This window comes from Rousettus aegyptiacus, unplaced genomic scaffold (genome assembly GCF_014176215.1).
Source record: "Rousettus aegyptiacus isolate mRouAeg1 unplaced genomic scaffold, mRouAeg1.p scaffold_m13_p_1, whole genome shotgun sequence".
In the NCBI taxonomy this organism is placed as follows: Eukaryota; Metazoa; Chordata; class Mammalia; order Chiroptera; family Pteropodidae; genus Rousettus; species Rousettus aegyptiacus.
In genome coordinates, this window is record NW_023416284.1 from 2,140,306 (window position 1) to 2,279,024 (window position 138,719).

Here is a 138,719-nt window from a genome sequence, read left to right on the forward strand (position 1 = left end):
TTAAAAATAGGGCTTCATGAAAAGAGTCTTTCTATGAATCGAGATATTCCAGAGCTCAATTATATAGTTTCCAAGTTAAATCTTATGTGCCGTCGGGGACTCCCATTGTTTCTTCTGTCCCCTCCCTTCCTTGCTTGTCTGGGGACAAATTTAACATCTTCTTGTTTGCAAGCTTTGTTTTCAATAATTAGCATTTTCTAAAAGCCCCAAAAGCTGAAGTTTTTTGTTGCTGCCTCTCCACTCACTGAATTATTCGATGCAACCCAAATTCAGAGGATTTGTTTACAAACGGGTTCAAGGCCATTGTAGGACATTCAGATTAAGTTACAAAGACGCTTTTCAAAGGCTGCAGCATTTCCAGGATGTCATTCAGGCGGCCACATTGAGAGAGAGGGTATCCTTAGTTCGGCATCCGCTCGTCACAATGTTGCGGTTTACTTACTCTGATTGTGCATGTATAAATATTTGTACACTTTGACAACCACTAATTATATTATTTGATGGTTAGATTATCTCAGCTGCCGGACACAATGTTGATTTATGTGTGCCCACAACCCGTTCTTAGTTCACGTCTGCTCCATATGCTTCTTTACTACAAAAACATCAATTTTAACCTAAAACTTGTGTCGAATACATCTGCGTATTATCACCACACCAAAACATAGTTTTATCCCCAACCTGGAACTTTCAAACTGAATTTGCAATAGTACTCGTGGCAGTCTCAGATGCTTTGCCTCCAAGAGGATGAAACGCCAAAGCTGTATTTTTAGCTCGTGAATCGGATTTAAAAACGTTCTTAGAATTCACTGCTCTCCTCTCTGAGGCAGCTGACGGCGTCCCGCAGAACCGGCTTCCTCACCTGGCTCGTGACGTCCTCCTGCGAGCGACATTGGCGTCGGGACAGCGTGTGCCCGGCCAAGCCCGGAGCCCGAGCCGAGCAGCCCGCGTCCGGGGGAGCAGCTCTCGCTCTGGACGGAAGCCCACGCCGGATGCCGCGTGCGAGGCCGCGCCCGGTGACTCCCCATCGCTGGGCGAGCGATCGCCAGGGGCGGGTGGAGACGCGGGGCCGGTGACCTCGCCGCTGCCCGAGGGGGACGGGGCATGTGAATGAGCATTTCGGGCAAGTGACGGCGTCCGCAGGGCTTCGGTGACCAGTGGAAGCTTCAGCACTTGCCGTCTCATTAAATGTGTGTTTTCGGTATTTTTGCTCATTGTTTCCAAAAAGATTAATTGCCAAAAATACACAAGCAATAAAATAAACGGTTGTGTATTCGCCCTAAAGGAAGGAGGGGTCTTTCCCAGCAACAGCGTGGGGGCGGCTCCCTGCCCGTGCGTCCCAGGACTGGACGGCCCACCCGATGTCTTCACCCGGCTTCACACGTTCGGCTCACAATGTCCCACTGATGCCACTGACTCGTCTGGCAGCTTTGCGGTCTCGCAGGCGGTGGCCTGGGCCCCAGCACAGGGCTGTCCACCAAGTGCTGGCTGGGCCGGGTGGGGGGCCACACGGCAGGCACTTCTCCGTCCCCGAAGGCCGGAAGGAAGCCGTTCTCACTGTCGCCAGGTCTGAGTGGCACCCGAGGGTCGTCCTGGCTGACGGGCAGGAGAGATGGCTGGGTGCCGGGTCCGAAAAGGTTGGGAACGAGGCTATTTGGTCATTGCGGGTGGTCTTTCAGCTTAACCCACATGCGAAATCACAACTGCTCGTGACATGAGTCTCCCGCTCCAGGTGACAGACCATCGCAGAAGCCAGGAGGTGAAAGCTGGCTCTGGCCGGCCACACCTGCTCACCTTAACAAGATGCTTGGTTCGAAAATGGAAAATCTGGCACCGATGCCAAAATGACGAGGTGCCAGGCCACAGGCATGCGCTGGGACGAAGATCACAGCTCTGGCCCCAACGTTTGTGTCCCCCGAATTCTTACGCCAAAACCCTCAGCCCCGTGGGACGGTGGTAGGAGGGGGGGCCTCTGGGAGGTGATGAGGCCACGAAGTGGAGCCTCACGAATGCCATCAGTGCCTTTAAAAAGGGGCCGCCAGAGAGCTGCCTCGCCCTTCTGCCCCCGAGGACAGAGAAGATGCCACCTGTGAACGGGAAGCCCTCGCCGGGCACCAGCGGCCTGGGGCCCGACACCCCCCTGCTCTCCCGCGCTGGGCCCACTGGGAGGTTCCCGGGCCGGGGCCGCTCCAAGCCCTGTGCGTGGCCTTGGTCTTCTGCCTGGCCGGCATCTCTGCTCATCCGTCTCACCTCCTCCGAGATCCAGCCGGGGTCCCCTGTGGCAGGGCCGGGTGAGCGGAGGGTCGAAGGTTGGGAGGGTCGGTACGGCTCCCTCCCACCCCTGCCCAGTCCTGCGGGGCGCTGGGCTGGGCGTGAAACCCCCTCTCCCGGGAGGACGCCCCCTCCGCACCTGCGGGATGTCATCTCCGCTCAGCGCAGCCTGAGTAGGGCGTGGGGAGGCTTCAGGGCAGTTTGTCCCATTATAAGCAGGAAGCCCCTCCAGACAGAGCCATGGCGGCTGAGGACGTGGCTTCAGCCCCCCACGCTCCCGGGAGAGCAGGCGGCTCGCAGGGCAAGGCCGAGGCCCCCGTCCCCCACGGCCACCGGCCCGTAAGCGAGCCGACGCGTGCACTGCCCTGTGGGAGGCTGCCCTTCATGCTCCCCAAGGATGCGTCTACTGAGGACCTACTATGTGCCAGCAGCGTTAAACACACTGTCAGTATTTTCTGGGCCTGTCCCAGTGGGTCTGGGAGGGAGCAGAGGCCCAGGCGCGGCCCCGGGGGGCAGGGGGGCAGGCGCTTTGGGTTCTGCCCCTGTTGGCCCTGAAGTCGTGTTCGTGGCCCGGGGCTGACTGCGCCCTCATGTCCCCAGACACTGCAGTATGATGCACATTTGACGCGCGGGTAAGGCCGGAGCTGTCGCCCCGCGTGTGAACAGCCTGGGCAGCGAGGAAACGAGGCGCAGAGGCCAAGCTGGGGTCTGGGGGGCTGGCCCCGCCCTGGCAGGTCGGTCAGGGGGACCACCTGCAGACAGGGCCACGCCTGTCCCCGGGGAGCCGGGCTGCACTGTGGGGCGGGCGCCAGCAGGTGTGGAGGTGACAAGCAGCAGGCCCGGAGCTGGTGGAGGGGGCGCCGGTGAGGGGAGGGGGCGGCAGGCCCAGTGTGTAGCCAGGGTGAGCGTGCTCGCCGAGCGCGGAGAGCCCGGCACTGTGGGTGCACAGGACGACGGGGGGGGGGGTTGGGGGGACGTGGCCCCTGCCCCCAGGGAGCAGAGACAGAGCAGCCACGTGGCAATCTGCTTCCACCTGGGGACCCGGCTGTCCCGCAGAGGTGGCCGGCAGCCGCTCGGCTGGCCCGCGAGAGCCGATCCTGAGACACTGGGTTTGGGAGAGGGTGTGGGAGGCGGGCGGTGGAAACTGGCCCCGGCTGGAGCGTCGACAGCGTGGGAATCGGCACAGACTGCGGTCAGGCCTCCCTCTCTGTCCACAGCGAGCAGTTCCTAGCTCGGGGGGGGGGGGGGCAGGTGTCGGGAGGGGGGGGTGGCCGGGGGAGGCCAGCCTGGCAGGGGGGAGCAGCAGCAGAATCTCCCTCACCAGCGGGCCAGGCTGGGCCAGGCCGGGCAGGGGCGGCCGTGCTGTGGCACCCCAGGGTGCGCAGGGCGCCCCGGGGTCCCTCTGTGGGACAGGAAGTGGGCACCTGTGCGGAGGAGCCAGGGTCCCCATGGCTGTGTGGGGCCTGGCCAGCTCAGAGGCCGGGTGGGCTGCCCGGCGAAAGACCAGGCTTCTTGCGGCCCTCATGGACACCAGCAGCACCCTAGGAAAAGGAGCTCTGCACTTCCGAACACCTCGGTGGAGTGCGGAACAGCCCGTGTGAGAAGCCGCGGGGCTGTGGGTGCGGGAGACCGGCCAAGGGTCCCACACCAGGGGCCGCCGCGTGCTCTGCGGAGCCAGCCGGGGGCGGCGTCGGCCGCAGCCCCACGCCCAGGCCCAGCCACCCCGTCCGGGGCCAGTCGGCTCCCGGGCTTCTGCCTCCTTCGCAGCCTGCCCCCCACTCCCCTCCCCTCCCCAGCTCTGGAGCAGCAGGGAAGGGCTTTATTGTGCCGCTTTAAATTAAAATCTCTGTTTTGTGGAATTGTCAGCCACTGGAGGAAATAAAACAGTTCATCGCTTGATCATTTAAATGCGACATTTCAAGAGAGGCAGAGGTGGCCCGCAGGGGGGTGAGAGGCACCTCACCTTCGGCGGAGGCAGCTGGGGGCTGATTACTCACCATGGCTCCCCGCTTCCTGTCGGCAGGTGTAACGTGGCAGGCCCGCGGGCGTCGGTAAACAGCTCGGGCAGAGACAAGGCTGCTGGTGGGAGGCAAGGCCGCCGGAGGCACCGGGCGGTGGCCTCGGCAGGGAGCCGGTGGGCGGGGTGGGTCTCGGTCAGCTCTGCCCCAGAACAACCACTGCGCAAAGCATGTACCGCTCGCAGTCCTGGAGGCCGGGCGGCCCAGGCGCCACGAGGGTCTGGCGACTGTCCCCTCCCCGCACGCAGACGGCTGCGCCCTCACTGTCCTCACGTGGTGGAGAGGAAGGCTTTAGGGGTGCTAATCTTACCCACGAGGACTCCACCCTCCTGATGCCGCCGCCTCGGGGGTTCGAGTGTTAGCATAGGAATCTGGGGAGGCGCGGACACCCAGCCCGTAGCAGGCGGTCACTGGGAGCGCAGCTGCAGGAATGCCGTCCGGCGAACCCCAACAGCGAGGCCCTGCCGAGTCCCCCCACTCACCCGCAAGCATGTGTCTGCACCGGCAGGAGCTCAGGAGCGGGCCCCAAGACCAGATGAGACCCCAGCCTCCACCGCGCGCATGCTGCAGCCGGGACCCCGCCCGGGCTCCTGGCCCCTTGTGACCGCGAGATGACGAGTGGGCGTGGTCGAGCCACTGAGTTTGTGGTGACGCGTCACGGCCCACAGACTCTCAGTGCAGTCACTGCGGTGGCCGCCGAGAGGCCCACAGTAGCAGCAGTAGAGGACCCGGGGCTGGACGTGCTGCAGGAGCTCTCCCCCAGACAGGTGCGCTGAGGGCTCCCGGGACAGGTGCGCTGAGGGCTCCCGGGACAGGTGCGCTGAGGGCTCCCGGGACGGTCAGTCTGTGGGCCCTGGGCAGGGAGGCCAGTGCTTGGGTCCCAGGGACCTGACACCCCTCCAGGAGGGGCGTGGCTTTCCCTATCTGGGAGGGGCACCCAGAGTTAGCCAGGCCGCCCAGGTGAGAGGGTCCCCGCCTCCACGCAAGACCTCTCTCACTTCCAACATGGACGCCAGCTGCGAAGCGCTTCCTAAACCCACTCAGGCTTGAAATTTGCTAGAACAAGTCACAGGACCCGTGAGAGCAGGTGCTCAGTCCCGGCTCGCTGCAGGTGGGGACGTGGGGCGGAGCCAGCCGGGGGCAGAGGCGTTGGCTGTAGCCCAGGCCGGCTCCCAAGACCAGTGTCCATGGGCTGGACGCGCCCCCACCCCCAGCATCGAGGTGGGGTGACAGCACATGCTGCCTGTCACCCACCGGGCAGGCTTCCCTGGGCTTGGAGTCCAGAGCTCTTTCGGGACCCATTAGGTAGGCGGTATTGGCTGGGTATCAATTGATTTGTTGATCGATCACCCACGAGGTTGATCTCAGCCACCAGGTTGGTTGAGAGCCCGTGACCCGAAGCCCCCACCCTGAGTCAGCCCCCACCCTGTGGCCAGCCTCACCCTAAACAAAAGCCACTTATCGGGATGACACAGGTCACCTCCCAGAAGCTGAGGACAAAGGCCAGACCTCTCTTTGGACAAAGCCAAGTTCTTTAGCACACAGGGGACCCCACGGCCATCCCAGAGCTGACAGCTCTCTCTAATGGACCTGATAGCTCGCAGAGGTCCGGGGCGGCCAGAGAGCCCGTGTGCTCGGTGGGCAGGCTGAGGGCGGGGCCAGGGCACTGTCTGGTCGGATGGGAAGGGCTGCTCATCGGGACCAGGCCGGTGGGGTGGGGATTGGCACCCCCAGCGTGAGGCCTGGCGTGCCCCCGTCTGCCACGCACCCCGGTCCCGCTGCGTCCGCGGGCAGGACACCGTCCTCCGGCCTCACGGGCGCCGGGCCGGCCGCTCCCCCAGGCTCTGCTGTCCCCCTCGTGCCCCAGGACGCTGCTCTGGCCAGGAGCCACAAGCCACAGCGGCAAGACGGGGGACCCGGGACCCCAGGGGGGCTGGGCTGTGGGGTGCCTGTCCTCTCTACGGCCTCCTCGCAGGAAGGGAGCAGAGCAGCACCGGGCTCCCCAGCACTCAGTCGGGGGCAGCGGGTCTGGGGGTGCCACCCCCACCCCATCGGCCTCCCCGCAGGGTCCATCCAGGCAGAGCCGCTGGTGGCTCATCCGTCCCCCGCGTGGCCCTGGGCCGCGGGGGAAGCGTGGGCAGCAGCGGTGAGTGTTCGATGGAGCTGGACATCTGCGTCCGCCCACCTCCCTGCGGCTGAGTCCCTGGGGCCCGCCCTCCCACGGGGACCCCGTCTCTGCGCCCTTGCTCCCCCGTCTCCCGGAAGCGGGGCCTGCTTTGCCTCTGAGTGAGTCAGACACCCTGAGCCACTGTGCCTTGGTTTTCATTTGTTTTCGAAAGTTTCAGAGCCCCGAAGAACGAGATCCCCCCTGGGCACGGAAAGGGGGCTCATGAGGCCTCGCCTGCGCCTGCGGACGGACGTCAGACGGGCAGGGCCACGCGGACACCCTGCCCGCGCTCGCCCACCCGCCCCTCTTCATCGAACCAGCCTCTCGTTCTCAGCCGGTCCCTCCCGACGTGCGGTCGGGAGCTCGGCGCTCCGCGAGACGTGTGTGTGTGCCGTGCAGAGCGAGTCTGTCACCTCCGATAGTAACCGTGATTTCCGGGGCCTCCCTAGAAATGGCAGAGGGTTTGTGTGATGACCCAGGGGACCGCATCTGCCCGGGGCCCCGGGAGGCCGCCCCGCGGGACGGAGAGGGTGCGAGAAGCGGTTCCGGCCTTCGCTGGGACGACCGCGCTGCGCGGCTGCTCACGCCCTACCTGTCCGTCCACTCAGCGTCCGCGGGGACCAGGCCGCGAGCGGCCCCCTGTGCTGTCCCTGCGTGACCCCTGAAATGCCCGATGAAAGGCGTGACGTCACCTTGGTCCAAACACCGACTGCACGTCGAGGCGGGCGACCTGGGAGAGCGGGAAGGGCCGCCCGAGGGGGTGTCCGGGCGCGCACAGGGCCCTCCGCTGGGCGGGCCGGGTCGCGTTCCGTTCCCCAGGAAGCGACGCCCTGGGTGGGGTCATGGAGGTGAGGACGACGCGGATGAGGGAGGCGGAAGGAGAGGGCGGAGGGCGGGCGGGGAGGGCGCGGCCGGGGAGAGGACGCGGGGCTGCTGCGGGCACAGCGAGGGGCGTCCAGGCCGCCAGCGAAGCTGGGAAAACTGCCCGGAGGAAGCGACACTGAGCTGTGTCCTCAGGGGCCAGGGCGAGGCGGCCGAGGCACAGGAGAGCCGGGAGAGGGCGCTTCCCTCGAGGGCCGAGGGCCGAGGGCGGGTGGGGGCGGGGGAGGCGGCGGGGGGGGGGGGTGGAGGTGGGGGGAGGTCGTGCGGGGGGAGGGGGAGGCGGTGCTGGTCGGGGCCGGGAGGAGGCGCAGAGAGCTCCTGGGTGCTCGGGTGCCGGCGGTGGGGGTGGGGGCAGGCGGGGGGCGTGATGCCGTGTGCCCATGGGCGAGCCGAGCGGGGAAGAAGGCTCAGGGCCAAAGAGCGCCGTGCCGCGGGCCTCGGGCCCGTCGCGTGGAGCAGTCGGGAGCCGTTGTCGAACGTCAAGCCAAGGGGTTCCGTCGCCGCAGCCCCGTTCTCGTCATCCTGCCCTGGCCGAGGGCGTGCTGTGCGCCAAGCGGTGCTCGAAGGCCCGGACGTAGGAGGACTCAGGCAGTACTCCGGCCCCCGGGGGGCCGACATGATTCCCCTCGCGTCACCCAAGCGCAGCACGGGGCAGCACCTTGCCCGAGGTCACAGCGCTGAATCTCCAAGGTCTGAGCCGGAGCCGGCGGACCGGAGCCCGTCCCCGAGCCATGCTTCTGGGCCACACACAGGTCCCGTTCACCCTTGTCCTTTGATGTATGCCACACGGCGCAGGGGACAGAGGGGGCCGAGGAGGATTCCGGAGGCTGAGACGCCCAAGGTCCTGCCTGCTGCAGCACGTGGGGACATTCGACCTCTGACCCCAGTGTCCGGGCCCCACTTAATAACTGCCCTTTCCCAGGGACTTCCTCGTCCTGAGAGTCGCGCTGGGTAGGAGCAGAGATTTTGCGCTCAGGAGTCTGGAAGCTCTGCTTTCAAAGGACGCTTCTCGCCATCTCTCCGTGTAAGTGGGCGGCCTTGCACAGCGTCTGCTTTGAAATCCCAGGATGAAAGGCCCGGAGCTCCAGCCACTGGAGGAGGGTAGCGGTAGCCACGGCGACTGGGCCTGACCCGCAGGGCACAGAGGCTGAGTTGGGGGAGGACGGGAAGTTCTCTGGCTTTATGCTCGAACCCTGAGCCTTGCTTTCTTGAAAGCGGGATAACCGCAGGCAGAGGAACGTGGCTCACGCGGCGTTCGGGGCCTGGGAAGGTTGGGCTCTCCCCTGCCCTAGGCCTCTTGAAGATCCAGCAAAAATGCGCTCGTGCCCGTGCGGCAGGCGCCCCCGAGACCGCCAGGGTCGTAACCGCGCTGGAATCCAGGACAAACCCCGCAGCAGCTCCGGCCACATGTCCACTCTGCATCGCCGGCCTTGGGAGCAGCGATGTCTGTCGCACCCCAAACACAGGCCGACCCCTCTCCTCGGCCCAGCCCCGGAAGAGCCTCAGACAGCAGCGTCACGGGAACCCGGACAGAGGAGAGCGAGGAGGTAGATCGGCGTCCCCCACGGAACCGCCAGGCCGGTCACGCAGGACGTCCTTCTCGCCCGCCTCCCCGCCCCCCGCTAACTCCTCCACCGCTCCTGGGACCCAGGGAGCCGCCGGGCGGGGCGGGCTGTGCCCGTGAGAGCAGTCACAAGACGCTGGCATCAGTGGACTGTCCTTGGCCGCAGGAAAACAGCAGCGATCTCGGAGGAAGGAGAAGGAACGGAGTCTGGAGACCCGGGCTGGGCTCTCAGCTGGAGAACTCGCTCGGCCTGCTCGCCGAGGCCGACGCCCGGGAAGGACAGGCGCCCCGACGGCTGCCCTGCCCTGGTCCCATGCGGGTGGGGCCGGCCAGGGCCCCGAGGGCCCCCAAGGGTTGCCCCGCTTGCTCCCGGCTCAGACGTGCCGAGAGGAAGCAAGAAGAGGCGGGATTCTTCAGTGGTGGGGCGAGTCGGACAGAGGGGTGCCGACGGGCCACACGGGGGTGCGAGCTCACCGCCCCTCCACTCCCGTGGGGACAGCAGCAGCCGTGGGCGCCCCAGCGGTCACGTGGGCCCCGCAGGCGGCCAGAGGCTGCAGGTGGGCATGGCTCCCGGAGTCTCTGATTAACAGAGGATGAGCCGAAATCCCATCACAGCCCCGCCTCTGCGGGACCCCTCCCGAAACGCCCGTCGACCGGCCCCCGTTGGGAGCCTGAGAGTGGCCAGGGGACAGGACGGTCCCCGGCGGGCCAGGCTTCTGCAGCCGGCACCGCTAGTGCCCAGAATCTGGTCGACGCTACGTCTCGCTGCGTGACCCGACACCCACGCGGGGGCTTCTTACGTCGTTACTGGAATTGTTGTCACTGGTGACTTTTACGATTTCTTTGTTGTCACTATTATAAGGAAGCCCCGTCAAGTCACCATCCAACCCAGAACAGTGACTCAGTGCGCCCGCCGACTTCCGCGGGACTTCGTGTTTGCCATTCCTGGTTCAGAGTCGTCGCGCGGTGTGTGCCTGAGCGTCCGGCGTTTACATTACTTAATCTCGTCGATTTTCGTTTTCTGAGGAAGAAGCTCACGCTGCATGCCGCTCTCCGCTCAGTCTGGCTGCTGACGAGGGGGAGCATTTCTTCAACGATTTATTGGCCGCGTGTGTTTTCCGCAGCCTGTCTCGCCTTGCGGGTTCGTTCATTTTCCTCGTGCGCGGCTCATCCTGGCGTTATCGGCAGTTGGTGTTATAAATATCTACCTACGAGCTGCCGGGGCCTGTGGGTTGTCATTACACACGTCGGAAGCACCTTCTCCCAGTCGGGAACTCGCTGCTACTTCCTGTAGGAGATTTTTGACCAACGGAAGGTCTTAATTTCAGTGGAGGCGTATGTTGCATCTTCTCGTTCACGTCAGAGTTTTCGTCTTCCTTAAGAAACCCTGCCCACCCCCTCTCCCCCCTTTGAGAGAGGAATGCTGTTTCTTTTCAGCGCTGCGGTTGGCTTGTGTTTCGAAGTCTTGGGCCCGCTGGGGACGAGCTTCTGAGCAGCGTGAGGTCGCAATCTGGTCTCTGGTCCCCGATTTTCCCAGCTCTGTTAGTGAACAGCCCCTTCGTTCCTCAGTGCCCGGCAGGCTGGCCCCTCGTCTTTGCCTTTGACCCTGAACGGAAGTCGGTGCCCGTGGAAAGATCAGTTAAAGCTTCATCCCCAGCCACCGATCGACCGGGTCCCAGGTCCCCGAGGCCCACAGCAGCCGCGTTCCCCCGGACTCCGGGCCGCTGTCCCCGTGGCCACTGAGGTCCCCACTTACCCAGCAGACTCGGCACGTGATATCGATTTTCGCCTGAGTTGCGTTTTTACCGTTTTCGAAGTGCCTTTCCATTTGCGGTCTCATTGTGGCCTCCGGCAGCATGACACAGGAGAGCCCCACGACACCCTGAAAAGGTGGGCGGGTGGGATCCTGGACACGCAGCCAGCCGGGCAGGGCGGCGGCTGCACCCCGATGCCTCCCTCATGGTCAAGCGCACACTGACCCCCTCCTCGTGACACTGGCCGGAGGGAAACACAAGACAGAGGTCGCCCTGTGGGGGGGGGGGCTGCATGGCCCTCAGGACACCGTCCTGCCCACTCTGCCTCCCTCGCCCTGGCCTCCTGGTCGGACGCCCGAGGCGGGGCCATCACAGACGGAGGCCGTCCGGCTGCGTTGCGGGGCCCTGCGCCTGAGCTTGGACCGGCTGGAGACGGGCAGGACCAGACGCGTCCAGGCAGCACGTTCTGGGGTCCTGCCTCCCGGGGCGGCAGAACGAAACAGAAAACAGCCTCTTCTGCCTGGCGCATCGGTCACAGAACACGTTCTGGCTAAGCGCGCGGATGGGTGGGGCAGAGACCAGCTAGACGGCGGAACGCTCTGCCTGAAGGCGAGCCGACCCGAGGCCCTGCCGGTCGCTCGGTTGCTCGGAGGCACAGAGGCTTTTAACCCCTGCAGCTCTCAGCAGGTACTCGTCTACGGCAGGGGACCCCGATCCCTACGGGGCGAGTCATCTTCTCATGCGATAACGTGAGACACCTTATCGCTCTCACGGACGCGTGAGGACGTGGCTCCGGCTTCCTGATGCCCGTCTGGACCCTGCCGCCCCACCGCGGGTCCCGGGGTCACTGGCTCCTGCAGGGAGGGAGGCCAGGGTGTGGTTCTGGGGCTTCCAGCCCCCAGGAGCAGGAGCGAGCCTAGAAGGGAGGCGACGGTGCCGAGTGCCACAGGCTGCGGCCGGCCCATGGCCCTCAGAAGGTCTTGACGGACCGTCGCGCATTTACGAATCTCTGCTCATTGCCTGAGCTCTGCCCGGAGCAGCGAGCCCTGTGAGGGCGGCGGTCAGGCTTCGCGTACCTGCCAGACCGGGCGCCTGGGGCCGAGCGCCGTGATCGCTCGTCGCATGAAGAGCAAGGCGGTAGTCGACATCTCCCCTCGGCGCACGTGGAAGGCACAGACCGCGGGCCGCTTCCTGAGGGGGGCAGCCACCCCCGAGTGAGGGCCGGCAGGGCGGGAGTGGCGCCCAGTTCCCTGATCCGATGCTCCCCAGGGTGCCCCAGCTGCTCCCGTTTTCACGCCGCAAGGACCACGGTCGGGGAGGTACTGTAACCCGTCTGGGACTGGGCAGCCGGCGAGTGGTGGACGCAGGACTTAAACTGGTCGTTTAGTAAACGAGCGGACGCACACACACAAACCATGTCCTTCCGATTGTCCTGAGCTTCCTTTTGTTGGAGCGAATGTTTCTGCTGGTTTGGGGGTCTCCGTCCTGGGCGAGTGGGGGCGGGGGCAGGTGTTCTAAAACTATCGCTCCTCAAAATACTCCCTGGATTCGATCGTTGCTTTGCGTAGCTCGGAGATGGAGGCGGGAACTCCGGCAGCTCGCTGGGGGAGCCGTGGGCTCCACGCGGCTTTTAAGCGCCTGCTCCGGGCCCCGCGGCTCCTTACGGCCTCTGCCGAGTCTTCTGTCGGCTCCTGCAGCAGAGGAGAACTGATCGAACCCGGAGCCAGCGTCACTGTCTGGCAGGAGACTCGGCGTCACCGCCGGCTCCGTGGAAGTTCCGGAAACACCAGAACAGCAAACGGACGACGTGTTCCGTAGCTTCGCCGCCCCCGTCCCACTGCGGGACTCGGCCAGACGGACGCAGCGCTTCGGCGAGGCGGGCGCGGGTCGCGGAGCGTGGCGGGTAACGGGAGCACGCGACCCGGGGCCGCGGCTTCCCGGCGCGGCTCCGTCTTCCTCTGGGCTGGCAGCATTTAGCAGAGCGGGTGAAATCCCGCCCCGAGCGCCGAGGCTCGCGAAGGTCTGGGGCCCACGCGGCATTCCAGCGGCGGTGCGGGTAAGCGTTGTCCCGCGATGCTCACGCGCGCCTGAGAGTTACGGAAGACTGACCGGAATAGCGTGCCACTTGACCTAATGAAAGATGCGGCTTTCTCGCCCAGTGGGAAGTCTGTAGACGAGTAACGCGGGGTCCACGTGGATGTCCTCGGGGCCTCGGGACGCCGCCTGCTGTGGTCCCTCCGCTTTGCCGTCCCCGGGGCCTCGGGACGCCGCCTGCCGCGGTCCCTCCGCTTTGCCGTCCCCGGGGCCTCGGGACGCCGCCTGCCGCGGTCCCTCCGCTTTGCCGTCCCCGGGGCCTCGGGACGCCGCCTGCCGCGGTCCCTCCGCTTTGCCGTCCCCGGGGCCTCGGGACGCCGCCTGCCGCGGTCCCTCTGCTTTGCCGTCCCCGGGGCCTCGGGACGCCGCCTGCCGCGGTCCCTCCGCTTTGCCGTCCCCGGGGCCTCGGGACGCCGCCTGCCGCGGTCCCTCCGCTTTGCCGTCCTCGGTGTGCGGCCGCCACACTCACACCTGCCACCTCCCCGTCGCGACACGGCCGCTCCGGCTCCTGCGTCCCGTCTGCATTCCAGGCGAGGAATGCGGACGAGAAAGAAGGCAAAAGCCGCGTCCTGCGGGGTCGGCCCCTCCTGAGGAACTTGCCGGAAGCCCCGTTGGGCAATCTCCGCTTGCGTCTCATTGGCCGGCTCTGTGTCACGGGCCACCCCGAGAACAAGGGAGGCCGCGATGGGCCCACTTTGGGCCCGGCGCAGTTATCATCCCCGGAACCACTGAAATTCTGTTGGCGAGGAGGTGGATGGCGGGTGGTCAGGGGACAGCGAGGACCTGCAGACGCTTTTCCTAGAGCGGGGGTCCCAACCCCTGGGCCACGGACCAGTACTGGTCTGTGGCCCGTCAGGAACTGGGCCGTACAGGAGGCGGGCGGCGGGCGAGCGAGCGAAGCTTCATCCGCATCGGCGGCCGCCCCCCAGCGCCGGCGTCACCGCCTCGGCTCCGCCTCGGTCAGCGGGCATTAGATTCTCATAGGAGCCCCGGTCCCTGGCGCCGCAAGGTTGGGGACCGCTGGCTTAGAGGGCGAAACAGAAATCGACATTTCATAACAGCAGTTTCGAAGGTGAATCAAGGGCCGTGGCCGGTGGCGCAGGGACCAGCAGTCCTGCACACCAGGACGCGGCTGCGGGGCGGGGGCCGGCGGCGGGGACGGCGCTGTCCTGTGCACACGTCGCCCACCGGGCCCTCCGCTCCGCGTTTTGACGCCTTCGGCAGGCAGGGAGTGGCGTGCAGGAGAGCGGCTCTCTCCAAGGGGTCTCCGTGTGTCACGCTTGGTGTCGGGCAGGCCTGGACTGGGTCGCCGAGACATGCCGCCCCTGCCCAGGGACCTCCAACGATGGCCTGATCTCTGGGCACATGTGCGTGCAACCCGGCCTGGCACCCAGCCGGCCTGCCTAGGTGCACCCACGCCGGGGATCCCAGCGCTGAATGCCTCCCTCCGCACCACGTGGAAACCGCCCGTGAACTTCGCCGGCACCGCCCCGGCTGGCTCAGGTCCTGGCCCAGGCCCCCCGCGTGGCTCTGCGGCCAGCCCCCACGTGGTGCCCGAGCTGCAGTGTTAAACATTTTAGACATTAGGCCCCGCTGGGGTAATTCTGCCGGCCTCTCGTCGTTGTAGAGGTTAAGTTAGATCACAAATGTAAAATTCATCCTGGTGCTTGACGCTTATAGACTGGGGTGAATCTCAGGCCGCGTTGCACAAACCAGCTGGGCATTTGCCCTGAGTCAGGGCATTCAATAAGTGACATGTCTTCCTCCCTCCTTGGTGTGTTCCGGAAGCCTCTCGAGCACGATAACAGCTCGGACAAGGCATGGTTAGAGGAAGTAGTTTTTCTGCTCAATTACTCTCCAGAGTGGCTGTGAGCAGCCAAGACGCTGCCTAAGCTGCTGCTTGCGGAGACGGGGTCTGACATTCCTGCCTGGGGAAGGGGGTCGTAGGAGGGTCTGCTGCCGTCTGCTGCGTTAAGAATGGATTTCTCAGTAGATCCTGAGCTCCAAAATAATTCCTAAAATTGACGATGATGATGGTGATGGTGATGGTGGTGATGATGCTGATGATGCTGACGGTGATTTTGATGATAATGGTGGTGGTGGTGATGGTGAGGGTGATGATTTTTCTTTACTAATCACAGCCCCACCCTCTAGGCAGAAGCACAGCCCACGAAGGTGCATTATCTGACCATCTTCTCAGCTAGAGTTGAGCCGATCACCCGTCACCCAATCACTGTTGGCAAGTGTCTGCCTCTGAGTTTCCAGCATCCGTCAGGTGCCTGGCTCGGGTGGTAATGAAGCCTCATCCAGACGCTCCCAGCCTTGAGGTTCGAGGCTCTACCTAGAGGTCAGAAGTAGATAGTGGCGTGCAAACGCGGAATGCGGGGCAGAAAACGTGCTTTCTTCTTTTGAATGACTTCTGGCGTTGTCGAGTTCAGGGGCTCAGTGAAAACAAGTCATAAATGATCTTCTCGAATTGCAGATGCCTACTGGTCAGCGTACACTATGTGTGTAGGCAAAGCGTCATCTGCTCCTTCTTGTGAGAGGGTTTACCTTTCACCGCGCCGATGTTGGCCCGGCCACGCCACTCGCTTTGGACAGCGAGATGCCCCTCCTCCACGGAGGCCTGCGGGCCGTGGCGAGTTTCTGCCAGGACTCCTTGCCCTGGGTGACATGCCAGGGCTGCCCAGTAAGAGCAGCTCCTTCCAGTTGGGTGAACACAGCGGGCATCAGGGCTGATGGCAGCTGTTGGTGGTTATGAACATGAGCAGGTGATCAAATCGTTGGACGCAGGTGTCGAGCCCCGGGGGTCGTCTGTCGCTACAACATGACCCGGCCTCGGCCGGCCAGGGTGGCTTGTGGATTGATGTAGAAGCCATAGCGGAAGTTCGGACTCACTGCTACCCAGCATTGCCTCTTCTGTCTGGAGCCAGGGGTCCCCGGATGAGCCAGCAGCGGTGACCCCTCCCAGGTCAGGCCGCCTTTGCTGTGCGCTGGCCCTGTTGGAGACCTTTTCCTGCAGATGGGTATCCGCTCCTGGGGACCCTCACCCCCTGGTGCTTTCTGCAGCCCCAGGGCTCAGCCCTCTCTCTGCCTGCTGGTGGGACTCAGAGCCCAGACGCCGTGAAGCTCACCCTCAGCCCCCTCATGTTATCCGGAAGGTGAACCAAGGCTCCCACACCTTCACGTCCCCGATCGCCCCCTTTTTTCCTTAATACCCAGGTAGCCCTTCCGGGGCTGCACCTGAGATGCTGTGGAGACAGACACCCCTTTCCGCGGCCCTCTCCTCCCCCGAGGCCCACAGGCTTCTGGCGCCTGAGGAGAAGGGGGGCTTCCTCACGCCCTTCCCGACTTAGTCACCAGTTCCTGCCCCATTCTCGCCCCAGTCCTCCCTCGTGGCCCCCTTGACCACTGGCATCTCCTCCCCCCGGCCTCCTCACCTCGCAGCAGAGGCCAGGCCTTGCATCGCACCTTTAACATGAGCACCACCTGGAGCAGAACATGACACGGGACAGAACCCCAGACTCTGGTCCCAGCCACCGCGAGGAGGAGCCGGAAGGACCACGGCCCTCCCCTGGGTCGCCGCAGCCGCTGACCGGGTCCCGGCACACGTCTGCCTGCCCTCGTCGGGGCAAACCCATCGACACAGAATCCCGAAAAGCCTCGTCATGAGGGTAACTCTGCCCTGGGCCAGCTCACCACCTTCCATCTTCGGCAGCGCCCCCTTCCACCTGCTGGGGAGCCCGTCGCTTGCTCAGAGCAGACCTAGGGCCACCTTGTCCTCCTTCTGACACACAAGTGTATGTGAGCAGGCGGGAGGGACCTGGGGTTCTCTCCTGGTCATTGTCCTGTGAGTCACTGTGTGTGGTGGGGTGGGGGGGCTCAGCTTCTCTCTCCCGCCTCTGACCAAGTGGCCTGGCCCTGGCCCTCAGCCCGGCTGTGAAGCCTCGAGCAGCCTCACTGGGAAGCAGCTCCGAGGGTGGCAGGAGAAGGGCAGGTGGCTCGGGGAGGGGGGGGTCCCTTCCCCACCCCTCCCCCATCACCACATGCAAACGTTATTGGGGGAGGGGCTAGTTAGGCAGGGGACAGAGAAGAGGCTAATGTGAATGCTTTCAAGAAACGTACAATAATTTCAATCAGCACCTTCCCTTCCATTTAAAAGCGTGGACTTAGCTACCTAATCAAATGTCATGCTTCAGACACGGTGACCTCCTGAGGCGAAAAGCAAGCCGTGGAGGCTCCATCTGGCTTTGGATGGTTTTAAAAATAGTCAGGCCTGGGAAGGCCATTAGGTAAGTGGCCTGAGAGCCTCGGAGAGGACCTCCTGCTGGGCCCCGACGACTGCTTTGTTGGGAAAATAGGGCTGGGCAGAGGTGAGGGGCTCCGAGAGGCCTCGTGGTATCCTGGGGTTCAGGGGTGCAGGAAGTGGCAGGGAGCCTCGGATCTTTCCACAGAGGGCACATCCGAAACTTCCCCTTTACACTTGCTGCGGCTGGTAGGTGTTCGTGCGTGTGTGCGCGCGCGCGCGTGTGTACACACGGGGTGACAGGCTCATTCTCCCAGTTCTCAAGAGAGGAGAGAAATGATCCGGTCCCAAGCGTGAGAAGCCCTGGGAGTAAGGAAGCCAAGGGTTACACTAACCGTGAAATGTAAGTCGTGGCTTTATTATTTTTCAGCAAGTAAAACAATAACGTTTTCATCGAGACAGGACTAAAAACAAAATCAGGGGTGGCCGCTCTCGGTGGAGGGACCGGCCTGAAGTTATCCGCGGCCGGGGGCGAAAAGAAACACCTTTCGCCGCCGTCCAGACCTGAGGCCTGCGCGCCGGGACCTCCGCCTGTCTCCGTCTCCGCTGTCCGCTCCCGACACTCGCCGGCGGGTTTTCCGCAGACGCTCCTCTTGACTATCCGCTTGGCCCGGGTTCACACCTGGGGTCGGGCAACCCCGGGGGACAGGCATAGAATTCAGGGGCCTCTCTACACTTTGCACGGGTGGCGCAGTTAAATGTCCACTTTTGCAGACTCTAACTGAACCCCGACATTCCCTTCCATTTTAGATGCAGGCGGTTCGCCGCGCACTGCGGGCGAGTCTCGGGGACCGCGGACGTCTCGATCGCAGCGCCCAAATTGCGGGATTTCTTTTTTTTTCTTTCTTTTTTTTTTCGTTTGGCCAAGGAATTACTGAATGTAGTAATGAGAAGAGCCCACAGTGCCCTATTGAAAATTAGTTTGATTAAAATGTTAATGCATTTCAGTGCGTCCGCGCCCCAGTCACCCTGCGCCTCTCAGCGCATGCGCTACGTGCGTCGGAGACAGGTCCGCAGGTTTGCCCGGGGCTGGCCCCGGTGTCCAGGTAGCACGGCCCTCAGGAGCTCCCCACCCACCCTGCAGCCCAGGCCCAGCTGCCTCCCCCGGGTCAAGGCCGGGAGAGGGCCTCCCTGGTGCGGCAGTGCCACTTGGTCCCACTAGGTGGCAGCAGTGCGGGCAGCCGCCCTCTCCCAGCTCTCCTGGGCCCAGTCTGTCCAGAACCTCCCTGTCAGCTTAGGGGGCTCTGACCCTACCCTTCTGGGAGCTCTGACCCTACACTTGCCGGGGAGAGGGCGCCAGGGTAGGGTCACCCAGGAGTGGCCAGGCAAGAAAGTGCTGACTCCGCCTGGTGCTCCTTTGGACACACTAGTGACCCTGCATGCAAGGCCATCTCGTCCAACCCAAGAGCCAGTGTGGGAGGGAATGTGGAAAGCATACAGGGGGGAGGGGAGGGCCCGGCGGCCCAGGCGCCCGGGTCCCCAGGGAGCGGGCAGGGACGCCAGTCTGCCCTCGTCACGACGGGCATCTCTCCACCACGCTTCCCTGCCTCCTGCCCCTGCTCTGGGGTCTCGGAGGGGAGGCCGGTCACCCCACCCTCCTGCCTGGGCGTCCAGGACCCCTCAGCTCCAGCCGCCCCCTCCCAGTGCCGGGCCGGGCGCTGCTGTCACAGGGGCGGGGGTGGCAGCGGCTCGGGCCAGGCCCCCCCCCCCCCGGCCAGGGCACCTCACTGTCCCTCCCTGGCCCGCTCCCGCACTCGCCACAGGGGACAGCGCTGCAATGACTGCGGGGACCCCGACCCGCGCCTCCCCCCAGGACATGGAGAGTTAAAAGCAGAGTGACCGGAGTTTCTCAAGGACACAGCAGGCCGGGCCTCCGGCGGTGCGTTTCCCTGCCTGTCCCTTCCCTCAGTGAGGGGGGTCCCGGTCAAGTCCGCCTCTGTCCTTCGTCACTGTGACTGTCTTGTGAACAGCCTAAGCAGGTAGGCCCTGGAGTCTTGGGCCGAGGCAGGGGCCGCTGAACGGTGGGTGGCCGAGTCCTGGGCAGCTCCAGCGACGCCTCGCCTCAGGGCCAGGCCGCGGCCCAGCAGCTCCGCCCGGGGACTATTAGAGCTTCGTGATGCAGAACCGGGCTGGCTTGGGGCCTTGGGGCCGAAGGTGCCCCGGTCTGACCAGGAACGCGGGGACTTCCGCCGGGCGGCGGGGAGGGACGGGACGAGCCGGGGACCCTCCCACCTTGCATGCCCCGCAGCCCCCGCCTGCGGCTCCGCCTCGAGGAAAGTTTGCGCGCAGCCCCGCTCCATGAGCCCCCCGCCCCCAATGCTCCCTCGGGAACGCTTCCTCCCCAAATCCGCTCTCTGGGCCCACTGGGCGCAACCGAAACCGGGTCGGAACCTCGAACTGCTTCGCATGCCATCCGGTTACCGTGGCAACACCATCCGGCGGCGCCAGGCGGTCCAATCGGAGCCCGCGGCCTCTCCTGAGCCTTTCCCAAGGTGGGGACCGGGCGAGGCGGGGACTGGCAGGGGCGGCCAGGGCCCCACCTGCCGTGAAGCCCAGACCGAGCACAGCCCCGCGCGGCCAATCAGGCCCCCGTGAGGCGGGGCGGCGAACGGCAGCCGGAGCCAGGCTGGGGGCTCCCGCTCCAGTTTGAGGGGCGGGGACGCGGGTGACGTGAGCCGGCCCGGCGGGCGGAGTTGGGACCCGCTCAGGGAGGCGGGGGCGAACGCGCGGAGAGGCGGCCGAGCGGCGCGGGCGGCTGTGCGGCGGGCGCGGTGGGCGCGGGCGGCGGGCCCCGGGATCCCCGCGCGCCTCCTCGGCGCCGCGCCGCCGCCGCGCGTCCCCACGCCCCGCGCTCCACGGCGCCCTCGCCCCGCGCGCCTCCCGTGCCCGCCTCCTGCCCGCCTCCGGCGCCGCGGCCGTCTGCAGAGCGAGCGCTCAGACGGAGCCCCCGGCCAACTTGAGCGGCGCCGATCCGCGGCAGAAGCCCGGGAGAGCCCCCTGACCCGGCGGCGCGCGGAGGGGACCTGCGCCCGCTCGCGTCGCCACCTTCCAGCCCCCTGGACCGCGCCGCTCACTCGGAGCGGGGCTCCGATCGGAGGCAAGAGACACGCACCGTGCGCGGCGGCGCCGCCCGGCCTCCCTCCTCGCTGCCCCGGAGGGCGAAGCCGCCGCTCCGCCGACCCTCGCCGCGCGGCCGCAGCGCCGGAGTGCGCCCCTCCCGGGCCGGCCGCGCTCGCCGCCGCCTTCGCTGGGTCGCCCCCGGAGCCCAGCGCCCCGGCTGGAGAATGTGCGCCCCCGCGGGCCGCCCCGCCTGAGCCATGCGCCCCAACGGCGGCGGCGCGCCGGCCGGCGTGGAGCCCCGCGCGGCCGCGCTCTGACTCGCTGTGCGCCCCGCGGCCGGCGGGCGGCGGGCGGCGGCGGACCGAGAGCCAGAGACCGGCGCCGCGGGACGGAAGCGAGCGGGATCCGGCGCCGCGCAGATGGCCGGGGCGAGCAAGGTCTGAGGCTCGGCTCCCCGAAACGTGACCATGTGGATTCAACAGCTTTTAGGACTCAGGTGAGCGACCCGGCTGGTTCCCGGGTGCCGGTGGGTGCGTGGGTGCCGGGCCAGACTGAAGGGCGCTTTCCTCTGTGTTGCAAATAAAGGGACCCCCCCCAAACTCTCCGCGAGCGGCGAACGGGGTGCACCGGGAGCCGGGTCGCGGGGCCGGTCCGGAGCTCGCAGCCCTGCGGTTCCGCGTGTCCGGAGTCCGCGCAGGGGCACCCGAGGCTCGCGGCGCCAGCAGCGCAGTGCCCTGGCCGGCCGCCCCGGCGCGCCTCCTCCCGGGGCTGCGAGCGAGGCGCGGGCCGCTGGGCGCGGCGTGCTGGGCACCCGGGGCGGGGGCCGGGGCTGCTGGGCTTGGGCGAGAGCCTGGCGGACAGAGTTGGAAGAGAGCGAAGCCGAACGCCCCTCCGCCCGCCCTTGCGCTGCCTCGGGCCCGGCGCGGAGCGGGGGCCTCCCGGCTCCCAGCTGCCGATCCAGCTGTTTGCCGGTGACCTCCGGGCCTGACGGGCTCACGCAGCTGGCTGGCAGCTGGGGCTGGAGACGCCGAGGTTCTGGGGGAGCGCGAGAATGCACCCCATGTTCATCCGCACATGGAAACACCCCGTGGGAGCGCCCCGGGGCTTGTCTGTGTCCCAGACTCCAGAGCCAGCTGGCCCGGGGCTTGGAGCCAGGAAGACCCTTTCGGCAAACTTTGCTCGCCTGCGGTGGCGCTCGGGCTTCCGCCCCTGCCTCGGGCGGCCCAGGGCCCAGCAGGGCACAGCTGACCCCTTGCGGGGCAGGCCGCCTCCGCGCTGTCGCCCTCCCGCCGGGGGGCTGCGCGGAGCGGGCGCGTTCGGGTCCCAGGCTGCCGCCGAGAGCGAGGAGGACGGAGGCGGAGGCGGAGGCAGCCGGGGTGCGGTTCCCGAGTCCGTCCGCTGGGATGCACTGCGCGCCCGCTGCTGCCAGCGTCTGCTGCCCGGGCCGCCCCCTCCGCCACCCGGTGCCGGCGGGGGGCGGGGGGAGCCCTGGGGAAGATCAAGCCGGCGTCCTGGTTTAGCCGGCGACCCAGCGCGCACGGCGCGTTCTCGCGCCCCCTGGTTTGCCCACGACTCCCCGCTCCGGGGGCGAAGACTGTTTACAACATCTAGTGAACATCGTCAAACGGTATTACTGGCCTTTTTCTGGAAAGCGGCGCCGCTTCTCTGGGAGGCCGGCTCGCGACCGGCGCGGGCTTTAAAAGGTTAACGGCGAAGCGGATGTCTGGGTATTGGCTCGGCCTGTGCTTGGACTAGATAAGGTTCTGGACGCAGACAAAATGGGGCGGGCAGCTTTGCCCGTGACCCATCCAGGCGCTCTGCCCTCTGTCTCCAAGTCCCAGCCAGACCCCAGGGCCTTGGGAAAGGCCAGGTGGGTCCCCACTGACCCGTGGGCACCTTCAGGCCCTGTCTGCCTCTGGGGCTGCCGTCTGGCACTTGGTGACTGACTGGCAAGTTATTTGAACCGACATCTTTTTTTTTATGACTAAGTTGCTAGATTGAAAGATTAGTACGTTTTGATAAGGGGAGAGGAGAGTCCCTGTCGGGGGAGCGAGCAGCCCTCGAAGCGGCCCCCGGCGAGCGCGGCCTGGGCTTCGCGCTGGGAGACAGTTCTGCTGCTGATTTTGAAGTTTGACCTTTTGTTTTTTCCCTTTCAGTGTTAGCACAAGAGATTTTCTGTAAGTGGGTCTCTGAGGACGAGCTGTCACCTCCTTGGGAGGCTGACAGGAGAGAGCTCTGTCACGTGCTGGAGCCGTCCCCTGGCCAGCACCGGGGCCGTGCCCAGGGCGGTCTGCGGGCTTTGCGTCGCCCCCGGCGCCCCTAATGGTCCCTGACGGCCAGGATCGCTCGCCGGAGCCCCAGGATGTGCTTTTTCCTTGAAGTCAGCCAGTCACCTTTGCTCATTCCATGGCTCTCGGACGAGCCCTGGGCATCCTGCCCCAGACAGGGCCCGGCGAGCACTGGACCGGGAGCCCAGGGGACGGAAGGCAGCCCCGGGCGCTGTCCGAGCGAGGGGGACTCGGCTCTGGCTTCCGGTCACGGCCTGGGCTTGGGGTTCCACTTCTGCCTCTGAGCGGAGCTGTGCGTGGAGCCTTTTCTTCCTAGGAGGAGAAAGGGACTGTCTTTCTGAGCTGTTTTGGTGTCTTTTTGGTGGTGTCCGTAGCAAAGCTGCGAGGATACCTTCCTTCGGCGCGGGGGCAGGTGTCTCCCTGGAGGCTGTGCCCGGCCGGCATCGGCGAGCATCTGGGGGGCAGGGCGGGGCGCAGGGTGGCGCTTACTCAGCAGGCGGCACGGTTCCCGGTCTGGCGGCCGGTGGCCGGGTGGCCGGTGGCCTCTGAGGCTGCAGCCCTCAGTGCTGATGTCGCCGCGCTCGGAGGCTCCGAGCCTGCGAGGCGTCCGCAAGGTGTCCTCAGGGGCGCCATGGCCAGCCAGGGCTTCTTCCCAGGCCGTGTCCTGTGGGGTCACTCTGGCGTGGCCCTGCCCTAAGGTGCAGTGACCCCCCCCTGTCGGGGAGGCCTGGGGGCACGTGTGTGGGGGTGTGTGTGACAACATGGTGCGGCTCTCGTCTTACACGGGGCACTTTGCTGTTCTCCACACTGGGCCGTCCACGCTGTGCCCCGCGGGGGGCCTCGCCGCAGGGACCCAGTGGGCTGGCCGTCGCCGGCCCCGCCTGGAAAGCCCTCCTGCCCCCGGGGCTGTGCACCGGCTTTGCAGGCCGGAGCCAGGCACTGTGCCCACAGGCACGGCCCTCCCGGTGGTGAATCCTGGCTCACACCCGGTTCCAGCTGCTGCCACCAAATTGATTGTGACTAGAATTCATGGCGCGTCGGTGGCTGTGGCTCTCATCAGGGAACGGATCCAGTCTCTCCACCACATGGGCGTGCCCCCTCCCCTCACACCCGCCCCCCGGGGGATCCACCGTCCAGGCGGGGAAGGGGCAGCGGGCTCTTCTCCGTCTGTCCCTTCTGTTGATTTATTTTATTTTAATGACCCACTTCGTTTTCTTCTGTGCTTTGAAAGAGGTGACAAGTGTGGAGCAGGGCAGGCGGCCGCAGCTGAGACAAGGCTGGCTGTCGCTGGGTCCCTGGGGAGGGGACAGCTCGCGTGCCCCTGCTTCCTGCGGCCCCGTCCTGGGCCGCCCCAGCTCGGCAGCGCCGTCCCTAGCCACCGACCTGGCACCACGGCGTGTTTGACCGAAGCAGGCCGGTGTGTGTCCGGCGTCCTTCCGCTCCTCCAGCTCTTCGTGGAAGAGCCGCGGGGTGCCCTGAGCATGTGGCCGAAGCCACGCTTCGGGTCACAGTGGGGCGGCGAAACATCCGCCCCCGCCCCGGCCAGCAGCGCGCAGCCTCCCGGAGCCCAGGGGCTTCTGCGGGGCTTACGTAAGCGTCATCTACCTTCCGCGAGAAGTTGCCAAGTTTTCTTCAAAGGGTTACAAGTCAGTAGAGACCAAACCGATGTAAAGATTAGCTTGGAAAGCCAAATATATCCTTGATCTAGATTTTTGTGTTTGAAGTCTGGCTCGAGAGGGTTCCTTCTGCCCGGTGCCTTTCAGGCTCGAGGGGGAGGCGGGAGTGGGTGTCGCCGGCGCCGGAGCCCATGGCCGGGTGGCCCGCCGCACTGTCTGCACCCAGGACCCCTTCCAGGAATTCTCCAGCCGGCGAGTCCCGAGGCCGGGAGTGGGGAGTGGCAGTTACATAACCCAGATTCGCTCTCAGTTAATAGAAAGTCGGAGGCTGCGCGTGCCCGTGTCAGAACTCCTGGGCCTCCGGGCGGGCCCCCGGGCCTGAGCGGATCTGGCTGCCCCGGGGAGGCCTGGCTGCTCCCGCCCCATCGCGGGGGGGGCAGCACTCTGTACCCCGGCAACCACCGAGGAGCACTGGGGTGTGTCTTCGATTCCAGCTCCTGGAGGCCCTTCCAGAACAAGCGATAAGGCCTGGGCCCCCGCCGCTGCCCGGGGCGGGGCGGGCAGGCTCGGGCCGGCCCAGCTAACTGGGACGCACAGGCGCGTGCGGGACGTGGCACAGGCGCGTGCGGGAGCTGTGCCGGGCGCCGGTGTCTCTCTTTGGAAAGAGCCCTGGGCATGGAGGGAGGCCGGAAACCCACGGCTCAAAACCTCCACTATGCCCCGTGTGAGTGGAGGGCTCGGGTGTTGGAGAAGGACGAGGTCCTGCCACCGGACCCTCGGGCGCCCAGGGGTGGCTCGGGCTTGTGTCTGCGTTTCTAACGCGTGCACACTGCAAAAGGGTGTCGCCTTGTTTCTCTGTCCCCTCCCACCCGGGGAAAAGTTGGTGGCAGCCGTGCCGCGTCCATCTGCGCCGCGCCCTCCCCAGCCGGCCGTCCACTGGGCCTCTTCTGTCCACTCGCTGGGACTTGCGCCAGCTGTCGCGCTTGCCCTCGGTGGCCGGCCAAGGAGGGCCGGCCGGGCAGCGCGGCCGCCTCTCTGCCCTCCGTGCGTTTCCCGCCCACAGGGGCCACTGGCTGGGCGGGGTGAGGGTCGTGCTCGGCGGCGCGTGACCTCAGGGGCTCACGGAAGGGGCAGCAGTGGCTGCGGCAGCGCCAGGACCTCGTAGCCGCGGAAGGACCGAGGGGGCGTGGCCGCCCGGACGCCTGGGAACCCGTGGGCGGGCTTCCGCTGGCGCAGGGCAGGGGCCCCTGCTCGCTGCCGTTCTTCATCACCCCTCGCGACGGGGGGGTGAGGGGGGGGTCGGTGCACGCACAGACGCGCGGGGGTGTCCACGCGCACGGCGCCCTTACGTCACCAAGTTTTGCCTGTGGTCACTCGTCCCTAACTGCTCCCTGAGACAGAGGAGAGGAATGCCCGGCCAAGGCCAGTCTTACGGTTAGGCCCTGTCCTGACTCAGGTGGATATATCATTTCTTCAACCTGGCTTTCGTGTTCGCGACTCCACTTAGAGATTCACTCTTTTGGCTTGAGATCGAGTTATAATTGGAGCGCAGACATGTTCAAGAAAAGCCATTCCATTGAAGTCTTTCAGTCATTATCGGTTTTGGCGAAGCGAGAACATCCAATTTTTAAGTGTCTGGGAGGAGGGATGGGTGCAGATGGGAAGACGCGAAGCAGCTGGCGCAGGTCTGGCGGCGAGATGGGGGAGCAAGGTGCCACCCCGAGGGAACAGGCAGACGGGGGGGGGGCGGAGGCTGGGGGCAAAAGGCGAACGCGTGCCCTGCAGGTGAGCCGAGGTCACCCCGGCCCCTTAGCTTTCTGCGGCCGCGGACAGTGTGCGCGCCTACGAGGCTAACCAGACACAGAGCGTCCGCCGGGAACAGAAGGTCCTGGCAGGTGCGCGAGTCCGCAGCCGGGCAGGTGGGAGAATGCGGTGGGAGCTCGGCGGCACGCACACGCCCGAGGCCGCCCCCGTCCCTGTCCCACGCGTGAGCAGCAGCGTCGCATGGTGCACGGGGAGACCGTGTCCGCGTCTCAGCGACAGAGGAGCCGGGGTCGGCGCGCGCATCACGTCGGCGCCGGGCGCGCAGCGCAGCTCAGCGGTTCGGGGGGCTGCGCGCTGCGGGACGATCGCCCCGGTACGTCTCGCGAACGTCCGTCGCCGCACACAGCTACGGCATCTTTTTTCTCGTGATAAGAACTTTCGAGATCCGGTATCTGAGCCCCTTTCGAACCTGCAGCGCAGAGAGTAGTTGGTGCGCGCCAGAGGTGGGCGAAGGGGCTGGAGGGGACCAACGTCCAGTCGCGACCGGAGTGCTTCCCGGGCCGTGACGGACAGCGCCGTCTGCTGGGAAGGTCCACGCGCCGCGGAGCGAGCGCCTGGCCTCCGCCTTCCTCATTTGGTTTGCACCTGCGACTCGCACCTCGGCTGCTGAGCGCCCCGGGGCGCCCGGGCGTGAGCGGACGCCACGCAGACCCCGCGATGAGCGGGTTTCTGTGCAGCGTCGACGGGCGTCCCAGGTGGGCGATAAAAACTCTCTGATCAGGGTAGAGACCGGCACGGGTCAGGGGAAATTCCGCGTGGGCTACGTTTGTGTTTGGAAGAGTCCCGGCGGCCGCCGCAGGAGCAGAGCGGGCGGGCGGGTCGGCCGAACGGCGCGTTCGGTTTGACCTGCGCATGCGCGATGTTCGCGTTTCCACTGGTCCTCAGGGTGCAGTAGTGCTCGCGAGTCTTAATGTTATGTTCTCACCCTGCGCTTGGTCTTTGAAATCAGGAGTGTCATTTGTTGTCATCACACGCCCCCTGTCGGGCTAGCCACATCCGGGGCGCTTGGGAGCCACCTGGGGCTTGAGGCTGCCGTGTCGGACCCTTTGTTCTGAACAAAGTCAGTGCCGAGGACCTGCCACTCCCCGGCCCACGTCTGGTTCTGGCACCGTCGTCCCATTATTACCAGCTCCAGGGAGGGCCAGCGTGGCCGGCAGCCCTTCTCCTCCGACAGTGGACATGTGCCGAGTGCCAGCTCCAAGTGGGTCGGGGCCAGGGCCAGAGGCTGAATGGTGGGCTGGAGGGGGGCAGGGCTGCCGCTGCCTTTTCAGGGCCCACGGTCTCCAGAGGGAGCTGCCGGGTTGTGCGGGCAGGTTGCTCACACCTGCTGGGGCGCTCGCCACCCCGGAGTGCAGCAAGGCGGTTTCAGGGGCCTGAGGAAGCAGTGACAGGGCCTGGCCCCATGTGACACAGGCGTCTGGGGCTGGGGTCCGTCGATGGAGCGGTGCGATCACCAAGTACAAGAACAGGACAGGCTGGGTCGCCTGCCAAGGGGCGGAGCGACCAGGGACTCCGGGGCGGCAGACAGCGGGGCCCCTCCCCCTCCTGGGGCACGTTCCACAGCCGGGAGCTGAGGGCGGGGCCTGCGCCTCTCCCTGCACCATGTCACCGTCACCGTGATTGTCACCGTCACCGTCACCGGTGCTGACGGACCGGCCCTGTGGGCCCCGTGGAAGTGCGGGGTGCATCGCCAGAGCCTGCTCTGCGTGAAGCCCTCCGGGAGCGCCATTCCTGATGGCAGTGTGGGGGAGCGTGAGGTGGGGTGCACGTGCAGCTGCGTGGGGGTGTCTGTTGGGGAGTGTGCGCGTGTGCGCGCGTGGGCTGTGGGTGTGCGCGTGAGCGTGTGTCGTGGCGTCTGGGGCCCAGGGGGGTCCGAGCGCTCATTACCAGGAGTGCCGGCTATGAGGCGGACTCCAGCCTTGGGGCAGAGCGGACTTGCCGTGTTCAGGGGGCCGAGGCTGCGAGGCCCTCCGCCGGCTGCGCCTCCCAGGAGGTGGAGCGCAACCTGTGGGATGAGGGGCCTCTGCTGAGGCGCCCTGGGTGACCATTTGTCCTGTGGGGTCAGTCTGTGGTTCGGCAGCCCTGCCTGCATTCGGTGGCAAACTCTCTGAGCCCGGAGGTGGTGCCCATGTTGATCTCATCTAAACTGTTAGAGATTCATTCCTTTGGCACAGATTTTTTTTCCTTAGACCCCTGTACTCAAACTATGGAGCTTTGGGGAAACCGAACAGCCTTCTCCCGGCCAGACCCGACAGTGCAGTGCCTTCTAACGGACACGGGGTTTCCACGCGCTGTGGTGACGATAACAGGCAGGAGGGCAGCCAGCCCCGGCGGCTCCAGGCCCGGCTGTCTGGAGTTCGGAATTTACTGATGGGCCTCATGTCCCGGGGCCTGCCGGGCATTTTCGCGTGATGTCGTGGAATCCCCGATTGTGAAAACAGAATGTTTCGGGGGAGGAAGGGAAGAGAAGCCCGGCATCAGGAAGCGCTGCCAAAAAACGAACATTCTCGATCCATTTTACAAGTCGACGCTATCTTGCTCTCAAAGCCAACAAGGATGGTACCAAAAAACCGAACTGCAGACCAAGGTCACTCGCGAGGATAGCTGTCCCCACCCCCCAAAAAACTCCCTAACCTAACACGATAGCAGAATCCCCAAGCAGATACAAAGGTGTGCGGCGAGCGGCGTGGAGTCCGTGGATGCCGGGCCGGCTCCACGTTTGAAAGTCAGTAAGCGCAGACTGTCACGTGAAGAGGCGGAAGAGGAAACGTGTGTGATCATACGCATGTGATAAACTCGATGCCTCTCTATGATAAGAACCCCCAGAAAAATGGGACTAGAGGGGCAGGTCCTCAACTTGACAAAGGTCAGCTACACAAGGCCAAGCTCTGACTTTGAACTTCATGTTGAAAAACCGGGAGCTTTTCTCCTAAGATGAGGACCAAGGCAAGGATGTCCACGCTCGCCAATCCTATGCAGCATAGGACCGGAAGTTCCAGCCAGTGCAAGGCAGAGAGGACAGGAAATAAGAGACCTACAGAATCCCGTCCATATTAGCCGGCGTTATGGTTGTCTGCACAGAAAATCTCATGCAATATGTTAAACACTCTTAGAGCTAACAAGCGAGCTCAGCAAGGTTGCAGGACACAAGATAAAGGCACAGACATGAACTGTATTCCTATCTACCAGCAGTGAACGCATGGACGCTGAAATTAAAAATCCGCCGCCCTTTATGATAACTCAAAAATGAAATATTTTGCTGTAAATTTAACAAAGCACGTTCTGCCGAAGACTTGCATGCTGAGAATGCACATGCTGATGGAAAAAAAAATCAAAGAAGTTCTAAGTAAACGGACAGACATACTAGGTTCATGGATGGGAAAGTTTAGCACAGAAAGGACAGCAGTTTGCAAATCGATATAAAGGTCGAACATAATTCTTAACGAAATATTTCTACATGGAGATAAGATTATTCTAAAATTCGTGTGAAAAGGAAGCAGAGCGGCCAACGCTGTTTTGAAAAAGAATAAAAAAATGGGAAGCATCGGTCTCTCTGACCACAGGACTTATTATCGGGCTACAGCAAATGCGGCCGTGTGGTATCAGTGTAGGGATGGGGACACAGATCGATGACACGGAGCAGAGAATCAGAACTGGACTCCCACAAACACGCCGAACTGGCTTTGACAAAAGTGCAGATTCGGTGAAAGAAAGATAGCTTTTCAGCAAATGGTACTGGGATAACCAGACATGCAGCGCCGAAGAACAAACAAACAAACAAACCTGAAACAAACGAAAAGGACAAAAAGCTTTCACCTAAGCTCACATCGTATACAAAATTAACTCAAAATGCATCGCAGAATTAAATGTAAAATAAATATAAAACTTTCAGAAAAAAATGAGGAGAAAATCTTCAAGATACGGGGCTAAGCAAAGAGGTTTTAGATTTGACACCGAAAGTACCATCCGTAAAATGGAAAACTGATACATTAGATTTTATTAGAATTTAAAAAATTTGCGCCGTGAGGGATTCTCTTAAGAAGACGAAAAGACAAGCCACGGGGTGGGAGGGAAAGTTCGCAAGCCACGTATCTGACAAGGCGCTAGCATCCAAAATCTATAACCACCTTTCAAAACTCTGCAGGAAAAGTCCAACGATCCACTTAGAAACGCGTATGAAGCAGCATTTCACCAAAGAGGATATTTAGGTGGTAAAAAAAAAAAAATCACGTGGGAAGGTGTTTAACCTCGTCGGCTATCAGGGAAATGCAAATTAAAGCCACGGTAGACAGCGCTGTCCACCGGCCAGCGGGGCCGGGCTCCCGAGCGGCGCCAACACCCCGCGCTGGCGCGCATGCGCGACTCGGGCTCCCCCGCCCCGCCGGCGGGAGGCTCACGTCGCAGCCGCTTGCCCGGCCCTTCGGCCGACCCTCGTGACAGGACTCGTGCACGTGCCCCCGGGTGGAGCCCTTCGCTCCGGGCCATTTATGCCAGAGAAATGAAGTGTCCGCCCGCCCGACTGCCCGCCCGCCGGGGGTGCTCGCGGCCGCAGCATCCGCGATGGCCGCGCACCGGAGGCCGGCCAGACGCCGCCCGGTGCGCGGACGGGGAGGCGCGGCGGCGCGTTCGCACCGTGACCCGGTGCCCGAGGAGCCTGTCGCACGCCCAGCCCTGTGTTGCGCGGGGCTCACGCGGGCACGCCGCGGCGCGCCATGGGCTTCCTCGGAGCGGCGGAGTTACAGACGGCGGTGGCCGCGGTGCGGGACGGCGGGGCGGGCCGGGCCGGGCCGGGCCGGGCCGTGGCCGCAGCCTGGCCGCACGAGGCGCCCTGCGGTCAGGACGCGCGTCTCGTCCCGATGGCACCAGCGTCAGCATCCTGCTCACGTCGCTGTCCCACGGTTTTGTGAGATGTCACCGCAGGGGACCCTGGGCGAGGGGCGCTCGGGGCCTGTCCATGTCGCGTCTTACAGCACGTGCGAAACTGCGCTTAAACGGTTCGATTTAAAAATGCGAACTCACTTCCTCTGCTTCTCTGTCAAAGATTCGTGCCCGATTGTCATTTTGGGGTGTGCGTGTGTGTGTGCGTGTGTGTGTGTGACCTCTTCAGGGCGCCGTGTACTTGGAGCTGACGGCAGTCACGGGTGATGTGGAAATCGGGAAAAGGGCAAAACAATTACTTGACGAAATCTGCCATGTTGTGATTCTTCCACGCTTTCTGGAATGCAAAATACAGCGGCACGCGGATGCGCGGTGAGCCTCACGCTCCGAGACCCACCACCGGCGACAGTAATAACCGACCTGGTGCGTGGTCGTCGGACGAGGAGAGCTGCTCAGACCCTCCCCGAATTAGGTCGGCTCTGAAAATAGAGCAGGCTTTTCGGGGCCCGCCCCGCTCTCCACCCCGGGCCACGCTCCGAGGGTTCGCAGCCGCGCACAGGGGCGGCTGGGCTCCTGTTTCTAGTTCAGTAAGACGCGAGGCTTGAGGCCGGGACAGGATGCGAGTCTGCGGCGCTGCCGAGTGCAGGGCACGTCGGTCTGTGGGACGGCGGCGCTGGAGCGAGAGCGCGTGTCCGAGTGCGTGTCCGTGCGTGTCCGAGTGTGTGTCCGAGTGCGTGTCCGTGCGTGTCCGAGTGTGTGTCCGTGCGTGTCCGAGTGCGTGTCTGTGCATGTCTGAGTGTGTGTCCGAGTGCGTGTCTGTGCGTGTCCGAGTGTGTGTCTGTGCGTGCCTGTGCGTGTCTGTGCGTGTGCCCCGTGCACACACGCTGTGAACGCCTTGGGTGATGTGACGAGAACCGCCATGTGCCTTCGAGACCCTGTGAGCTACACGTTTTCCTCGCGTCTCTTTGTCTTTCCTTCTCGAGCTTCCCCGGGCGCCCCGGTTCCAGACCTTTCTGCAACCCAGGCTTTGCCCTGAGCGCCCCAACGGGCCCGCGCCACGTCGGCCTTTCCTTGGGCTGTGGCAGTCCTGCCCGCGGGCACTGTCGCTCTCGCTGCACAGAGGGGGGCGTCGGAGCTCAGAGAGGCACGTCCTTCGCCCGAGGTCACACAGCGGGCTCCTGGCCCAGCGGGGGTCTGGACCCGGGGTTTCGTGGCCCGCAACCTCTGTCACGTGCCTTCCTCTGTCCCTTGCGGCTCCCGTGTTTTTGTGAAATTTGCTTCTCCCTCTGTGAAGTTGCTCACTGCCCTTTTGGGGAAAACAAAACCGGACAAGATGAAATGAAAGGAAGGCCGAGGCCGTGGAGTCGGCTCAGCACCGCCGGCCCCCGAGCCCTGGTCCCCGGGTGACCGAGGCCGCAGGCCCTCGGCTCAGCACCGCCGGCCCCCGAGCTCCGGTCCCCGGGTGACCGAGGCCGCAGGCCCTCCCAGCCCCGTGGTCGACGGTCCAAGGGAGAGATCGTTTTGCAGCCAAGGGCGAATGAAACGGGTGACAACCTCTCTGTGACACAGATACTGTTATTCGACCTATTTACACTTGGAAGTAAACACGTCGCCAGTGGGACGGAGGGCCCCGCGCAGCCGTGGGCGAGGGAGGCCGGCCCCCCGGGGGACGGGGGTCCGGCGCGGTGCGGAGGCCCCGGGGACGCAGAAGCCCCGTTTGTTCGTTCCTCTGTTTTTCCCGTGAGAAGCGTTTATCGGGGCCCCACCGCGTCTCGCCGTGGCCCTGCGTCTCGTGTGACCAACCCGAGCTCCGCGGGTCGCATCCTGCCTTGGTGCGGAGAGGCTGGCAGGGGCTCTTGGACCCGTTAGAGGGGGGGCCCCGGCCGGCCCGGGGCGGCTCCCCCCGAGCCCGGAGGAGGAGGCATGGGCCTGGGGCTGGACGGGAGTGGGGTGGCGGGGGGCCCTGCCAGGAGCCCCCCACCCCTGAGCCTCCGCGGCCGGCAGCAGCTCTGCATGTCTCGGATGGCACGTTCCTTCCGGTGGGACAAGGAAGTCCACCCTCCCGGAGCAAATTAGAGCAGAGCACGTTAGGCTGTCTCTGTAGAGGACAGGGCCAGTCTGGGTCCGGACGCACGGGACAGACCCCGGGAAGCTGTCCTGGGAAGGAGGCGTGGCCGTGGCGTGGATGGTGCCGACGGTGGGGGGCGGTCACTCCGCCACGCTGGCCCGGTCCCGGACGCGGGGACCTGGAGGGGCCCGCCCCGACCTTCTGGCTGGTCCCACGTGCGCACACCGCGTCCTGGCCCTGCGGGCCCTCGCGGGTCTTTGCTTCTCAGCTGGTGTCAGGAGCAGGGCCCCCCAGACCTGGGGACGGGGGGAGACCTCGGCTCTGGGGGCCCGTGATGGCCGGTTGGCGATTCTTTCCTCGTGCTGCATTGAGAAGGGCCGTGAGCTCTCAGAGGCTCAGGGAGGGAAAGGTGTCCGCAGGCCGCCAGGTGTGTCTGCTCCGGGCGGGAGACGGGAGCCGGGCAACCCAAGGGTCCCAGAACACCCCTTCCTCCCCGCAGGACCGAGGCGGAGCTGGCCCGTAGCCGCGGGCGACCCATTTCGCGGGAGACGCTTGCGTGGTACTCGCGACCGGCCGGACACAGCTCTGGCCCTCGACAGGCCTCGCCTGTCTTCCAGCGTCGGAGTTAATTCTCTCCTTCTCTAGAGCGGAACTTGCCCAGGGTCCCATGGCCAGGGAGCAGCAGCGCCGGGCCTCGCACCCAGGGGCCCCGCTCCGGCGCCCGTCCTCTGAGCCGTGATGTCCTGTTCTCTTCTGGGGGACAGCACGGGGGATGGGGCGCGTGTGAGGAACTTCACGCCCGCCAGGCGGCCAAGCGCGGGACGGGCGCCCAGCACCCCAGGCCAACGCCCTGCCTGCCTGGCTCCGTGCCGGGCACCCCTGGCTGCCCAGGACACAGAGGCGGGAGGGGCTCTCCCCCACCCTCGGCGGTCGGAGCCAAGGGCAATGGCCGCACGGGGCCCCTGGGACAACAGGGCCCTGTGCACGGGGTCGGGGGCAGCCGCAGAGGAGCGAACGCACCCATGACGGCCGCAGAGCCGCCAGACACGGCCCGCGCCCTCCTGCCGGGCTGGGTCAGCCTGTGCCCTCGCCCGGGTCAGGACGGCCTGGGGAGGCGGCGGTGACTCGGGAGTCGGGGCCGGTCGCGCCCACCCGCCCGTTTCACAGGCGAGTTCAAGCGATGCCCCTCTCAGCTCGGCGTCTGAGGGACACAACTCACCTTTGGCGAGAGTCCCTTGGCCACCTCCCAGACCCCCGGCCGAAAGCCGTCTCCGACCAGGGTGAGGAAATGGCCGGGCGCACCCCTCGGCCTCGTCGGCACGTAACCGCTATTCGTGGAAAGTGGTTTTCTCTAAAAGAGTCGGTTTCCTGGCGGGCAGTCTGTTCCATGCGGCTCAGTGAGCCCCGGACCCACGAGCAGCCTGTGACAGAGGCCCCGCCTCCGGCGCCTGGACAGCGGGGGAGACGGCACCCCAGGGCGCCCACCAGTCTTCCGCGGGGCCCACCCCTTCCGCGAAGAGGACGTTCGGGGCTGTGCCCCGAGGCGGAAGGCGCCGCGTCCGCGCCGAGGCCCTGGTGGCTTTCGGAGGCCGGTCCTTCAGGGGGCCAATCACGCGAGGCGCGAGGAAGCGTGTTCATTTTTGGGGCGCTGCGTTTCACAGTCCCAGGAAATGGTGACGGAGCGGCCCCGTTGGGTGCCCACCGGGGTACCGTGCTGTGACGCTCGCGGGGGCGCGGGGGCGCGCGGCCCCCTTGGCGAGAGCCCGCTGGGCCGATGGCGCCCCGGCTCCGCCTGCAGGTCTCCCCGTCACGCTCCGGCCTCTCCCTCCCTCTGCACCTTCGTAATTCGATTCCCTTCTCAGAGGCCGACGCCGGGAGACTGAGCCGGAGCTCATACTGCTCGTGGCTGATTTTCGAGTTCTGGCGCCCAGGGTCACAGGCGAGGTCAGGCCTGTGGTTTCACAGGGCCAGCCGTCCGGGCGGTCCCCGGGCCCAGGGCTGCAGCCCGGGCTGGCTCTGGGCCTGCCAGCTTCGTTCAGCGGGCGCGGGGCGAGAGCCTCCCGTGTGCTGGCGCCGTGCCGGGCGCAGAGGCAGGGGACCCTTTCTGGCGTAGCTCTACCTGGAGCCGCGGAAAGGCTTCCTGGAGGGGGTGGCACGGCCCCCTCGATGTGCCCAAGAAGGACGTTGCGTGCCAGCAGGGGCAGCGGGGCGGCCGCCGTTTATCGAGCACTTGAGGGGCACGTGAGTCACAGGTGGGACCGCAGAGGCCCCGAGCGGGCGAAGGACTTGCTGGGAGCTGTCCCCCAGCCCCAGCCCGGGGGAGCCCGGGTCAAGGCGCAGGCGGCGCAGGCGCATCTGGGCCCGCCTTGGGGTTCTGTGCGTCTGGGGAGGAGGCCGTGGGGGCAGCGGGAGGGAGGGGCCCAGAAAGGTCGCCGGGACCTCGAACACCAAGGCCAGGACCTGGCTTCTATCCTGCGGGGGGGGTCACTGCCGTGGGGTCACCGCCGCAGGGTCACCGCCGTGGGGTCACCGTCGCGAGGTCACCGCCGCGGGTCCCAGGGAATGCTGCCCGCTCTGCCTGTGTGCGTCCACTGGACAGGGCGAGGCAGACCCCCGGGAGTGGGCTGGGGAGCGGGGACCACCGAGAGTCTGGGGAGTCACCGCGGGGGGAGCCTCGTGTCCTGGCTGGTCCCGCGGTCCTGTGCTGGGGGCGGAGGGGAGGACTATCAGAACGACAGAGGCCGGGGGGCTCTGGGCGGAGGCCCCAAGGAGGCCCCAGGCCGGGGGCTCAGGAGGCGGCTGCGGCCAGCTGGCCAGCGACTGCCCTGTCTCTCCTGGGAAAACGCCGTGCCGGGACCGCACGGGGACAAGCACGCTGGCTCTGACCACCCGCCCTTCCCCCGCACCCTCTGCACCCCAGGGGCCCCGCCCTGCCCCTAGGGAGCCCCCCTCAGGGGCCACTTGTCACTCTGCCCGCCCTGCATGTCCGTGTTTCGGGAGGAGCCCTCGGGTGCGAGGCGGTGAACCAACGGCTCCGAGTCAGCGTGGGGATGTCGAGTAGGGAATGGAAAAGCTGGGGGGACTTGTTTTCTCCCCCCAAATACCGTTAGAGTGGCCGCTTCCTTCAGCCACGTGAGGGTCAAACCTGTGCGCCAGCAAAGCGAAGGCCCTCCGTTAAGTGGCCTGAGAGGCGGCCGCCACGTGTGTGTGTGTCCGTGTACGTGTGCGATGTATGTAGCCGTGTATGTATGTCTGCGTGTTCATGTAGGTGCTGCACACGTGTGTGTGTCTGTGGGGGTTACGTGTAGGGGTGTGTGGAACGGGGGCATGCATGTGGAAGTGTGTGTGCTGTGGGGTGTGTGCATGTGGGTGTTGTGTGTGCACGTATGTGTGCATGTTTGTGTGGAGCATGTGCATACGAGTGTGTATGTGGAGGTGTGTGTTGAGAGTATGTGTGCATGTGGGTGCTGTGTACGCACATGTGTGTGCATGTGTGTGTATAGAGTGTGTATGTGGAGGTGTGTGCTATGTAGGGTGTGCGTGTGTGTGTGTGTGCATGTACATACAGGTGTGCATGTGGAGGTGTGTGTTGTGGGGGTGTGTGTGCACGTGTAGGAGCTATATAAGCGTGCGTGCGTGTGCAGGCGCCGCGTGGGGGCGCGTGCGTGTGCAGGGGCCGTGTGGGGGCGCGTGCGTGTGTAGGAGTTGTGTAGACATGTGTGCTGTGGGGAAGTGGGTCGAAGGCCCAGTGAACTTGAGAATCACCCACTAATAAACCCTGCACCCTCATCCATCGACCGTCAAGCAGTTCGGAAGTTTTAATTAACAAAATTCCTTCAAGGGCAGAAAATAGCATCGGCCTTATTTCACAGGTGGGTAAACTGAGGCAGGGCGGGGTTGCGCCGTGTGTCTAAGGTCTTGCAAAGTCAGCAAAGTGTCAGCCATGGACCCCGAGAGGAGCCGGGCCAGGCTCATGGGCAGCTCTGCCATCCAGCCCCGGAGTGGGCAGGGCGCGGGCGCACCTGCTTTGCCTTATGGATCCGGGGTCCCCCGCCAGGAGCCGTGTCCGGGGCCGATGGCTGTGGGCAGAGCCTCCACTGGCCAGGCCCTGCTGCGCCCTGCCTGCCCTTGGCTATTTCTCGCTTATTTTCATAGAGACACTGAGAGGAAGGGAAGGCTTCGCACACGCCGCCTCCACAATGTCCCTCAGCCCCTCGTCATTCTCAGGCCCCGTCTTGTGTAGGAATTCCAGAATCCTAATGAGTCACGAGCAGGTGCAATTTATGTCAGTGGTCATCCGCTCCTGCGCTGGCGGACGCCGGGCGGCTGTGCCTTTTGGCTGGTGTGCGTGGCCCCGCCGTGAGCATGGGTGTGCACCTGTCTCCTTCGGTCCCTGCGTGTGACTCTCTGGGGTGCAGGCCTGGGTGCCGACTCCTCTCGCCCATGGGCTTTGTCTGTAGCCCCCTGGGTTGGACACCCCTGCACCACTAATGTGATCTGAGGTGGTCCCCACGGTCCCCAGAGCTTGGTCTTCTCATCCGAGGGGTGGGGATGTCCCCCGCACAGGCCGGGAGGGTGGTGACTGTGTGCACTCGGCCTCGGGGTGACAGAGCCAAGCTGGCCCCGCGCGTCCCGGAGTGGACAGGCCCCACGCACCCCGGAGTGGACAGGCCCCGCCACCTGCAGGCCGAGCGCCGGGCGCAGAGGAGCTGTTCCGTTTCCGCTGCTCGCAGGTCCCCGGGGGAGAAGGAGGCCCCGCGCTGAAGGGGGGTCTGAGCTGCTGGGCGCGGTTCCCGCCGCTGCTCCGAGGCGGATCTGGCTCTCGGTGACGTCTGCGTCCCGTCTCCCTGGACCTCGGGGCTGAGCTGTGTGGTCTGCGAGACACCAGCCTCACTCACCTCCGTGTCCTGTCCCAAGCCCCGGCGGCAACCTGGTCAGGAAAACGAGCGAAGCAGGAGCAAACCCCTTAGCTTGAATGTGGTTTTCCAGAATGTTCTTTTGCCCTCCATTTTTTGGAGAAGGAGACAAAGCAAATGATAAGCAGGCGATGTCGGGATTTAAGGGTTTGGAACATGACTTTTAAGGGCCGGCCCGGCCTGCAGCGGGTTTGAGACAGTGCCCGGGGCCCTGTCTGCCGCTGGCCGTCTGTGGAGGTGGCGGGCCCCGGGGCGCTGTCCCGCGTCTCGGAGTTGGCATCAGGCTTCCGTCCCATGGGGCGCCCTCACCGCCCTTCACAGCAGTGAGTGGGGGGATTTTGTTCACTTTATAGTGGAAGGAAGCGAGGTCCGACGTGTAATAATACCGACACGATGACAAGCTTCGCGCCAGTGACGATAGCAGCTGAGGGTCGGGAGCGGCAGGACGTGTCACGAGGCGCGGTGGGTCATCCGCGTAATCCTCACGCCCGCCCACGGCCGGGTCTTCCCGTCCCGCGGGTGAGGGTCTCGGGCTCGGGGCGGCTCGGACCCCAGGCCGCGGAGGTGACGGGCCTTCCCTGGTCCTGCGGTCCTTCCCTCCCCCCGCGCCCCCCCCCCCCCGCCTCGAGGGACATTGGCGCGAGGCCCCGGAAACCTCGTTCACCGTGTTTCCAATCTAAAGGACATCGGCCCATTATTTTTCCTGCTTTTCTCCATCTGGAGACCGAACAAAATCGAGTCCCCGGGTGACCAGGAAATGTAATTGCTGGGAACAGGGAGGTCACGGGGAAGCCGGCGGGGCCTGCTCCGAGGTTAGGGTGCAAGCAGGTCCCTGCACGGTGTCCCCCACCGCCGCAGGGGCATTCGGTGAGAGCAGAGACGTTGAGACCGAGTTCACCCCCGCGGGTCTGGCTGCGGCAGCTTTGAGACCCTGCGGCTGCTCCAAACCGCACTGTGCCATGCATTTACGCTAAGGAGCCGATGTCTCGTGGGGTGTGGGCCATCCTGGGGGGGCTCGTGAAGCCTGTGGCGGCCATGCTGGGTGGGAGGAGCAGTCGGGGTCAACAGGACATCTGGGGCCAGAACTTACAGCTGCCAAATGTCACTAATGTTATGGGACCCTAAATCTCTGTGACAGGGAGGAGCCCCGGGCATATCAAAAGCAAAAACAAACAAACAAAAACAAACCAAAAAAAAACACAAAACCAAAACACAAAACAGAACCCCGAAGCCGTGGAGCGACCGGCAGCCGCGAAGGCCACGCGAGGTCGGACATGTCAGTCCGGGCGTTTGCTGGGGTAACGGGAGGCACTCTGTGCACAGCCCGGGCCCACATGCCCTCGGGAGGTGGCCTGTTTCTGTGTGCGACCCCACCTTGTGCATTTGAGTGATGGAGCCCTCTAACACTAGGGGCTGGGAGCGCAGAGTCTGCCACGCACTCCTCGGGGGCCCCCAAACAGCACTCACTGGGGACCAGGACCCACGGAAGAGACGTTCCCAGGGACGGGGCCGTGGCTGTCCAGTGCACTGCTGGGTCCCTGGGTTGCGTGGCCCTATCTCGTGGCTAACTTGAGGGGACAGTCACACCCCGAAGCATGCCCTGCCCCTGGTTCCTGGGCCATGAACACAATGCGGTACCATGCCCTGAATTTGTCCCCTGACGCATAAGCAGCACCTTGCAGAGGTTATGAAGGTCGCTAATCAGCTGATGCTAAAACGAAGAGAGTCTCCTGGATCATCCAGGCGGGCCCAGGGTGCCCTCAGGCGCCCTTCCGCACAGGGACAAGGGTGGAGGGGTGCAGCTGGGGCAGGGGATCAGGGCGTGGCTGGCCGCGTGTCCAGGAAATGGGGCCTCAGCCCCACGGCCGCGAGGGCCTGGGTGCTGCCGGCCACCCGCGCGCTCAGACTGAGTGCGCGGTCAGGTGTTACGCACCAATCGATAACCGATGCAGACGAGTCGGCTAACGGGGCCTTTGCCCGTCCGGTCCTCCCTCCACCCCCTTCCTCCCTCTCTCTTCCTCTCGCTCCTTCCCCCTCTCGCGGCTTTATCAGAACAACTGACTCTGGGAGGCATTGCTCCCGAAGCAGAAGAACTCAGGGTCTCTGTGGACTGACCGAACCCCGTTGTCCTGGATGAGGCTTCCAGACCCAACCCAGGCTGCTCGGCTATGTTCTAGTTTCAGACAAACAACGTAAGCGTGTCCCGAATTTTGCATGAGATCGACTGCAATGAAAACTCGTTGCTTTCCAGAAACGGTAAAGTGACCGGGCGGCCTGTGTTTTAACTGCTAAATCCGACAGTCCAAGCCCAGAGGTGGCCAGCGGGCTGAGAGGCCAGGCTGGAGCACAGGGCCGGGGCAGGAGAGGGCACGGGAGGGGGCTTCGGGGACCCTCAGGCTGTAGGAGCTGCTCACTAGGCTGGGGGACTGCAAGCTCTAGCTTGAGGGCCAAACCTGCCGGCTGCCTGATTTTGTGAATAAAGTTTTATTGGCAGTGACCACACCCCCCTGTCGGGGTAGTGCCTGAGGCTGTGTTTGCGTTGAGGACAGTGCTGAGTGGTTGTGACAGGCTCCCCACCAGCCCGGGCCTTTCCAGAAAGAGCCGACCCACCCCTGCTAAAGGATCAGAGGTCTGCTGGGGAGTCGAGCGCCGGGGCGGTGGGGAGCTCTGGCAGGGGGGGCCTGCGGGCCGGGCCGTGGGGCGCGGGGCGCAGTGGCTCTCCGTGCAGCCTCGGGGTCCCCTCCCGGGCCCCCCGCCCAGCGTTCTGCTTCGGGAAGACGCTTCCAGCCCCAGCTCTGCTCCTGCCGGGAACGGGGCGGAGCGAGCCAGCCACACCTTCCCTGCCTCCCCGGCTCCCTGTTTTGGGGTCTCTGGCTCTGTGCAGACAAAAGCCTCTTCTCGTCTGCGTGAGCCTATTTCTGTCTTGCTGCCTCCTTCTGCTCTTCCTTCTCGGCATTCAGCATTTCGAACACGGACTCCACGCAGGGCATGAGTCACGTTCTTGTGTGGCCATGGCGACGTCTTGGGCGCTGCGGGCGGGGGAGCTCCGTGCCCTCCGCACGAGGACATCAGGGTGCCAGGGCCGGAGGGAGGGGAAGGGCCCTGAGCACAGCCATGCCCCTGTCGAGCGGCCTTCAGGGCGGCCTCGTGCGAGGCTGCAGGGAGATGTCCTCGGGGCCACGCTCGCTTCTGACACCAGGTGCCACGTTTGGAGGTCTCGGGACCACCGTCAAGTGCAGTAACCCTCAGGAGCACGCCCGGTGCGCAGAATGGCCCTTAACCTCACGGTCAAGGTTCGTTACGTGGAAAGGACACAGATTAAAAGCTGCCGAAGGAGGCGGTGCTTGGGGGCCAAGCGTGGGAGGAGCCCACAGTCTTCCGTCCGCCCTCGCCCCTTGAGGTCAGGACACCTTACTTTCCTGGTGACAGTGTGTGGCAAGGCCACGAGGGAAGCTCACCCGAGTCTCGGTGTCTGAAGTTTTGAGTGGCGCTCGGTCACATAGACCTGGCTGACCGCCCACATGGTCGACCTCAGTCTCCAGCCCCTGGGAGGAGCACATGACCCGAAGCGCGCCCTCCTGAGTCACGTTGATAGACCCCGTGCTGGCCAAGAGCCCCAGGGAAACACCCGCTTTTGTGGGGCAGGAAGGAGGTTGCCGGTCCCGGACGCCCCTCCCGGCAGCCAAGGGCGGAGGCCGGGCCTCTTTCAAAGGTGAATGCGACAGCTCGAATCGGGCGTCACGCCAGCGTCTGGCAGCCGAAGCCACGAAGCCTGCCCGGAAGGCGTTCTGGGCGGGAGAGCTGGGTTCTTCAGTAACCAGCAGGACACCCTCGGGTGCGTGGGGCACCCCCGGCCACACGGGACACCCACGGACACCCGGGAAAGTTGCCGCGCGCAGCGGCATCGGAGCCACCGCGTGCCCCGTGGGGCCTCGGACTCCCGCGCTGGAGAGGAAGCCCGAGCCCCGGGCTGCGGACTGCGGCTCCGGCCTGGCGCAGGGTCCCAGCTGCTCCCGCCCTTCGGCGGCTTCAGGATGGCGCGCGGTCCGGGTGCGCCCCGCGGCCCCCTCCGTCCACTTTCGGTGCCGTTGGCTCAGTCACACTCCCTGGTTCCCTCGTCGCCTGCGCCCTCGCTCGGTGTTTCTTCCTTTTTTTTTAACCAGTTCCCAAAAAAGATGATGTATGTGGAGGGAGTGAAAATTGAGTTTATTTACGACAAATCCAAACTTTGGCCAAAAAAAACCCAAAAAACAAAAACCCCTGAAGAGGCCACCGGCTTCTGGAGGGTGCCTGGTGCGGCATTGGACGTGAGTGCCAGGCCCGCCGGCTGCCCCTGTCCCCCGGGTCCCCGACGCCCACTTCTGCACCACCCCTTCTCAGAGGCGGGGAAGCCAACGACACCGTCTGAGGGACTCCACGGAGCCACTTGGAAATTATGCACGTGAAAGAGAGGGGAGGGCGGGCTGGCCGAGGGAGACCGGGCATCGCGCGACCCCCCTCAGTCGTCCCCCAGGCTTCGGGAGGGACGCGGCCCCCAAACAGGTGTTCTCTCCTGGCGGCTGCCCCAGCGGGGGCGGGAACTCGATGGTAACTTGAGGACTTTGGCTTCTAGATGCCCGAAGTGGTTTGTGCTGCTGAATTTGCCGAGTGGGAACAGTGAATAAAATGGTGTGGGCTCCGGGAGTTACAGACAGGAGCCGGATCCCACCGGCGCGGGTCAGGGGGCCTGGGAGGGGGCGGGGCTTCGGGAAGGAAGGCGGAGTCGGCGGGCAGGCTCAGCCGTGCTCTGGCCTGTGCTCTGGCCTGAGCTCTCGCCACCCGGCTTCCTCGGATGGACCTTTATGTCCCCTCGCCCCGCCCGCAGAGGACGGAGACGACGGTGGCCATGTCGGCTGGCCGGCCCACACCGGGATGCGCCGGGCGTGGGGAAGACCTCGGGGGCCGGTCAAAGGTGAGGATGGAGATCCTGACCTCTGCCCATGGCATTCCTTCCTGGTCTCTCGCAGAGAGGACCAGGCCCGGCCAGTCCCAGCAGGAGCACGGAGAGGACGTTCTGGAAGCAGGAGCCCCCATCCAGAGTGCCCCAGTGCCCCTGTCTTCACGGGCTCACTTGTCCTCACCCCACAGCCTCTGTTCCAATGGCCGTCCCCAGCTGTCCCATCCAGAGGGCCTCCCCGAGATGCCGTCACCCCCCCCTTTGCTTGTAAGGCATGTGGGACCCTCTCAAATGGCCTTGTTGGCCCTCTGCAGGGACAGATGGTCCAGAAGAGAGGGGGCTCCTTGGGGTGCCACTGCCTGGCACGTCCCTGGTGGGCGTCGAGACCCCACGGGCAAACGGGCGGGCAAACGGGCGTGTGCACCCGTGGGAGCCGTTTGCTCCCTCGGGAGGGGCGAGGCCTTGGGAAGTGAGGAGAGGCCCGAGGCCTCGGGAGCCGAGCTCGTGGTGGCGCGTGTGGAGCCCGCGGCAGAACGGGGAGCCGCGGGCAGGAGGCACAGGTTGGCTGAGATCACAGCTCGAGGGAGACGGTGACATTGTCATCGCAGGCGGTGTCCAGTGTCGAAACGAGCCACCCGCGGTGAGCGCGCGGGCCAGCGGGGGCGTGTGAGCCCGAGCCGAGTGGCAGGCGGCGGGGCGGTGCAGGGGGGACCCTGGCGGGCTGTGATCTCATGCACGGCCCGGCCTGCGGGGCGCCCTGGGTGGAGGACCCCGGCTTCACACCCCCCGCTTCACCGGTGGACAGCTGCCGGCCTGGGCCGCCACCCGCCGAGCCTGCTGCTAAGATTAATAGCTTTTATTTGCAGGAAATGAACTGCTCAGATCAAGGCAGGCCGCCCCAGGAACTGGCCGGCGGCTCTTCTCGCCTCTTGCCAGAGGGGACTGCGCCCTCCCGGCCCTCTCGCCTATGCCAAGGCGAGGGATTTAGGGAGGGAGGGAAGGATTGAAAAACATAACAAAACGTCCGAGACCAGAGCTCGCCAGGGTGTGAGCGGGAAGCCCGGCTTGCAGGAGATGCGCTCGGCGTCGGCCGGGGTCGCCCTGCCGCGGGAGGCCGGAGAGCTGCCCCCTGAGGAGGAGCCGGCGAGTGCTCTGGGTGAACGTGACATGAAGTGAACAGCAGACTCAGGCGTCCGTGGGCGCGCGTCCGGGTCGTTAACGGCCACGCGCTGAAGGGGGCCACACGCGGTGAACACCGAGCCCTCCTCTTCTCTGTCCCCTGACCTCTGACCTCTGGGAGCCAGCTGTTGGTTCGAAGCCGTTGGTTAGAAGCGAGCCGTGGTCCCATCCACTCCCGGGGAGCGGGGCAAATGAGGTGTGAACCCAGAAGGCAGGGACCGCGGGAACTGTCCGCCACGGTGGCGGGTCCCTCTGTCCGCGAGTTCCAGGTCACTGCTGACGGTTATGGATGCGACAGGACCACGGGCCCCGGGCCCCAGCCTCGAAGCCTCTCATCCGTCCTCACGGCAATCCAGCGAGCTCAGCCCTGGCACGACCCGCATCCGACAGCCGAGAAAGCCAAATCGGAGAGGCCCGGTAGCTCGCCCAAGGCCACACAGCACGCGTCCGGACCACACCGTCAGGTGTGCTTCACGCCCGAAGGCCAAGGGCAAGCGGCGACAAGGGCCTGGGCGCCGGGAGACAGCCCTGTGCCGCCCGCCCCAGCTCCTCCTGGGCCTCCAGGCGCCGCCCACGTCCAGACGCTGCGCCTCCCCTTTCCTCTCCAGAGCGCTCGCCACCCTCGGGACCACGACGCGCTCCAGCCGACTCGGCCTCGCCTGTCTCCTCTGCCTAGAATGTAGCTCCGTGGCGGCCAGTTGTAGCCTACGTCCCCGGACCCAGGGAAAGGAGAGTAGGCAAAATGCAGGCACTCGATGACGATTCGATGGCTCAGCGAACGAACGAGTGAATGAATGATCCCCACGTCTCGAACTCGGGTCGGGGTCTCAGACCATAAGCGACCCCAGCCGACTAGCTTCCTGTGGCCGCCATAACTCAGGGCCACACGCGAGGGGCCGAAAACAGCAGAAGTTGCTTCCCTCGCAGTCCGGAGGCCAGAGGTCAGAGATCAAGGGGTCGGCTGGGTCGTGCTCGCTCTGAAGGCGCGAAGGAAGGGCCCTTCCTGCCTCGTCCCGCGTCCGGGCGCTGCGGGCGGTTCTCGGTGTCCCTTGGCTTGCGGCGGCGTCACTCCCGTCCTGGCCTCTGTCCCCGCGTGGCCGTCCCTGTCCCCGTGAGTTTGTGTGGCTGCCCCTCCTCTTATAAAGACGCGGCTGCTGTAGGGCTCTCGGGAGAAGCAGAGCCGTAGGGTGTGTGTGCACGTGTGCGTGTGCACGTGTGCGTGTGCGTGCGTGTGTAAGTGTGTGAGTGTGTGCATGCGTGTGCATGTGTGCGTGCGCACACGCACATGCGCACACACAGGCGGGAGGTGCCCGCCCAGGATCCCAGGATCCTGTAGGGAGCCCGGCGACAGCCCTCGGTGCCGCTGAGTCTGGCCGCGCTCCGAGGCCACGGCTTGGCGACATCTCTCACTCTCCCACCTTTGCAGGTGCTGAGTGTGCAGGTGGCGAGCGGCTTAGATTCCACACGCACACGCGCACGCGTGCATGCACATTTACACAGATGTGGACTTTTATGATTCGTATATACGATGCGGTTACGTATCCGCGCGTACGCGGAAAGAGATCGGGTGTGGAAACAGGCTCACGCGCCTCCGGAGGCGGCAAGCCCCAGGCTCCGTAGTCAGCAGGCTGCAGACCCAGCAGAGACGACGGTGCGAGCTCCGGTCCGAAAGCCAGCGGGCCTGAGCGCCACCGCAGAGCTGACGTTTCGGCGCCCCAGCTCCAAGCAGTCAGGCGTGAGGAGGCCCCTCTACGCAGACCTTTCTGTTCTGTTCACACCGTCAACTGATTACATGAGGCCCACCCACGGGGGGGCAGTCTGCTCCACTCTGCTGATTCACACGTTACTCTTGTCCAGAAACACGCTCACAGACGAACCTGGGGTAATGTCTGGCCAGTGTCCGGGTGCCCACGGTCGAGTCGAGTCGACACATAAAATTACTCATCACACCAGTCGCAAGATTTAGGGGACACTGTAATCAAATGTGACCTCATCATAATTACGTCTTCAAACACCCTATTCCCAAGTCAGGCCACACTCTGGTCCCGGTGGGCATGAACTTTGGGGGCACACGGTTCATCCCGCTGCACCCTCCCACGGGGATCGGAGGCTCGGAAGGGGCCGTGTCCTGGGTGGTGGGCTTCTCTGTCCTCTGCCCCGTGACATCCCACCTCAGCAGGCACTCGCGAAGGAATGACCGTCCCAGGACTGCACAGAGCGCCGTCCCGCTGGCCCTGTCTCTGGCCACCATCTAGGCCACCACCGTCCTTGCGAAGCCACCCTCGGGCCTGGCGCACACGCCAGGCAGACGCAGCTGCCGGAGGAGGGGCCCGGCGCTGCGTTTCCAGGTACGCTGGAGTTTTTATCTATCGACACACGAGAGTTGCCTCCATCGCAGCGGAACGTGAAGTCCGAGGTCGCGTGCCACTCAGGAGCTCGGATCCCAGTGCGAGCGTCTTTCCCAAGCTGTTTCTATGTGGATTCTGGGCCGAAAGGGTGTAGAAACGGGCCATTTTTCTGTAGATTTGTAGTTTAGTGTCTTAGAACCTATGCGACACATGTGCTTAATAATCGGTCTTTGACATTAGAATTTGGGTGGATTTGGAAATATTGCAAAGATAAACTTCCGAGCAAGTTCTGTTTGAAAGGGTGTGTTTTCTAGCCCCGTGATTGGCTTAAATCCTGAGGGGGAGCGTTAAATAAATCAAAGAGACAGGTGCAGTTTTTAGATTAAACAGCCAAACTCGTACAAAATCCCTTTGTCTAGACTGGACAAACATCGAGTGTTATTTCAGACAGTCTGATGAAAGGCCCAGTGTTAACCCGCGGCTCGCTGAGCGCCGCGCTGTGTGGGGCCCCGAGTGTCGGCAGTGCGGGCGGCACGGAGAAGGGCCGAACGTCCTGGCCAGGGCAGGGCCAGGACGCCGGGCACACCGCGCCCGAGGGCAGGGGCTCGGGGCCGGCACGTCTGCTCCCCTCCCCAGGCACGCCCAGAGGGCAGAGGGAGCGTCCTCAGACAGGGGCCACCTCGGGGTGGAAACGTCCCCGCTCTCGTCCCCACGAAGCCCTGCGCTCCCTCATGGGCCCAGGGGAGGCCTCTCTGAGTGGTGGGCCCCGCCCGCCTCCCCAGGGGAGGAGCAGCCTATGAGCAGGAAGGCCGCTGCCTGGGCTCTGAGCGAGGGTCGTGGGTCGGCTGCGACCTTGGGCAGGCTTTGAGGGTCTCTACCTCTGCCTCCTCATCTGCAAATAAAGGCGATGATGATCGCCGGGTGGTGGCTGGCCTGCCAGCTGCAGGCACGGCCCTGAGCATCGGACACAGCGCGGTGGCCTGTCCTCGGCAACCCCACAGTGGTCCCATGGGACAGGGGCGGACACTGAGGCCCAGAGCGGGGAAGTTCGCAAGGCCGCACAGCCAGGAGGGGCCAGGGCTGGGATCAACAGAGGAACTCTGGCTGTGAGCCCGCGGGTGACGCCGGTGTCTGTCAGTGCTCGGGTGCCACGGCTTGCCGATGCACCCCACTCTTCCCCCTCTGGAGGCGCCGAGTGTGCAGGCGGCGAGTGGCTTAGATTCCACGTGGGACAGAGGTGCCGGCACCCCAGGGCGGTGGTCCTCCATGAACGGCGACCCGCGATCGCTAGTGTGGTTGGCATTGCTGGAATGGCATCTCGCTGCTCGGGGTTGCTCCGTCCACCCCCAGTCCAGCCTGGCCCCCCGGCCAGCTCCCGCCCGCCCCTGTGTGGCTCCCTCCCTCCAGCCCCGGCGAGGCCCACTGCCACCTGTGCCTCCCCGGATCAGCTGTTCTCCGCTTTCCGCTGCTGAGATCAGCTCACGTCTTGACGGTCCCTGGGTTTCCAGCTCTGTCTCCCAGGTGGCTCCATGGCACCTGCATAGAACGTGCCTGGTTTGGTGCCATCATCTCAAACCTGAGACTGTCCGTGCGCTTCCTGTGCCCCGCCCCACGCCTCTGGGAGCCGCGCTCAGCCTTCATGGGGTTTCAGACACGGGCGTGATGATGATGATGACGACAATGATGATGACAGTGATGACAATGATGGTGATGATGATGACGACGATGATGACGATGACGATGATGACGATGACGATGATGACGATGATGATGACGACGATGATGACGATGACGATGATGACGATGACGATAACGATGATGACGATGATGATGATGACGATGATGATGACGATGACGATGATGACGATGACGATGATGACGATGACGATGACGACGATGACGATGACGATGACGATGATGACGATGACGATGATGATGACAACGATGATGACGACGATGACGACGATGATGACGACGATGACGACGATGATGACGATGACGATGATGACGATGACGATGATGACGATGACGATGATGATGATGACGATGATGATGACGATGATGATGACGACGATGACGATGATGATGACGATGATGATGACGACAATGACAATGGTTTGGTAAAGAGTGAGCCCGCGTCTCATTGAGTCAGACCCCCGCCCTGTGCTGGCCCAGGCCCCCAGCGCTCCCTCTGCCGGCCGAGCGGGCAGCGTGCAGGCTCTGACTGCACCGCCGTCCAGGGTCCCAGCTCTGAATTAGTGGTAAGAATCGATGGCCGGGACTTGAACCTGGACTGTCGCCCGCTGCGTGGCCGTGGGTGCGCTCTTCACCCTCTCTGTGCCTCAGGCCCTCTCCCTGCAGGACGGTGTCCTGTGGTGCGGGCACACTGTGTCGATGGACGCCGTATGGCGCCTTGCTCAGCCCCTGCCCGTAGCCCGCCAAGCCCAGCATCGCCGCCCGTGGACAGCTCGTGAAAATGCAGATTCTTGGGCGCCCTGCCTTTGAGTCCGTGGGTCTGGGGGGCTGGGAACCCCCTCCGAGGACCTCTGAGCCAGCGCCTTCCATGTCAGTGGACCTTCTGTGACCTCGATGTGTCGAAAGGCAAATAAATGTGCCGTCGCAGACTCCGGGGAGCAGAGCTGCGGGGCGTGCCCTTCCGGCACCTACAGGGAAGGTTCCTCCCCGCGCTGGGAGCCTCGGTGCCGGCTCCTCCTGCCGGCGCCTGCTCAGACTCTGGCCGCGGAGCTGGGCTAACCTCCGCGAGGCTCGCCCGGCTGAGGTGGAGTTGCCGCGCGCCTCTTTGCTTGCCTGTTCCGTTCTCTTCGAGGTCACTGCTCGTGCGCCAGCCCCGGAGTGGGCACAGGGCACTGGCCGTCCTTGCCCTCAGCGAGGCTGGGATGGAGTCCGGGCAGATGCAGTGTGAGAAAGATCTAGAGAGCTGGATGTACATGCCTGGGGAGTGGGGCGGCCAGGGCCACAGGGAAGAGGGAGGCGGCAGAGGGAGGGGGCGGGGCGAAAGCCCCAGGGCACAGCCGTGAAGGGCCCAGAAGAGCCGCGCCCTGGGTGTGCGAGGGCAGGGGAGGCTCTGCTCCCGCCAGGGCCTGTAGTTCCCCACCGCAGGCGAGGCTGCGGGGTCGCTCTGCGTGCGCGAATGTGTGTGTGTGTGTGGGGGGGCACGGAATTCATCGTGAAGGAGCTGACGGTCCCCTCTCTGGAAATCTCCGCCACCCGCTTGCCCTGGGCCCAGCACAGCTCGCAGGGCTGAGGGCGCTTCCTCTGCTGCCCGGGACGTTCCGAGTCCATCGCTTTCCCGGGCCCGATCGGGGATGAGGCGATTTCGCACGCACCTCTGGCTGCGCGCTCACCGTCGGGGACGGCGGGCACCCGTCATTGCACGGATGGGGACACCGAGGCTTGGGGGGCACCGACTGGCCCGCGGGCTCCTCGCGGCTGCTGAGCAGGCACAGGCCTGAGCGGAGGCAGGAGGCGGGAGCGGAGGGTCCGGTCAGCGCCCCGGCCCCGGCGCCGGCCCCGGCCCCCTGGGGAGCCGGCCGAGTCTCCCCTTGGACCACAGGGACCTTTGGTGGCCGCAGGTGGCCGTCTCCCGCCTTCGTCGTCATAAGTCATTACGGCAGGAGGAAGGACCAACGGCAGCTCCAGCCTCCCACTGCTGGAGATTCCCCTCGAAGCCTCTCCGGAGGACGTGCTCGTGACCTAGAACCTCCTGGCGGCCGTCCCCGTGCGGTGTGACAGCCAGCCTTCCTGGGGACAGAAGACACATGTTAGAGCAATCATGTCCAGACCCAGGATCTGCGAAAAGCTCCTGGCCCATAAATCATGAAAATAAGGACGTAACCTTGGCTCTTTCTGCACCATCAATACATTACCTAATTCAATCATAAAATGGAAGAGCAGTTCCATTTGTACAATTCCGCATGAAGCATCAGCGGCTCTCTGCCTTTTAAAGGCGACCTGCCCAGCCCGCCTCTGACGGAACACGTTTCAGGCAGAGAGGAGGGAGGCGAGCTTGCCCGTCCCTCCCGTCCACGAGCGCACCCGAGTCGGGACTTGCAATGTCTCGCTGCGATGGCTCATTTGCAAATGGTCTGCAAGCTGCTAACAATTTGTGTTTCGCAGTTCGCGGGGGCCTGGTGGCAGCTCACCAAACGCAGCCTCTCTGTCCTCGGGCTGCTGCTGGCAGGGACCAGGAGTCGTTCCAGGGACCGGGGACGAGACCTTGCTTCGGGGCCGCGTCCCCTCCCCCAGGCAGGGGACAGACAGGCTCGATGGAGGCCTCTGGCTGGTGCTGTCATGGGGGGCGCTGTGGGGCCCCCTCCGTCCCCTGGTGCACACCACACTGACCGTGGCGGGTGTTCACGGAGGCCTGCGACCAGCCATCTGGTCAACCTGAGGCCACAGGGCGGAAGGTCTGTTTGCTTTAGCATCGCGGCCTCTGCCAGGTCGGAGATGCCGCCAGGATGCGGGCCCACCTGGCCGTGGGGGTGCCAGCCCGCGGTCACAGGGTGGCACAGATGGGCGCTGGTGGGGGTGGGCCCTGAGCTTCGGAGGAGGCCCCCTGGGGGGCGGGAGGAGAGCAGGGTGAGGACAGATCACCATGCAGGGCTTCTAGGAGGCGGCGGGGGGAGGGGGCGAGGGCCGGAGGATCCCCGAGGCTTCCTGGGGCCGCGGTGTCCCGTGCTGCCCCGCGGGAGGCTGACCCCATGCGTGCCGGTCATCCAGGGCCTCAGGGAGAGGGAGACAGAGTTGCCGCGTCAGGAAAACCAGCCTCGGTCCCCGAGGGAGCAGGCAGAGGAGGGCCGACTCACGGGGAGGAGGCCTGCCATTCGGGCTGCAGGGGTCTCCTACCCGGGGGACGGGGAGAGGGGCCCCCTGCTTGGCAACCCGGGGCCTCGGTGTCCCCATCTGTACAGCGGGAATGACGTCCCTGCCCTGCCCATGCTGGAAGCTCCCTCTGGAGCTTCGAGCTCAGACGGAGATCAGACAGGCTGTCACACACCGCGCGCTCGCTGTGCAGAGCTGTCGGGAGCCGCGGAGAGTGGCAGGGACCCCCCGGAGTGGCGACCGCTGTGCGCCTGCAGCCGGTTCCTCTCAGAAGTAACCAGCGGCGGACCAGGGACTTCCACGCGGAGCCAACCGAGCGCAAAGCCAGGCTTTGGGGCCGAGCACGGGGGCCTCCTCCGCGGCTGGCCCATCCGCCCTGCGTCTGGGGACTGAGCTTTCCCGGGAAACAGGTTTCTTCCCCTCAAGTCACAGCTCCTGCGCGGCGGCCGCGGGGCTTCCCGGAACCTCCATTTTGCCGCCGGGCCTCCCGGCGAGAACCCCCGCAGCACCCCACTTGCTGGCGCCGCCTGGGCCACCTGGCCGGCGCGGCTCCCCGGGGCCTTTGGGGGAGAATTGCCCCCAGCCGACGGCGTTTCGTCCTCACGCCAGCGGCGGCCGACACGTCGGCTCCGTGCTGAGCCGTGTTCGCGCCCAGCTCTGGACACGGCACGTGGAGCCCGGCGAGGGGGCGCGTGTGATGGAGGTGGCCAGGTGGCGGCTGCACAGATGTGCCACCGGAGGCAGCTGCGGAGAACTGGGGGGGAGGGGCTGGAGCCACGAGTGTGCGTGTGTGTGTGCGCGTGTGCGTGCCCACGGTGTCTGTTTCTGTGTGTGCACGCACGCGCGTGCCTGTGTGAGCGTGCGAGTGGGCGGGTGTGCCTCCGTGAGCCTCCGTGCGCCTCGCGCGTGCACGTGCGTTCGTGTGAGACCGTGCGCGAGGGCACTGGCCGCCCGCGTGTGGGAGCGCCGCTCGGAGGTCAGTCAGGCGCGTCTCGAGTCCACCACGTGGCAGACGCCGCTGGACGCCGTCCTCGGATCGAGCCGGAGGCTTCCCTCAGCTGGGCTGCCGCCCCGCGCCCGCTGGGGGCTCTTCGGAGGGAGCGAGCTCCCCGTCACCGTGTGTGCTCAAAGGCTGGGGAGCCGTGAGGGTGGTGGTTAGGGCAGGACGTCCCTGGCCCCCTCTGACTGCAGAGCTGGCTGGCAGCTTGCCTGCGCCTCGTTCTGTACCCAGACCCCCGGGGGGGTCAGGCTGGGCGGCCGCAGAACAGACTCCAAGTCCCACAGGCTGTGGCCAGACCCTTGCCGCACTGCCCACTGGCTGGTGACCTTGAGCCAGTGCTCTGACGCCTCTGAAATGTCCACGTCCTCGCTGGTGACATGGAGACGTGGGGGCGGCTCTCTCAGCGGGCGTGGACGGGGTACCTGGGCCGGCCCAACGAGGACAGGTGAGCGCCCAGGACAGGGCTGTCCTGGAGGCCACCGCTCTGGTCAGGGCGCCGTCCCTGTGGCCTCGCCGGCCCCACCACCACTGCGCTGTGCGTGTGCGTGTGTGTGTGTGCGCGTGCGTGTGTGTGTGCATGCGTGAGTACACGCACGAGTGTGTACGTGTGTGCACATGCGCGAGTCTGTGCACTGTGTGTATGTGTGCGGGCGTGTGCACACGTGTGCGTGCACGTGTGTGTCCCACGCGCTCTCCCTCCCCGGGGGTTGGACGGGTGGGCGTGGGTGGGGCGGACGCGGAGCCGCTCTCCCCGCCACTCCCTCCTGCCGGAACAGGGAGCTCTTTGTAGCTGGAGATGAAACTGAACTTGACCTACATTGCAGGATTTGCGTGGATGATTTCATGTACTTCTGGCAATTCCTGCTTGTTTCCAAGTTACGGTTTTCTCTTTCCCCATCTGTGGACTGGGGATTATGGGACGGGCTGCCGAGGAGCCCTCGACAGTCCCTGCCCCCCCCCACTGTGCTCATTCTCAAGACCCCCGCGCCCAGTGCAGGCCACCAGATGAGGCCCTAGGGCCCCCGTGGAGGCCCCATTCCATCTCAGCCTCACTCACACTCAGGTGCAAAGGACTGAGGGATGGTGACGTCTGCGTGGCAGGTAGCAGCGAGGCGATCTGAGGGCCTCTGGGCTCCCCCGGTCCCCTGAAGTGGGCTCCCCCAGTCCCCTGAAGTGGGCGGGGGCTCCTTTTGACTGCGTAAAGTCTGACCAGCACCTGACTCCTCATGCTCCCAATATCTGAAGGACCTTCAGGGTCACCCCTCCCCAACACAGCCGGCAGGCTGCAGGGACCCCTCCCCCAGCCGCCTGACGAGGGGCTGTCTGTCTGTCCTTCCTTTGCGATGTCCCTGGCCCAACACTGCTGCCTCCTGCCCGGCTCAGAACGTCTGCAATCTCCAGTCCTCGTACATCCACCTCGAGCTCTCTTAACCCACTCACTTCCCCTCCCTCCGCCCCCCCTGTCTGCTCCCCCACTCACTTCCTCCCCCCAGTCTGCCCCGGAGGTGCCCTGGGCCCTCTGAACAGTCACACCCGGGAAGGACGCTCCCCACTCAGCTTTCCCTGGTCCCAGGGCATCCGGAGGTCAGAGCAGGGTGGCTCGGGCGGAGTCGGCTGGAGCCCGGGGGCGAGATCCGGGGCCAGCCCCAGCGGGCCCCCACCCCCGCCCCTGTCCCGGGTGCTGTGCTGACCACAGCTGCTCTGCCTTCAGCCCCCGAGGCCGGAGTCCAGACCGCTTCGCGCTCCTGGCGAGCTGGCTGGGCCCTTTGCTCAGAGCTGTGCCAGGATCTTGTCATTGTCACACCTCTTGCTCAAGGTGGGCACGTGCCCGCCGCGGGAGGCAGGGCCCGGGGTGATGAAGGGCCCAGCCGTGCCAGGCCGTGGAGAGCTGGCGACCGGTCCCCCGGGCCCCGCGGCGCCCTCGTGGCCATCTGCCCCCCCAAGCCTCGCCCTCCCCACGCCCAGTCGCAGCCGTCCTGCCTCTGCAGACCCGCCGCCCGCCAAGCCCGCCTGCCGGGCCCTCGCGCGGCCGCCTTCGGGGCGGCTCACGAAGTTCCCGCTCGCGCCCGGAGCTGCTTCTGCACCAGCTCAGCGGCATCGAAACCAAAACGGGGTTTCCCGCAGGGGCAGGGGCTTCCGGGGGGCTTTGGGAGCTGGCGACGTTTCTTCCTCCCAGTCCGCTCTTCGGGGACGAGAGTGTCCCTAACGGGCCGCGCGTCACCGGGGTCGGCGTCTGAGGCCCTAGCGCGGTGGAGGAGGGCGCCCCGGGGCCGGCCGAGTCCCCGGGGTCCTGTCGTGCCGGTGGCTTCCCGGGGGGGACACGGACGCCCTTGTGATTCTTCTTCCTGCAGGGTGTTTTCCCGTGGGGGGTGGGGCGGGCGGCGTGAGCGAGGCCCGGCCTGGGCCGTGCGGGCCGTCGGCGCCCACTCCCAGCCCGCTGTCCGCCTGGCCCGCGGCCGCCCGCTCTTCCTCTCCGGCAGCGGCTCCTGTCTCTCCTCGGGATGGCGTGAGCACCGTCTCGGGACGCCTCCCTGGCCGGACGCCCGGGCTGAGGGCAGCCGGGCTCCAGCAGGAGCCGTGAAGCCCGGCGCCCGGCTGCCGTGTGCCTGCGCGCTGCCCGGGACCCCTGCCCTGAGGGTCGCCCGGCCCCAGCCCGGAGCGGGGCGTCCCTCTCCCCCCACTGACCCCCGCCTCTGTCTCCTGTCAAACATGGACATAACGTTGGAATGAACCGGTCCGAGGGGATCAGGCCACGTCCCTGGGCTCTTGACCCTGGGTCACCCTGCTGAGTGTCCGAAAGCATTGCTGGTGCTGGGCCGGGTCCCCAGAGACGCTGGTCAGTGGCTCCGCAGTGGCACCTGGGTCTCAGCGTCTGTGACCGCTCTCCTCCCAACGCGGCGATTCTCGCCTGAGGCCCAGGCCTCCGCGGGGGTTTGCGGAATCGCCTTGGCCCTTCCAGGCCCTTCTGAGCGTCCTTGCACTGAGCTGACCTAGGTCAGGGAGGTTCTGATGGCAGGATCCTCGCCCAACCCCGGTTAGTGTCGGGCTCAGCCGACTCTGGCCCCTTTGCCCGGCGGGATGTGGAGAAGAGACGGCGCCCGACCCCGCGATGGGCGAGCTCATGCTGGGGCCCAGGGCAGCCGGCTCCCCGGGGAGGCGCCCGGCCGTGGGGCGGCTGCTGGGCACGTCTTGGCCGTTTCCCGGAGAGGGCACGCACCCAACATCAGAGGGACAGCAGCTGACTGACATGAGGGTCCCCCGGGGCCAGGGCACTCCGGGCGGCCGCGGTCCCGGGTGGCCGCTCGCTGCCCCACGGCGCGCTGGCTGCAGGACACCAGGGACCCGGCTGCAGCCGCGGCCGCGGAAACGCTGCACGCAGGAGCCCGACTCCCCACCCCCAGGGAGAGAGCGTCGCACCCACAGGGCTCCCCACCTACTACTTGTCACCACCTCACTCCTTTGGAACGCTCGCGGGCACGTTGCCCAGGCAACCAGACGCCAGCGCGTGGCTGCCGCTCACCCTCGTCCCGCGCCTGCGCAGCCCGTGCAGCGGCGCGCCCCGCCCCCCAGCCCTGCGGACGCTGCTCGGAGCCCCCGGGGGAGGGGATGCGCCCCGGAGCCGTCCAGGGCCCCGGGGGACATGGAGGCGTCACGCGGATGCTGAGCGCCTACGATTTCCTTGACACCTCGTGCCGTGGGTACCGTGTTCACGCCACTCTAGGGTGGGGAAACTGAGGCACAGAGCGATTACTGGAAGTCAGGCAGCTGGCCTGAGCCCCGGCGTCACCACCGCACCGGGCCATCTCTCGAGCACGTGTCGGTCAGTCACCTCCGAGTCTCTTTCCTCCGGGGGTTGAGGGTGGTCGCTCCCGCCTGGCCGGGCCCCACGGGCGCCGGATGCTTCCCCACCCGCAGCGCCGCGGGCTCGGCCGGCGAGGCCCTGCGGGGCCGCCCCGTGCACCCCCGCGGGCCTACGCGATGCCGGCACAGCACCCCCTGCCATGTCCCCAAGGCAGACGCGTCTGCAGACGCTGCCGGTGTCCCCGGGGCACGGTCAGGTCAGGCCAGGCGGGAAGCGCCCAGTGTGTAAACAAACGCGCAGTGCCCACTGTGAGGCACGTGGGGTGCCGGGGCCATCGTCCTCTGCAAGAGCGTGTGAGGCAGCTCCCTGACACCCGTGGGGCTGGGACCCCCCCTCCCCAATGGGCGGGGAGAGGGCGGAGGCAGCGCCACCAGAGTCCAGTGCCCACCCCAGGTGCCCCTCCCAGGCAGGGCCATCTTCCTCACGGTTAGGGAGCTTCCCCATTCCCTCCGCTGTCCCCAGCACGGCCCGGCCCAGGCCCTCGGCCCATGACCCCGGGGCCCTAGCTCCTGAGCACAGACACCTCGAGTCCCTGAATCCTATACTCAGGTTAGGGACCGATGCCCCTCACTGCGCCCCCAGCCAGGCCCCTTCGTTTGTGGGCTTCGTGTTGGCGTCATCCGCCTCATGGGGGTTTGGGGCGAGCCCCCCACCTGCCACTGCTCCAGGGGCAAAGGTCGGGCAGGACCCTTCGCCTCTCCCTGCTTCTCCCTGGGGCTTGGCCGCAGCTCGCGTCGGGCCGAGGCCACTTGGGCCCCACGCGCTGGGGCTTGGCCGTCCCTGCTCCTTCCGGCCCTGCTGTCCGGCCAGGCCACCGAACCCCACGAGCGGCTAGGTGGACACACGCCCCTGGTGTGCTCACATCCTCCTCGCGCCCCTGTGATGACCCCGGGAGGGGCCACGTTGCAGTGAGCACACCTCCCTGCAGGGCGCTGGCCCCAGCACCCCCGCAGGGGACAGGAGCCGCGTCCCTGGGCCACGCAGGCCGAGCGCCTCCCAGTCTCGGACCCGGGAGAAGGGCTTGCACTTCTGCGCACCCAGCACCCCGAGCTCCGGAAGGGACAGGAGCCAGAGACTTCTCGTGCTGGAGCTTTCTGTCCTGTGTAGGGGCATCATTGCTATGCGACTCCATCTCTGTGAGTTGAGTGTGACAGGGGCGCCTGTCACCCTGAGCCACTGAGGGGGAACACCCCCAGGCACTCTGAGTCTGGAGTCGCAAGGTGGAGCTGGGCTCTGGCAGGATGTCACGCTGGCACCCGGCTGGGGATGTCGGCAGGCGAATCGCCTCCCTCCGGGACGGCTGGACCACTGACTGCTTTCCCAAAGCATGTGTGCTCCCTCCCTGGGCCAGTGCTGGGGACGGACCCGGGGGCCTTGTGTCCCTGAGTATGTGGCAGGTGGGGGGGGGCAGGTCTCTGCCCCCGAAATCCAGCCTGAGGCCTCCTGGGGACGGGGAATGGGGCGAGAGGTGGCCTGAGTGTGCCGGGTCCTCCTGCGGCGGGAGGTCCGCTGGCCTCGGGGGCCACACGCCTCCCCGTCCAGGGCAGCGGTGCCGCAGAACGTGGAGCGGCCTGCGATCGAGGCCGTTGGGGGCGACGGCCCTTCTGCACAAGGCGCCGGGCCACCCTTCTCGCCCGAGGGCGAAGGCCTCCTCCTGGTACGATGCACGTTTCGCCAGGAGGACGGGTCGGCGCCGGAGAGGCCGACCCCTCCCGGAGTTTTAGTCTGCACAAAGGTCGGGGTTGGGCATGGCCACCGCTGTCCCCTCAGTCACAGCCTGGGGCCTGGGGTTTGCTCTCAGGAGGCTCCACCCACCCAGGTCCCCACACCGTGCCCCTTGGTCTCCTATCTGCAAAGAGCGTAACGATGCCGGCGTGTTCCAGAAGGTAGTGCTGAGTGACCCCGGGGGCAGAGCTCGGGGACATCCTGCCCCCCCCCCCCGGCCGCCCTCCAGGGCCCCTGGGAGACACCCACAGGGCTGGAGCTCTGGGCGTCTCCTGGCAGCCGCACCCAGGAAGCCCTGCAGCAGCTGCTGAAGGTGGCGGAGTGGGTGCCCGCTCCCCACCACCTGCTCGGGACGGGCGCTTCCTCGAACCTGTCCCACCCGCTCCCTCCGGGCTGTTCTGGCTTCCAACAGGTGAGCTTCGAAGAGTTAAATTCGGGGGCATCACCCCCCCGAGAGTGTGCGCTGTGCTCACCGGTCTGCATCCAGGGATTGGCGCGTGGGGAGGTGGGGGGCGTCACTCGGCGGACACCTCTGGCAACCAGGACCTCGGCCAGGTGACCAAGGTCCGCAGCACAGCAATAAGTCACGTTCGCAGCTGGCCCCCCATACGGTGATGGGAAGCGCACCGCGCCCTGCGGCTCCGCCCCAGAAGCCATGGGCCCCGTCCAGCCGTGACAGGACATCGCACGAATCCAGTGGAGGGACGTCCGGCAAACCTGGCCAGCACTTCCCCAAACCGTCATGTCATCGCAGACGAGGGGAAGCTGAGAAACCATCACCCACAGGAGCCTAAGGAGAGGCGACGACTCAATGTCACGCGGCGTCCTCGGTGGGACCCGGGACAGAACAAGGGCGTTCAGGACAAGCTGGTGGGATCCAAACGAAGCGTGGAAGCTCGTGACTGGGCGTAGCGGCGAGTCCCCCGGTGGTGACAGACAGCTCTGGGAGAGGAGCGCACGGGGACTCCGCCCTCCGCGACTGCTGCGGATCTGAAGCTGGGCTCAGATGACGCTCGTTTGGGCAAATCCGCCAACAGAGGTGACTCGGGCCAGGAAGCCTCCGGAGACGGGGTGCGGGGAGACTCAGCAGGGCTCCCGTGGCTCCCGGTCCCAGGTAAAGGGACGCCCGTGTCTGCAGCGGGGAGGGCCGTCCACAGAGGAGCCTGGGGCAGCAGAGCCAGCGTGAGCCGAAGTGGCGTCTCTGTTCCTCGCGCCCCGGAATCCTGTTGCGGTCTGCCCGTTGGCTGTTCATCACAGACGCGTCATCTTCTCAGGGGTGACACCCCACGGCCCGCCTGCTCTCCGGCTGACGAAGGATGAAAGACGGGGGCCTGCAGAGCAGAGGCCACCGGCCCACGCCAAGGGGACAGGACAGACCGGCTCCCGCCACGGCTTGTCCTCCCAGCCGACTGATGACCGGCCCAAGAGCAGACGCCTGGGACAGGGGTCCGCGGTCCCCCGGTGCTGGGATTGCGTGTGGCAGGGCCGGACGGACACCTCTGAGGTCCCCGCCCATCCTGGAGATTCCGGGGTGGCCCCTGGGCCCGGGGCTCCTGCGTACGTTTCCAGCGCAGCCCAGATTCTCAGCACCCCGAGCCCCAGGCTCGGGCAGCTGGATGCGGCGAGCCTATCGGGGCGAAGCGTCACCTTAAGTCAGAGCGATGTCTTTGTTTCCGCTAATTGACAGCGATTTTCCTGGCGAAAAAAATGTACAGAAGATATCGAATTGAATCCCAATTAGCTGAACTTATTAAATTGTTCTTGGGGGAAAAAAGAGATTCAATAAAAAATTTAAAAGGGGGAGAAACCGGGAAGCCGCGGATGGAAAGAGCTGAGATGGAGAAGTGGTGTTCGGCTGGCCGCAGTGGGCGGCGGGTGGCAGGCGGTGGCCGTTTTGGCTTCATTTGAAACTCAGGGCTTGGACGCTGCTGTTCGGAGCGCAGGGGCCTGTCCTTCACGGTGCGGACAGGGGCAGCGGGCGCTGGACGCGGCAGCCAGTCCCAGTGAGGGCCGCGTGGCGGCATCCGGGGCGTCTCCACCCTGCATGTGCTCACTGTGGGGCCCCGCGGCTCGGGCACGGCCCTCCCTGCCTCCCGCCGGCCAGCCCTGGACGTGGCCGCAGTGCAGGACGCCTCACGGGTCGGTCTCTGCCACCCTCGCACACGTCCACGTCGCAAGATATAACTTAATCCCTGAAAATTCATCTTAAAACGCACAGTGTGGTGGTTTTGATGTGGGCACAAGACTGCGCCCGTCACCACCCTTAACGCCAGGGCGGTCTGGCCACCCGGTGATGGGCGCTGGGCTGAGAGGCGGCCTCTGGGCGTGCCTGGCGCCAGAGGTCCTGCGAGGGCGGTCCGGTGGCCTTGGGGACGCAGGCCCTTCTGTCCAGTGGTGCCAGAGAACCTGGAGCAGCCCGCGATCCAGGGTGACCTTTGGCAGTGGCTCCCCGTGGCTCCGGGCCCGGCCCGGCCCCCTGCTAACTTGCTTTCTGTTTCTGTGGGTCCCGCGGTTCCGGGCAGTCCTGGGACGTGGGGGCGCAGGCCACGCGGCCCCCCGGCCCCCGGTGGCCGGCCTCTCCTCCCGCCGTGGCGACTTCCGGCGCATGCGCGGGGGAGCAGGTGCAGCGCCTGGGCGGCCCCGCCCCTCGTCTGCATCCTTTGCAGGCGGACGCTGGGGCTCCACCCCCCCCCACACCCCCACCGTGAACGCCCACGCCTCTGCATGGACACGCGCCCACACCCGGAGTGGGGTTGCTGGCGTGGCGGGAAGTTCCAGGGGAGCCGCCAGACTGTTTTCCGCATCACACGCTCCCCGAGGACGCGTCCGAGTTCGCGTTTCCCCACATCCCCTCCACCCGCCGCCCCGGCCCGAACCGTCCGCCTCGCCCGCCGCTTGCGGCCATCCTCGCGTGCGTGAAGCGGGGGCATGCCGCTGAGGGGTCTGTGGGTGCCCCCGGGTTTTGGGGGAGCCGGGACCACCTGTGCCTGCTCTGCTGGTGCCCGCGCCATGGCCTGGCCTCCTCGGTGCCGGCAGCAGCAGGCAGTGATGTCAGCAGCCCGAGCCTCCCTCCCGAGGACGTGCGGGGTTTCTCTGTCATCTTCAGAAAGGGCTGACAGCACCAGGGTGGCTGCGGGGGTCCGAGGGCTCTGAGTGAGTGGTCCTCTCTGAACTGAGTGTGGCGTTGGGGGCCCCCAGTGCTGTGCTGATGGGGTCAGAGGGAGGAACTTCCCGGGGTCCTGCCTGGCTTTGGTGTCGGCAGGGGGGATGAGGACAGAGGTCGCTGGTCACTCCACGTGTGGTCCCAAGTCCTCTAATGCTGAGATGCAGCTTTACCCTAGGGAGCCGCCCACCTGTGCCCAGGACCAGGCCAGATGGCACGCCTAGGCCTGAGGGCCTGGCCACACAGCAGAGAGTGCAAGGCCTTCCACCCTGAAGGTACAGACCAGCCCTGGCCTCCAGGAGGTGGGGGCTCCCCCGCCAGCAGCCCTGTCTCCTGGATGCCGGAGGCGGGGCGGGGCCTGGGTCCTGCCGGGTTCGCTTGCCGGGTTCACCTGCCCACCTTCCTTATCCACTTCAGAGAGGAAGGACCTGGACCCAAAGAGGAAAAACAAACCAAGCTCTCCAGCTTTGAGACTGGTTGGTGTTTCTGCATAGCAGCTGGGTGGCGTGGAAATGAGGGGGTTTCTATGGTAACCAATTACAGCTTATGATTGGTGAAAAATGACAGAAATATCCTGTGTGTAAAGTTATGCTGGGGCAGGCAGGCGGGCGCAGGCTTAGGTGCTGCCGTGTTAATTTCCTGGGCGCTGTTTCTCAAAGTGCTGATGCCAGGCAGGTGTGCACGCGGCTGTTCTTCATGCGGCCTGCCCGGTGGGCTCTGGGGGTACCCGGCGAGGCCCGGTGCGCTCTGGGGGTACCTGGCGAGGCCCGGTGGGGCCCAGTGGTACTTGGTGAGGCGTGATGGGGCCTGGTGCTGCCTGGCGGGGACTGGGGGGTTTGGTGACACCTGATGAGGCCTGGTGGGAGCTGGTGAGGCCCGTGGTGCCTGGTGGGCTCTGGCGGTGTCCAGCGGTGCCCAGTGCGGCCTGATGGTACCTGACGAGGCCTGGGGGTGCCAACGGTGTCTTCCGGGCTGAGGCGCCATCCGGCTTGAAGAGGCGGCTTGTTTCCCTAAGTGCCCGGCTCTCGTCCAGTCGTGCAAAGTGGTGGGAGAGGCAGAGGTCAAACCGCTCGGCCCCGCTGCGTCGCCGGCACCGGCGGGAGCTGTGCCGTGTGTGCGGGGGGCTCCACGCCGACCCGGTTGGGCCGTGCGGTGTCGGAGGGCCTGGTGCCTGCACCGAACCCGGCCGGTGCCGCCGGGAAACTGCACAGCGGCAGGAAACCGGCGTGGAGGCGTTCGCGTGACGAGCCGCCCCCCCTTTTCTGCAGCAGAGCACTTTCATTCTGATCGAAAAACTGGGGCCCGTCACTTGGGGGTCAGCCTCACGCGGTAATTAGCGCTCGTTAACACACGGCTCCTCCACTCACGTGCCGGTGGCCGTGGGGACCAGCACCGTCCCAATGCCAGTGAGAAGGGGCCTGGTATGCCCGTGTGTGGGGGGGGGGCAGCATGCGAGCAGGACTGGGGGGCCTTGCTGCACGGGCACGCTCACACACTGACACTCACACATCACACGTCACGTACACTCACCGACACGTGGTCCCGAGACACACGCGCTGACGAGGTGACTCACGCTCGCACGCCGACTTCCTCCCTGCCACGGCCGGGGCCCACCTCACAGAGCCGCGCCGCCTCCTTGCCTCTGGGGGTGGGGGGCTCGCGCACCCCGAGCCTACGCCCGCCCCCGCTCGCCGCTCACTGAGGTCCCGGGCGCCCGTCAGCTTTCAGACCTGACGTCGGTGACAGGCGCTGACTTCGAATGGCGCCTGCACCCAGTTCTCGGTTATCTCAGCAGGTGCGGGGCAGGGGGGGGGCGGCACGTGGGCCGCGTCCCCACCCCCTTCTGCGTGGCCATCCTGAGCTCTGGCTTGTCACATGACACTCTGCGAGCCCGGCTGGCTCATCTCCCTGGAAGCCCAGCGCAGGGAGAGGTGGCCCGCCACGGCCAGCCTGCTCGGGGCGGCCCTTTCCCCAGCCTCCGCGGGCCGAGGCGGGTCAGCGGCCTCCCGGACAGAAGGCGGACAGGAGGCTCACTGGGGCAGAGCGGGCGCGGCCACACACTCACCACGTGCCCACAGCAGGGCTCAGTTCCCTGAGCGCAATCAGGGCGGGCCCAAAACGAGCAGCTTTCCCGGGAAGGCGTGTGAGGCCGTGAGCCTGCTGTGAAACCTGCAGGTGGGCTGAGACCCGCCAGGAGAGCACGCACCAGGGGGCGAGGCGGGGGTGCCAGGCGGGGCGACCGGCTCTGAGGGGACAGCCCTGTCCCTGCTGTCCTCAGCAGAGGTGGCTGCACGGTTAGAGTCACCGGCCTGGACCACGCCCTGCTGCCCTACCCCCCATGCCTCAGTTTCCCCCAGACAAAGGCGAACGCAGAGCGGGGGCTTCGCAGTGGTGCCGCTAACCGCCAGCCGGGGGAGGGGTGGGGCTTGGGACTCGGGTTCCTCCCGTGCTGCGGGGGCGGCTGGGGGCGGGCCTGTGGCCCCGCGCGCTGCTGGCTCTGTGGCAGGTGACGTGCGGGCGGGGAAGCAGTGCTGACGACACGATGACACGGTGGCTGGGACCGTCCTTCCAGACGCTGCTTGACACACGCCCGAGTGGGCCCCTGAGCCGCTGACGGAGGGTGTCGGTTTCCCTTTGGAAGCTGGGACTCCCCCTTGCTGCGAGAAGGGGGCCCCCACCTCCGTGTTGCCGGGAGGGGGCCCCACCTCCGTGTTGCCGGGAGGGGGTCCCCGCCTCCGTGGGGAGGGGCGACGCCGTGACCCCGCCCACGCTGACGCCGCTCTCTTTCCCACGCAGGTCCATGTCGATCCGCTGGCCGGGCTGCCCCCTGCGAAGCCACACGTGGATGCTTATAGCCATGTTTCAGCTGGCGCTGGACCTGCCCGCGTGCGAGGCCCTGGGCCCGGGCCCCGAGTTCCGGCTGCTGCCCCGGCCGCTGCACCGGCCCCTGCGCCTGTGGAGCGTGAAGAGCGGGCAGCCGGCCAGGGTCCCGGCGCCCGTGTGGAGCCCCCGCCCGGCCCGCGTGGAGCGCAGCCACGGCCCGATGCAGAGTCCCCGGGCCAGACGGGCGCACAGACCCAGGGACCAGGTGGCCGGCCTGGTGCCTAAGGGGGGGCTCGCCAAGCCCCCCGCCGCGGCCAAAGGCGGCCCGGCCCTGGGCGCCTCGGCCTCGTCGCCGGCCCCCGCGGCGGCCGGCGGGTGCGCCGCGGACCAGCAGGCCCTCCTGCGGAGAGGCAAGAGACACCTGCAGGCGGCCGGCCTCGGCGGCTTCGACCTGCGCGGCAGCCGGCCCACCACGGAGGCGGAGTTCATCGCGTGGGGGCCCACGGGGGAGGAGGCCCCCGAGCCCGGCGTGGTCCCCGGCGTTTCCGGCCCCACCACGGGCTCCGTCTTCCAGACGCGGAGGACGACCGCGGCGCCCGCCAGCACCACCACCTCGGCCGCCACGGCCACCTCCGTGCCGCTGCAGACTAACGGGGTCACCGCGGCCCTGGACCCCAGAAGCAGGATCCAGGTTGGGGTTAGCACGACAGAGCCTCCCACCAGTCCCAGCAAAGACAGCGGGAAAGACACCCAGCCCCCGCGGATTCTGGGGGAGACCTCAGGTAGGCGCCCTCTTTCTGGCTTGAGTACTGCTTGGGGTGAGAGATGTCCTCGGGGGCGTGGCTCGGGAGGGGGCGTGGCTCGGGAGGGGCGTGGCTCGGGAGGGCGTGACGGGGTGTGGCTCGGGGTGCAGAACTGCACAGGGTGACGCTGCCTGCTGGGGCTCCACGTTTCTCCATGGCCAAGGCCAAGGGCCGCCGTGGGACGGGCGCACCCCAGCAGACGCAGGCCGTGCTCCGGGAAGGGGTGCCGGCCGCCCTGGGTGCCGGGAGGCGCAAGGCGAGCTTCTGCCCCGAGCGGTGGCCCCGAGGGGGCGCCGTGCCTGCCTTACCCCCGCAGCTGCGCCGGGGCCACCGAGCCCTGCCGGACACAGGACCACACCTTCCGGAAGGGAGGCGCTTTGCCTCTGTGGGGGGCCAGCTCGGGGTCAGGCGGTGGCGCATTCAATGGGGTCAGGGCCACGTGGACTCTCTGGCCTTCGGGGGCGTGGCTCTGTGGGGTGGCCGGTGCCCGCCCGGCCTGGAGTGGGGAACCAGGCTGGTGGGCAGCGGTGAGGAGGGTCGGCCCGCGGGGGCGGCTGGGGCTCCGCAAACTGCCCGGGCTGGACATCGCGGCGTTGCCGGGGTGTCTGGAGGACGCGCTCACAAGGGTGGCGTCGCTGCTTCCGCCTCCTCTGCTCCGGGCGTGTGGACCGCCCCCCCCCTCCGGCGCTTCCCTCCGGCACCCCCTCCTTCCGCTGCTTCCAAAGGCGCAGCCCTTAAAACCCTCCCGGGCCGAGCCCGCCCTTCACGGGTCGCCGCCGGCATGGACCCGGCTTCGTGGCCAGCTGGGGAAAGCACAGAGCCAGGGACCCCCCTGTCCCAACCCTCCTCCAGCGCCGCTGTCTCTGTGGCCTGGTCGTGGCCCCGCGCCCCACCATGACTCAGGGCTGGGGGGTCGGACCTGCGCATGCGCATCCTGGACAAGCAGCCGCGCTGGCCACTGCGGTGGAAGGGGCGATGCAGGTCCAGGGCACGGCGGCGGCCGCCACGCGGCCTCGTCCACCCCCGCTTGCCGGGGCTTCAGAAACCGGAGGGGAGGGGGACTCGCTCCCCAGGGTCCCCTTGCACTTGGCCTCTGCACGAGACTGCATCCTGGCAGGCGGGCCGTGGCCAGCGGCTGGACGGGTTTCCATGGAGGGCCGGCCTTTGTTCTGTGGCCTACTTTCTCCCTTGACTGGAACGAGAGAGCTGCGGTTTTCATTCCGAGTGCCTCTTCCCTAGAGAGAAACATCGCTGTGAAAGGAATACCCAGCTCCATGTCCACACCAGGCTTGGGGCTGTGAGCTTGGGCGCATGGCAGGAGGGTCTGCAGGGCCCTGCACCCGCCACCCCAAAGACCCCCTCTCCCCCCGCCCCCAGCCCCGTAGCTTCTGGAATCCACACACAGGCCTGCGCCAGGCACCCGGGAGCAGCTTACAGAGCATCTGTTTTTACCTCAATGAACTCACGAGCCATCATCATAATGGAATTTACTGCTGCATTCACTTACTCTCATCTCCTCTGTATACGTCACTTACTATAGCGACACGGATGAGAAAGCAAGTCCCCGTTTATTCCAAATTGTATTTGATATTACTAAAGTTAAATGCCGGGGACACCATTACAGGGCTCAGCAAATTAATTCACAGTGCATTGGACGTTGCTAATCCAACTCGACAGATGCTTATCTTGGAAAAGATTTGTGGTTCTTCATGATATAATCTGGTGCGAGATTAATTTGTTTAGCAAAACAGATTTAAAGGGGGGAAAATATGTGTGTCCTGATGCAGAGAAATGTTAATTCTGGGATGTGACGCTGGATTCTGAGAAGGGACAGCCAGTGGCCTCAGCTCCCAGGCCAAGTCAGGGAAAGGCGGGAGATGCTGAGATGGTCACTCTCGCCCGGGATCATCCAAGCCCAGTGGGTCCTACATTAGTGACGCGGCCCCCCACCCCGGGGTCCTGCGAGTGCCCCTGGCCTCGGCAGTCATCGTGGGCTCCCTCTCTGTCATGGGGTGGGACCGCCACACACACTTCGCAGGCAGACTCCAAGGCGGCGAGGGCGGTCCCGGGGACACCAGGGCTGTGGTCACGGCCCCTCGTGTCAACGTGGGCTCTGCCGTGTGCGGCCACGCGGCCCTGGGAGATGTCCCGTCTCTCTTTGCTCTATTCTCCTCATCAGCAAAATTAAAGACATCTCTCTGCTAAATGATTGCTGCGAGGATTCAGCAAATCAACAGCAAAACTAAAATATTGTGCCTGGCACCTGAGGCTCTCCACTCACGCCAGCAAGAGTGACTGCGAGAGGAGCGTGGCAGGTGACAAGGACAAGCAGGCGCCAGGGACAGGGGAGTCTTGTCGTTCCAGCACACCCAGCTTTCTCACTCACTGCTGGGGACCCCCAAAGTCTAGAATTCAGCCGTTGGGAAGCAATGTGAAGAATTCATGAAGTCGGTTTTGCTGTCCAATGAGGAATGTTTGGGATCAGAGTTTGGGAGCTGTGATTTAATTTTCGCTTCCGTCGAGAGCTGTTTATTTCGAAGGGCGTGCTCCGTTTTCCCGTCTGTCTGCAGTGCGGGCGTCAGTGGACAGGGAAGGGGCAGGGGGCTGGTGATTTGGGGCATGTCCTGCGGGAGCTAACGTGACGTGGGACAGCTGCTGGAGTTGTCAACGGCACCTCTCGCAGAATCGTCCTACAGGCGACGCGACTGGGAAACCTCTCCTAGTTTCAGTGCAGTGGTGAAAAGCACCGCCGCCTGCCCTCGAATCCCGGCTGCATCTTTATTAGCTGTGTGAACTTGGGAGACTTGCTCGCCCTCTCTGTGCCCCAGTGGGAATTACAGAATGAACCATCTCGCAATGTTGTAAAGATTAAGTGAGATAGTACATGTCAGGTGCCCAGTGCTTAGCTCATGACAGCTGCTCAGTACAGGCCTGCCAGGGTCATCGTGATGTTGTTGCCGATGGCGGTGCTGGGGAAGCGATGATGGTGATGGCGGTGATGATGATGATGGTGATGATGGTGATGGTGATGGTGATGATGGTGATGGTGATGGTGATGATGATGATGGTGGTGATGGTGGTGATGGTGATGGTGATGGTGGTGATGATGGTGATGATGGTGATGATGGTGATGATGGTGGTGATGGTGGTGATGGTGATGGTGATGGTGGTGATGGTGGTGATGATGGTGGTGATGATGGTGGTGATGGTGATGGTGGTGGTGGTGGTGGTGGTGATGGTGATGATGATGGTGGTGATGGTGATGATGGTGGTGATGATGGTGATGGTGATGATGGTGATGATGGTGGTGATGGTGATGGTGATGGTGATGGTGATGGTGATGGTGATGGTGGTGATGGTGGTGATGATGATGGTGATGGTGGTGATGGTGGTGACAGTAATGGTGGTGATGACGATGATGATTGCTGTTCTTGAGGTGATTTGCTGCCGCCAGCTCGCTGCTCCATTGCGGAGACACGTGATGAGGTCCCATGTCCTTGCGCCTGACCTTGGGGCTCCACGCAGAGGCATAGATGGCACTAGCCAGGAACTGCTCGTGGTGGAAAATCACCTGGCACAGGTTCGCTCAGGCGTTCAGCTCCGGCCTCACATGGTGCTGGCAGAGGGCGTGCCAGAGGGTCGGAAGTTCACTTGGGGTCAAGAGAGGAGAGCTCCCCAGAGCGAAGTGCCATCCTCCTGCGACAGCTCTCTCGCTGGTCATGTTCTGAGTCTGGAAGCACAATGTCTCCCAGGAGAAAACTAGAAAGCTGTTTCCTGGGCTTTTATCTTAAGACTCGTAAGGGAGCTGTGGAGAACCGAGGGCGGCCGATTCCCGTGGCCGCGGCGTCTCCGGGCTGTGGCGCTTGGCGCACAGCATGTGCCCTGACTGCCTTGGACCCCACCTGCTGGCACCGGGGCCCCGAGACCCTCCCGCCTGCTCAGGCACAGCCGGCTCTTTCCTCAGCTGCCTGCGCTCACAACCGTCACAGGGTGCGCCAGCCGGGGGGACTCGGAAGCCCTTTCGGGCCCTGTTGCCACGCAGGGTTCGTTCCCATGTGGACCGGTCGCGTGTTCCCGACGCCCAGCAGCTCGAGGATGCGGCCGCTCAGGCCCGCCTGGTGATTTTTCGCTGGGGCTCACTCATGCGTTTCCGAGGATGATTTCCAGCTTGCTTTGTCCTTGTCACCGGGGGGCCTTCGGTGTCCTTTCCCCGCGTCCCTCTGTGAGCAGCAGAGACAGGCCGGCGTCATCGTCTGTCACGGCAGGGCTCGCCTGGCCCGAACAGTGGAGCGACCTGGGGAGCATCTCCCGTCGAGACGAAACAGTTTTCGGGCGCCAGAGCGGGCGGGGACAGAGCGTGTGTCCGTGCGCGCATTCGTAGCCGCGGCGGCGGAGGCGGCGGCGGAGGCGACGCCGAGCCGCTGGTGGTTAACTCGCGGGGTGTTGGCTACGAGGGAACGAAGCTGCCCTTGATGTAAAGGTATTTGAAGCAAATGACTCATGAGCTCGCAAAGTTCGGAGTGGCTTAATTGGCGTGAGAGCATCGGCGAACACATGCGTGTGCGGAACACCGTGCACCGCGTCGCCGGCGAGGAGGCCCGCAGCGCCTCGCCGAGACTGTCCGGATGGGCGCCACGCGGCGCGTCCCGCGGCCGTGGTTTCGGACCGTGACCCTCGCTCGGCCTTCTGACCCCGTCGGTCCTCCCCGCCCCCACCCCCGCCGGGCTCCTCTGCATGTGCTGAGCGCGGCTGTGTCTGCACCCGTGGGTGCGGGAGCTGCGGCTGGTCACGGCCGGCCGGACTGCTGCGGACGGCTCGTACGGCTCGTCGCCGCTGCCGAGCTCCTCCCTCCCACGGGCTCCGGGCTCCAGCCTGTGACGCTCAGCGCTTCCTAAGCATCTTTGTTTCCCCAGAGCCTCATTCTCCTTCTAAGACAGTCAGGGGTCGGAAGGTGCCTTAATTCCTGCGCATCGTGGAGCCCGTCCTGAGGCATTTTCACGCTCACCGCTCCCCGGCATTTTCCCCCGGCAGGCCCCCCAGAGCGGCAGGAAGAGGCCAGGGTTGGCACCCCCTCTGCTTAGATGTCGGTCTCCGTTAGGGGTGCTGGTGGGGTTGCTGGCCAGTCAGGCCTCGGGGACTCGCATCCTGCACCCCACTAAATACGACATCCATAACAGATCCGTCTGCCACACGGTGGATTGAGTGTATGGCTTTCATCACTCACAGGGGAACTATTCTGAGCGTTGAGATTAAGCAGCAGACAGACCATGATTTTTAGGATTTGTGTCTGACCATATTAGGAGGGCGGGTGTTAGCGTTGCGGGCTCCTTGATCCTTTGCATCGGGAACTGTCACCTCCGGGCTAGTTGCTGCAGACGGCTGTGCCCGGGTGGGGCCGGCGAGGGGCTGGGCACCCCAGCACTTTGTCCCCTCGTCAGGGAGATTAGGAATCCGTTTAGGGAACTGAGACAAGTAAGGATGCGCGTTTGCACGAGAGAGAGAGAGAGGACAGTCCAGGGCTGGAGAGGGAGTGAGGCGGAGCCGGGGAGAGGCGGCCCATGCTCGTCATTCTGGACGCGCGGGTCCAAGTGGAGGGGCCGGCCCGGTTTCTCGGGGGGGGGGGGGCGACGTCCTGAGCCTGGGGACGCTGTGCTCGCAGAGGACAGCGGGGGGCTGTGGCGGCCGAGGTGCCTGAGCCCTCCCATCCCCCCAGCAGCCGAACTCGAAAGGGTCCCAGGCGAGTGCGCCTGGTGGAAGGACCCGGCTCACCTTTGCAGCAGGTGGGCTCCCGGCGAAGGCGGCAGCCCCGCCCGGTCCCAGGCACTCAGCCGAGACCGCGGCCGGCACGTGCCCCACGCGCCATATGGTCCGAGGCGCCTCGGGCCTCCGCGTTCACCGTGGTTCCGCGAATCTCCACCTGGAGGTCTGTTACTAGCAGGCGATGATCGGCAACGACAGAGGACAAGGTCTCCCTTTCCAGAAGCTTCTTCCAGCAGCAGGGCGCAGAATCTCCCCGTGTAGCTGACCAGGGTGGGACGTGCGGAGCCCGCCGCTGCCGGAGTGAGCGCCGGCCGGCGGTGGGGCCGAGGCCGTGTCACGTGACCCGGGGCTCCTTCGCCTGCAGAGCCAGGCGGTGTGGCCGGGCTCCAAGGTCGCTCTGAGGGGACGATGTTAACCTGGGCCCTGCAGGCGGTGTGGCCGGCCTCCAAGGTCGCTCTGAGGGGACGATGTTAACCTGGGCCCTGCAGGCGGTGTGGCCGGCCTCCAAGGTCGCTCTGAGGGACGATGTTAACCTGGGCCGAGGCGCGCCTCGCCTGGGGGCTGCGCCGGGGGAGGGGACGTCGCGCATGCCGGGCGCGAGCTCCTCCTTTCGTCCTCCTCGGCCTCCTCCCCCGAGGTGTTCAGACCGGGCCAGGACTGCAGGCGTCCGGCCCGCGCTGTTCTCGGAGTTTCCTGGCCTTCGTCTGCCCTGGAAGGTGTGGGCCGTCAAGCCTTCCCCGGAAACCCTCGCTGACCCCCGCGTGAGGCGGGGGGGCGTCGCGCGGGCTCAGACCTGGGGGCGGGGCGCGTGCCGGAGTGGTCAGTGGCCGCGTCATCTGCATGGGGACAGCCGGCGTCCCTTCCCTGTCGACTGAACGGCACGGCCCCGGTGGCCAAGCTCGCCCTTCGTGATCCCAAAACCCCCAGGAACTGGGGGGCTGATGCCGAGGGAGGCCCGGCCACTCATGAGTAGGGGGCAGCGAGGCCCGAACCCAGCTGTCCTCACTTCCTGTGGCTCTGGCGGCCTGCTCCCCGCCACCCACTCCTGATCCCTGAAACATTGGGACATCCTGAGTGGGTGGCCCAAATCCGAGAGGAAGCCGACGCCCACGTGTGACGACACCCTTGATAGAGGAGCACCCCACCCCCAACCGCCCTCTCGGCCTTCCGGAAGCTCCAGGGGCCTGTCCACCAGCAGCTGTGGGCGGGAGGGTCAGATGCACACGCTGCCCAGAAAAGCCAGCATCGCGACCAAAAGCACCGTCGCCTGTGGCAGGGGAGCAGGAAGATGGGGTACGACGAGGCAGAGGCATCCGGGGAACGTGGGGCGGGGAGAAGACCGCGGGGTGGGGGGGCAAGAGAAAGAGCGAGCCTAGGGCAGGCTCCCCGCACCTGCCGGACCCGGCCGCGAGGCGCTCACACCTGTGCCGCCCGCTCCGCTCCGCGCACCTGTCCGCAGAAGATGCGACTGAGCGCGGCCGGGGGCTCTGAATCCTGTGACTCAGAGGAACCACGAGAGAATGTCATTAACGCTAAACGCCGTCTACACTGGATGGTGTGAGACGGAGGTGACGGTCCCTCTCCCTCCCCCGCCACGTGGCATCACCAGGAACACGTGTCCTCGGCACTAGCTAAGCCAGGTGTGTCCTCTGGACATCGAGGGCAGGTGACTTTCCAAAACGCTGGGCGACTCCGATGACGTTTGGGACAAAAACAACACGAGTCTTTTTAAATCCGTTTGGAGTTGGTGTACGGTGTCGTGATGGTTCCAGGCGTACAGTACCTGACGTTTGCACACCTTACACGGTGACTGCCACACTGAGCCTAGCAGTTACCTGTCACCGTGCAAACTGACGTACAGCCTCCTTTCGACGTCCGCGGTGGTCGTGTTCTCGGAAAATTCGGTGTTCATTAAAACCGTACAAAACAGAAACCATGGGTCTGTGCATGGACGGGGGGAGGCCTTCTGGGCTCGGAGCGTTCATGGCGGTGGGCACAGCGGGCCGTCCGGAAGCCCCACGGGACACAAGTCCGTCTGCGGGTGAGCACGGGGGTCGTGCAGCATTCCGGCCCTACCCAGGGAATGCCCATCATCGTGACGACCAAATCCAAATACGCCCCTCACATTCTTAGCTGCCTCTGGCTCCCCAAGAATCCCTCTCTAGTCCCGCACATCCCAGAGGAATCTTCCAGGCAGGGTAAGTCCCACCTCTTGCCCTCGACTGCGCAGCGGAGCTGGCTTTCGCCTTCTTCCTGTCCCAGCATCCTCCGCTCTGGGGGCGGCAGACAGACGTACCGACACGAATAGGAAAACTCCGGTCAATGGAGAGTTTTAGAGAACCCAGAAATAAACCCACAGCTACGTCGTCAGCTAACACACGACAAAACAGCAAGACCATACGACGGGCAGAAAGACCGTCTCTTAGTCAGTGGTGTTGGGAAAACTGGACAGCTCCATGAGAAAGAATGAAACCGGACTGCCACCTGTACCGTAAACGAGAATGAATTCACGATGGAGTAACGACAGGAGAGTACGACCTGAAACCGTACAAGTCCTGGAAGAAAACATAGGCGGTGAGCTGTCTGACGATCTCTTTAGCGGTATTTTTTGAGCCAGCCTTCTCAGGCAAGGTCAATGAAAGCAAAAATAAACGAATGGGACCACCTCGAACTAAAACGGTTTTGCCCGGTGACCAAACCATCACCGAAGCGGAAAGGAAGCCTACCGAGTGGGAGATGTTTGCAAATCCTGATCCAACGAGGGGTCACTCTCCAAGACACGTGCAGAACTCACACAGCTTGACGTCACAAAACCTGATTAAAGCGCCGGCCGAGGCCCTGAAGCATCGTTTTTCCAAAGAAGACGAATGATGGACTGAGGGACAACAGGTGCAGGAGAAGGTGCTCCATGTCGCTGACCGTCGTGGGAATGAGATGTGGCCTCACGCGGGGCAGAATGGCCGTCACTGATAGATCGCGGTGAGGACGCGGAGCACGCGGACCCGCACGGACTGCTGGCGGGAATGCAGAATGGTGTGTCCGCCACAGACAGCGGCATGGAGTCGCCTCGGAAAATGGAAAAAGAGATGCTGAGTTGCCCGGTGATTTTCTTTCTGGGTACACATCAGAAGAAAGTGAGAACACTAATTCGAAGAGCTGTGTGACCCCCCTGGTCACTGGTCACTGCAGCGTTACTCGCAAGAGCCAAGACATGGAAGCCAGCCAGGCAGCCGCCGACGGAGGACGGGCTGCAGGCGAGGTGGTGCGTGGTCGCCGTGGAATATTACTCTGTCGGGAAAAGTGAAGTCTTCCCATCTGCAGCAACGTGGGCGGACAGAGAGGGCACCGCGCTGGGCGGAGTGAGTCCTACGGAGAAAGACAAATGCCATGTGATTTTATTCATATGTGGAGTGTGAAAAACGAGAAAAACAAAGCAAAACAGAAACAGACTCACAGGTAGTAGGTACAGGAACAAGTCGGCGGTGGCCGGGGCTGGGGCCGGTGAAGCAGGTGAAGGGGGTCCAGGGGTGCGAACTTTCGGTTGCACAACAGTAAGTCTGGGGTGCGATGTGCCGCCCAGGGACTCAGTCGGGATAGTGCGGTAACTCTGTACGGTGACGGACGGCAGCCCGACCTACCGAGGGTTTCATTTTGTAATGTACGGAAATACGGAATCACTGTGACTCGAAACTAATAGGATATCGTATGTCAATTGTGTGTCAAAGAAAGAGAGAATGGGGGGGGGCGGGAGGAAGAAGGAAGAACTCCGGGGCCGGATGGCCGGACCCGTGTGTGGGGGACAGTGAGCCGCTTCGCCCAGGGCGCTGACATGCGGGTCGAGACCGGGGTGGTGAGGAGGGCACGGGGCGAAGGAGCCACGTGGGGAAACTGGCAGGCCCAGTGACGGGGACGGCCGTGTGGCGGGCCACCCGCAAGGTCCCGAGGGTGTGCGGCCGTCGCGAGGCACCCGGTGTGTTCTCGTCTAGGGGACAAACAGCGACGTGACTCCTCAGACGCGATCGCCTTCCCCAGGTTCCGGGGGACAGGCTGGGGAGGGGACACGAGAGGCCGTGGGGCCGAGCGAAGTGGGAGCCTGGACGGGTGGTGACGGCGCCGGCTGGCAGGAGCCCCACCCCCCACACACACACACCGAGGCATCGGGCGGGGTCGTGGGCGGAGCACGTGTCTGGGCTTGCCCTGGCGCCCTCCATGGAGCCGGGAAGGTGGGTGGGCGTGGGCCGGGAGGTGAGCAGCCGGGCGCCTCCGCTGAGCCGGGCAGAAGCTGTCGTGTTGACCGTGCAAGCGAGGCCGGCCTCGGGCTCCTCGGGTGTGTGAGTGTGCGGCCGCCGGGGGCGGGAGGTCCGGCCTGGGCTGGGGGCTCCAGAGCCTCGGAAGCCGGGGCGGTGTCGCAGGTCACGCGGAGGGTGGAGGTCGCCTCGAGGGGATGTGAATGATGACGTGAGGGCGGCCGGAGGACAGGGCCCTGGGGAGCCACCGAGGCGCGAGGACTTGTGCCCAGGGAGGAGGGAGCAGGAACTCGGAGCCCCGTCCACCCGCGGGAGGCGCCTCGCAGGCCGACGGGCGAGCGCCTGGCGCCCCGATGGAGGGAGAGGGGGAAGGGCCCCCTGCGACCCCAGAGCGAGTCCTTCAGCCAGGCTCACGGGGCCCCTCACCCCCAGTACCCTCCCCGACACGCCCGCACACGCCCGCTTTCTGAACAGCGGAGAAACGCGGCTTCTGGGCGAGGAGCCAGCTGTGGGCTCGTGGGGTGAAACGCCCCTCGGACCCTTAGACCCCTGGGAGGGAGAAGACCAAGCGCGAACGGGGCGATGGCGTCCTGCGCCTCTCAGAATCCCCGAAGCCGGGACGGCAGCACGTGCTTCTGCACGCCCCGGCCTGGACGCCAGGCCACGCCCACCAGCGTCTCCGCCACCACACGCGGCCAGCGTGGGGATGGACCCCAGGGCGCCCGGGGCGAGCGGAGCAGCTGCGCCTTGGAGGAAAAGTGGAGCCGCCGCCAGCTGCCCCCGGGCCCCAGGCAGCGTGTGGGGGGCTCTCGGGGCCAGGGCGACCCGGCCCCTGCCGCCAGCTGGGCAGGGCGGGCCCTCCGAGCCTATGTCCCCACGGCCCGTTCTGGGGTCCTCGGGCTGTACCTGCCCCAGGGAGGCGAGCTGAGCTCGTGAGACCAGGGCTGCGCCCGCCTCGTCCCGGGGTCCCCACGCGCCTGGCCCAGGGCCGTGCGGGTGGTCAGTGTTCGGTGGCGGCAGCTCTCACGAAGGAGGAAGGCCACCTCGGACGCCCGCCTCCCCGCGTGGTTGGAACGAGGCTCAGAGAGAGCCTGCCGCCCCGGGGCCCTCCAGCGCCGTCCCCTGTGAGCTGGCCCAGGGCACCCCTTTCAGTGAGGCTCACTGAAACTTCTACGCTGGAGCAGAGTGCCTGGGAGAGCAAAGGTGGGCAGGTTTCCCCGCGACAGGCCGGTGGAGCAGCTGCCATGGAGACGTGCGCATCAGCGTGCCAAGGGCGTCATCTGCACTGACGTACGTCACCCACAGCCGCGAGGGGGAGGGAGCCGACGGCGTCTCTCAAACGCATCTGACCACGGGACGCAGAGTGTGGAGAGCCGCCAGGGTCGGGTCACTCCGGGCAGCACCTGCCCAGGGGCTCCGTGGCCCAGGATGGCCGTCGGGGCTGACGGCATCATCTGACAGCTTAGCCAGCACCGCGGGGCCTCGGGGCGTCGAGCCCACGTTCACAGGACCCGGAGCAGGGCCGGCCGGCTGCGGCCCGGGGCTGGACCCGGCCCTCCACCCACTTCTGCGAATAAAGTTTTATCGGGCACGGGCCCTTCCGTTCATTCCCTCCGCGGCTCCTTCTCGCCGTCACGGTGGAGCTGAGAACCTGCAGCGGATGGCGAGACCCACACAACTAACGTATTTACTTTCCGCCCCTTTAAGGAAAACGCTCGCCGTCCCCCAGAACCGAGTCGCGTACCAGAGTGACCCCCCAGTTAGAAAGGTGGAGGCACTGGGCTTGCGTGCAGACCCCGCCCCCCCACTTTCCTGGGGGGGGCGATGGGGACGAGGACGCGTAAGGCCGAGGAGGGGCGGCGTTGGAGGGGCCCGGGCAGCGTGCCGGGGCGGAGCGGGACCGCCGCACGAGCTGGCCGCGCGTCCTGCTGGCCGGGCTCCCTGAGGGTCCGGAGACGCAGGCGGCCGAGGCCGGGCAGTCGTTGTCCCCGAGACGGCCGTGATTGTCCCCACAGTGGAGGACGTCATGGGCATCAGAACGGGGGCCACGACTCGCCGGTCCCATGTCACTGACCCAGCCCAGCCGGGCTTCCTGCCTCCCCCGCCCCCCGCTTCCCCCCACCCCGAGGCTTCTCCCGAGGGAATTCCCGGGGACCAGTCTTCTAGGGCAGGGACAGGTCACCCAATGTGTGCACGAGCCGGCATGACGCAGAGGCTCCGGGAGTCTGTGGCGGAGACAGACCCGGGGCGGGCGCAGGCCGAACGGTTTGGGGCCTGGTCAGGGCAAACGGACGAGAGAAAGTGGGGAGTTCTAACTGGCCAGGAGAATGGGTGACTAGACGGCAGTCTGGGGCGATGGGCCCGGGGCCTGCCGGGCGCGCGGCCGTGCTCTGCTGGCCACTGTGGCCGCGGCGCCACCCGTTCGGAGAGAAGCGTCCGGCCCGCGATCACTTCCGTCTGGGGCCGAGGTGCCTGGTCCTCACCTTGTTGAGTTTCTCTCTTAGTGTCGGGCCCAGGACCCGGCTGTCCTCTGACCCGCCCTCCTGGGGGGCTCCCTGTCACCAGCTCCCCGTGGCCAAGACGCGCGGGGCCTCGGGGTGTCTGCCGGCCCTCGGCCCTCACTGCGCACAGCCCCCGCTGGCCTCCGCTAGCGCTTGCTGCTCGTGGGGCCTGGGTCCCCGGTCCTTCCAGCCCTGGCCAGCCCCGAGCCCGCGGTTCTCCTGTGTCCTGGGAGAGACCACCGAGATGAAGTGCACAGCAGCACTGAGAGGTGGATCACTAGTTAATGTACTCAGCCTTCGGGACGTCCCACCCATAGGTGGCGCCTACAGTGAATGAGTAGGCGCCCCTGCTTCCGGCCAAGGCGTGGACAAGCTCTCCCTTTCCTGGCGAAGACCCATCCCTGGGCCCGTGCCCCGTGGTGTCTGCGCCGGCTCGGACGCTCTGCAGCCCAGCTGCCCGGCCCGGGCTGGCCCGCACACGCCGCACGCGGGCCCCTCGGGGTCGGCCGTGGCGCTGGCTCCCGGGCTCCCGGCTCCGTCACGTGGCCCTGCTCGCTCCGCCTGCAGAGTCCGTCGTGGTCTCGGGGGGCCATTGCCGCAGTCCACTGCAGCCAAGGAGAAGCTGCATCTCGGGGCAGGAGGCGGGCCTCTCTGCCTCGGGGACCGGCACCCACTCGCCCACGCTGCTGCGGGCCAGGCGGCTTCACCCACCGATCTTTATCATCTCGGTTGCGAGGCCTGAGAGTCCACGGTCAAGGTGTGGGCAGGGCTGGCTCTTCTGTGGCTGCCTGGGAGCAGCTGTCCCGGGCCTCTCTCCCTGGCTGGCCGGTGGCCGTCCTTCTGCTGGGCACCATCGTCTCTGAGTACAAATGTCTCCTCTTTATAAGGACACCGGCCGTGCCGGATCAGGGCTCACACTAGTGACCCCGTTTATCTTGATTTCCTCTGAAAAGTTAGGATTTCCAACGAAGGCCACGCTCTCGGGTACGGGGCGGCAGGACCTCGGCATCTTTTGCGGGGCGAAGTTCACTCCTCGAAGGACGCCTCTCCTCACGGGTCACCAACCAAACGCGGCTCCGCTCTCTTGTCTCCGGGCAAGAAATGGCCCCAATGGCCGCCGGCCCCACGAGAGCCACACCTCGAGGACGACGGGGACATGTGGAGAGAGCTGGGGGTGGGGAGCAGGAGGTTCTGGAAGTTTCTCTCCGCCACCGTTTCGGCATGCCGCGGGAGGGGGAGTCTGTGGAAGACGGTCCTTGTGGAGTCTGACCGTGAGGCTCGCTCTGGCATCGGGGGGCACAGCTCACAAGACGCTGGCGGAGAAATCTGGGCAGAGCCGCGGGAGTGGGGAGCCACCCGCAGCTCCCCGGCCTGGGGCAGGAGCTGCAGTGCATGATGGGGAAGCGCGCCCTTCCTCTGGATCGCGTCTCTAAAGAGAAGCAGACACATCCTCTGCGTCTCCTGCTGGATTCGTCCTCCATGCTGGTCCGTTCCCAGGAGGCACGCGGTGTCTCCCTCTCGCCGGAGCCAGAGCCGGGGACCGGGGGAGGGGGGGGGCCGGGCGGGGCCGCCCCCTCTGCAGCAGGAGGCGCAGCCTCCAGACCCAGCCCCAGGCGGGACACTCCTCCCGAGGAGCCAGCGACCAGCCGACCAGCTGGCTCCGTGCCTTGGCTCGGAGCCCGCGCCTGCGGGACGGGGCGACCCCCCTCCCCCGTGGAGACAAGCGTTTCCGAGCACCTGTGGGTGCCGCTTGGAGTTGGGCCACCCAAGGTGCACAAGAAAGAACGGAGGCTCGGCACGACGCGGGGCACCCCCACGGCCCCACCCACGCTGCCCCAGCCCGTCCGTCCCGCCCACTGGGCCGCGGCTGCCCGCACCCCTCATTTCCCCTGGAGCAGAGAGCACGTCGCCCCCTGCCGCGGATTCGGCCCCCGAAGCGAACAGATCGCAACTGCTCGAGTCGCGAGAACATCTCGTCACTGTTGTTGTTTTAAAGCCGCTAAGGAGACGTTCGCACCAACGGCTTCTCCATGTGGCCGCGTCTGAGCAGCCGGCGGCCCTCCTCCTGCCATCCTTAAATGCCCCCGGGAGCTAGGGGCAGCTCGGTGCTAAAGCGGGGTTGACGCCTGAAATGGGCGCAGTCTCGTTGGTCGCTTGCTCGCCGGGGGCTCCGAGGAAGGAGGAAGGTAGGGACGAGGCCAGCAGGGCTGGTCGCCGCAGCGGGAGGTCCCGCGCTGCCCTGGCCTCAGTCACAGCTGTGGGAGCAGCTTGGGGAGCCGGAGGAGGCAGGTGGTTGAACGGCCCGTGGCCCGCAAAGCCAGCTGGTGACATGGAGGCCCCACGCCAGCTCGCTGTGCCCTGGGCGCTGTTTGCGGGGTGCTCCGAAGGGGCCAGCGCCCGCGGGCTCCAGTCCATGCTGTCCACCCCCCAAGATCCCTCCCCAGAGGCCAGATGGCCTCACTGATCGCCACTGTGACAGCGACAAGGAGGGAGGGGCGCCCGTCACCCCCGTGGGTGTCGGCGAGCCCCCAGAGCCCCGGGTGGCAGCAGGGTGCGGCCTCCGGGGGTGCAGCTCCACCGGGAGGGAGCCCATGTCATGTGCCTCCCCCGCCGACGTCACACACTCCCAGAGGCCTCGGAGGGTGGGGGACAAGCCTTTCAGCCAGCCGCCCACGCCTGAGGAGAGGGCCCCCCACCGCGTGCCCCGCCCTTCCCCAGAGAGCGGAGGAGGGAGCTGCTGGAGGCAGGACCCTTGGGTGTGGGCGTGCCCTGGGGGCTCTGCAGGTCCAGGGGACCCGGGCCTCTCCTCCTCAGACCTGTCTCCACTGGGCGTCACAGGGGCTGACTGGGCACGGCCCAGCCCGCAGGAGCCGGGACAGGAAGAAACGGCCTGCGGATGCTGGAGAGAGGCCGGCCGCCCAGGGGTGCTCCCCGAGTCCCCGGCCTGGGCCCCAGGCTGTCCTCTGCCTGCAGGCAGCACCGCGCTGGGCCGCGGCCCGGCCCCGTGAGACCCGGCTGGACCCGGGCTGGACCAGGGCCTCGGCGTGCACGGCCGGAAAGCGGGTGCCCGCTGGTCCAGCCGCCCTGGCTCACGGACGACGGCGCTGTACCTGCCGGCGAGCTCCGGCACGCCGCGTCCTCCCCACGTGGACACGCCAGCCCGGACGGCGACCTGTGGCCTCCTCTGGCCCTGACTCCTCACAGACGAGCTGAACTCGGGTTCTGGACACTTCCGTGCCCAGTGGAGTCTCTCTGAGCTTGTTAGTGCGGAGAACAGTTAAAAAGCTGTTGAAACACTTATTTCGGCCCAGGAACCTTCGTGGGATTTCCTGGTCCCGTGGGCTGAGGGCTCCCCGGTTCTTTCCTTTCCGCTCTTAAAGAGGGGAGCCCGGGAAGGCAGCAGGGCCCCGCTGGGCTCGGCTCCGGGCTGTCATTTGATCTATTTTTACAGAGACGAAACAGTCCTTTCAGAATGCACGTCTACCCCGAACAGGTCGCTCGAGGGAAGGGCCTGTCAGTGGCTGCCCGAGGCCCCGGCCGCCCTGGGCAGCGTCAGGTCCGCGTCCTGGGTGTGGGGGAGAAGCAGCCCAAGGGACGCCCATCTGCTCGTTCACTCATTCATTCCTTCATTCATTCATTCCCCCCGTCGCGTGTCGGGCTTCGTGCGAGAAGCGGAGCCTCGGCGGTCGGCAGCATGGTCTCGGCCCGCCCCCACCAGCGTCCAGTCTGGCGGGAGTGGACGCCCGGTTCCCAGATGCCCACGGCCATTCTCTGAGCACGGACGGCCCAGCGGGCGTGACCGGGGGCAGGTCGTGCTGTCCTGGCCGGCCGTCCCCCGCCGGGGACAGGGCAGGAGAAGGCCCCGCGACCTGTGCCGTCTCCCCCGGAGCTCTGGTCTGCCCACACACCGTGGCCTGTGTCAGGGCCAGGAGCAGAACGAGGAACATTCTTGCCCTGACTTCCGGGTTCGTGGTTCTAGGGCGAGACCCGCGGGGTCTGTGCGTCTGGGCTCTGACTGGTCACCCTTGTAGGCCGTCACGTCCCAGGGAGTGACAGGGCTCAGCCCAGGCAAACCGGGAGTGGCTCGCTGAAGGCCCGTCAGTCACGACAGATAGAACCCACGTACGGACCCGCAAATCCCCGAACCCCGACCGACCGTTCTGGGAGGCACCGCGGAGCTGCGGCTCCGGGCGGTGGGGCCCCGGGCGGTGGGGCCCTGGGCGGTGGGGCTCCGTCGTCAGCTGAGCTGGGAGAGCGAGGGCAGGAGGGGCACCTGCCTCGTAGCCCCTGAGTCCCTCCCCCAGGAGACCCTGGATTCCGCCCGCCCAGGAGCTTAGTGCCCAAGGGACGCGCCGTCTGGCCTGACCGTGGACCTCAGGGCCTGCAGGCCTGGGGAGCTGGTCTGTCCCAGCGCAGACACCGAGGCCCAGGGACAGGCCTGGGCGCCGTGCTGGTGGCACAGCTGTGGCCGACCCCGCGACGCCCCGGGCTTCCTGGGTGAGCGTCAGCCCGAGGCCTCATGGCTGCTCTCCGAGCTTTCTGGGGAAATAAGTCAAAAAGTTAATTTGATTCTGAACAGATTCTTAAATCGGTTCCCAAGAGGCGGGGGTCGATCCGCATGTCACCTCTCCGTCCCCCTCCGCCCCGGCTGGCACTTCCGGGAGCGGCTGCCGTTTCCCGTGTCCCCCCCCCCCCACCCCCCGCCCCGCTGCCCAGAATGACCTGGAATGACCCGCAGAGCTGGTTATTGTTTAACAAAAGCCGTTCGAGGGAGGGAAGGGAGTGGCCGGTTCTGGGCATTTTCTTCCGTCCTCCTTTGAACTTGGTGTCTGTTTCTCAGACACACGGCCTCACGCTGACTTCGAGTGGTGTGTCAGGCCACAGGCACATTTCGTCCTGCATTCCTGCCGGAACGCGGGGTCCCTTCTTGTGCCCTTGGCATCTGAGTGTCTCCTGTGGGGATAGGCCCCCCCCATCCTGGCGTGAGCTCCTCGCCAGGCCTCACCCGCTGTCCCCCGCTGGCGCCCAGGACAGCCCCGCCCCCGCTGGGGCCTCTCGTCTCTGAGGCAGGAGGACCTAGCAGGACACAGGCCCAAAAGAACTGGGGCCAGACGCAAAGGCGCACGCGCGCAGTGTGTCCACGGCGGCAGCGCTCGCACTCGGCAGCAGGTGGGCACGGCCCGGGGCCCGCCGGCGGATGGGCAGAGAAGTGGGACGTGGCCCGGGCAGACAGCGCGGCATCACTGACCCTCGGAAAGGGACATTCTGACGCCTACCGCGGCACGGGCGGACCTCGAGGACAGGATGCCGACCGAAGTCGCAGAAAGCCAAACGCTGCGTGACCCCACTGGAGCCGGACGCGCAGAGACAGCCGGATGGGGGGTCGGGGGCTGGGGAGGGGGTTGGGGGTGCTGCCCAGAGGCGGCCGAGCTGCAGTTTTGCGCGATGGAGAAGTTCCGGGGACAGCTGTGTGACAATGTGACTGCACTCAGCACCACGGAACCGCACAGGTAAAATGGTAAAGTTTTATGTGACGTGTGTTTTGTCATTACAACATTTTAAAACAAAGGAACGGAGGGTCTGGCCGAGCCTCGCGGCGTGAGGCGCAGGGCGTCCTGCCCCTGGCCCCGGCCCTCATCCTCGGCAGCATCCGGGGCAGAGAGCCCTCCTGGAGGCTCCGAGGGCACAGCCCCACGACCGACCGCGAAGGGTCGGCTCTCAGCTGTGAACATAGTGCCCGGCGGCCAACGAGGGGGCTGCTGGGCGGGGCAGCGGCCGGCGGGGTGGTGACCAGCCCTGGGCGACGGACTGGGCCGAGCGGATGTGCTCACGCTCAGGAGAGCCGGGCTTCGGACGGCGGCGGCTCAGACGTGCAAAGCGGGAAGCTGGCATTGGTGGGTTTGGAGGTTGTCCCGGCTTCCCGGGGGGCTTCTGTAACACAGCACCAGAAACTGGGGACTCAAAACAAGGGCTCCCTCCCCGTTCCGAAGGCCAGAAGCCCCAAATCAAGGCGCCTCAGGGCTGAGCGCCGGCCGGAGGCTCGCAGCGAGGGTCCTCCTGGCTGTCGACGTGCGGGGCTGCGGGCGCCCCTCGGCTCGCGGCCGCATCGCACCAGCCTGGCTGTCGGCGTCCGGGGCTGCGGGCGCCCCTCGGCTTGCGGACACCCCTCGGCTCGCGGCCGCTTCGCACCAGCCTCCGCCTCTGCCCTCCCGTCTCCACCTGAGTGTCCGCCTGGCCTCTCCTCCTCACGTGAGGACGCCCGTCATCGACTCCACCGTGACCTCCTCTTAACTAATTACATTTCAAAGACCCGATTCCGAATAAGGTCACATTCTGAGGTTTCCGCTATTCGGAACGTGGAGGACGCGCTAAGACCCGCCGCGGAGGAATGGGCGCAAACCGTGGCTTTCCGGCCCCGTCGCAGGCCCCAGGAGTGATGGCGAGCTTGGCGCCAGGGCCGCGGCTCCCCGCATTTTCCGCGAAAGGACGGGTGCTCCTCGACGCAAGGGCCGACTCCGGGCTGGGCCCGGGGAAGAATGAGTGAGTCCTGCATCATCGAGCTGTTCTAGAACGTGAGGTCGTGTGCAGAGCACTCTGGGGACGAGCCGGAAAGCCCGAGAAGCCAGCGCGAAGGGGCCCCCGCCGGCCGGTTGGTGCGGAAGGAAGGGCGGAATCGGAACGGTCCCCACCGTCGTAGTAATAATTCAGGCCACGAAAAGAGGGTATAAGGTGGGCGAGGACTAGAACTTCACACCCCAAACTGTCTCCCAGAAAATATGTGTCCACGAAGAGCGGCGAGTGACTTTGCCGCGAAGGCACTGGGCAGACGCCATCCGGGGCCAGGGGTCCGCGCTGCCCCGGCAGGAGAGGCAAGTCAGCCTCAGGCTCCACACAGCAGCCGTCGCTAGGAACACGGCGCCGATTCACGGCTTTTCTCCCCAAATCTGCAACTCACAGGAAACACTGGACAAACCAGAACCGAGGGACTTTCTTCAGTGAGACTGGGATTCTGTAATCTTCGAAAATGCCAAGGTCACGGAGTTCTTGGAAAGGCTGGGAGGTTGATCCGGGCTTGAGGAGATTAGCGACGAGCCACACTGGAGTGGACACGTGGCTGGCAGTCGGTTGATGCTGGGCGGGGCCGCGGGGGGCGGGGCTGCGAGGGGCGGGCCGCGGGGGCGGGGCCGCGGGGGGCAGGTCGGGCTGGCCGAGTCCTCGCGCCTTCTCTCTGAGTCTGTGGTGGTTTCAGAAATCGAAGTTAAAGAAATCAGAGGGCTGAGTCCGGAAGCCTGTTCCCTCTTCCAGGTCTTACCTGAGCCCCTCCCTGCACGTACGCACGCGTGTGCACACGTGCGAGCACATGTGTGTCCACATGCAGACACACACGTGCACACGCACATGCACACACATGCAAACACATGCATGCACATGCATACACACACACGCGCACACACACGAGAAGGTGTTCCTGCCTCTGGGCACCGTCGACTTCCACCATAGCGAGGACATTGCCACCCCACTCCCAGTTAAAGAGCAGCTCGGGGCGATTCGTTTACTTTTCCCCAAACCCCCCGTACCCGGAGGTCCTTCCACCGTGACGGGCTCGATGTCCTTTCTTTTGGTCGCCGTGTCCTTGTAGAGAAAACCGAAGCGTGGAGGTGACGCGGAGATGAGGGGCCCGCCCGGCTGCACCCCAGCTCCCGGCTCCCCGAGCGGGCCCTCCCCGCCGTGCCCGCGCGCTGCGGGGGACGCCCCCACACCCCCTGTGCTCACGGACCCCGTGCTGGCTCCCGGCCGCCTCCAGGATGCGACTCGCTACGCTGCCGCTCGGCCCGCGTCCACACGCCCGCCCCCCCAGCCATGGCGACTCTGGGGGGGGGACCCCAGCTTTTGGCCCCTCGTCGTCAGGGTGTCAGAGCTTCATCAGAGTCCCTGGGGAGCAGGACGTGGGACGGAGGCCGGGAGGTGAAGGTCGGGACGCCGGGAACCGTCCCCGTGGACGCTCTGGCATGATGGGGAAGCACACGGTCCGGGGCCAGCAGCGGCTGGAGGTCGTGGGGAGCTGAGCAGAGCGGGGCTCGGCCCGGGCGGAGAGACACGGGCCGCACGGTCTGTGGCCCCCGCAGCCTCCGGTGCCTGCTCCGCCCCCCCTCCCGTCCTCCCAGGTGCCTCCATGCTCACCACAGGGCAGCCGAACGCCGCGGCCGGGCCAGGGGCTCGTGGTGACCCCCCGGGTGGGTTCCTCACTCCTCCCCCGCCCTGACCCGCTCTGACGGGTCAGTCTCGAACATTTCGACCTGAATCCTTCCGCGCTCTGTGCTTGCGCTGCCGGACGGACTTGCAGAGTGACGGTCAGGCTGGCTCGGCCCCACGGACGGGAGGTCTCGCCAAGAACAGTTCTGGGCTTATGCACTCAGAACCGACCAGGGAGTAATCGGCCTCTGACTTTGACGGCCGTGGGCGCTGGTCCAGCCCGATGGTGTGATTGCAGGAGAAGGCAGAGCCAGCGCTCTCGAGGACTGGACGGCATCTCCGGGCCTGGGGGCGACGCGACGGGGTGTGCCTGTTTGGGAGGGGGTCGGGGTCTGTGTGCACAGGCCGAGGGGCAGTCCGGGGTGTGCCTGTTTGGGAGGGGGTCGGGGTCTGTGTGCACAGGCCGAGGGGCAGTCGAAGGGTCTGAGAGTGGGAGAGAGCACACACAGGCACACGCGGTCGATGTCACCGTGACCTCTGGGGACATCTAAACGTGGACACCGAATGGGGCCTTTGAGGGCCTGGGTCATTTTATAAGGGCGTGAGGCTGGGACAGACCTCCCAGCATGCAGGGCGGCCGTGAGCCAGGAGCCTGGGCTCTCAGGTGCTGGGTGCCGCGTGGCCGCAGCCTTAACCATGATCCTTACATTCGTGCAACGGTTCGTGATTTTTAGAGGACTCTCATGTCTGCTTTTCCTCTGGCAGATGAGTAGACAGAGAATTTAAGTGATCTGTCCAAGGTTAACAAATCAATCAGCAGAGTAATCATTAAACTGGATCGGAGAGCTTGGTGCTCAGCCCACAGGAAGGGCCGTGGAGAGACCACAGCCTGGCCGAGCCAGGCCAGAGAGTGAGGGCGGGTCTGCGTGCACGTGTGGGCACACTCACGCACACACGCCCCGCCGGATGCACGCAGCACGCACAGGCACAAACGCCCACACGCACACACGAAACACGCACGCGCGTGCACATACACACGCACGCACACGCAGCCAAATGTGTGCGGCACACGTAGGCACATACACTCACGTGCACACTCACGCACACACGCCCTGCCGAACGCACGCAGCACGCACAGGCACATACACTCATGTGCAACACTCACGCACACACACCCCCGCCGAACGCACGCAGCAGCACAGCACAGGCACATGCACGCGTGTGCACACACTCATGCACACACACTCAGCCAAACGTGTGCGGCACACACAGGTACATACACTCACGTGCACACACATATGCGCACTCACGCACACGCGTCCAGCCGTGCACAGGCAGCGCACCTGCACACACACACAGGCACATTCGCAGACACGCCTGCACGCCGTGGTCACACGACGACCAGCTCCGGTTTCCGACCCGGCACCGTGGTTTGCCCGAGGGCCTCCCACCTCGATGGCAGGGAGAGACGGCTTCTGCATTCTTCTTCCGAAAGTATCCCTGTGCGTTATTTACGGGCGAATGCATGAACCACGCACGTGGCTGATTCGCATAGAAGATCCCCGTGTTCATCCGCGGCCCCGGGGCTCCTGAAACGCTCCGCCCCGACCTCTGCGTTCCCCACCGCGCCGCCGATCACAGTGACCTTAGGGCTGGCCCCTGGGCGCGCCGCCTCCCAGACATTTCACGAGACCGTCTCCGCCGTCTGGTTTTCCTTTCCCTCGGTTTTCGTGCGTTTGGTCCCGTCCCCCGGGGCGCGCGGTGATCTCGTGTTCGATGCCTGACGCTGGGCACCGAGAGCTTCAGGAAGAATCTTAGGCTCCACGATGAGAGGCCGGCAATTTGTGGCCCACGGTCCACATCCCGACTGTCCCTGTTTTCGTACATTTCGGGAGCTAAGATTTTTTTTTTCCCCCAGTATTTTTAAACGGTTGGGGAAAAATCGAAAGGATGATGTTTCCTGCCACATAACTGTTCCTTGCGATTCGGGGGTCAGCGTCCGCCTGTGGCGGTGTCTGGGCCGGGGCCGCAGAGGCCAGGGGCCGTGACGGTGACCGCGGGCCACACGCCCGCACTTGTAGCCGCCTGGCCCTTTCCCGGGGGCGCCTGTGGGCTCCCGCCCTGGAGGCCGGGCTGGCTTGTGCAGATGGGAGGCTGGGCTTCTGTCTTTCTGGAAGGCCCATGCACCTCCAAAGGGGTCAGCCTCCACGTCTGCCCCTGCTGGCTGCGGACGCCTCCCCGGCCCCAGAGAGCTGTCACTGTGGGGCCGGGGGCACAAGGCCTTCGCTGCCTCCAGAGTCTCAGAGGACGCTGGCTCCCCACCTCCCGGGCTGTTGCTCCTGCTCGGCCCCTCCGGGGGGTCTCGGGGTCCTGCTTTGAAGGCCCATCTTGCAGACACAGGGGCCCAAACGCCGCAGGGACCCCGCGACAGAGCGAAGAACAGCTGCTTTCCTGTTGGGGCTCACGTCCGCCACGAGCCACCCCAGCCCGGGCCTCCCACCCCTCAGGGCCTCGTCCCTGCTCCTGTGGTCACGGGGACAGTGCCAAGGCCACTAGTGCCCAAGGCCACCACTGCCCCTCCTGTCACGTCCTGACCTTGCAGCAGCCAGGGACAAAGTGCAGAGAGAGGCCGGGTCCTCCCTGGAGGAGGACCCCGCATCCCCTCCCAGCCGGCCGACGGGTGGCTCTGCCTTGGGGCTGGGCTGGCGGTGCCCTGTGCCGGCGGGAGAAGGGGGCTCTGAGGGTGATGGGGGGCCGGCGGGGCTGGGGGCCGGGGGCCTTTCAAATGCATCTGTTTGTTTGTTTATCATTTTTAATAAAACTGCAGTTAGCAGGGCAGACGGCAGTGGCTAAGGGCTTAATGATGTTCCCGCCAGGAAGCCCTTCCACGGTGCTCGGCGAGGCCCCGTGGCAGATGGCGCCGGGCGCCTTGCACGCCCTTGTCTCCCAACCCCTCGCCCGTCCACGCTGCAGGGACTTTTCCCACCGTCCTGGCCGCCGAAAGGTTTGAGTGGAGCTCGGGGGCGGCCATCCTCCCCCCGCCAGCTCTGTTGGCCGCCGGTGGCCTGCGAAGGCAGAGCCGCCAGCCAGCGGGGCCGGGCTCTGTGTGCAGCGCCCCCAGGAGACCAGGCCGGAGCCTCCTGCTCTGCCTCTTGGGCTCAGCTTAACCCGAACGGTCTGACTCAGAACTCGCTGGAAGTCATGCCGGGAGGAGCTCGATGAGCAGGCGTCTCTCAGCGCAGACGCAGAGCGGCGCCCGCCACGGAGCCCCACACCGGAGGCCAGCGAGGTGAAGGGCTCGGTGCTGGCTGGGGAGGGACAGTCCCCACGCGGGGGCGTCGCCTGGCCCTCAGCCCAGGCCCCGCCTGCAGAAGGCCGTGAGCTCTGTGGACAGCCCCGCCCTCATGCCCCGGAGCTCCTCCCAGCCGCGATCAGGCAGCACGGAGAGTGTCGCACTCTCCCGGGGACCCCCGCCCTCCGGGGAGTCCTCCTGCCCCCCCACAAGCCTGCGTGCGGGCCGGGGCTGCGGCGGGCGACCTGGGTTTGGGAAGCAGCAGCGGCAGCACCGCGGGCCGGGGTCTTGCTCCCCTCCCGAGCCCACGTTCCGCCAAACAAACCCCGCAGAGACGCAGCCCCGACGCGGCTGCTCTGGGCGGCGCAGGCTCAAACCAGCCTCCCGAGCCGGGATCTTCCCCGGAGCAGCCTCAGCTCGGGCGTCACGAGTCCCCAGGAGGGCGCTGAGCTTCGTGTCCAGAATATTCTGTCCCGACGTGAGCTCAGGCCTCCGGTGCGTTTTGAATGCCGAGGGGGCCTCTGGGGGTGGCGGGAGCCTGCACCCCCCACAGCCCCTCCAGGGGGGGTGACCGGACTGCCCACCGCCTCCTCCCCAGGCCCTTCTCCCTCTGCGAAGCAGACCCCGTCTGAGCCTCTGTCCCCGGCCCTTCCCGGGGTGTCAGCCCGGGTTCCCCAAGGGCGAGGCGGAGGCTCACGCAGTGGCGGCCGGGGTGAGGCGGGCGCGTTGGGTGTGGCGCCCGGCGAAGTCGCAGCCCCTGCGCCCTCCGACGGGGGCGCGCCGCGGCCCTCAGGGAGCAGGGACCCCCGTGCCGCGGCAGCGGGGCCTCCCCGCCCTGATGCCTCCCGCACCCCATCTGCACCGTGCTCCCCGCCGCCGGGGCCTCCGTCCTCAGCCCCCCTCACCAGGTGCATCCGTCGGCCGCGGCCCGGGAACGCCACGCGACGAGCACGCCCGGCCTCCGGGCCGACGCCCGTCAGAGGGGCCCCCGCGGGCTCACCCGCCTGGCCGGGTCTGTGGCTGTGGCCGCTCAGGCTTCACTTCCGGGGACTGCGACTGGCAGCTCGGCTCCGTGTCCCTCGCGCCCGAGCAGCTGGCCTGGGTCCGTTCTCGCGGGGACAGCGCAGCGTGGCAGAGCCAGCCCCACGCGCCGGCCTCTGCCCCGGCCTCCGCCCCGTCCCCGGCCAGCCCGGAGGCGCGCGCTGGGGGCGGTCACTTCATCCCGGAGCGCGGCATGCCACGCAGCAAGGCTGGAGGGAGGGCGAAGACTTGGGGCCGCCGTGGTGACGTGTGGCACCGGGGTCCCAGCTTCAGTCTCTCGGGGACCCTCTCCCCGACTTTCCGGTTGGCTCCATTATAGGCCCTCGTGACACCTCTCGTCCTCGGAGCCTTTGTCACAGGCGTGGTACGCACTAATCCCCGAGCACGTTTGCTCGGTGCCTGGCCCTCAGCCCCCCACTGCCGCGTGCTCAGTGTGGGGTCTCCCCTGCTTCTGTCCCCAAATGCGCCTCAGCGTCTGGCCCAGTTTCAGCACATAGTAGGTCCTCAATGAACGGTCGACGAATGGACACATAGTGCTTTTCTGTGCAGCAGGGACTTTCTGTACCCGAGGCACGTCACCTTTCGATTGTGTCTCCTTGGCCGACTGTCTGGTCTGGCATGGGGACGAGGGCTGGCCAGTCGAGGTCCCACGGGCACGGCACATAGACACGTCCCCATCCCACTTCACTCGGCAAAGGGGGCATCGAACGTGCCCCTCCCTGCCGGGTGGCGGGCCAGCCCCTGCCGGGTGACGGCCCAGCCCCTGCCGGGTGACGGCCCAGCCCCTGCCGGGTGACGGGCCAGCCCCTGCCGGGTGACGGGCCAGACCCCGCGGGGCTGCGGGGGTGCAGAAGGCACTGTCATGGGTGACCCCGCTGGACACGGGACGAGGGGCGGCTCTCTCCTGAGCCCAGGACGCCAGGACGGGCACAGGGACGGTGCAGGCCGGCCAGCCGCAGCCTGCAGAGGGCGGCCGGAGGCTGGCGGCTCGAGGTGACAGGCCTGGGGTCAGCATGCACGTCGAAACCCTCCAACCTGGTCGAGTTCGTTGTCACGTGTGTCTGGCCCGTGACTCTGTCCTCTGTGACGTGCTTGCGGGTCTTCCCGCTGGGCCCGTGCTGTCCCGCTCTGGGACTCGGCCATTGTCCCTCCTGCTGGCCGTGGGGGTCAAGTCTGCACCCTCAGAGGGTCCACATGCTGAAGTGTCACTCAGACGAGTCGGAGACCAGGACGCAGCCCCAGGGAGGCAAAGACCTGGGTCTGGGCGTCCGTGCGTCTGAGTCGGACAGGGTCTGGGGCACGGGGCATGTGTTTGTAAGGAAAACCCCCAGGAATAAAGTCAGGGGACCAGGGTGGTGGAAACGAGGCGGGGTGTGCTCTGTGCTGGACCCGGGGCTGTGGGACGGGGCGGGCCCGGGCCCTGCTTCTGTGACGAGGCCGTCCCCGACACCCTGTGGGCGGGACGGGAGAGTTCAGGCCACGTGGGGCGCGGGCTCCGAGGAGCGGCCGCGGCTCTGTGGGGGGAGCCTCGGCATGTGCCTGCAGGTTTGTCCGTTCGCGTTTTCTGGGCTAAATATAGCCTGCATCTTGACGGCGAGTACTCTGGTCACAGGCTCCGCGGCTGCCACGCGGGCCCGGAGCCCAGGCCCAGGCCCGGGCCGCTGTCACGGGAGAGGTCGCCTGCCCCGAGCCGCGACGCCCGCGCCCCCGGCTTGCTCCTTGGCCTGTCGTCCTTTGCTGAGATGTGCAGATCCTTCCGGGAGTTAAATGAACGAAATGGGTCATTTCCATGTTGGCCGCTGAGCTCGAAGCTGGCGTCAGCCGCCTCCCTGCTTGGCCGAGCGATGCGTTCAGCTGCGCGTGTGCACGTGCGTGTGTGCACGCCTGCATGCGTGTGCCCGAGTCCCGGGAGGCGGGGGGGGGGGCCGCGGCAGCCGCGGGGTGGTCGAGTCCGAGAGCCGCCGGGGAGACGGGACCAGGCTTCCTGCTGGACAAGGGTCCTGCTGCAGGTGAACGGGGCGCACCCCTGGCGCCCCGCCTCCCCGCGGGCGGGCCGGGATCTGGCGGAGAAGCGGGCGCTGAGGGGTGAACGGGGCCCGCGTCCGGGTGCCCGGCTGGGTCTGGCCACCGCGGGGCCCTCACGGCCCGGTCTCTGTGTGGCGCCGGGCCCTCGAGCTCAGGGACAGCTTTCGCTGAGCCGTGGCAGGGGACGCAAATTCAGCTTCGAGTCCCTGCTGGAGCCCCCAGCCCGCAGAGTGCGTGTGACGTTCCCGGCGCTCCCCGGACCGCGCCACCATGGCACTGGGGAATGGAGGCGTCCCCCAGAGGCCGTGCAAGGGCAGCCGAAGGCAGGGGCTCCAGAGCCCAGCGGCCTGGGCGCGAGTCCCGCGCGGGCCGAGCCTTAGCCGCGCGCGCAGCAGAGGGCTGACCTCCTTGACCCCAGCTCCGATGGCCGCTCTGAGCCTGGGGCTGCCCGGCCTGAGAAGGGGGTCTGCGTTAGCCTGGGGACTCGGAACACGGGGTCGGCGCGACCTCTGCTCGTCCTGGAGACTGAGACCAGCCCAGCGGAGCTCAGCCGAGTCTGCACGACCGAGGTCCCCGGCCACCGGCCACGCGGGCCGGCGGGCGACACGGCGCATGTCACCACCACCGCTGGGAGAGCTCCGTGCCGCGACGGCCCCCGGGGGGAGGACCGCTGCCGGCCGGGCCCGGGGTCCCAGGGCCCCCGCCCTCGGCGTCTCTGCCGCTCGCTGGCTTCGGTCCGTATCCGTTCATCACGAAAACCCGTGACTCAGCGTGGCGGCTTCGCCCACGCCTGCGGGTCCCTGAGTGAGCTGCTGAACACGTGGTTGGCCCCGGGGAGGCCCCGGCCGCACTGCGTGGCCTTGACCGCGCGGTGACCGCGGGGAGCATCTCCGCGCCCCGGTCGCGGGGTTGCGGCGAGCCGGCGTGAACCAGCCCGTCGGGAGCGGCCCACGGCGCCCGCAGCCGGTCCGGTGGGCCCCGCTTCCTTCCGTCCTCCAGCCGCCGTGGGGGGGTCAGCCCCGCGCCCCCGCCCGGCCCCGGCTGGAGGGAGAAGAGGGGACGCGATGGGGAAAGGGCCCCCCTCCAGCCCTTGCAGCCACACGGGCGTGACCCGGACCTGCCATCCGCCGATGCCGTGCCCCGGCCGGGCTCCGTGGTCTGACGTCGGCTCCACAGGCGCCTGTGTCTGAACGCGGTCACGCATTTTCTCCGCTTACCAAGCAGTCTTAGCGCCGTTGACGTTTGGGGCGCGAGCTTTGCTTCCCAGGGGGCCGTCCTGCGCGTGGTAGGCCATCTGCCCGCCTCTTTGTCCCCCACCCCTCGGTGCCAGTAGAAGCACCGCCGCCCCCGCGTGGCAACCAACCATGCCCAGACGCGGCCGGACGCCCCCCACTGAGCGCCACCGCGGCACCCGGCTCCGGGGTCCCTTCGCGTGGCTCCCTGAGGACCCGCTTTCCCGACGTTGAAGGTCAAGGCCGAGTCCCTTGACGTGCGGCTGGGCCGTCTCCGTTGCCTCCGTTGATGACCCGCCCTCAGCGGGGCGCCGGGGGGGCTTCCGACGAGGGCGCCTCCTCTCGCCAGAGTCTCGGCCTGAAGCACTTGCCGGTCACCCCGCCAGCCCTGCAGGGTCACGCGAAAATGCAACGTCCCTCTGCGTCCCCACCACAAGAGCTGGTGGCCTCGTTTTGCTGTGAACACCCCGGTTTTAGAAGGTGAATCCCCCCACGCTGGGGGCTGCTGACCAACTGCCCCCGAATGAGCCCCCACTCCGGGGTCGCTCGTCCTCCTCCAGGAAACCAGGCCGGCCCCCGGAGGCGTGGCCGTCTCTCCGCGAGCGTCACGGTGTCCCCGGAGGCCGCTTGCCGAGGACGTGCCGTGGGCTCAGCGTCCTGCAGTCTTTGGCTTCTTCGCAGCGCAGTGGGCACCGTGGACACGCGTGGTCGCCTCTCGGCCGTCGGTCCCTGGGGACGCCCGTGACCCATAATGCAGGCGCATGAGCCGCCAGGAGCACAGAAGTGTCACCCGTCCGCCTCGGCAGGCCCCAGAGCCGTCGCCCTGCACGCTCTAAGCATCCCAGCCAGATGGGCCGGCCGCCCGCCCCCCGCGCGACGGGCTGGTGCGGTTTCGTTTAATAGGACGCGCACCCCCACCCAGAGATGGGTTCCTAGCCTCCCCGCCGATCTGCGGGGCCCGGTCTCATCATGAGCCTCCACAAGCATAAGCATAAAAGCCCCACTGATTGATGCGGAGCTGGGTAATCCATCTGTCCCCATCCATTATTCCGGGTATAATTTCTCACGATCTGCATGGCAGCTGACTCCCAGCACATTAGTATCCAGCGGCAATTACCGGGAGCAGAAACGGCCCCTAAATTAGCAGGAACAATACCACCTGTCAGAAGGGGAGCAGGAAGCCGGACACGGCGCCCGCCGCGCTCGGGGACCGGGCCGAACGGCGGAGGCTTCGAGGGTGGGTTCGCTATCGACCGCAGGGGTGTAGAGTACACATCCCCTTACGGCGACGTTACTGTCACCCCGATCGAAGCCGTCCTGGGAGCTGGCCTGGAGGCCCTGACGCTGTTCGAGGGTGGCGCTGCCCACGTGGCCCGTCCCGCACCATTCAGTGGCCACCAGACCCCTCCCCGAGGGCTCACTGTTTGCGGTGTGAGTGCTGAGAGACAACAGTGAGGCAGGGAGGAGCTGGGGGTCGGCCCCCCTGGAACGCTGCCGTCAGCAAGGGGCAGGGCAGCCCTGGCCGTAGACCAGCGGGGTCCACTTCCTGTAGACGCGAAAGTCCCCTCGTCCGAGCCTCCTCGTCTTTCCCAAGACGCAGTTTCTTCCCAGCCGTAATAGGAAAAACGGAGAGGCTTGTGGCCGGAACGTTTCTGAGGCCGCTGGACTGAACTGGTAAAATCGGGCCGACTTGGTAAAATCCCTCTGAGTTTCGGTTTCCCGAAATCAAACGTTCTGTCGGATTGAGCCCTCACGGGGAACCGTCGCACGAAGTGATGTAGCCTCCGGCCTGGCGGGGTGCAGCCGGCGCTGCTGGTCACCACGGCCCAGCTCGGTGTGACAGGCCGTGGCTTCCGGAGGTCACCCTCACGGTGGCCCCCGGAGGCGCGGAGGACAGTAACCCTGCCGTGATGGGGAGTGAGGGCTCTCGTCTGCAGAGCCGAGGAGGTGCGGCTGGGCCCCCGTTTCCACCCGCCGTTCCGAGCAGCCGGGCGCGTCCGTTTCATTCATAAGCCACCAGCCCCAGCCACGGTCGGCAGACCGGGCCAAAGCCGGCGGCCGTCCGCCTTCGTCCCTAAAGGCTCACTGCGACACGGCCACGCCCCGTCGTGTGCACGCTGTCCCCGGAGGCTCTTCCCTCACGGCGGGGTCGGTGGGCGAGCTGCGACAGAGGCCGTCCTGCCCTCGAACCCGAGGATCGTGCCCCCCAGCCCGTTACGGCCAGGTTCGCCGACCCAGGATCCACGTGGAGACTTGGGGACGCACGTGGACGCGGAAGCGGCGCCGGCATTTGGGGGGGCCACGTGCCGGGACGGACGTCTCCTGCCGCCTCGGCACCTTAGCAGCGACCTCCCAAGGAGAGGGGACGAGGAAGCCTCTGCGTGGATTTCCCGCCCTCCCGCCCGCTTCCTGCAAACTTCGCCCGTGGACGGGTCGGGTCCTTGTTCAGCCGTCGTGACCGTGGGCTCCGCGGGGTCTCCCCGTGGCCCCTTCTTCCTTGTGCGTGCGGCCGGCGGCCCAGCAGACCCCGTGGGCCGGGCGTCGAAGGGCGCATCGGTTTGCCTTGCGCGGCGGTGCGGGGTCCCCGGCCTTGCCCAGCCACGGCTTCGTTTCTGTGGTTTCGGTTACGCGCAGTTGTCTGTGGTCCAGGAGGATTAAATGGGCAGCGTCAGAAATGAACACTCCGGAAGTTTTACGTTGCACCGTCCGGCCCGGTCCTGCCCGGGACGCGCCTTGTCCTCTTGACCGCTGTCTGTGCTCTGTACCCGCTCCCCGCCCAGCAGTCGCTGAGTAGCTGCTCCGGGATCAGGTGACTCACGGTATCACAGTGCGCATGTGTGAATCGCCCTGATTACGCTCAACGATGGCCCCGAAGCCATTTGCGTAACTTCCATCACTGTCTGTCCTCGTCATTGTTCTATCTTGGTATTGTTGTCCTTGCCCCCTTGCTGTGACTCGTGAGACTCCGTCGGAGATGTGCAGGCTCAGGGAGACACAGCGCGCGGGGCTCAGCGCCCCCTGTGGGCCTCGGGCCGCGTCCCCGTGGATAAGGGGGGACAGCCAGGAGGGCCACCGCGACGTGCGTGCGGAGGGCTAAGAAGTCGGTCCCTGACCCGTTGTTACCAGGACGGGGTCCCAGGGGCGTCTGGGAGTGGACGTTTGGTTGTCACCGGGACTCCGGAGCAGAGGTTGCCTCCTTCCCCGGCTCGCCGAGCGCCCGCGGGAAGGCACTCCGTCCCTTCCCACGTCGGGGTCCTCGCCGTCAGGCGGGCGTGAGAACGTGGGGCGGGCGGTGGCTTAAAGCAGCCCCGTGAGCAAAGGCGGGTGCAGACGTTTTCCCAGGGCGCGTGGCCGCCGGGCGACCCCCTGAGGACCCCAGCCCATCCCGAGCAGATCTGGCGTTTCCTCCGGGCCACGAGTTGGCGCGTCCCGCGGAGGAATTTCGCCCGGAAGGCGGAGCCGGGCCCCCCGACGCGGCAAACGCTGGACTCGGGGCGCCGCCTCCCTTCCTGCTCCCCGTTTTCTTATTTCCCACTTTGCAGTTAGAGATTCATTAATGTGTCGCACGGCTCCCGTGCCTGGCGGTGTTGGGGGGCGGGGTGGATTCAAGATGACGAGGATTTGGTCCTTTTCTTAAGAGGCCCAGAGACCCGCAAAGTCCTCGGGCGAAGGGCTGAGCTCTTTTTCTTAGAGTCGTAAGTCGCGGGTTCTCTCGAGGCAGCTGGTTTTCCCGCTGGTCCTCGCCTTCTTCCATCCCCTGGAAGAGGAGACCCAGCGCCTCCCCGGCCTCGCCCACGGGGAGGATGGCGGGAACTAGACATCTGGGGTACAGCTGGTCACAGGACTCGGGCCACTGCTGATACTCAACCCGAGAGGACTCCCTTGGCAACGAGGGGAGGGGTCAGAATCTGGCAATGCCTGGGCCTCCTCCGGCCCCGTGGACATTGGGGAGTGGGCGACGGTGCCCTGCTCTCGTACGGGGGCTCCCGGCGCGTCTGGCTGGGCCTGACCTCGTGGTGGAAGCGTCCCCGCTGCTCCCGCTGGCTCACGCCCATCTGGGCACCACACGCCCCTCGCTCCCGACGGCGCTGACCTCTGCTCACATAGAAGGGGGCGGGTTTAGCCCAAGAAACAGACTTACCGCTTGCTGGGGAGACTGTGGTGTGATCTGCCAGGAAGGGGCTGAGAGCATCCGGTCCGGGCCCGGAGCCCTCCCAAGGCGTCCGTCAGGGGCAGAGGTGGGGAGGCCGAGGCGCCCGCCTCCAGGACTTAGAAGCTGGTTCTGCCCAGCAGTGTGGAGGGGCGCGATGGCAGCCTCTCCGCGGGATTAAGTGAGGCCAAAGCTGAGACCGAGGAAGGCTGAGCACAGAGCCACACGCTGCTGCTGTGATCAGGGCCCAGCGGGTCTTATGTGACCGAAGGATGTACACAGACTTGCCCAGATCGTCGTCACGTCTGTAATTCATGCCGAGAACATCGACCTCTGAGAGTTCTCGCCAGGATTAACGCAATGATACACCCCTAACGCTTGCTACCACTTGCCTGTGATAGCCGTCATCGCAACCATCAACGTCACCATCACCACCATCACCACCCTCGCTGTCACTGTCACCATGATCGTCACCCTCATCACCATCATCACCACCATCACCACCATCACCCTCATCACCGTCACCATCACCATCACCATCACCAGCACCGTCACCATCACCATCGTCACCAGCATCAACGTCACCATCACCACCATCACCACCCTCGCTGTCACCATCACCATCACCATCACCATCACCAGCACCGTCACCGTCACCATCACCATCGCCAGCATCAGCACCGTCACCGGCTTCCTTCCCGTCACAGGAAGCAGAGACACAGGACGGGCACGTCACCTTCCAAACAGCCTGGTGGTCTCTGGACCAGGCCAGACGTGTGCAGACGGGCGGCGAGGGGAGGCTGTGCAGCCGTTGCCCCCAGGTGTCCGATCGGCGGGGCGTTCTCTTCAGTCCCGTCTGTCGACAGCGTCTGAGCTGTGTCTCAGGGAGGCTGGTGTGGACGTCAGGATCGGGCTCCAGGAGGGGTGCGGGGCGGCGTGTGGCGCCCTGCAGGGGCTCTGTCCAGCCCCTCACGTACCTCGCCCCCCAGCTTCTCGGGTGAGGTGCTTGTGGACGGCAGGACAGGGCCAGAGCCCTGGACCTTCCGGGTGTCCCCAGCTGACCGCGGGACTCCACCAGGGTGTGTCCCTGTATGTATGTCCTGGGAGGGACCTTACGGATGTGCCATCAGCAGGAACCAGGCCGGGGGGGGACTGGAGGTGGGAGCTGTCGCCGGCCTGCCTGTCTCCTCGCCCCGCGTCTGCAGCTGGGGGGCATGGTGCCGGCCGGGGGCTCGGCAGACAGCTCGCGGTCGGGGCTGCTGCAGCAGCTGGTCCTTCCGTCCCCGTCCCGGTCACCCCGCCCCTCCCCCACCATGCACACACAGCGCAGGGCCAGGCCACACACCCGCCCCGGGACCCCACCAGGCCATGAGCTTGGAGTGGTCTCTGGAAAGAGGACGATGTCCCCGATGACCCAGGCGCCCCGGAGTCTGCAAGGCCACCTCCCCCCGCCTTCCCAGTGAGTCAGCAAATCCTGCCCCACCTGCAAGCTGGCCACCCTGGCGCTCAGAGGCAGAGAGCAGAACTCAGCCAGGGAGGCGGGTGACCGAGGAGGGTCCCGAGGGCCTCGGCTAGAGCTCACCTGTGCCAGGTGAGGGGCCCTGCGGCTGCCCACAGGCCAGGTCACGGCTCGGGGACTGAGGAGCCGTGGGAAGGGGGGGGGGGGCTGCGGCCTCCGTTCCTGGACTCGGGGCGAGAGCAGCCCTGGTGCCCACAGCACCCGCCAGCGCCGGGCGGGGTGGAGAAGGAGGCCGGGCGCTGCCCCGTGTCCCCACGGCCACCCTCCGAGGCCCCGTGCAGGGCCGTGTGCGGGCTGCGCCCGGAGGGGCCTGGCGTTCGCGGCCAGGGTCACAGGACGGGTGAATGCCCCCCCCCCCCGGACCCCTCCGTCTCGGGACCCTGGTTTCACGTGGCCCCTCCCCACTCTCTGCCTCCAGGTCTGGCTGTCCACCAGATCGTCACCATCACCGTCTCCCTCATCATGGTCATAGCTGCTCTGATCACAACTCTTGTCTTAAAAAACTGGTAAGGATCCTCAGCCCTTCCGGTTTGCAAATGGGGGGGCGGGGGTCCCCGGGAGGTGCACACAGGAAGGTGCTGCTCCGCACATCGGCCCCAGGCCGCAGCACGGGAGACGGTTCCCGTGCCGTCCAGCACCCCGCTCCCCTGGGCCCGGGGACAGCGGGTGGCATGGCCGGGTGGCCGGCCGCAGGCGCCATGCCCGCCCCCCCGTGGACGTGGCCTTCTCTGCGGAGTGCGAGGGCGCCTGGCCTCCCGGCCCTAGCAGCTCGCACGGCAGCCATCCCTGCGTCCGAGTCCTTCCTCTCGGACGCGGGTGAACCGCTGGACGCTGGCCACCTGGGTCACCCCGTTGACTTCCCACCAGCGGCCTGGGCGCGGTCCGAGCCTGCTCCGCGCCGTCCCCGGCTGTCACGGGCGCTGACGCTGGGCTGGCCTCCGTCCTCGCCCGGCCGCTCTGAGTCTGCCGAATTAGGTCACCGCTTTGCTCCCGGCAGCCTGTCTGGGCCCATTTCCTCCTGGAAATTGGCCTACTTTGAGGTTGGCCTTGCTGGGTGTACACACCTGCTATACCCCTGGGAAAATCGGGGGGAGCTGCTGGTGACCCCGCCAGCCTGCAGCCACTCCTCCAGCAGAGTAGCTGCTTCAGCATCAAAGCTTAAACTCCCGCAGGGCAAACTCACCCAGGTGCTCCCCTGGCTCCCGCAGGGGCCGGTGGGCGAGAGCTGCCCGCGGACCTGACGGCCACAGTCCGCAGTGCCCGGCCATGCGGGAGGCCGGAGAGGGTGGCCCAGAGCCGCCTCAGGCCTCATGCCGAGCCAGCGATGGCCAGCAAGCCCGGGGCCCAGGCTAGTTTCTGGCGTGGTGGCGAGGACAGCCCTCTGCACGCAGCCGGCTGTGAGGGGGTCCAGCCCCACGGACGCACAGCCGGCACGTCCCGCTGACGGTCTTGAAGGCAAAGCCCCTGCCCCGCGGAGGCCGCAGGCCTGGGACCCGCTGGGCGGCAAGCGGCCCGGCTTCCTGCTGGTCTCCCCTGCGTACGGGTTCGCGGCAAACCCTCCAAAAGGTCTTCAGAGCAGACAGCCCGGGGGACGGACTAGTGGGCCACGGCCCTGGGGCCCCGGCTTTGGCAGGCACCTTCTCACCTCCATTTACGGGGCTCCCGTGCCAGTCATCGGGGTTCCCCTCCAGTCACAGGCAGGCAGATCACAAACCCCGCCTCGCCCCCAAGCCCGCTCATCTGCATAAGCTCCGAGGTAGAGCAGAGGCAGGGGGGAGGGGGGGCACTGGTGCCCTGAGGGTCCCTCAAAGTGGGGCTCCCCACATTTCCTCCTTGCTGCCTCTTCCGTGGGGATGGGACTTCCCTGTGAGTTTGTCGGAGTGACACCTGGGGGCAGGGAGGGGTCGCTGAGGGTCATGTTGTCGGAGTCCCCGTCTGTCCCTGTGGTGTCTGGGAGACTCCGTGGCCCCGAGGGACAGTCCTCTGGGCCCACAGGACAGTCCTCTCCATCAACCTGATGAGGGTGAAGGACGGACGTCCGGTGGCCTGTCCAACTTGTACGCGTGGCCGCGCGGGGCTCCCGACTGTCCCCAGAGAGAGCTGCGTGCTCCATTCCAAAACGGACGATCGGGGCTCCCCAAGCTGTGCCCAAACGGTTCCCCACGAGGACCCACCGGTTTTCACCCCGTCCCGGCCTCCCTGGGGAAACTGAGGCAGCACCCTCTGCGGCCGCCGCTCTTTGGCCAAACAAGGCCTCGGCTCCGGGACGGGACGGCCTAGCCACCCGCCTCGCCGCCCCCCTGCAGTAACGGCCCCATTTAAGACTCAGGTTGTTTTATAAAAAGTGCGGACGGCTGGCCCGAGGCGGACCTTTCTGAAGAGGCGGGGATCGCCGCGCCGCGCTCGGGGGCGTGCGAGGGGCGTGGCGCCGGCGCCCCGGCTGCTGCGTCTGGGGGTCCCGGCCCCACCCGCCCCCCTCTCTCTTCCAGCTGCGCCCAGAGCGGGAACAGGCGGAGGAGCAGCCACCAGCGGAAGATGAACCAGCAGGAAGAGAGCTGCCAGAACCTCACGGACTTCACGCCCGCCCGGGTGCCCAGCAGCCTGGACATCTTCACGGCCTACAACGAGACCCTGCAGTGCTCGCACGAGTGCGTGCGGGCGGCGGTGCCCGCGTACACGGACGAGGCGCTGCGCCCGGCGGCGGGCGAGTTCAAGTCCACCTTCAACGGGAACCGGTGAGCTGCGCCGGGGCCGCCCGCCCCGTAGGCTCCCGGCAGCGCGGCGCCGGGCGGGAGGGGGTCACCGTCCGCGGGTGCCCGAGGGTCCAGTCGGAGGCGGTCGAGGGACGGGGTGGACAGGCGTCTCGGCACCGAGGGGGGGCCGCGGCAGCCGCCAGCCTCCCTCTGGACCCTGCCGCGGGGTGGTACACGGGGCGCCTTCCCGCCCCTACGCCCCACGGCGGAGGCCGAGCGGGCGACACCCCGAGCTGGCCACACGCCCGAGCGCGAAGCCAGCTCTGCGGCCGCGACCTCCTAACGCCGCCAGCCGGTGTCCCACCCCGGCCCTGCCTGGCCGCGCTCTCCGAATAAGATGTCGGCGGCGAGTCCAGCAAAACCCGCCAGTGCTGGCCGGACTCCTGGGCCTCAAATTAATCACGCGTCACCCTTTGAGGGCGACATGGCCCTGAACCCGTGCCCGGGAGGACTTGAGAACCCCTGAGCCGGCTTCTGAAGGTTTGTCCGGGATTAGACGAGAACATCCACGGGCTCTTCTTCTGCGTGAGCGCGCACTCGCGCATCGTCTTATGAATTAAACAAGTTTCTCCGACCAATTAATCTCGAGGGGAGATGAGTCGCACGCCGGGCCGGCTTGACGGGGACCCTGGCGGTAGCGCTGGCGTCTGGGGACACGGGGCTGAACGGGCGTCTTTCCCGGTGAGCGGGAGACGTGGGCGGGGCGCGGGCTTCAGGCCGCAGCGCCCGGGGCCCCCGCAGCCTCGTCCCGCGTGCGGGGCCGGTGGGCCCGCCTCTCGCTCCCTTCCGTGTCTCGTGTCCGCCCTCGGGCCCCGCCCCGTGCCGTCCCACGTCCCCGTCCTGGGACAGAGAGTGGAGACGGAGGGCTGAGCTCAGGACCCGTGGCGGAGGGCGCTCACCGCTCCGCGCCGCGCGTGGTAGTCTGGCCGGGACTCCCGGCCCGCGGGGGTCGGGGCAGCGGCTTGGCCCTCGGTCATCAGGTCATCGCTGCTCCCCTTTGACCCGCCCTCTGCCCCGGGCCACGTGCAGAGTGAGCGCGCTAACGGGGAAGCCTCGAGCGGCTGGGCCTCAGGCGGCTCTGCTGGCTCTCGCTGGCCCTGGTGGCCGGGTCTCGAAGGGGACGAAGCGCGGAAGCGTGTCCGGGCGGGGTCCTTCCCGCTCCTCGCACCTGACGCCGCGGGCTGAGCCTCCGCCCTCGCACGCAGAGCCCTGCGCGTCATGCCTGTCCCACACGTGAAACACGAGAATCCGAAGGCGGCCGAGCTGTGCTGGGCGCCGGGCGTCCGGCCCGCCCACGGACCACTCAGGCCCTGTGTCCTGCGAGGCCGTCCGGGGTGGCGGGGGTCCCTCCCCGCCGAGGCCGGGGGTCCGGGCCGGGCGCCATCGGGGCGCGGGCGGAGTGGGCCGGGGGTCCAGGCCAGGCGCCGCCATCGGGGTGCGGGCGGAGCGGGCCGCCCCAGCCGTGGCGTGCGCTAACCCGTGTTCTGCCCCGCAGACCCTCGTCCTCCGACCGGCACCTTATTCCTGTGGCCTTCGTGTCTGAGAAGTGGTTCGAAATCTCCTGCTGACTGGCGAAGTCCTTTTCACCTCCTGGGGGCAGGGCGGACGCCGCGTGTCTGTTTCACGGTGCGTACCGCCCCCTCACGCGCACGTGGACCCTTCTCTCCCTTTGCCTGGCGGCCCCCACCCCGTCCTCCCTCGGGGGGGCCGGGGAGCCCGTCCCGCACGGGGACGAGGCGGCGGGCATCGTAGTGGTGCTGCCTTTCCGAGCGAACCAGAGGCCTGGGCGTGTGGCCTCTCTCTGCCGTCCTCGTGAGAAACGTCCCCACGTCCCAGCGGGGGGTAACAGACGCCCTCGTGGCCCGACTCGGCACCGTGGCCGTTTCCGGCTGTTTCCGGCCGTGCCGGCCGGCCGGTCGGTCCCCAGGGAAGGCCCCCGCAGGCGTGGCCCGCAGGGGACAATCGGTTCTGGGAGGAGCTGGGAACACAGGAGGCCGTCGGGGTGCGGCCGGCCGGGCGGGCATCCGGCCTCCGTCCCCCGTCGCTGCCCGGGCAGAGGCAGGCGCACGGCAGAATTAAAATACGAATTAGAAATATAAAAATAGGAGAGAAGAAAGAAAATGATAAAGAAGGTGAAGAGCCGAGACGTCGCTAGCTGGAAGCCGGGGAGAGGCGCCAAAACAGGGCGACTTCTCCTCGCTCCGCTGGCCGGGGGCGTGCGCGGCTTCCGACGGCGTCAACTTTAACGCGGGGGCGGAATCGCTTTCCCGGGTGCCGAGCGCCTGGGCCAGGGCTGCTGCTGGGGGAGGGGGGGCCCCCTGCCAGCCCGAGGGCGCAGCCCCCGAGCACCCCCAGCCGGTGCCACCAGGTGCGGCGTTGCTTCCTTTCTACCGCGTTTTCTTTTAGAGGCTGTATTTTCTAAGGCTCCCCGGTGTCGCCCCCATTGAGAGCACCTTGGCCCCCCAGATGTTCCTCCTAAGCGTGACCTCGGACCCCTCCCCGGGGGCGAGGGAACCCGGCTTCCAGGATGCCGATCGATGTTTGGAAACACTTTCTCTCGCCGCGTTCACCTTCGTGTCCATGGACTGAACGGGCAACAGCATTGTCAGAGTGGGCGGAGGGGCCCGGGGCGGGAGGCGTTTTCTGGGGTGCACGAGGGCCCCGCGGGGGCTCAGCTCGCGGCCTTCGGCTGGGGCCAGAGGAGCCGGCTGCTTCGAGCAGCAGAAGCGAGGCCGGGTCCGTCCGTTCCCAGCCCCCGCCCTAGTGAACAGCACGTCCCTCCAGGTCAAATCTCCAACCTCGCGCCCTGTGGACAGAATGACCTGCCTAGCATCACGTTCGGGGATGGCGGGCAAAGCAACGCAATCCGGCCCGCGGAAAGCGAGCCCCCCGCCCCCCGGGCCTCAGCCGAGACTGCGCGGCAGGCAGGCGAGACGCCCTCTGTCCCCACGTGCAAGGGACGGATCGCTGGGCACGTCCCGGCCCTCGGAGCCTGTGCCTGCCCTCAGCAAGGCCACAGAGCGCTCCCTGGCCACTCCGGCCACGTGGCGGGGGGCTTGCCTGTCAACGAGGTCCCCGCCTGCCTCGGGGCCGCCAGCGCCTCCACTAGGAATTGTAAAATGCGTAAGAGCAGAAGACGCCGACCGACCTGAGACGCTGGCTCCGCATCCACTTCCTGCCTCCAAGGGCTCCGGGTCCCCAGCCCCAGAGGCGGATGCCGCCTGGCCTGCAGGAGGCCTCGGCCGGGGGCGACAGTCCTCCGGGGTTGCGACTTGTCCAGCCCTCCTGACGTCCCGGAGCTCGCTCAGTGCTCCCACAACCCCGTCTACAGGGGGGGACGGTGAGGCCCGGAGGGGCGAAGGGCCTCGCCCGAGGCCAGTCAGGGTGCAGGGCGTCTCCGGGCCACCTGGACCCCACTCTTCCGCTGCCCCCCGGGAGCCATTTCGGGGCCCGCCCGCATCCACGGGAGTGGGCGCATCCGCAGAGCTGACCCGCGCCCCGCGGGTCCAGGGTGGGTGGCTCGCGCACTTAGCCCGAGGCCGCCGCGCTCGGCTGCCCCGACCGTGGATGCGAAGCCACAGCCGCCTCCGCGGGCCGCAGACGGGACCCGGCGGGCTGCGCGCACATCCCCGTCCGCCCTTGGTAAACGGCCGGCCGGCCATTCATCACTCGCTGACAGCAAAATGTTTGGGGCCGAGGTGTCCCCATTGGAGCAGTTAATGCCGGGGCACGAGCCCGGCGGAGAGCCACCAGGAGGAGCGCTCGGATTTACCCAGGCACTTCTTGCCCCCTAAATAAAGAGCAATTACCACTACGACATTTAATTAAGGTTTAAGAGCCAGCGGAGATGTCTGTCTCGGTCATAGCTGTCACGCCTCTCCAAATGCGTTTTTAATGGCGACGTAGCAGTGTGTCACCACACGCACATTTGGGACCCAGACGTGGCCAAGTTCGCTCCCCCTCAGGCGGGTCCCCGGTGACGCCCGCACTGATGGACACGGCGCCGCGGCCCGGGCGGACGGTCACTCTGTGCCCCCAGATCCAGCCTTGAAGAGACTTTCCAGCACATTCTAGCCTCAGACCCCCTCGGCGGCAAAGCCCAGTCGGATGACATGGACAAGATAAAATAGAGCCAGCCTTTCCTGCTCCGAGCAAAGGGGCCTCGGACACACGGCTACCATCGGCTCGTGGGCTAATTTCCTGTCGTTTTCCGTATACCAAGTAAATCTCAGAAAACCTCGTTCCCGCTCAGGTCCCAGTCTGTGCCGAGGCCGCTTCTCCCTGAGTAGGGCCTGAACAACGGCAGTGGCTCTTGCCCCGGAAGCAAGGGAGAAATGAGTCACGTGGGATGGTTGTTCTCAAAAACACACCGAAGACGCAACTAATAAAAAACACGAAAAGCACCTGAGCCTTACCGCTTTGTTCTGAAAAAAAAAAAAAATCATGACCAGAATACCCCGCTTTTGTCATATTCAAAGTGGCATCCAGGCCCCTCTGTTCCCTGCACGCTGAGGAGAGCCAGCCAGCCCGGGGGGGCCAGCCAGCCCAGGGGGGGGCCAGCCAGCCCGGGGGCCCAGCCAGCCCGGGGGGGCCAGCCAGCCGGGGGGGGGCTGCTGCGAAGCAGCCGTTCCTGACCTATGCCACCGGGGTGGGGGGTGGGGAGATTGGGGGGCTGGGGGTCTGTTCTCTTCTTTTCTCAAAAGCAGAGGCCCCCTCTGTCTGTCGAGCCTCTGACCCTCTGTGTGTGGCCGGTGCCAGGGGCCAGGCCAGCGAGAATCGCCTTCCCCTTCCAGGCAGTAGAGGGCGCTGGTTTCTCCCAAGTCTCGGCCCGTCCCAGAGTCCCCGGGCGACACACAGCTTCCCCTTCCGTCCAAACCGTGCGTGGACACCTCACACATGTCCTGCAGCCAGGACGTCGCTGACCAGCCGGGCTGCACGTCCCTCTCTGAGCAGAGGCGGACCCTCCCTGCCCCTCCCCGCCCCCAGCGGCCTGTGGCAGGAACGCAGGGCCGGCCTGGAGGGTGGCCAGTGTAGCCTCGGACCTCTCCTCCTGGCCCAATGGGGCGAGGCTACCCTTGCGGGGGACACGTCCAGCCATGCGGGAAGCCAGCATGGCTCTTAAAATGGCAAGTCGAGGCTCGGGGCTGGGGCATGCGCTTGCTCTCCCTCCCGCCCGCTCTCCTCCTGCTCCTCCTCCTCCTGCTCCTCCTCCTCCTCCTGCTCCTCCTGCTCCTCCTCCTCCTCCTCCCCCCTCTCCCTCCCTCCCTCCCTCCCTCCTGCTCCTCCTCCTCCCCCTCCTCCTCCTCCCTCCTCTCCCTCTCTCTCCCTCCCTCTCCCTCTCTCTCCCTCTCTCTCCCTCTCCCTCTCCCTGAGATCCTGCGCAGCGTCGGAGGCCTGAGGGTGAGGAGGGGCTCTGGTCCCCCGGTGGCCCTCCGTCCGTCCTCCGAGGCCCCTCTGCCCCTGCGTCGTCCCGCACTGACCGGCCCCGTCAGCCTCCCCGCCACAGGCGGCGTGCAGGGCATTCCAGGCTTTAGTCGCAGGGGCCACGGACGAGGCTGCTTGCACACAGATGCCTCTTGAGCTTCACTGACCGTCCCCTCCAGGCCAGCCAGGCCCAGAGCCGGTACCCAGGCCCCCTGCGACACCCGGGGGGACGTCCCGGGTAAGAGCCAGCACAGCTCGTCCTGTACCTGGGAAGTCATAGAACCAGAGGCTCTGACACACGGAGGTGAAGCAGAGAACACGTTTAGGAAGGCGGGGCCCCCGTGTCCCCCCCCCCCACCCTGGGCGCGGCCATCGCAGACGCTGCCGAGTCTGAGGCCTGAGGTCCGGGCGCCGCCTGGCCGGCGGAGAGGAAGAGGAGGGAGGGAGGGTCACGTCTGGAGGCGCTGGCCACGTTGCAGCAGGAGAGCGCACAGCACCGGGCGTGGAAAACCCAGCGCGGTGGCCACCGAGGCGGGCGGCAGCCGTGGCCGGCACAGGCCGGAGCAGAAGCGCCGCCTCCCGCCTGACCCGTCCGGTCGCGGTCAGAACGAAGGACGGAAAGCAGCCCGGCCGGCGGCCCCTGCAGGGAGCCGTCCTCCTTGGGGCGGACGGCCGTCTGGCCCCTGGTCCTGCGGAGCCGTCCGAGAGCAAGGAGGGGACGCTGCCGGCCCCCGCGGCGGGGCGACGGGCGACGGCTCAAACCAGGGACGGCCGCGGCCTCGGGCCCCGCGTTCAGCGCCCCGCGCCCCGCGTTTTTAAACGTGGTTTTTAAGGAGTCGCGGTACCACACACGCGCTACGGAACCGGCCTCTTAACCGTCTCCCAGCGTCCGGCTCAGCGGCGTCAGGGACATTCACGTTCACGTCGCGGCGTCACCGCCACCGCCCCCAGGACTCGTCCCTGCCCAAACGGGAGCTCCGTCCCCAGGAAACGCCCCCCCATGCCTCCCCCAGCTCCTGACCCAGGAGAAAGGACCCCACGCCCTAGTCTGTTGAGAAGAGCAGAGTAACAGCCCGAGCTTCCGGAAGCCGCACCTGCGGATCTGCCCGGAGGCCCTGACTGGGTCTCAGCGGCGGGTTCAAGGATCCATTTCTGAGCCACTCCAAAGCGACCAGGACAGAGCGGGCCTGGGCGCTGGGTCCGGGAACCCTGCCCGCACCCCCCACCCCGCCGCGTTCTCATCTGAGTCCCCTGCAGAGACGAGGGTGCGATGGCGTCGCCCTAGGACCCGGCTTGCGGGTCCTCGATTCCCGTGGTTGTGGGGCTCCGAGCAAAGGCAGAGAGAAACAGCGCCCCGTCCTCGTAGGAGAGCTGAGCTTTGAGCAGAAGCACCGCCAGGCTGAGTGGGGATGTGTCCGGCCACGCTCAGGACAGCCATCACTCTCTGGCTGTTGGGGGGTGGGGACGCTGACCTCGGGTTTGTCACTGGGGCAGGAAGGCTTGGGGGTTTCCGTTTTCCGAGGCGCGGCTCAGCGGGGCGGGGGCCACTGTCCATTTGCAGCCCGCTGAGCTGGGCCGCACGCGCGTGCGATGCGTGCTCTGTCTCTGCAGCAAGGTCACCTCTGGGGGTGGAGGGGTGGGCAGGAGGTGGTCTTGCTGATGCGGCCTGTGAATCCCCCCTGAGTCCTGGCCTCGGTGAGCTTCCAGCTAAGCAGGGGACCGAGACAGACTGTGTTGTTTGAATGGTCCAGGCCTGCAGCGGGCGGCAGTCGGCCCCTGGCGGGCGGAAGCTGGGTGCCTTCAGCCTCCTGTAGGCTTGGGGTGCAACACCCCCTCTCAGGAGGCTCAGGCTCACTCCGGCTGCAGGAGCGGAAGTCGCTCCCCACCGATTACCGTAATCACCGCGAGGGCCCCGCCCCGCAGTTCCTGGCCTGCGCGCCAGCTCCTGGCGGCCAGCAGGGCTGAGACGGGGCCACAGCCCCCCTATTCCGAGGACGCTTTGGTGGCTGTGGAGCAGAGCGGCCGGGACTCGGGGGGCCGCGTAGACGCCTCTGGCCGCTGACACTTAACCTCTCCTTGTTTTCTCTCCACACAGGATTCTGTTGGTGAACCTGTAAAAAATAAAATTAAATTAAAAAAAAAAACCCCACAAAACCTAAAACTAAACTATCTAAGGGGGAGGGTCCCCCACCTACCACTTCCGTCTGCCGGCGGGGAGCTCAGAGCAGGACGCTATAGGCCAAATATATTTTTATAAAGATGCTCACGCCTATGGGGAACTGCTTCCTCCCAGTTTTCTCTGGAGGATGGAAAGGAGACGGGCAGGTGAGGAACTGGACGCGGAGAGGACAGGGGACCAAGCGAAACGGACAGGAAGCGCCCGAAGCCCGGGGTTTGCACCACGATCCTGAGCCTGTGCCAATAATACCATTATGTGCCACGTACGGACCGACAGAAGCCAAAGCGAGCGAGCCACGCGCAGCCACCTCCCGACGCTCGGGTGGGAGTCTCTCCCGGCGGAGTCGCTGTTTCTGGTTGATACATTATAAATATATAAATATATAAATACACACGGACACACGCACACTTTTTTTGTACCGTAGCGATTTTTGAAGCTCTTCGATGTTCCTTTTTAAAAAAAAGAAAAAAAAAAGTGTTATCCATTACGAAACCCGGTTTATTCAACATGCTTAGTACGAACGGAATACACCAGTGTTTTCTACTTTGCAGACTCACACGCACACCGCGCACACGCCCACACACGCGTGCGCACGCACACGCACACACTGAGAATGCGGTTCCACGAGGGAGCATGCTCTTCCTGGCGACCCCGGGTACCACCGCCACCCGCCCCAGGGGACGGCCGCGGCCCCCACGGCGGGACCCTCGGATGGCGCGGGCCGCGCCTGCCGGACGTTCGGTGAGTGGCGCCGCGCGATGCGTTCCCTCGGCCGTAACACGGAACGCCACGGTTGTGTTCACGCCACACGCAGAGCCGCACGCACACATCGATGCTGCATCTCTTTTATGAAAGTGTTTCCGAGGAGCCGCCCGCTCCTTCCCGGAGCCCGCTGCTCACTGACGGCCCCGAGCGTCGGGCGGGGCGGGCGGCCGACTGCTGTGTGATACGAGCGTAGCCCGAATTAAAGAAATTTTCCAGTTCCAAAGATTAAAGGAATACATCCTTCTCGTGCGTGCGTGTGTCAGAGCAGAGCTTGGAGGTCGACGAGGGTCTGTCTGTTTTAAGGCGAGAAATAGCCCCGCGGGCGAGGCGCCCCCCCCACCCGCCCTCCCCTTCCGCCCCGTATGTGCTGCGTCTCCTTCCCGCGCTCTGAGGGACAGAGGTGGCCTCTTCTTTCTTGAGCCCAAGGATGACCTTGAACCTTGGGGGAGACACAGCAAAGGTGGGTCCCCGTTGGCCAACACATGTGTCTGGCCACCCGGCCCTGCTGTGGGGCTGCTCGTGGGGGCCCAGACCCCACGCTGGAGCCCGGCCACGCCCACTTCGCTAAGGGCAGCACCGCGTGCCAGGCGGGGCTGCTCCCTCATGGCCCCGCCTCACCAAGGTGCCCCGGTGCCCATCATGCTGCCAGCAGGCGGAGCTATAGGAGGTGGGCGGAGCCACCCGAGGGGCTCGCTCCTCCCTATCAGGCCAAGAACGTTCCAGCCTCATGGGGACCCCAGATCAGGCGTGGTGGCTCGTCCCCCACCGGTGACCCCTGTGCAGCATGCATTTCACCAGTGGAGCACTGGAACCAGTGCAGTGAAACGCCCCAAAACTGGGTCACAAGGGTAAAGGTCAGACAGCAGCTAACCTCACGCCCAGGTACTGGCCGGGCTGGTGACCTCCTTATTCTCCCGCCGGGCTCTCTGTTCCTCCGAAACAGCCGGAAAAGTGCCTGAAAAGCTTGCTCTTGCCCTTCTTAAAATTTGGGGGAGTCGAGTGATGCCATGGGAGGGGGTCTGTGCCTGTGACGCCACAGTCACGCTCCACGCCGGCGGCACGGCTCGCGGCGCGGGGAGGCCGTTGTCTGGTTTCGGTTCTGGTCTTGCCATTTTCCCCCGAAGCGTCCGCACGCACCGCGTCAACGCCAACATCTGCCGCCGTCTCGCGATCCTCCCCAGGCTCCTGGGACCCACTTGCATGGCGCTCGGTCACGTACCTCCCTTTGTCTGTCACCCAGCTCAGCACCTCATTATCCCTCTCCCGCTGGAGGCCGCCCTGGGGCTCCTGACTCAGGCGAGTCCCCCGCGGTGTGAGCGCAAGAGCGAGGGCCGCCCGCGGGCCAGGGTGGCAGAAGCTGCCGCTCTGCTCTGTGACACTGAGCCCGACCCAGGAAGAGGGGACGGCAGGGGGCCCGTTCGCTCCCTGGCAGCGGGAACCCACGATTCCTGGCGGGGCCACCACGTCACCTCCGACTGCAGCCTAGCTTAGTCCCCGGAGCACGGGCTGCTGCCCGAACGCTTTCTGGAGCACCGTGGGACGCTGAGCCTTCTAAGAAAGCTTCCGCTGACACCCCCGGCCCCTGCCGTAGCCCCTCCACCTCACGGTCCAGGCCGGGCTGGGACACGTGACTCCCGCAACCACCAGACCAGCGAACGCCGGTGCCGGCCCCACCTGGAAGCCTAGTTCCGTCCTCATGTCTGTCAAAACGCATCCACTCAGGGAAGGCACTGTTTCGAGGGACGGTGTGTCAAGACGCTTTATCTTATTTTTTTAAACGGTACCTGGGGAAATCTGGAAACAGCATCTCTACGCAGGGAGAGAATAAACGGACGTGAGCAGGTGCACAGAAGGTGGCCTCGGCCACAGCGACGTCTGCCAGTCGATGGCACAGGACGGCTCCGCATCGGCCCCGCGTGCCTGTGCCCGGACGCACTGTCCCTGCCGGCGCGCTCGGCCAGGCGCCCGCCCCTGGCTGCGGGGCGGAGGCCGGGGCGGCCAGAGTCCTCGCCTGTTGACCCCGTGGACGTGCGGGGCCGTTGGCGGGGCCATGGTGTCCCCGTGACGACCCTGTGGACGTGCGGGGCCGGTGGCAGGCCTGCGGTGTCCCCGTGATGTGTCTCCGCCCCCAGGGCCCAGCTCTTGCACTCGCTTTAGCCTTTTCTCCCCCGGAGAAAGGTGCTCCAAGGAAGCGTGGTACGGTTTTGTCCAGCTCCGGCTCGTCCCTCAGTGGCTCTCTGAAATCCCACGGCCCCGTCCCCGGGCAGCGTGCTGGCCGCTGTCACACCCTCCACGGCGGGCTCCCGAAGCTCCCGGGACCACTGGGCCTGGCTTTGGGGACTGCCGGATGGCCAAGTCTGACTTATAGGCTTCATCGCTTCTCATCCTCATGCACGCGGCGTCATTTACCTGGTTGCCATGATGGGTGTAATTACTTCTGTTTACAAATCCTGAGCGCTCAGGGGAAGGCACGTCAGGCGTGGCCCGGGAAGCTCAGGATCGTCTCCCACGGCGGCCGAGACGCTGCCGCGTGCCCACCGCGTCGCCCTCCGGCTCCAGCCTGCTCACGCTCGTGCGCAAGTGTCGGGACCCCGCGCCGCGACGATGGTTGTCACCGATTGGAATCAGCGTCCTTGGAAGGAAGAGGCCACCGAGGAAGCCGTTCTCGCCCGGCGTTGGGGGGGACCTCTCAGGCTGCGTTCGGCGCCCAGATCTCATCTCACCCTTCGCGAAAGCCGGACTCAGCAGCAGGCGCCACCAACTCTGCGAGCGGGAGCGCCGGGACTTCGGGAATCGCAGCGAGCGGGCGGGGCGGGAACACATCAGAGGACCCGCCTTCGCCTCGCCGGGTCTCTGTCAGCCTCTGCTGCCCTCGGGCTGCTTCTCCCCTGAGGTCCAGCGTCATGGCTCCCTCGCGAGGCTTGTCCTGGAAGATAAGGGGCCGGGGCCGAGCTGGGTTCGGGGTCGGCACCTGCCTCCGGGTCGTGGCGAGGCTGATCTCCCAGTGGCGTTCATTGCGCGATGGCGTCCGGACCTGCCTTTGCTTTGTCCCTGTTTTGACACCGTCGCCCTCTGTCATCTGGGAGATCTCGGCGCACGTGAATCTGTCTTCGCCCGTCTCTTCCACCGCCCTCCCGCGAGATGCCGACGCCCGAGTGCTGCTCCCGAGGCCGTCCTCGCGGCCCCGTGCGAGTTCGCTGAGAAGACACTGCTCCGAGGCGCCAGCGGGCCCCGCGCCCGCTGCTCCCCTCTCCGTCAGAGGCTTGGACCTGGCCGTGTCGGGGGCCCGGTGGGAGCGAGGCCCAGGCCTGCCCACCCGGGTTCTACGTCCTGCCCTGGGAGGAGGCAGATAATTGAGACGGACGCGAACGAAACACCTTCCAGAGAGAGGGGTGAGTGACAGGAAGGCTTGGCGGGGGCCGCGGGTCATCTGGGGGCCGTGCGTCTGGGGGCCGTGCGTCTGGGGGCCGTGCGTCTGGGGGCCGTGCGTCTGGGGGCCGTGCGTCTGGGGGCCATGCGGCCCTCGTGGCACCGGCTCCCCGCGGGGCGCCGTGCTCCGCCTCCCCGACACAGCGCGGGGCGGCGCCGGAGGTCCCATGTCCCAGCGCTTACAAGCCGTGCCACGTGGGGTTCCAGCGAGGCGCACCCCTCCTCCTGGGGACGCCGGGGGCAGGACCGGGACGAGGGCTCTGAGCGGGATGGCGGCCTCGCCCTGGCTTTGAGTGCTGTCTCTCCACCCGGGTCCCTCCCCTCGCGCACGCCTATCTTGTCCAGCCACCGTTAGGTCAACCGGGTCTCAAGGCGGAGAGCAGAATTCCAGGACAGAGGTGCGGCCCGCAGGGCACCGGGCCCCCAGGCAGGGCCCCTCCGTGTCGCAGGGACGTTATCCTCAACGCCGATCACGCTCGGCTCGCGGTCTCCAACGGCATCTGCCTTTCAGTAAGCAGTTTTCCCCAAACACGCTGTGATTCATGTAATTTTGGGGGCGGCGACTTCGGTGCGGTTTGTCACTTTGCTGTGCCATATTGTTTTTGGATCGTTTGTTTGTTTTCCGATGTAAATAGCGCGGCCCCCGCAGATGAGCCAAACTCATCATCTGAGAATCTTCGCTTGTTGTCCCCGACTTCGTCTGCATGGATGTGCTCCCTGCTGTGAAGACAAGCTTGGTTTTCGTCTCTCGCTCGGAGCCAAGACGTGTGTGTCCGCGACACTCGGCGTTATTTGTGGGGTTTCCAGCGAGGTCTCAGTTGATCGGCGCTGCGAAACATGTTACCAGTGCCTCCCCCCGTACAGCGTGAGGGGCGGGTGTGCATCGTTCTGCGTTTCTGGGTGGGGAGTTTGCATCTGAAATGTAAGGATCGGGTAAATAGAGGCATAGTCAGAGAATGACCATATATTTGAGATTGCCCCAACCATCAAACAGAAGGATTGAGCTTTCTTTGAGATCTCAGCCACCGCGTGAGCAGACGACCCCCAGGCGGGGACCCAGCTCCCGGTGCGGGCTGCCTTCACGCCAGAGCGTCTGGCTTAGCCGTCTTCGTGCTTTGTCGGAGGAGCTGCCCCCCCCCCCCCGAATGGGGACGACCGTTGCCGAGTCGCTCTCACCCACCCCCTCGTTCCATGTCACTTTGGTTTGTGTGTGTGCGTGGGGTGCGTGAAACACGCAGCCTCCGGCCGATGGCAGCGCTGTGCACACGATGGCGCCGAGGATACAGAATGTCACGGGCGGGCGGGCGGGGCCTGTCGTGGGCCCCGTGAGCCACTCGTGCGCAGACGGCAGCGGGCGGGGGCGCGGGGCTTCCCTCCGCGGGTGCCCAGACGTCACCCACAGGCCCGCGCGCCACGCTGGCAAACGCCCCGTCCACGCCCCGCTGCAAAGGCGAGCGGGGAGATAGTCACCTGGGCGATGCGTCTGAGTCGGGGCTGAAACACCGAAATACTTCCTTCCGGTGGGTCCACCACGTCTCCCGCCGGGCGGGCTCCCTGCTAAATGATCCCGGGGTCACCGTGCGTACGACCGAGAGGGGAGCTTTGAGCGAATCCATAAACCTGAGTCGCAGGCGGGCCAGCCTCGGCTTGGCGGGCGCAGTAGAAACCGGGCCAGACTTGCCCATCTGGGGCTCAAGGTCGTGAGCGCCTAAGGGGGGGGGCGGTAGTTTAAACAGCTCGTGAGCAGCGAGGCAGGGCCGGTGGTCTCTTCCATGAGGGTCCGAGTCAGGGCACAGGGGTACCATGGCTGCGATGGATTAAACGCGTTAACATAATAGAAAGCCAAGAGAGTCGCTAATCCATCCTCTGGGCTGACTTAACTCTTGCCAGTATCTTGAGTCTGCTGAGTAACCTGCTGGCAGGGTGGATGCAGAGCAGGCTGAACGGCCGGAAGCTCCTTGCTGAAAGCTAATTGGCTCCCTCCCAGAAGTTCTCTCCCCCTCCAAGGAGAATCCTCTCGAGACCTGGATTTGCAGGCTTAAATCCACACCCCAATATCTGCAATGCCCAAAACTCTCTAGAAGCTTCATTTCTCTGTGGACATAAGCTCAGCTGGCCACACTGGTTAGCTTTCGCCAGATTTCTGAAATTCCGAGAGAGAATTCTTTGGCGTTGATGCGTGTAGCTTTCCGTTGGGTGAACTGGCAGTTAATAACAGCCTGATCCAGTTTGGCAAGTTATTGCTTCCAGTGACTCGGGGAGAAGCAAGAATGCTCTGCAGCCCTAAGTTCTACTTTTCGGCACCTTCCTGTACCATTAAGACTTGTAGCCACTAAAAGTCGAGGATGGGGGACCCTCTGAGGGCCCCCAATATAATTGTTTCGAGTCATTATGCGGGAAACAGAACGGGTAAACGCCACCATCCCCACCTCCTGAGCCTCCGTTCCATTTCCCAAAGGAGCCATCCCCTCCTCTCCACTCTTAATCATGCCAAGCCAAAAGGGACAATTTCAAAGCCATAATGACACCCAAAACCAATTTCCAGCCTTCAGGGGACAGATTTGGAAGGAGAGAGCGGTTTCGCTGAGGTCTCGGGCTGCCGACATCCCCGCGGGGGGTGGCGGCTTGCCGAGAGCGTTGTCCTTGACACGGTCTGATGTAAGTGTCTCTGCCACCAGAAGGAGCCCTGTCCTTCTGCTCTTTGGGCTGGAAACGCCACTCTGTTATCTGTCCGTTATGCGCATGGGTTTCTAATATCAAGTCGTGAGATCGGCCTAGCCACACGAGCGGTTTCTCTTGAGTTTACAAGTAAACGTGAACTCACGTGGAAGCCCGGAGGGGGCCCCTGAGGCTGGGCCACCACCACGCAGCAGCACGGCTGTGCTGCACCGAAGGGCCTCACAGACGCCAGCAGGTGTCACAGACCTTCAAATGAACTGCCGTGACCTTCGGGCAAATGTTTTTGTTTCTGTTTTGTTTGTTTGTTTCACTTGCATTTGGGTTGCTTCCTCTGAAGCCAGAGGGTGAGCACACCTTAGCAAAATCGGTTTGGGGCCAACAGACCATACATTTCATGCTTAGAGATGAATTTCTAACCCGAGACCACGCAGAGCGCCTCGAGGTTCGGCCAGTGTTCAGAGACCTCCGTGCGTTGCGCTGCCCACATTCTCTGAACCCCCAAATATTCACCAGTCGCAGTGAGAGGGAGACGTGGGGACCTGTGACGTTTTGGAATGAAACACGGAGATTTTGGGGGCAACACGTGACCAGTCCGGGGCTCCAGAGAGTCGGGGCTCGAGGCAGAGAGTCCCGTTCTGCTGTTCCCTCCTCGCCTGCCAACTGCGCCTGGGTCACCTCTCCCTCTTACCCTCCCTGGAGAAGCGAGGGAGCGGCCACGAGAACACGGCCCCCTTCACTTAAAATTATTTAAATGAAAAGCAGAATGACGACAGCCAAGCCCGACGTGAGCTTTAGTGACCTTGCCGATTCGGCTCACTCCACTTTCGACGGACACGTGGTCAGACGAGAGACTCACGGGACCAGAAATCAGCTTCGGTCCCTCCACACGTGTTGTCGAGCAGGCGTCTCCTTGAACTCGAGTTAGACCCAGAAGACATTACACTGGATGTTGGAGGAAGCGTGAGGCCATACATTGGTTCTGTTTTTAAAATCTACGTTTTTATTTGTTTTGTTTTGTTTTTTTTTCCCGAATGAGTAAATGTTTACCGTAAAACATTTAGAACGTGCCAATAACCAAACAGAAGGGAAACATCTGAACCCCTCGGATGACCGTTTACTTCCGTGGAACCCGTTCGTGAAACGCCGAGCCAGTGAGGACGGCCGCGGTGACGAATCCGGCTCCCTGCGTGTTCACAGACAGGAAGCCCGATGAGCTTTCGAACGCGTCTCTGCCAGGTTCACTTGCCATTGACGGAACTCACCATCGACCCTGACAGTGTCTCTTTGACTGAGTGGAAAAGGCAGCCAAGCGTCGGGATGTCGTGCTTTCCCGTCATCGAGCATGGGCCACGGGGCACGTCTGGGCGTCGGGGCGGCACAGCCAGGACACCCAGACGAGCATCCAGATGCCTGGCTGGGTTTTCCACGCGGCGCGTCATCCCGAGAGTCACATGTTCCAGAAACAGAAGGACGCGTCTCCACCTCCACGCTCCCCGTATCTTGGAATACTACGAAATTCGCGGGGTCTCGTTACATGAATTTAAGGGCGGAGCCCGTATCTCCCTCCTCCCCCCCCCCCAGCTCGCTCGCGGAACTGAAAACTCACAAACCGTGAACTTGAACCACAGGACAAAGACCTCAAACGGCGAGGGCCGCAAGTGGCCTGTTTTCATGGGTTTTAAGTTGAATGTTTTTGAACTCGATTTTTTCTCCCTTGCTCATGTATAGTCAGACTGGGCTAATTTCGATTTTCCTAAATTATTTTCTGATACAATAAACTGTTAACTGTTTATTTATACTTTTACATGAAGCGCTCGTTATTTTTCGATAGAAAAATGGAAGCTTCTCTGTCTCCGTGTGATACATAGATCTATACCACAGCTGTCCTTATATTTATAGATCATCTTCTCGAAAGAGTTGAACTCTTGTAGTTTATCGTTGCGTTTTCTTTAAATGCATATCATACTCATGTTAATAAAGACAAACGACACAATATATTTGGGTGTGGGTGGGGGACTGGGTGTGGTTTCCATACAGGTGAACTTTTATTCCGAATTTTTTTAAGTTGTTTCTGTATTTCAAAGCTATGTATTTGGAAAAAATTGTAAACTCAACACCTATATCAACTTTCCTGTGTATATTTAGTACTCTGATGTTGCTATTAAAAAAAAGAAAAACATAATATGGAAAAAAAAAGAGAGAAAAGAATCACCGTGAGTTCAGGCCATGACCTCAGAAGGAGTTCTTTTTACTGTTCTCTGTTTACGTGTTTCTTAAACAATGGTGTCTGAGACCGGCCGGGCGACTGTGGGCATTCGTGTGTCTCTGTCGTGACCCACAGAGTTGGCCGTGTCCTCCCTGGGTCTGTGTCCACCTCCGAGGGGACAGTTCCATGTGAGGGTCTGAGGGGACAGTTCCATGTGAGGGTCCGGGGGTTGGCTGTCACTGAGTCCCGGCTGGCGGGACATCCCACACAGTGGTGCTTGGGACCGCAGTGGTGGGCTCCGGGGCTCAGGCTGAGAAAGCAGGAGTGGGGGCAGCCTCCCCGCTCAGTGAGACCACTCCACTCAGGGCCTTCCGTGGGTGCTTGGAGTTACTAGAACATGCCACCAAAGTCGTGGGGGTCACCCAGTGTCCCACCTAACAGACGAGCACCACGGGGGCTCATGGCTTGTGACGGGCGCCTAGCCCAGGACGGGCGGGGCTGAGCCGGGCCCAGCAGCACCCCGGCCCACCCACCGAGGCTCGGCCTCCCGGGCCCTGTGACTCTGCCGCGGCGCGGCCAGCTTGAGGTTTCCGGCTCCTCTTCCTCAGCCTTGCTGAGGCCCAGGGCCAACCCCAGGAAAGCAGGAGGGGAGGGGCCGGGGGCCACCCCACTCTCCCCACCACCAGTCAGCCCCAGAGAGCCGGCCTGTCCGTCCCAACCCGCTGGAGGTCTGCAGCCCTCCGAGTTGGAGATGTGAGGCTCGGTCACCTTTGCGAAGGAGGAAAGCACGTGGACGGGTGCAGACACACCGAGACTGGGGTGCAGTGGGGGGAGCGTCCCTTACAGACCTCCATGAGCATTATTTCCCCCTAAGTAGCTGGGGAGGGTAGGTGGCTGTCCGCCCTGCCCCCATGCCCCACCCCAGAAAGGACAGACAGCCTCGGTCACCTCCCCCGGCACACAGGACCCGTCTCAGCCTGAGGGGTGTCTCTGCCTCCGCCTCTCGTGCGCCCAGGAACCCCCATATGCTTCTGAGGCTGGGTGCTGGCAGATGGCCGAGGTGACCACGGGCTCCCCAGGGGCCCCTCAGTGCGGGGCTTAACGCCCCGAGACACAGTGAGTAGTGGGGCACAAAACGACCTTCGACAAGCAGAAGAAAAACAAGCCACTTCGGTCATTTAACTAATTTAAACAAATCAACAGCCTGGATCCCGTTAGAACAAACTCAATTTGCTCGCCAGCCAGAGGGGGACGTTGGGGCTCCGATGGCCATTCGCCAGCACTTTGCCTTTGAGCCGAAGCCAAGAAAATAAACCCGAGTTCCCGCCAGGCCGGGCGAGTCTTGGCGAGGGGGCTGTGAGGAGCTCCCAAATGCACCAGCGGCAGAAGTGTCCGATGCCGGCGGGGAGCCTCCCTCCAGGGGGACAGGGTGTCTGGGGTCGAGGCATGTCACACAGGGACCCCTGGAGAAGAGTCCCACCCACTGTACGCAGGGCGGAGAAGGCGGGGAGGCGTTTTCGGGGAGCAGGGGTAGGGGGTGGGGGAGGGGTGGGGGGGCGCAGGGGCCCGGGAGAGGAGGGGAGTCGTGGGGGGACTGGCAGGGGCGCACGCTGGTGGAGAGCCAGTGCAGGCGGGAGGCGGGGTCCTCGCTGCTGCCGCCGGGGCGCCCACCAGGGTCCAGCCCTTCCGTCGCCCACGCTGCCCTCCCAGGAGCTCCGTCCACGTGGGGTCTGAGGACCTGCGACTGCTCCCCTCAGGACAGGGGTCCCCCACCAGGGTCTTTCCTACACCCCACACGCCCCCCCCCCAAGGAGACAATCAGCCCCGCCTGGAGACAGCGGGGTTGTCATGGAGACAGCGGGGGTTGGCACAGCTGGGGGGGATGCTATGGCGTCTGGGGTGCAGGGGCCGGGGGTGCTGCGAGGCCTCCCGCACGCACACGACGCCCCGCACAGCGGAAAGGGACGTCCCCAGCGCCCACCCGGAGAAGCCCTGCTGTGGGGGGCCCCGGCGCGCGCTCCATCTCCCGAGGGACATCTGGTCACACCCGACTGGCTCCCGGGACTGACCGCGGCCTCCCCCGGGTCGGTGGCTCTGTAAGGCGACGGCGGCAGCTCCAGGAAACGGACGGCGGGCTCCCTTGCCCCCTGCTTTTTGGGGGAGAAGGGCTGCTTCTCAACCTGGGTTAGGGTTCGCCGTGTCCGCTGGAACAGAGCACCGCGACCTGAGGGCCCCAGAAGGACAGAAGTGCAGAGTCTCCCAGTTCCCGAGGCCGGAGTCCCAAACCCGGTGTCGGCAGGGCGGGTCCCCCGGAGGCTCTGGGATGGGGCGTCTCAGGCGTCACGCCAGCTTCCGGCGGCGGCTTGGCTTGTGACGGCTCCGCTCCCAGCCTTGTCCCTGTGCGGGTCTGTGTCCAGAGTCACCCGTTTCGTAGACACCGGCCGGGGTCCCCGCGGCCCCCGGTGGCCTCATCTTAACGTATTCCGGCTGCGGGGAGCGGGGAGCCCCGACGGCACGGCCGGCCGTGGCACCGACTCCGCCACTGCCCTGCGCCGGGGCGTGGGCGCTGCTCGCGGCCGGTCCCAGAGGTCCCCGCAGGGCCCCTCGGTGCTGCGCGCGCCGGGGCCGGTCCACCTGCTCCCTCGGACTCGGCGACACGCCCCGAGAGGAATCAGCGTCTTCGACGTCTCGCTGGTGGTTCCAGAGGCGATCGCCCCGCTGAGGAAGTGTGGGGGGACGGAGGCCGGGTCGGGGTCGGACGCGGCACGCCGCAGCCCTTCCGCGCGCATCGCGTGAGCCCCCCGTCCTCTCCCCAGATGAGGCGGCAAGGCCAGGCCTCTCCTTTCCGACCCACAGGTAAAATAGCCCGCGCGGGAGAGTCAGAGGCGGAATCTCAGACGCCCGGATGTTCTCCCCGGGGAGGGGGGCCCCAGCTCGGATGGGCTCCTCCCGCCTCCTCGGCCCTTCCGCTCCCCGCCCCAGCGCGACTGATTCTCGGCTTCCAGGCCTCAGCTCCCGGCCGCGCGGCTTGAACCGTCCTCCTCCTAGGACGATGTCTCAAGCTCTGAGGCACAGCTCGACCTTCGCTTCCCCTCCTTGTGGACGCTTTTGTCTCCGAGCCCCGAGGGCTCCAATGTGGGCCCGCCCCGCCGCCCCCCCCCCGTTGCCCCCCCCCGCCGCCCCCCCCGCCGCCCCCCCGCCGCCCCCCCCCGCTCGCCCCGCCCCTGGCTCACCTCGCCCCGCCCCCGGCTCGCCCCGCCCCCTCACCTCGCCCCGCCCCTGGGCTCGCCCCGCCCTGCCCCCAGGCTCGCCCCGCCCCCAGACTCTCCTCACCCCGTTTCGCCTCGCTCCGCCCCCAGGCTCGCCTCGCTCCGCCCCCAGGTTTGCCCTGCCCCCGGCTCGCCTCACCCCACCCCCAAGCTCGCTTTGCCCCGCCCCCGGCTTGCCCCGCCCCGCCCCCTGCTCTCCTTGCCCCCGGCTCACCCCGCCCCCGGGTCGCCCCGCCCCGCCCCCGGGCTCATCCTCCCCTGCCCTGCGGGCCCACAGCATCGGGCCTCGTCTACACTGCGGTGCCACCACTGTAGCCGCAGCTCTGGACACGGTGCAAGCGGCAGCCAGTGGTATCTGGGGAGCATCCGCCCTGTCCACGCACACACCGCAGTCCTCCCCGACTCTGGCCTGAATGGCCAGGGCACGATGAGGTCACATCGTTTTTTTCTTCCTTAGGTTTATGGAAATATGAGACAAACCTTAGCTCTCGGCGTTATGGCACCAATAGCTAATACTCCACGTGCAAGGAGTTTGGGGCACAGCACACCGCTCCACATAGCTGGGGGCTTCACCACAGGCAGCGCACTGCAAGGGACAGATTGTCTATTGCTACATGGCAAACCACCCAAAACTTGGCGGATTAAAACAAACGTGATCCTTTTACCTTTTTTTTCCCCCTAACTCTTCTGGGAGTCGACCGGGCTTAGCTGGGACGTTCTCCTTCAGGGTCACTCGCCGGGCTGCAGGCAGACGGTGGCTGGAGCTGGCATCCTCTGAAGACTCCCTCGCTCATGTCCCCAGAGTCTGTCTGTCTGTCTGTCTCTCCCATCAGATTCAGTTTCCTCATTCAGAACAATACTGATAACACACGATCTCGTGAAATTGTCAGATTCAAACGAGAAGGCAAACACTCGAGAAACGGCCACCGGCGAGGTGACCATCGATGGTTATCGCTGTGCAGGAGGCTCAGGGGCGGTGAGCGTTCCGATGGATGGAAATTACCTGGAAGAAGGTTCTGGTGCGATTTCTAACAATCAAATAGTTCAGGAACGGACAGGCCACCCTGATAAGGAGTGAGTTCCACCTCACTGGGCGCGTTCAGCACAGCCTTGCTGGCCTTTTACTAGGGGGAGCGCCTGCACCGAATGGGAAATTACAGTACGTTCCCGCCGGGGCTTCTCTAAACCTGACTTCTTATTAGTTTTTGATTCTGTTTTCTTTCCATCTGCGGGACCCGGAACATGTAATATAAACATCACCCTTATTTATTCATCCAGGCATTTATTTATTCAACAAATATTGGCCGAGCATCTGCAGGTGGCGGGTCCCGCGCCAGGCACGGAGGAGAGAGGAACTGTAGCAACGCCATCGGCACATGGCGAGCGTGACCCTCATCCCAGAATCCGGCGGAGGCGCACACGGTGCCAAACTGCGCCGTAGGAGAGTGGCCCCCACTGGGAAAGAAAGCCAGGGAGGGGCCGCTGAGCCTCATCCGTGGGAGAGAAAGGATGGACAGCTTTTCCGAAGGAATATTTAATGTGAGAACTGAAGGACGAGTAGAAGTTTGAAGACAAAGTGTGTTTAGGGGGGAAGGCGTGGGAAAGAACAGCGGGCCAGGAAGAGGGGAAGCTGCGGAGCAGGTGGAGGGGAGGAGCTCCGAGGTGCCCAGGGCACAGGGCATGGAGCAGAGCTGACACGTCTGGAGAACGGCGGCGATCCCTGGGAGGCATTCTTGTGCCTCGGGGATATACGTTCTCACCAGCTTCCTCTCCTCCGACGGTCTCATTTAGAAAGACGGTGCTGAGTTGTTGAAGGCCTGTCCCGGGAGAACGCTGGAAAACAGACAGAAGGGGGTAAATTTAAAAGACCTTTGAAGAATAATTGGCGTGCCTTGACGCCGGACTTGATTTTGAGAAGGAGATGGGTGGCTAAGTTAATGTTTAGAGATGACCAAGGTTTTGAGCTTGGCAGACACAGGGGACGTGGAAGGAAGGGCCGATGGGAAGGGAAAGATAAGGGGCTCGCTGTGGAACAGGATGACTCAGAGACAGAAGCCAGGCAGTGAATGTCCTCTAGGTAATTAGAGCTGAAAGGCCAGAGAGAGTCGAGGGCCGGGCTGCCTTTACTGATGCAAAAGTCAGCAGGAGTATAAACATCTGCCTCCCCCAACCCGAAGCAGATGGTACGGACCTGCGCTGCCATCATAAACTAGTAGAAACCCGGGTAAAACACATGAAACTTTGGAGAAGTAGCGGCGTAGTGCTGTGATCCGTGAGAGAAGGGACAAATGAGGTGGCCGCTTTCTCCCTGGAGGCACTTTCCACGCTGGGGCCTAAAGAGGGGGACCCCAAGCGGGCAGCAGCAGTCTCGCCGAGGCGGGAGAGAGACTGGGGTTTGGGAACACTGAGTCTGCAACTGGTAAGGGTCCAGTGCTGGAAAGGAGAGAGTCGTGTAGGGGAAAAGCGCTCCAGAAATCTCCATAGGCGTTCTCAGGAGTCTGTCGCTAGATGCTCAGTGGCCTAAGGTAGAACCCCATTAGGCTTAGAAAAGAACTTGCAGAGAGCTAGAAGGCAAACAATTCCTGAAGTCCACTCAGGATTCCTTGGATTCTGAGTTCTGATCAGCCAGAGTGGAGAGACTTTGCTTAACATCGGTGCCACTGAAGACCACATAGAGTTTAGCCTTATTAACAGGGCTAAACTGCCACAGGTTAAAGGCTACTCTAGACTTGTGCTATAAGAAATTAAAAACAAGTCATGGAAAGATTAAACTGATCCACAAGTAACTTCACTGCAGCCAGAACAAAATTCGATGCATTGTAACAAAAAGCAGATACTCAAAGATGTAATATTCACAATGTCTGGCATTCCATAAAAAAATTGCTAGATGTGGAGGGCAGAATAATGCGACCAATTACAAGGAGAGAACTTATTTGATAGAAACGGACCCAGCAATCACACAGATGATGGTCTTTAAAATAATAATTGTAAATATGATCAAGGATGTGGAAGGGAAATATGAAAATAATGAGAAAAATAAAATACATAAAAATACCAAACGGAATTTCTAAAAATGAAACATAAAATGTCTGAATTAAAAAAAAAAAATCCCTGGATCAGCTTAACATTTGATTTAAGGCTGAAGACTAAAGAACACATGAATTTGAAGATACAGATGTAGAAATTGTTCAATGGAAACTTAAAAAAGAAAAAAATAGATGATCGAAAAATAAACAAATCGACCAGAGTAGCAGATGTACAGTTGCAGTCTCAGAAGATGAAAAGGGCACTCAGAACGTTTTTTGAAGAAATAATGACTGAAATTTTTGCTACTTGATAAAACTGTAACCCACGGATACAATGCGCCTAATAGACTCTAACAAGATAAACATAAAGAAAACCGCACAAAGCCACATAGTCGCCCATCCCTGAAAACCAGTGACAGGGAGCATCTTTAAAATATTAATGGTAGCAAAAGACACCTCCGTACCGGGGACTAAAGCTAAGACTTACCATAGATGTTTCATGAAAGATGATGCAAGACAGAGACAATAAAATGGCATCTTTAAAGGAGGAAGTAAAATCTTACAAGACAACAAAAGCTGAGAGAATTTGTGGTTAGCACACTTGTACTTAGAAATGGTTAAGTTTTTCAGGCTGAAAGAAAATAACAAAGGTAATTCAGATCTACACATGGCAAAAAAGCAACCCAGAAATGGCAAATTTGTAGGTAAATTTGTCAGTAAATTTAAAACAAGCTCTTTTTATCTTGACTTTTAAAGAGGTAATTTATTGTTTAAAGCAAAAAAATTACAGTGTTCCGCAGAGTTTAAACAAATGTAGAAGTTTGACATGTCAAAATATATGACAACATTAACACAAAGAATGAGGGGAAATGAATGTTTATTATTATAAATTCGCTACGTTCTACATGAAATGGCATAGAATTAGGTTAAGTTATATTGTGATTAGTTAAAATGCCTATAATAAGCTCTATATAAATAACTAAAAAATTAAAGCAAACAGGTATCGCCAGAGATGGAGATAAAATTAAAGACCAAAAATAACAGATCCAAAGTAAGACAAGAGACAAAGGAGAAAGAAGAGTGAAAAAGATGATGCGAACAGAAAGATGTCAGACTCGAACCCGATCGTACTGATAATCACGTTCAGTGTAAACGTCCAAATAAGCTAATTAAAGCAGATATCGTCAGACCGTGAAAACACAAAACCAAACCAAACCAGCGGTGTGCTGGTAAGTGTTTAATAACCAGACCCCTGGAGGAGTAAAAGCCCTGATTTGTACCAAATACAAATATTTAAATTGCTGATTTGTATGTTATAAATACTCCCAATATGGCCAATTTCAAGCTACAATGTGACTTCCACCAGCTTGCAAAATTTCTGAAAAGTTAAGAGTTAACTTTTATGAGCCAGTATGGTAGGTTAATTAATTTAAAAAAATTATAAAAATGTTGAGTGGCTACATTAATTTCTGACACGGTAGATTTTAGAAGAAGAAATCTTGCCAGAGACAACAAAGAGAGACTATTTTATAATAATAAAGGTGTCTGTTCATCCAGAAGACCTAACAGCTCTACATGTGTATGCAACTAATAACAGAGCCTTAAAGCGCTCCAAGCAAAAACGGACAGAGCAAACGAGGACAGGGCCATCCTCAATCACAGCGTCGACAGCCCTCTCTCAGTACCGCTGGGACATTTAGGTGAAAATCAGGATGGTATCGGAGACTCGAATAGCACTGTCAATCCTTTTGACCACTTGACATTTATAGAAAATTATCCCAAACATCAGGAGGCTGCATTTTCTTTTCAAATGCATGTGTAGCAGTCACCGATTTAAGTCATGCTGAGTTATATACCGAGTTTCAATAAATTCAAAATATTGAAACCATGGACAGTATGGGATCTGATAACAATAAAATTGTATTTAAGATAATAAACAAAAATCTGAATTGCACCCAAATCTTTAGAAATTAAATAACGTTCTTCTTTTAAAAAGGAAGTTTAAAGAGACATTAGAAAATATTTTAAGCTGAATACGATGAACATACAAAGAAGAGATCACAAAGGAAATTAGAACGTATTTGGAAGCAAATACTAATGCAAATGCAACATGCGAGTTGGTGTGATGCAGCTGAAAGAGCGTGCACAGGGAAACCCATGACTTTGAATGTTAATATGGGGAAAAAATCAAGCTGTGAGACCAGCGACCGAATTTTCCCACTTTAACAATCTAGAAATAAAGAACAAATTAAATTAAAAATAAGTAAAAGTAAGGAAATAAAATAACAGTGGAAGTCAATGAGATAGGATAGTAACAAACACTAGAAAAAATCAACTTGTTTTCTGAAAACAAACGTGAAAATTATAAACTCCGCCTAGACTAATGAAAATAAGACATATAAGCCACTAAGTCAGAATGACAGTGGGACATAGATCCTTCCGATAAAAAAAAAAAAAAGGCAATAAGGGGATTTATATGAATAAGTCCAACACTTCAGATGAAATGAAAAATCCCCTGAAAGATACAAATTACTGAACTTATATAAGAAGAAAAAAATTCTCTTGGATAGCTCTATACCTATGAAAGCAATTGATTTCACAACTCAAAACATTCTGCAGTGGGAACTTCGACTCCAGATGGCTTCATACTGGAGGCTCACACCACCGGGCCTACACAACCACGCTCACAAAACAGAGGAGTAAATGCTTCCCAGCTCGTCTGTGAGCTGCCAGCCAAACGAAGGCGTCAGAGCCATCACGGAAGACACCACGGACCAACGTCCCTTACAACAGAGATGAGAAGACCCTCAATACGACTTTGCCAAATCACATTCAGGTATTTATTAAGAAGGGTAAGGCCCACTGGCGATTATCCCAGGAATGTAAAGTAGTTTAATATTCAGAGTCTCGATTACATTGATAAGGAAAAGGGGACAACATGTTCACTTCAATAGATTAAGAGAAAGCATCCGACAAAATTCTACACTCATAATGTTAAAAAAAAAAAAAACACCTCTTACCAAAGTAAAAACAGAAGCAAACACCCTCCTTGATAGAGAGCATCCCCAAAAACAGAACCCCACAAAAACAAAACCAATACGAGGTTCATGGCTGAAATCACGCTGAAGGGTGGCGGCCTCCCGCTCACGGCAGCGTGGCGAGGGCGCCCAGCCTCGCCATTCCTCTTCACGGTTCTGCTGGAGGCCCATCAACGCCAGGAAATGAAACAAACAGCATACGAATTGGACAGGAAGCCGCGACTCTGTCTTATTATTCACAGATGACATGATTATATTTGGAAATTTGAAAATCTTAAAGAATTTCCAAAAGCATTACTGGAACAAACAACTAAATTTAGCAAGTTCTGTGAAAAGAAAGGCAATATACAAAAATCAATTTTATCTCTATATCATAGCAATAAAAGGAAAATTAAATTTTAAAAAGGCATCGCTCACAATAGCATCCAAAAAGTGAAATATTTAAGGATATGTATTGATTCAGTATAGTTGAGTATAGTTGCATATACTTAATTTTATATATAGTATGTAAAAATATGTAAATATTTGGGGATATTTATATATGTGTATATAGATACAAGAACTGTACATTGAAAAACTACCAAAAATTGCTGAAATTAAAAACTTACATAAATGGAGAGAAATGTCTTGCTACAAGACTGAAATGCTCAGTATTAAAAAATGTCAATTCTCCCCAAATTGACCTATAGATCCAACGTAATCCCAATCAAAATCCAAGCGGACTTTTTTTGGGGAGGAATTGACAACTACTTCTAAACTTCACCTGGAAATGCAAACAAAACAAAAACAAACGAATCTAAAAAAGAAAAAACGATTTTGAAGAAAAATAGTGTCTTAGTCTGTTTCAAAATATCCTGAACTGGGCCGCTTAAACAACAGAAATTTATTTGCTACGGATTTCGGGGCTGGAATATCAAGTTCGCTTGGTGGCTGGGCAGTGGGGGTTGGGTGGGGGAAGGGGAGAGATGGAGGGGGCGTGAAAGGCACTAACCCTATGTCTTCTGGGGCCCCCACCCTCGTGACCTCATGTAACCCTCAGTACCTGCCGAAGGCCACGCCCCAAATACTGCCACTGCGTATGAATTAGGGGGCAGACATACCTCCTGATTTCAGTGCTGACGGAGACGGCGTGGTGCAGGCCCAGGGCAGACGCAGGTCAGCGGATCACAGCAGAGGCCCGAGAAACAGATTCCCGCTTCCATGGTCAATTAACCTTCAACACGGAGGACGAGGTGATTTTAATGGGGAGATGGCAGTCTTTTCATAAACGACGCTGGCGCCACGCCACTGAGCACCCCTGCGCAAAACAAGTAGCTTTGATTCCTACCGCCCGCCACACTGAAAAATTACCTTGAAGCGGCCCCCAGACTTAAACGTAAGTGCTAAAAGTACGAATTTTTGGAATAAAATATGGTTGAAACCTTTATGATCTTGAGGAAAACAAAGATTTCATGGGGCACAGGACAAAGCAGAAAGATTGCAGATTGGACTTCTTTCAAAATGAAAAACTTCCACTTTTCATTTTTTAAAGAACTGTAGAGGAGAATCTACTCTTAGCTACACTTGTCCACACGTCTGTCCTGGCCTCGCTCACCCCTTCTCCTCACCCCTCATTATTAGGAAAATAAAGTTAAGCCACAGACTGGGATAATGTATAATAAATATTCCTGACAAAGCACTTGCGTCCAGAATATGTAAAGAAGCCAATAAAAAACACAAATGAGTTGATTTTTAAAATGGGCAAAATACGCAAAAGGACACCTCGCCCAAAAAAGATATAGTAGGACCAAACGTCACATGAACAAGCACTCGGCATCCTCGGTCATGACAAAACACAAGTCGAAATTTGTAAGAGGAGATACGACTGTATTCCTGGGGCGGCTGACGTCACCCCGAGCATCGCGAGCATGGGGAGCACCTGGAACGTCACGTGTGGCCGTTAAAACCGAGCGCCTAGGCCAACAGTCTGCCAGTTCGCTGTGAAGGCGAACGTACATTTCCTGCAGAACCCAGCCATTCGCTCCTGCACATTTACCCAAGAGAAACAAAAACACACCTGCGTGGGGCTTTACTCACAGGTGTTCACGGCAGCTTTATCCATAATTGCCCACATGGGCGAAGGCCCAGCTGTCCATCAACAGGTGACCGGAAGACAAAATCATGGCATTGCCACCCAAAGGACTACTCATCAGGTCTATAAAGGATCCGAGTACTGACATGCTAAAGGGCTTCAGGCACCCCCAAAATGTGGCACTTGGGCCTGAGGACTGTTCTGAGCTGAAGGCAATCCGGACCGTATGGGCTAATGAGAAACTTCTCCCTCTCCCGCAGAGAATTTAACCCGGGTCCTGCCCAGAGCAAGCGCTGTCACCAGAACGAACTTCATATGGCCCGTCTGTAGGGCGAGGCAAATGCCTCATCACTGGACACCTGCTCTTCCTCCCAGAGTGCTCTACCTCATCCTTAGCTTGGGATGGCAGAACTATCTTTCTGTCTCTGAACCTCCCGTCTACGTGGGGGTCTCTGACTCATGCGTGTACGTGGGGTTGCCGGATATGCACCTCTAATGAAACGTGGTTATTTTTCTCTCGTTAATCTGTCTCATGTCAATTTAATTATTAGACCAGCTGGAAGAACCTAGAAGGGTAGAGGAAAATTTCTCCTTCCCCCGCAGCATAAAAACGGGGCTTAGCGACATAAGGCAAACGAGACAGAAAGCACATGATCCCATGTGTGTGAAATCCTAAAACAGGCACAAAGCAGATCTGAGTTAACCTGGGTCCAGAAGCTGGGCTGGGACTTCTCTGCACAGTGCCACGGAATACGGAGACACGCTGTATGGTTACACGTGTCTACGCATTTGTCCAAACTCACCTGAGTCTGCCCTTAAAACGGGCGCTTTTTGTTGTTTGTAAATCACACCTCCATGACGTTGATTTTCGAAAGTGTTAAGGGCACTCCAGGGACAAGAAGCTGGGCATCGAAGACTCGTGACACCACACACCTGCCGTGTGCTCCACAGACACGTGTCCTGATGCAGGAAGAGAGACCCGCGGGAGCCACAGACGGGGCGAATGAGGCCAGGCCAGGCGCGAGGGCCAGCGCGGCTGACAGCGGATTCTCTTCTGTAGCTTTTTAATAACAACGCCGAGTAGCAGCCCACACTGCCCGAGCGCTCCCCCGGGCCAGCGCTGTTCTAAGCACGTCACGGGGAACGGCTCACTTGTTCGATTAGAGGTTCATGTTACAAGCACTCAAATTGGCCACCGGACCCCAGAGCAGAGACTATGGCATGAGATGCCCAGCGAGCCCTTGGGTCGGGGAGGGGCCTGAGTCATGACGGTTCTCGTCGGAGTCGGGCAGAGGCCACCTGGTTTATTATAAAAGCTGAGCAAAACCCAAAAACCTGCAAACAACCAAATCCGCCCGCCGCTAGCCATCGACCGAGCCTGAGGATTGTAGCTGAGGCAGAAAGGAGCGTCTGGACCGTTTAGGCGGCCGGCCCATCATGTTGAACGCGGGAGGCGGGATTCTGAAGCTACAGGCAGCGGCCCCGCGACGCAGAGCAGGGCCCCAGAAACGGCCTCGTGCCCCCTGCTGCTCAGCCCGTGTCGTTTTATTTAGACCCAACTGCAAGTCCTTCCCGTGTGGCAAGCACAGTGCAGAGCTGGGTGCCGTGCCGAGGGTCCCCTAGTACGGGCCAGAAGGGCCGGGGCCTCAGCCCCACCTGCAGGCTGGCTGTCACCTCCAGCTGACCCCTGGCCAGTCTGCACGCTCCCACTGCCGACTAGGTGGTACACTCACCCCACCTTACGCACACGGACACACTCAACAGGATCTGTGCAGACTCATAGGGACACCCCACTTGTCACACACATTGTTCGCAAACAGTCCCCTTAAAGGTGGCTAAACGCACCCGAGCCCACGGGCTCCGGGCCCCGGAATCTGCCTGCGGGTGGCTCACTGGGTCGTTCACGAGTCCCGAGGAGCTGGCACCGCAGGCTTCGCCCCGGGCCCGCTCACCGCGGAGCCAGAGCCGAGCACCGAGCCTCCGCCTTCCTTTCCGATTCACACCCGCCACCGCCGAGGACTCGGGGCGGGGCTGCCGCCCGTCTGACACCTGCTGGGCGCACACGCGTCAGTGCAGCCACCGCTGAGGGGCACGTGGCTCCGCGGTCCTTCCTGATGCCTCGTACCGGGGGGACCGAGGCGAAGCGGGTTGGCACAGACGTGCGCCCTGCGAGCCCCAGGGGGTGTGCAGAGCGTGGAGCAGGCCGAGGTGCGCGTGCGCAGCAGGGACGTGCGCGCGCGCAGCAGGAACGCGCGCGCACAGCAGGGACGTGCGCGTGGGCATGGACGTGCCCGTGCGCGTGCCCGTGCGCGTGCGCGCTGAGCTCCTGCGCGGCCAGCTCACGCGAGGCTCCGCTCTGCGGCGCACCTGCCGGCTGGGCGGAGCGCAGGGAAGCCGCGACCCGGGCGGCTCGAGGAAGTCGATGGTTTGGAAGCACAAACGAGGAGACGTAGGCGTTGCGCCGCGGCCTTTCGCGAGTCGCATTCATCCTTCCTAGCAAGGCAGCGGAGCCCGGCCGGCCGCGGTGGGCACAGCTGGCGCCCTTTCCGGGGGTCTCACGGAAGCCACCATTCAGGAGACGGGAACGGGGACGCTGGCGTCGGGGTGGGGGCGGGGGGGGACTTCCCTGTGATTGCTGGGCCCGGGGAGTGGGGCAGACCCGACGCTGCGAGCACCGCTCTTGGCAGCTACAACCACACAGCCCTCGCCCGCGCATGCTCCGAGTGTGTGAACCTAAAGCGAAGCCCCGCCCTCCAGCCTTAGTCCTCCAAGAGGCCATGACCTCGTGCCTCCCCCAAGTGCCCCGGAGGAGCCCGAGGTGACAGCGGAGCGGTGGACAGGGACCGTGAGGTTCCCAGGGAGCAGGACTGAGTCAGTGACGGTCATTGTCCCCGGGGGGTCATTGTCCCCGGGGGGCCGGGCCCTGCAGAGCCCTCCCCCTGCAGAGGCTTCTCCACCGCGTGGGGCGGGCGCCTCACACAATGTGGGGGGCTCTCGCATTTACAACACAAGTGTGTATACAAAGTTAGATTCCGGAGCGAATATTTATTTAAAATGAGGCAAAATCATGTGCATTCGAAATCTTGACAGGCCGTTGGGTACGTTTTCTTCTAGTTTATGTTTTTGGCTTCCATTAGGATCCCGCGTGCCCTCGTATTTGAATTTTGGGCGTGATCCATAATCCTGAAAGCCTTTAAAAAATGCATCGGAAGTCAGTGCATTTTACGGCCGCCGCCGTGCGGTACGATCTACGTCGCTCTAATCAGATCATCCCACACGGTACGGATTGACGCATCGATGACTTCGTGGAGTCAGTCTTGTCATTGAAACCTTCATTGCATCAGCCGTTTCCCCTGGCTTGATGGCATTGCCGGTTGCTTCAGCCCGGAATTCTAGACTCGGTGAGGACGAGCGACCCTGGGTGGATGGAGACGTGATCCACGCGGCATGCGTGAAACCGGACGTGTCACCCACAGGTACTGCCGATGGTGTCCCTGCTACAGGCCTGATCCTTACAGACACGACGCTAGTGTATCTCGCAGTTTCCGCCGTGAAGGCAAAGCTCCCCTGTGTGTGGTGACTGTGTGCGCGGCAGCACCGAGCGCGTCTCCGAGGGCGCCCGTCCCCACGTCCCCATGTCCCCATGTCTGCACGTCCCCACGTCCTCACGGGGCCAGCCGGCCCCACCCGACCCTCCCCCGCTGCCTTGACGCTGTGCTGGGAGGCGTGCGGCTCACACCGGCTTGGGCTCTGTGTGCCTGGAACCACCATCTCTTGTAGATTCCCAGGTAATCCGGTGCGGACAGGAAAAGACATTTTCCCGCCAGGATCCAGCCCCTGCTCCTGCATCTTCAGGTCAGCTCTCGGTGGGCGAACATACCGGGCGGCAGGAGAATTTCTAGAAGCTGTTCCTGCACCAGACTGCTAGCAAAGCCCGGCGTGGAAAGAAGCGGTGGCCCAGGGACTGTGGTGACAGTCTTCTGTGACTCTAAAAACACGCTGGGTCCAACCCTCACGAAACCCAGGAATTACGTAAGTAAGAGAAATCAGGAGAGACAGAAGATACGGGAGGACCAGCCGAGAGGGTTTGGGGCCTCCTCTCCCGCGAGCCCGTGGAGTGGGCGTGGGAGGTGGGGGGACAAGGCGACTGTCCCTCTGGAGAGGCGCTGACTTCCCGTGAGACCTGGGAGAGTCGCTTCCCTCTCACGGTCTTTGTTTTCCGGTGAGTAAAACAAGGCCGTGAGGCTGTCAGCTCCACGTGCCTCTTTGGTTGTCATGGTGAGGACCAGGCCACTGAGCCTCCGAGAAGCCAGCGAACCGTGCGTGTTGTCGGGGACCGAGTCATCGGTGCCGGCACGTGTCGGGGAAAGGTGGAGACCAGCCTCCGGAGAGCCTGTCATGACGGGCCATCCAGCGGGCCGCCCTCGAAACCAAGGGGCCACGTCCGTGGCGATTCCCGGTGCGAAATCCGTCCTCACGTCTCCACTGTTCCCCGACGCGCCCGCTCCGGGCCAATGCCACCGTCACGGACGGGGAGGGGCTGGTGGCGCCTCTGCTGGTGACGCTTGTCTTTCAGCCACGGAGGTGAACCTGGCGATGGAGGGAACCAGGCCGGACCAGCCCTTCCTCACCATCGCACAGTCGTGACGGGGACCGTTCGCCAGGGTCCGGATTCAAAGACGGGACAAAGCACAGCCCTGCGGTGCCGCCCACGTCCATCCTGATTTTCCAGCCAGGCTTCCCGCGGTGGCCCTGGCCACTGCATTGGCGCAGCTCTGGTTGTGGCTGGTAACGGTGTCACCATTTCCGTGGTGGCTGCCATTGTCAGTGGCGTCTTTGTTGCCATGGCGATGGCGGTGGTTCTGGGTATGCTTGTCCCCGCGGTTGCGGTTGTTACTGGAGTGGAGGTGACATTGTGGGTATAGTAGTGGCAGTTGCTGGTGTCTCAGTTGTTCTGATGGTGGTGATTGTCACTGATGCTGTCGTGTTAGTGTTGATGACGATGACGCAGTGTCGGCCCTGGGGTTGGGAGTTACGGCTTTGCGATGGTGTCAGGGGTGGCAGTGGTGACAGTGGCGGCAGGGGTGGCGGTGGGGGCAGGGGTGACAGGGGTGACAGTGGCGGCAGGGGTGGCGGTGGTGGCAGGGGTGGCAGGGGTGGCGGTGGTGGCAGGGGTGACAGTGGTGGCAGGGGCGGCAGGGGTGGCCGTGGTGGCAGTGGTGGCAGGGGTGGCAGGGGTGGCAGGGGCTGCAGGGGTGGCCATGGTGGCCGTGTGGGCAGTTAACGTCGTGGTCTTTCGGGGATGGCGGTGTTGGTGGCCGAGGACACTTGTGGGAGGTGCTGGTGTCGTGTCACGGTGGTGGTGATTGTCCCTATGTCACAGACGCCTTTACTTATTTTAATCATTGATGGAGAAGTTAATTGACACGTGGACTTCGGCCAGCCCCGAGCTCTAGTCCTCGAATGCTCTCTCCTTGCCGTTCATCATGACCCTCCGCGCACAGGCGGTGATTCGGCCTTGAATCTTTGTGACAATATTCCAGCCCCAACCAATTTAAATAATTCTGCCAGTGATAATTCCACACGGTGCCGTCAAACATTTTACGAGTCTAAATATACAGCACCAACTGTGTCTGTTTTGTTTTTTTTTTTGAAATCCTATCGGGAGAAAACAAGCAATAAAGAATGTCTGACATGATTTGTTCTTGTGAGTCCCTCTTATTATTGTTCAGGATTCTGGAATGTTCCATTTCTTCTTCTAATTTTTCCATTATTTTTCCCATTATATTGTTTACTTGAAAATATTCTGCTAAGTGACATCTGAGAGCAATTTTGTTCAACACCATGTGAACAAGGGTCTCCTCTACGCAAAGCTTTGCTCACCAGCCAGCTACGGTGTGGGGACAGCGGCCTCTTGGCCTTGAGCACACGGAAGGGACAGTGCAGCCCAGGGCACCGTGCTCCTGTCCAGCTGTCGGCTGCTTGACCTTGGGCTGGGGGTTAAGTGCTGAGTCTCAGGGCCCTCACCTAGAGCTTGGGGATCGGAATGACAACCTGCAGGGCCGTCTGGAGGCCGACACGTGCCCAGGACGTCAGGAACTAAAGCTCAGCCCTGAACGTACGAGCCCCGACAAAGCCTGCTCCCCTGGGGCCCTGTGTCTCTGGAGAACCCCGACTGACACAGCCCCCCTTTCATCGTCAGCTTCCCTAGGACACGAGGGGTGTCTGTTGCGTTCACTGCTACGTCCCCAGCCCTAGAAAATGCCTGGTCGGCACCCTGTAAATACTTATGGTACAAGTGGGTGATGAGCTGTCAGAGACAGGCTACTCCTCCCGGTGGCTGGAGTCTGCGGAGCCTCCAGCAGACCCTGCTCTGCGTCCCAGCCTGTGGACCCCTCCCCCGGCGACTGAGCCTTTGTCCTCACTTGTACACATGTCCTGTAAGCCACACCCCCACACGCTACATGCCGTGTGGGTATGTTTCTTCCCAGGAATCTTAGAGCGGGGGACGATTCAGTGACATGTCCCCTGTCTCGGTGCTGCGAAGGCCAGGCTCTGCTCCACACCTGCCTGTGGCATGCAATGTCTCGGACCCAGAGACGCACGCTTATCCACCCCTGTGGGTCCCAGATCAAAGTTCGGGATTAGGTCACAAGTGACGATTTGGTTATGTTCTCGTCACCTGTCACTAGATTTGGGTGCATCCATAGACGCAGTTGTGGGGACAGAGGTGACAGTATCTTTTTACCTCTCTCGTCCCAGGATCTGGAGAGAGATTGCTCAGGGGACAGCTCACACTGACTGAAGGTCTATGGAGCTGGGAGGTGTTTTGGAGTGAACTGAGTCTCCCCAAGATGTGGAAGTCGCAGCCCCTAGTCCCTGTAAACGTGACTCTGTGTGAAAATAGGGTCTTTGCAGACGATCGAGTGAGAAAGGTCACTGTGGGGGAGCCGTGGTCCAGCGTGAAGGGTCCCCTTATGACAGGGGACGCGTGGACCCGGACACGCACGCAGGGAAGAGGCAGAGGTGGGGTGACGGGCCCTGGTCTCGGGCTCCCAGCCCCCGGAACCGTGAGCCCGGCAGTGTCCGCGGTGAAGCTGGCCCTTCGTGGTGCCTGGTCACAGCACCCCGGGCGCACTGACGCGGAGCTGTGCCCTTCCGGTGCGGTTCTCCAGCATTTCCGGTTCTCCTCCCCGCCTATGGCAGAACCGCGGTTCCCCGGTCCATTCAAGCCACGGCGGCCATAGCACTGGCTCTGGCCAGGGCCAGGTGGGCAAAGAAGTACGCGTGAGCTGTGGATGGACGCTCTCTAACCGCCTGCGACCCGCCCCCCTCCTCACCTGCTTCGAAGGCACTGGGAGCTGGGCTGGGACGGAGCCCGGTCGCTTCCGTCTCTGAGGGCGACAGCTGTCAGAGGCCCTCCACCGTGTGCGGTCAACCTGTGACGAATGAGGCGCAAGCCCTGTTATGTCGAGTCACTGAGATTTGGGGGCTACTTGTTACAACAGGGCGACCGAGCCTACCCTGGCTGACACAGGCAGAATGGCAAGAAAGGACGGAGGGAGGGGAGGGGAGGGAGGGAGGGACGGAGAGAGGGAGGGAGGGAGGGAGAGGGAGGGAGGAAGGAAGGGGGAGGGAAGGGGGACGGAAGGGGGAGGGGCGGGGCGCGGCGGGCAGCAGGTGTGCTGCACGGCGATTGGTCCCTCCGGGCGAAGCCGCACCCGGGGCTTCCACGTGGCCCCAGACGTGCCCAGTGATTTCAGTCACTGAATCTGGCGGTTGGGGCTAAGAGCGTGAGCGGACCCGCAGCATGCACGCGTGTGCGTGTGTGCGTAACACACGTGTGCGCGTGCGGCGGGGTGTGTGTGCGTGTGTGGCGTGTGCGCATGCGTGTTGAAGCAGCCCCTTTCGGGGACCCTGCGGGCGCGGACAGCCGGCCCTGCTCAGCCGCAGAGTCGCGGGCGCTCGGCCAGGGCCGCGGGGCCGGGCCGCGGGCGCCGGGGCGTCTGTGAGGCCGCGGCCTCCGCCTCGGGCTCGGGCTCAGCCTCGCCGGGCGCCCCAGGACGGGGCTGGTGTCAAGGTAATTCGTGGTAATGAGCCGCTTCCCCCGCAGTCCGCCTCGGCAGAGGTTTGAAATGTGTCAGAAACTCATTTAAGGCAGAAGAATGATAACGGACCCGGAGCTGCGGAAAACCAGCTCCCCTTGATCCACATCAGTTTTCATCAGAACCAATCCGTTAAAAAATAAATAAATAAAGTGTGCTTGGCTCTATGCAGGGCGTTTGCATAGTGTTCAAGCTCTTAACAGAAAGTGAAAGAAAAAAAACTCGCGGTGTCAGGATGGGAACCTGCAGATAACTCCCGTGACCTTCCGCAGGAAGCGGAGGTGTCATTCAGCGAAGGGAGGACAAGGACGCCTTCGACCCGTCCGCCCCTGTCCCCTCCCCGCAGACCCCGCACCCCGCTTCGCTCGCTGCCGCCGGGAGGGGCACACGGGGAACGCCCAGGCCGCGTGAGAGGGGCTCGTCGGCCTTTTCAGCCTCAGCAGCCAGCTGTCACCCGAACCCAGGCTCGTGCGACTGGCAGTGAACCGGACGTGGCTTCCTGCGGCGACATCTCCGACCCCGGCAGGGTTCTGAGGCACCGAGCCTGCCCTGAGCCAGCCCCGCGCCGGGCCCTGCCCCCCACTTCAGCAGCAAGAGCACAGGGCGAGTCGCAGCTCCTCTCGTGGGACCCGAGGTGGCAGGCGGGCCCTGGGAGTCCCCGAGCAGGGGCTCTTTGTGAACCTTGCACAAGGTGCGAACCCTCTCCTCACTCCCTCTGTGGTCCCGGACACCACACCCCCAAGTCACCTGCGTGCGTCAACGTGAGAAGGGGCCTCCTGTAGTGGGACCCTGGGCGAGCTGACGCATTCTTACTAGAACTGCCCGCTGTGACCTGTGTCCTGGGGACATGTGCGCTCCCGTAGGGTGGGAGCTGGGTGACCAGCGTGGAAACCAATGACTCCATTGGTTCAGCAATGCGTCTGTGACACAGTGGGGACTGTCCCCTCCTGAGTAACCACTGCAGCCTCCGCATCGTGTGGCCGCCCTGGCTTGGGCACGGTTGATTCACACCCCCTGGCTCCGGGTTCGGGAGTGGGCCGCGATGGATCCGTGTCAGGCCGGGCGACCCCACCCACTCCGGCCACAGCCGGGACCCAGCAGAGCCCGAGCAGAGGAGATGATTGGAGGAAGAGAAGCGCCCACCCGCCCAGTGGGCCGTCAGCACCTGGATGACCCACGGTCACTCACTCATCACGAGCGAAGCCACGTGGTCTTGGAAGAGAAGGAGAAAGTCAGGGTTATCACAGAGAAATGGAGCGGGATCCTTGATCGCGCTGTGCCTGAAACCCACACAATTCTAGATTTTTCTCATTGTCATGAAGTCTGAGCTGGGGTTTTTTTCTTCCTTTCAACCAAAAGTGTCCTCAGTGAACCAGGTTTTTATTCCCTTTTCATAGGTGAGCATGGAGGTCTCACGTTTTTAACCAAATT

The 138,719-nt window shown here is 64.0% G+C and overlaps 1 protein-coding gene across 2 annotated transcripts; it reads left to right on the top strand.

Moving 5' to 3' along the window:
* The first annotated feature begins 20,525 nt into the window (after positions 1-20,525).
* Positions 20,526-109,367, top strand: AJAP1 (adherens junctions associated protein 1). 2 transcript variants are annotated; one of them, XR_004953121.1, is made up of 6 exons: positions 20,526-20,609; positions 63,555-64,363; positions 98,763-98,850; positions 100,834-101,079; positions 102,593-102,723; positions 108,617-109,367. XR_004953121.1 is itself a non-coding variant. In XM_016144372.2 (5 exons), exons 1-5 carry the CDS (start codon positions 20,581-20,583, stop codon positions 102,663-102,665), a joined length of 1,245 nt encoding a protein of 414 aa, XP_015999858.2. In that variant the 5' UTR covers positions 20,526-20,580; the 3' UTR covers positions 102,666-102,912. The 2 variants fall into 2 exon arrangements, 1 of the variants encoding a protein (XP_015999858.2); XM_016144372.2 differs by lacking the exon at positions 108,617-109,367 and having other exon boundaries at positions 102,593-102,912.
* Positions 109,368-138,719: the final 29,352 nt, after the last annotated feature.

Coding starts and splice junctions, on each gene's coding strand:
- AJAP1 (XM_016144372.2), top strand. CDS start 20,581: ATGTGGATTCAACAGCTTTTAGGACTCAG. Junction 20,610..63,554: donor CAACAGCTTTTAGGACTCAG/GTGAGCGACCCG, acceptor TTTCCCACGCAG/GTCCATGTCGATCCGCTGGC. Junction 98,851..100,833: donor ACTCTTGTCTTAAAAAACTG/GTAAGGATCCTC, acceptor TCTCTCTTCCAG/CTGCGCCCAGAGCGGGAACA.